This window comes from Dromaius novaehollandiae, chromosome 3 (assembly GCF_036370855.1).
Source record: "Dromaius novaehollandiae isolate bDroNov1 chromosome 3, bDroNov1.hap1, whole genome shotgun sequence".
Lineage (NCBI taxonomy): Eukaryota > Metazoa > Chordata > Aves > Casuariiformes > Dromaiidae > Dromaius > Dromaius novaehollandiae.
Window position 1 is genome coordinate 57,424,697 of NC_088100.1, and position 138,569 is coordinate 57,563,265.

General features: G+C 39.4%; 4 protein-coding genes and 1 long non-coding RNA gene across 9 annotated transcripts in view; 3 read left to right on the plus strand and 2 right to left on the minus strand.

Moving 5' to 3' along the window:
* Positions 1 to 23,142: 23,142 nt before the first annotated feature.
* PKIB (cAMP-dependent protein kinase inhibitor beta) lies at positions 23,143 to 83,817 on the plus strand. 4 transcript variants are annotated; one of them, XM_026105150.2, is made up of 5 exons: positions 23,154 to 23,278; positions 70,788 to 70,906; positions 76,509 to 76,599; positions 78,187 to 78,361; positions 82,958 to 83,817. In XM_026105150.2, exons 4-5 carry the CDS (start codon positions 78,214 to 78,216, stop codon positions 83,041 to 83,043), a joined length of 234 nt encoding a protein of 77 aa, XP_025960935.1. In that variant the 5' UTR covers positions 23,154 to 23,278; positions 70,788 to 70,906; positions 76,509 to 76,599; positions 78,187 to 78,213; the 3' UTR covers positions 83,044 to 83,817. The 4 variants fall into 4 exon arrangements, with proteins under 4 accessions (XP_025960934.1, XP_025960935.1, XP_064365004.1 ...); XM_026105149.2 differs by lacking the exon at positions 70,788 to 70,906 and having other exon boundaries at positions 23,143 to 23,278; XM_064508934.1 differs by lacking the exons at positions 23,154 to 23,278; positions 70,788 to 70,906 and adding an exon at positions 24,421 to 24,566.
* Positions 83,818 to 98,530: 14,713 nt separating this feature from the next.
* On the plus strand, positions 98,531 to 102,036 carry FABP7 (fatty acid binding protein 7). The gene is made up of 4 exons (XM_026105109.2): positions 98,531 to 98,681; positions 99,412 to 99,584; positions 100,252 to 100,353; positions 101,768 to 102,036. Exons 1-4 carry the CDS (start codon positions 98,609 to 98,611, stop codon positions 101,816 to 101,818), a joined length of 399 nt encoding a protein of 132 aa, XP_025960894.1. The 5' UTR covers positions 98,531 to 98,608; the 3' UTR covers positions 101,819 to 102,036.
* Positions 102,037 to 102,168: 132 nt separating this feature from the next.
* LOC135327870 (uncharacterized) lies at positions 102,169 to 105,932 on the minus strand. The gene is made up of 2 exons (XR_010388353.1): positions 105,601 to 105,932; positions 102,169 to 103,279 (listed from the first exon to the last, which is right to left on the minus strand). It is a non-coding gene; the product is annotated as an uncharacterized LOC135327870 (long non-coding RNA).
* On the plus strand, positions 104,426 to 117,970 carry SMPDL3A (sphingomyelin phosphodiesterase acid like 3A). 2 transcript variants are annotated; one of them, XM_026105107.2, is made up of 8 exons: positions 104,426 to 104,991; positions 106,728 to 106,941; positions 108,276 to 108,420; positions 111,281 to 111,377; positions 112,635 to 112,813; positions 114,054 to 114,234; positions 116,129 to 116,253; positions 117,452 to 117,970. In XM_026105107.2, the coding sequence occupies exons 1-8, from the start codon at positions 104,475 to 104,477 to the stop codon at positions 117,761 to 117,763; spliced, it is 1,770 nt and encodes a 589-aa protein (XP_025960892.2). In that variant the 5' UTR covers positions 104,426 to 104,474; the 3' UTR covers positions 117,764 to 117,970. The 2 variants fall into 2 exon arrangements, with proteins under 2 accessions (XP_025960892.2, XP_025960893.2); XM_026105108.2 differs by lacking the exon at positions 104,426 to 104,991 and adding an exon at positions 105,126 to 105,344.
* Positions 117,971 to 138,031: 20,061 nt separating this feature from the next.
* The window catches only part of CCDC185 (coiled-coil domain containing 185), a 1,572-nt gene continuing 1,034 nt past the window's right edge, over positions 138,032 to 138,569 (minus strand). The window contains exon 1 of the mRNA XM_026105027.2: positions 138,032 to 138,569. This exon is cut by the window's right edge and continues 1,034 nt beyond it. Within this exon, the coding sequence (XP_025960812.2) occupies positions 138,032 to 138,569 (538 nt within the window).

Below are 138,569 nucleotides of genomic sequence, written 5' to 3' on the forward strand. Positions count from 1 at the left end.
CACCAGCGTAGACGCAGATGAGCCCTGAAGTGAATGTGTGGGCTTAGCCGTCTTCCCTGCAATCCTGCAGGGAATGTAACGGAATGTTCCCCCCATCAGGTTGTGCAATGGAAGTGAACTTACAGCATTCAACAAGGAATAAAAAAGATATAGGTCATTAAGGCAGCAAGTGCTCTCTTCTCTCCTGCTCCTTATCACTGGAGTAGAAGATTGTGCAGCTGAAGGTGAACCAGGACTTTGGATCTAAAGTACATGTGTTCGCAGACTGGCAATTGGAAGGCAGGCAGATGGGGAAAAATGTTAAAAGTCCCTTTAGTTTTGCCAGTAAATCTTAATGACCACTTCTGTTTGTACATTAATTAGAGCCAATAAAGTGTGCTTTGTTTGTTTTCTAAATAGTACCACCAGGACACCCCAGAAGTCTACAGGCTCAATGGCAGAGGCTGACACTGTGGCTGGCTTTGTGCAATGAACTGGTTTCCTCTTTACTCTCACAAAACAGGAGTCCCTTCCCTCTCCTTTGGGAAACCTTTCCAAAGTCTTCACCTGAGTTTTCATACTGCTTTATTTTGCTTCAGTATTACTGTGTTCTTCATAGTTCACTCTGCTTTTCCATTACAAAAAACTCTGATAGCCAAGACAGCCTGTATTTTCTTCCAGGCCCCCTGACCTCTGTTCTTTCAAATATTAAGTCATGTCAATCTTCTCTGCTTCTGTCACTATTTCTGCTGTCTTATTTGTAGTATCAACTGTGGAAAGATACTGAAACATTATGTACACTTTATTGAATCAAGTCCTCCCCCATCACACATCTGCTCTAAGAAATGGTAAGAAAGAAAATCTTCTACAGGAAATCCTCTTCTGGACTTTAAGTTCTTTTTCAAGTCATATAGCTTGACTGACACCTTTAAATCATAGTTGAAATCTTAGTTGTGTAGAAACTAGCATTTTCTCAGACTTGTTCTTTAGGAGTTTGGAATTTGTTTTGGCTGTTCCTATGCTGCTATGGAAATAGTTAGGACACCGTTTACCTTCCACTATGGTGGTAAAGACTTTCCTTTGTACTGCCGTTTCTTTTAACTAGTTTCCGTTGGTCCACCTACCACTGGAAAACCCTCTTTGAACACTTCTAGTATTGAATTGTTTCTGTGTTTTCTTTGCAGTGCTTCAATTTTACTCATTTTGAAGGAGGGAGGATCCTTCATACTTAGAAATCTGTCTCAGATTGCTCTCCCCATGTGATCTCCTGTTTCCCTGTGAACCTCTTGAGTTTGTATGGATATGAGGATCACAGACATCCATTATTTGAGTAGCTCTCTGAATTCTGGGGGGTGGCGGGTGGGGGGGGGAATAACAGGACCCAAATAGCTTAAATCACTTTTGGGGTTTTTCCAAATAGCTTAAATCACTTTTGGGTTTTTTCTCATCTGTGTTAGCGAGCTTCTTACTAGGAAACTGTGCTCTTCACAAAATGAGGACTTCCTAGACTAGAGACCACCTGTCTATTCCATGGTCTGCACAACTAATTTCCATCAGCTCAGGTCTGTAGGGAGTCCAAAGGTGCATTGTGCATCGCCAGACACTTTTCTTACCTTCTGCAGAAAAGCCAGTTACCATTTTCTCTTCTGACTTCATGTCTTCAGACCACTAAGAGGAAGAGAGAGCTATACAGAACTAGCTATATACTAAACAGACTTATTTTTTACGCAAGGCTTTTCAAATCCATACTTTTCTGTTACTGCTTCAACAAGGTGATAGAGAATCCTGAAAATTGTTCCCTGTCTCTCTGGACAGGAGGTGTACAAGTTGTCTACTTACTTCAAATTCAGAGAGTTTACGCTTCTTGGCATGAATTCTGCCCTCAGCAATTGAGTTACCGCTCATTACATTTGTTGTCTGAAGGAACAAGCAAATAGGAGGCTGGGAACACAGTGCACAGATTATATATCTTGTGGTATATGTCTAGGGTGCGTGGAATAAATCTTACGCTTCCAGTAAGCATCAGTTATGGCACACTATGAATGTGCGTGCAGTATGTGCCCCGTAAGTCCAACACTTATGCAGATAGTTAAGCAGTATAAACATATGTACTATCAATATGTGCTGTGTGAGCAGTTTAACATTTTGTCAAAAGTGTTGAACCTGACGGGTTTTCTGTCCATTTCAGCGTGCATAAGCTGTGAGCATCTGGTACTCCTGGACCCAGGGCATTCCTTCATGAAGTCTGCAGCACAGTACTGTACAGCAGCCTCATGCCTTTCACCATGAACAGACTACCATACATTTCTGAAAAATATAAAAATACCTCCACGACTCCCCAGACAAGATTTCAAAGAAAAAAAAAAAAAAAGGAGAACATGCCTAGGAGAAAAAGAAACAAAAAAACAAAAAACGGAAGGCAGCTCTAGCATCTTCGTACTGTGATGCCAAAATCATATTAAGCAGCAGCATAAAATATTGAGGAGGAAAAGTCTTCAGTCCTCAAAGCTGAAGGAGAAAAACGAGCAAAGCTTTTATTCTGTCGACATAGGCACTGAAACACATGTGACGATACTAACCCCTAGAAGGCAGTGTAACCTAAAGAATAGAAATACTAAGCACGCAAGCACTCGGACAACAGCATTTAAATGGAAATCGGCAGTTCGAAGATATGCTTCTTCGTCTCAACAGTATTAATAGAAAAACAGGCTACAAGGCTGTATTTCCTGGAATAAATCTGTGTACACAGTAAGACTCTAGATTTCACTTAATTTTAAGCCATATTTAAGTGAAATTTTCTACAAAAAAAAAAAAAGAATTTCCCCCCCGCCTTTTATCCTCTAATGAGGAGTTAACCTGGAACAGGTAACACTGAAATAATTTCTGTGATAACAGATTATAATATCCAAGGTTATGTCTGTTTTCAGAGAGGAATGGAGTACAAAAGAATAAAATTCCTGGTTCTGATAGACAGTATGAAGACTCAGAATAGAGATACCTGAAATTAAACAGAGTTCAGAGGATATGTTTTCTAAGGACTGGCATAGATGTTAAGCTGGTACTGATTCAAAGAAATAGACAGGACTATAGAATAAATATTTTTCTTGATCCTTCTCTTACAAGCTTTTTGTTCTAACTACCCATTTGTGCAGATAGAAATCAAATGATGCAATAAATTTAAATGGTGAGGCATTATTATATATTTTTTAACATAATGTTTTGTCATGTCCAAAAATAAATTATTGAATAAAAATTTATGAATGCAGTATACATATTTTTTGTAAATATGTTTAAATTTAAAACTTCTTTAGAAAAGATTAAATAATCTGAAATGGTTTTACATAACTACTATCATGAAACTGAAGAAAAAATCTTCAGATTGTGCAAATTGCTGTCACTCCATCCACAGCAATAGAAGATTAAATGAAGATTCAGTCAAGATTGTTATCAAAGTTCCTATTAAGCCACATCACAGACATTTCAAGTGAGAAAGGATGACTAATTTCTACCCCATTACTGTTATTGTTTGCTTGGAAAAATACTCTGCAGGGATAAATTAACAATACAGTTCCACATCACTACATAATGCTGCATCTTCTTAACAGAAAAAGACAGAAACATTTGTAATAGCATAAAATGCCTTAGATTTGAATGGCATAGTATGGCTCAGTGATTTTAAATATCTGGCATTTTTCAGACTGCTACTGGCATTGTACCTTACAACATCCATTGTGACGGATGCCTTTAGAACCCAATACTGACAACTTTCAATCTATTCCCATCTTGCTTTCCTAGTGGTCTAATGATGCAAACGTTGGTGTTTGTATTATTCATCTTAAGGATAAATCTACAGCAAGCTGTGGAATTCATCAAGGAATGAGTTTTTCCCCTTATTTTTTTTAGCTGGGGAACTTTAGAAGACATAGTTTCCATTTGTCTTCTCAAAAACCATCCTATCTCACTTTATCAGGGAGTCCACATGTACATCTGAGAGGACCTAAGAGACTCAGGACACATAATTGGCATTACATTAGGCGTCTGCTACTCACAAACCTCTGACTGGAGACTTGGTCACACTGGATTCGATGAAGGCATTTTTCAACACACATTTGGAGGGGACCTTGAACTCATGGCTCCCTGAATCCATACTGACAGGCTGTAATTTTTCTTGTATCCTGTTCCCTTGTGTATAAATAAATACTAATCAGTATTACAACAAGAGCAGAGATAGAGAATGCTTTAAAAGCTGCCATATACAACTTTCATATATCACAAGAGATGCTGTTTTAGGCAAACGTACACTGTCAGCAGAATGCTTTATTTGAAATATATCTCACACTTTAACAATAATATGAACTACTTCTCCTCTGGTGAAATGTCAGACTGTTCTGGCCTGTCATATCATTGTGCAGCTGTTTTATAACACTGGAACTGTTACATGCTTTCATCTTCCTGCTGGGAGGCATTCAGTCAGTGAGAGATACCTTGCCCAAATCTTGTTCCTACACCCAGGCTTAATAAAGAAAATATGACTGCTTATACAGAAGCCAAAATAACTTTCCAGTTCTTATATACATGTAACTCTGAAAGCCTGAAAGTACATGATTTATTGGTGACAGCAAGCAATTACAAAGGGTACCAAGATCACCAAAGAGTAGGTACGTTTGCTCTCGCGTAACCATGCATTGAATTCCAGAATTGGCAGTTCTCTTAAAATATCTCATAGTCAACTGGAGGAAAAGCAGATGTCTCCAGAATTTTTTTGCCTAATTTGGGAGTAATGAGGATGTATGTTCAGTGTTCACTTGCTTCTCCTCATTGGAATTTTTTGTTTGCTTTTGCAGGCAGGCATGGCTTCCCTTTGCTCTTACCCTGAGCAGATTTAACAAAAACTAGTTCAGAACTGAAAGCCATATTGTCACCATCTATTTATGTATGTGTAAGTTATCTTAATAGACACACACACTGTTTTTTTTTCTTGTTTCTTTTTTGTGTGTATAGATGTATGTATATACATGCCTCTATGTTACACACTTATGGACATGTACATGTACACAAACATGTGTACATATGTATCTCTACACATTAATATGTTTCTTGAAATGATCTGCCATGGATGTTCATGCCATACCAGCAGTTCAAATGAATTTGTTGGCACTTTATCCTTCATTTTAACACTGTAGACATACAGATTTGTTTTTTACTAATTTCTTCCCATTAGTAATGCCTAACTTAGAACCAAATTCTTTTATAAAATTTTTATAAATCCCCCTCAGCTTCTGAGTGAAATTTACCTGTAGGCCAGAACGTTATGGCACAGGGTCACCTGTCTCCATTGAATTTAAGAGAGCTATATGTGCCAACTAGCATCAGCTAAGCATATGATGATTTGTATATAGGAAGCAGTGCATATAATTACATGAATTTTAAGATTTTTGTTAACTGCATCTCTTTTGACAAATACATGTAAGTGTGGTCTCATCTGAAATAGGCAAGGGAATGTAGGATTAATAAGGATTAATAGACCAGTTTTAAATGAGACAATTTAACTCTGAATGGTCTCAGAGTTTTGTACCTCATAGTTAAGGCCTAGATTAGAGGAAGACAGTGGTCTAGACAGCATCTGCTTAATCTTTTTTTCCAGACAGCAGTATCTGGAGCCAGTTAATAATTGAAATAAGTTTTTTAAAATAACCCTCAAAATACATACATAGGTAAATCAAAACTGTTACAGAAAGCCTATAAATTTTTAGAGAAGACAAAATAATTTAATTTTGGTTTTGATTTTTTTGTATCTGCAGGGAAGCTATTGGAGCTGTCCTGATATACAGCGGAGACTGGTCTGTATTATTAATGACCTTCCTTACATTTTCAAAGGCAATGAGGACATATTTGACATATTTCCCTTAATTGTGTCTTTCTGCTAAGCATAAAATTTGCTAGTCAGGTGTGTTAGTACAGAGAGTCTAATCTTGAAATATGACTAGGAGGAGGTAAAACTGTAGTATTATAGTATTTACTCCATAAAAACACTTACCAATTACAGTAACAAGAAAGCAACAGCTAGGGACGATTTTGCTGTTAGGACTCAGTTTTCAGGCTCTGTGGCTAATTTAGAAGAAATTTGTAACATTGCTGGGTTCAGATGCTATTCACCAGGTATTCTAAAGTGGTAAAAATATGAAATTGCTGAACCACTAACTTACTTAACCATTTCTGGTGGTTGCACCAGAAGACAGAGAGCAACAAATGTGATACCAACTTTTCCAAAGGCTCCAGGGGCACCTGCACACCTTAGCCTACTGGAAAGACATGCTTCACAAATTTAATAGTGTTCTTTAAAAAAGTAATTAAGCGTATGAATAAGGGTGATTTGGCTTATATAGTGTACCTGGGTTTCTAAAAAGCCGTACACAAGGTCCTCACTAAGAGCTTTCAAATAAACTAATCAGTCATGAAATGGCAAAAGAGGGTCTCTTTTGGATTAATAACTACTATCAAGGTCCATTGAGGGCTATTAAACATAATTGTTCGGTTGCGACCTCTGTCCAGGAAATCCTTAAAATGGTAATTGCTCTACCTGAGATGGCAAAGCTATCACTGCCTGCTTGTCCCTTGCTTATACTTTTTCCTGAAGCATTTGCTATTGGCCTCTGTCAGGAACATGAATCTGGGCTAGAAGGCTTTTACCCTGATCTAGTGCAGCCCTTCTGATATTCTTACCTAATTTTACACTTATACACCAAGAAATAAAACATATCTTTATTTTCCTCCTTTTAACGGTAAACTGGCTCTTCCTTAGGTAATATAATAATTTCTTCCTTAGGTAATGTAATAATTTTACTTACAAATAGTACAATTTCCACATCAAGAGCTTCTTTTATGGAGGGTATCAAACTTACAAAAAAGAATACTTATTGTCCTTTTGTTTTTAATTACTGCAGAACAACATAGAGGGCAACGCAGAAATATATTTGTCCTATTGTTTTTAGAAGACTCTGGAGAAGGGAACTTGGTTTCTGCAATTTGATGGGTTCTGGTGAGTGGTCTCTGCAGAGGCCTTCCTCTGTCTCCGGAAGACTAGCAGGGACACGAGTTGGCAATAATCCTTGAATCCAAGAGCTGCATTTGTGTGGCTAAAGCAAGAGTGGAACTTCATACATCCACACGTGACATGTCTAGGCTTTAATAAATTGTACAGCTACAAACACTGAGGTACTGAACATGAGGAAAGTTTGTACTGTGACATGAACTCTGCATGTGTAACAGCTCCTGTATGAGAAGGCAAAACTGTTCAAGTCAGCTTTTGTAAAGGCTCCCCAACACTGTAACTCTTTCCCCACATGACCATATATGTTAGTGGCAGATTCAGGTATAGAAGCAAGCAGTCCTATTCCTTAAGCACACTTGTTAGGAGAAAAGATTTATGTCTGTGTACAAAATGGACAAATTGATCTTTCAGTCTATTAAGCTGTCATTATGATCTCTAGGCAAGCCATAATGGTTTACTATTTTTTGGGGTGGAACAAATTGCCTGTGTCCAAGTATGACCTAATAGTAAAATACATCAGGGAGATACTGATCAGTGCATTCAAGGAAGTAAATTTTCAGAATCCTTTGACTCCATATGGAACCATTTTTTAAAGAGAGATGGATGCCTAAACCAATATGCAAATAAGTCCAGTTCCATTAACTTCAGCAAAGCTTGCTGATTCTTTGGACCTCCAGCTATCAGACCATTGAGGCCACCCAGAAATCATGCCTAATTTTAGGCCCCTACTTTCACAAAGTTTCAAGAAAGAGCTAAGAGCCATAATTAAATTTTAATAGTTGGTTATTTGTGATGACGGGCAATTTATTTTATGGAACCCAAAGCTAAACTGAGTTAATACTCTGAAAGAAACAAACCACCCTGAACAACATAAACCTCCTTCTGCCTTTATACTTCTCTGGCTTGACAAGCTGGCTTGAAGAACAGTATTTTTTCACTACTAAATCTGAGTTTCATCATTTATGGTATTCTGCACCAGAGTGATGGTATTGGAACAGTCACTTTATGATAATGATGGAAAAGCCACAGGCTAGAAGAAGTGTTCAGAAACATTAGTATTTCTAAGCCTGCTTTGGAATATTTTCAGCATTTATTTCCTGTTTATGCATATGGAATTTACCAAGCACAACAAGGCTTTGTTTTATACATCTGATTCACTACACTGTATGTGGAAGTTTATCATCGTGAAAAAAATAGGAATTTCAGCAATTTTCCTTCTTTATTTAACAGAGACTTTCTGTAAACAGGGTCACAACTTATTTCACTGTGTTTAAATACTGCTAAGGGGCCAGAGCAAAACCGTTTTTGGTTTGCAGATAACAAAAGCCCGATTGATTTGTGGTGGAACAGATAGACAACCTGACAGTTACAGGCAGGATCTCTATCACATGCTCCACCTCCACTGATCTGGTTAGCAAGCTCACAAGGGTACACAGGACTGATGGAGTTTCAGGTACTAAATTGTGACCTACAACCACCTTTGACAATCAAGCATTGACCCAGAAGACATTATCACAAAAGATGTAAATACCAGCAGATATTAAAGTTAAATGTATTTGAGGTATTTATGTCAGTCAGCACAAATAACCTGTAGTTCTTGACTCCCAAGTTGCTGAGTTCTCCTGGATAGTATTCTGGCCAATCTACATCACTTTGAAGATACAACCTACCATTTTATCAGCGAGGATGCTTTTGTTTGTGGGCACAAACACTTCTCTTCCCCATTTTTAAAACTGTTTTAAGTTTTGTCTTCAGACTGTTGTTGTACCTTTATTTGTTTCTGTAACTGTGGCAAATGATTCTTTTTCTCCTTGAAGCATTTACAGTAAAGAGGAACATTGTTCAAATATCATATGATGCTAATGGTATCAGGAAATGTTTATGTAGTGTGCTGTGAATTCAAAATGTCCCCTGTAGTATCCATTTTCTGTATTTAAAAATTCTGATGTCTGAAAACAAGGGAGGGGATTTTAACCATGCAGGAGTTTAGGTGAGGTCTGTCTAGTCTACTATCACAAATACGGCAATAATTTTTATTCCTTGCTCCTAGAAGAAGCTAATATTTCTTCCTGATCCTAGTTGCAGATAGGTTTATTGTAACCTAAGGCAGAAGAGAGAATTATTGTAATTCTTATTTCTGTACCAGCATCAATTTTTATTTCTGTACCAGCATCAGTTGCTCTCCTTGTTTCAGACTAGTGAAACTGGAGTTTTGCGGTTTCATCTATCTTGCATAAGTGAATTACAGACATTGATTTTATAAGCCATTAGTGACCTATTACATAAATATTGTCTGGTCTAGATTTGCTTTCTTAGGTTTTCTAAGCTTTCTCAGCATGACATTATTATGGCAAATTTGCTTGATCTGTTCCTTATATTTTATGTAAATACATGTATTTTATATGGATATCCCTTCAGTTCCAAACTGAAAATTATTTTTCTTATCTTGTCTCTTGACTTTCATGGCTGCTTACCTTTTAGTCTACAAAACATTTGTCTTCAATGACAACATGTGCCATTGGCAATGTGTGGCAACTATACAGAAAAAGTATTCATCTAAAGGAAATGCTACCTGACCTCCCTCCTTTGGGATTTTAAAGCTCTAGCTTGAGGCAACTTTGAGCTCCTCTTGCTCTCCAGAAATTGCATTAGTGACCGTCGGGGTCAGGATGGTCCACTACCTGCTCCTCATTGTGCTCTCATCTTAGTGTCTTATCACAGTTTGTCCCTAACGGCCAGACTATTCCACGCCTATCTTGATATGAACTTTTCAATGCTGAACTAGATTAACTTTTATTTTGACTCCAGGATGTAGCTAAAACTGAAGCAGTTAGACCTGTGTTATGCTGTTTCCTGGTGGGGATTGGCACCATGCTTTTCAGCAGCCTCCAAACATTTCTGGAGTGTCCCCAACCAGCTTTGTAGGCAAAGTAATTTTGCACTGGTCAACCAGGTTGCACATAGTAGTTGCCTATCTCCATGTAGCAAACCTGTGTTCAAGGACATTCAAGGTCTCATAAAAAAGGCAGTGAGATTTCCTGCCAGCCCTGCGTGATGAGTCAGAGTTTGGAGACAAAGGTGTTGTTCTTGCCTACCTGCCTGCTATCCAGATAAGAAGAGCCAGCTCCAAGCTGCTCAGCAACAGAGGCACATTTCAATTTTTATCATCCAGGAAAAAGAATAAAATGTAATTTGTTTTCTTTCTGGGGTGGTATGCGTCAAGTAGTGGAAGCTGAGGGGGCAGATCTGACGGAGGTCAGTGGAGGTTTCAGGTGGATGAGGATGGTGACTGAGAAAGGTCTAAGTGGTCCTGGGGTGGGTGGGGAGAATGGCTGGGAAGAGCCAGACTACTTCAAAGGTCACTGCGTCTTTCTTTATCATGCTCCCCCCCACTCCTATAGAAGAGTCACTGGGTGACTACAGTGGAGAGGATTTATGATATTATAAACATTATAACTGGGGAGCTGCAACAAAGGGTATTTTATTTATATCACGCTTACCAAGGTAGAAAGAACAAGTGGGAACTGAAAGGTGTCTAAGGTTGGTCTTCAGTTTTTCTTAACTGTATCTTTTTGCAGTGTGGGAAGCCATTTGGACTTTTGTCAGATTTTTCCTGTGCCCCAACCCAAAGAGAACAGTCTTCACACTTTTAGTAGAGGCTTAGCACAGTTCCCTTAACCTTGGATCCCAGTGTGCCTCTACAGACCACTGTGAAACCAGGCCCCAAGAGCAAAAGCCTTCCCTTCCCATCAGTGTTTCTAGACAGAAAGAGTCTACAGCTGCAAGCTTTTACAGCATCATTAAGAGAAAGGGGGAGAACACAGAATCAGGAAGAGAGGCTTAGTACAAAATAAGAGAAGAGGCAGCAGGACACTTCCCCAGTAAGCAGCTGTGGAGTACTCTTTTTGTGCTGTTGTCCTCCTAATCTGTTGCCTGTATTATATGAAGGCATCAGCCCAGTGACCTCAGTCAGGGCAGAGTGGAAGCAGCTGCAGATGCCTCAGACTAAGGTGCCTGTGCTGCCGATTGATCATATTCAAGTTGGATCCATAATACATATTATATAGACTTTCTCTGTATATGTAAGTGCTGTACTCAGAGCCTCTAATAAGCTTAAGCAGTTCTGTCTGTAATCCCTGTCTTTTCACCATAAATCTCTGTTCACTCATTATTTTTCTTGGAGACTCTCATTAATTTTTATTGTCCTGAATTAAAGGTCACTGTCCAGGGTCCATCATCCTGCATACATTAGGGGCCCAGAAATGAGTTATCTATCTTGCAACATGCCAAAACAAAGGCCATTCTAAAGCTTCCTTAATCCTTTCTTCCATGATGTGCCTAAGATTGACATCTGGTTTGCTGAGCTCCCCTTGTAGTCAGTAAGAGGGTGGCAGTAATTCCACTGCATAATCCCAGGTGCCTATTTTTTTCATTGATTTAAACATGGAGTCTGGGGTGAATGGGGTCTAAACTCTGTCACCTCAGTGACAGGACTCAAAGCCTCAGGGTAGCTTCCACTGTGTTGTGTTTCAGGAGATGGGTGAGCTCCTTTCTGAGTATGTACCATAACTGGGATGATGGAAAACGAAAGTGGAGAGCAGGTAGGATGAATCTAGACTTGAACATCGAAGTGGTAACATCCTAATGTGTCTGCACACAGCAGACAGCACACACTGATATGGTTTATTGCATATCAATATATAGCATATGTTTACATATAAAATATAAACATCAGACCAATATAAATATGTTAAATCTATGATGAATATTTTTGTAATGTTTTTATAAATACGATGTTACGTTTTTATCTGCTTAGCTAGGGACAGATATCATTCTAGATCCCAAGTAACTTTTTTGACATTCCATTTAGAAGAAGGTATTTTCATATCCAAGCAGGATAAATGCTGATTCTTGCTGAAAATAGTGCTTATAAATGACACATCTTTTTAAAGAAAAGGCCACAGGTAGTCAAGCTAAGGAGGCTGAGAACCATTTTAAAGTTCATTCTGTCATTTTTGTGTCAGGACTTGATCTGTCATTACTAGAAAAACAGTTTTTAAACATGAATACAGAAAAGGAAAAAGGTCATTCCTCAAAACGTTCATGCCCTAGTGAATCGAAAGAACTATTCCCAGGGAGCAAACTATAGATCCTTTGTACCCCTATGCTGGCACATCAATGACCACCTCATACGGATTTTGTGGCAGGGAGTCTTAGGGCAGCAATGCCTCCTTAATTTGCACTGTTTGATCTAGAAGGGAACAGAAATCTAGATGAAATAAGAACATACAGTGAATAGGGAGGAGAAACACCTACAAGAATATATATCTGAACAGCCCAACATACACTAGCTTCACCTAGTTTTTATTGGGGGTGTTTCATACAGGGAAGGGAAAAAACAGTGGAAATTATATCTTGCCATCAGCATTTTTAAGGGTTTTTTTAATGAATAAAATGTTTCTCATCCCTTTGCTTTGGATATTGGGCTGTACTCTAATATGTGCTAAAACAGTTTGGAAAATATTTTTTCCCTATTACAAGTTTCAACAAAAAATAATTTTGTTTCTTCCTATCAGGCTTTTTTTTTCCCTTTTTTCCTTTGGCCTTTAGGCTTTTATTAAAAACCAGAATATCTCAAGACTTATAACTTGTGCATCATTTTCAGTTTTCCAACAAAACCAGAAAATGTTCAATGAAAGTAAAGATATGGGCTAAGGATGTTATGTTGTTTAGCTCATAAGAGCTGAAAAGGCAACAGTATAAGATATGATAGTTGAAATCTCTGCTTTTGCATGCTTCATTTATGCCTTTAATATTTCCAGTATTTACACTCCATGGGACTCATTAAATCAGAATTCATGGAAAACTAGAAAAGGATTCCTCATGTAACTGGTTGTAATCAATGAATTATGCACTAGCATTATCTTATATTTGAAACCATATTTCAACATTGCAGTACCAGTCTCTTGGAGTATTTGTGGGTTTGCTCCTGTCACTTTCTGGTTCCACATATTATTCTTTCATGATTGAGTAGAATTGACTTGAATAAGCTAAACATACAAAAACATACCAGATGTTCTGATTAGCAAACACATCTTTTTGCTACGTATTTCACATCTTTATCAGAGCAGAGGTAATTCATGTTCTGCTGAGTTGCACCAAACCAAAACAGGAACAATATAAGTCGATATTTACTACTTTCCATCTTCAAAGTTACATGTGAGTATCAAGGACTACATTTTCTACCTCCTAGGTGAAGACCTACTTACAGGAGCAGCCCCATTAAATTTAGAAGCACATTCAAGTGAGTAAATGTTGCATAAACTCTAAAAAACATAACAAACTAACCTTCCAATGAGATAGCCACAAACAATTTGGTTCAGTAATTTAGAAGACCATTCATCTCCATATATTGTGAAACTTTGACATGGTACATCTAGAACTCTCCACAGTAAAAAATATTTCCTACCGGATAATTAGAGGAAATGTATCTTTTAAGAATTATGGGAGTGAAAAAAACCTCAGACTATCTTCTATATGGTGATGACTTATGATTTTTGTACCCTACAGTAAACAAGGTCTGTACTGTTGCCAGGTTGTTGTGGCAGGAACTTCATATTAAATCTTTCTTATGGAAAGACCACAGGTACTATTCCTGTAGTCATTCACCTTTTGTGTGAATACAGCCATCCTTCTCACAATAGTGGAAAGAAGGCACACAGAGATGCTGTTGTGGCATCATAAAAATGTATGAATAAATAGGAGATGAACCCGTTCTTTCTAACCTGGTTCTGTGTAAGGATATGATTTCTAATTGGTATCATCTGACCACATCCAGTTCTTATTTGAATATGATCTTTGCTGGAATTGTTTCCATAGTTTTGGTTGGGCATTCCACATTTTAACCACTCCTGGGGAAAAATATTTCATTTCTACTTCCTAAAAGCTCATCTCTTTTCCTGGCCCTTTCCTTACAGTCTTTCTGTTGGCTAGTTCTCGCTCAAACTGCTTGTCTCAGAATTGTACACATCGCAGTAATGTACATCCTTAATCTCTTCTCTTGTCATCTCATTATCTGGTATAATGTTTTTCAACCTCCAAATCCACTATGATCATTCTCTTAATGATTTTCTGAATTATTAATATTCCCATTTTACAGAAGCCCAAAGAGTCTTGCACAAGGTTACTCAAGAGTGGCAACCTGTATCTTCTGATTCATGGTCTATACCCTAATCATGTTCTCTCCCATGTTTTCTAAGCAAAAAAAAACTTTAGCTTTCCTAGTATTCCCACATAATTATAATTCAGACTGAGACTAATAAACACAAAGTTAAGAACTTTGATCTTCAAAGCTGCTTAAATTTGAGATTAATTTTTTGACTAGGTGAGGATTATTTTGGAGAGGAAAAAGTCTTTTTAAAGCTGAGATCATTTAATGAGGGAGCAAGAATAAGACTACAGGTGATCAGTCACACTGTCTGACAGCTGAATTATAAAGATTAATGCTCCAGTAATGTTGGGAAGGCACTTTTGAGAAACTTCCTGAAAGAAACTAATTCATAGATTCACTTAAAGTTTCTGAATGGTGAGTATGTAGTAACAGTCTGTTTTGTAAAGCTAACTTGATGCACTCCAAAGAGTTCATTAATTTTTGAGAAGTTCTTTCACTCAACGTCTTTTCTGTGCCTTTTTTCAAGACAAAATGTCCTTTCACCTCTCTTCAGAACTGGCTTTTGCTGCTTTTCAGTATCCATGTGCCCTCTCCCTGGAGACTTCTCTATGCCTGCCATGAAACAAATACCTCCCAGAAAGACAGGGAAAGTTTATTACTGCTTACATCATCCCGGATTTACTGGTCTCTCCATTTGAAATGGGAACCCAAATTCAAGTCCATTCTATACTTTGAAATTTTGACTACAGATTACTTGCATTAAGTGTCTTCTTTATTTGGAACTTTTTATTCCAAAATACTCATATTCTATCTAAAAATGACAATTAATGTCAAGTTAATAGATAATGGTGGGCTTGGATGCATGTAATAATTACAATTCTCAAATCACCTTATGACGTGCAGCTAACTCTGCATAATGCTGACTCTCTTGCCTTCTGTCTCTCTACTGATTTCTGCTTCATTCCTTCATTAATGCATCTCAGCAGCTTGTTTGCTCTTCTGACTGTTGCGACCACAAAGAGGTTGGTTTCTACCTGTTTATAAGCTCAAACTCCTTTATGCAGCACTTGCTGAAGAATGCTCCCTAGTTAACAAAAGGCAGAGGAAAAGCCTAGCTTTTGGGAGACAGCAGAAGTAAGCTGGATACCTTAGCACAGCATTCATTTAGCTGGGACTGGCAGTCTGAAACTATCAGTGTTCCAAAGCCCTGGGAATTTATAGTTGCAAGAGAAGGTATTACTTGTTTTGCTTAAAAAAAAGGGGAAAAAAGGAGAGTATAACTTTGTAAAATGATTACAGAAATATCAAAAACATGAAAAATTGCGTTGGAGATGAGACTGGACAGAGACATCACAGTAGCCTGTATACTTGCAACATAAATGAATGACAACGCACTGTGTCCAGTTATTTGATCAGGAAATGAACAAATCTGTTCTCCCAGGATTGTAAGAGGATTGGGCATTGTAACTATTCTAGCCTTCTTGTTGCAACAGACTCACTGCCTGATGTTATACAAGTGGTCCTCACCGCTGATGAAATTAATCTGATGTCATGAGCGCTGGATGAATATGGTTACTGTTAGACTGTGTTTGCTGTGTCTTGTGTTCACATTTGTGCTTTCTGTATAGGCAGGAATCCTGGAGATGCCTCAGTGTTACTTGCATTTCTGGAGTTTGAGCAGCATGTGCTTGTGACAGTCACGTGCTTTGAGCAGGTGGACAGGTCTGCGGGAGAGGTCAAACACCTTTGGAAGAGGGAAGTGTTCAAGGGGCCAAGAGGGATGTTGTGAACATGTTCCTTTTGAAATGAGAAAAATGGAGACTATTCTTGGCATTTCAACTGTTTTATTTATTTATTTATTTATTTATTTATTTTCTCAGTTCTCTGCCCTCTTAACACATTTCCTCAGTAAGTACAACCTATTCTGGCCATCTGACAGGATTGCTCCTGGTAGGACAATGTCCCAGCACCATATTTCCAGTTGGGACCAGCTGGTATCTTCATCCCATATGATCATTTTCTCTTACTGCTATGGTGCACAGCAGACAGCTAGCTCAGGACAAGTGAAAAATCTTTAGACCAGGAATTCATGCAGTATGTGACACTGCTGCAACAGCCAGTGTTAGCAGTTCTGGAAGGTGAATTGACTTTAGTCACAAACACCTTGCAGATAGCCATACAAGTAAATGGCTTCCACCTTACTTGTACCTTTCCAACAGCATAAGGAAAAATGAATAACAAGAAACAAGTTAAAGGAACTGGAGCATTGCAGGAGTATTTGGAGCAAAATCTGATACCCTGGAAATCAGGAATTGTGTAAATCTCTCAACAGAGTTGACTTGCTAAATAATTTCTATCAAGAGAGGGCCTGGGGTCACTGAAAAAAAAATGAAGTCATGTACACTGAAGAATATTAAGAAATTACTTCACAACACAGTTTGTCTTGTTTTTTCTCACTATTTTAAAACAAGCAGTTTGCAATTTTCTGGGGCCTGCACTGTACCTTGCCTGTACCTCATGCTGCAAAACTCATCCATTAAGAGACAGGTAATGACCTTGCAATTTTTCTGCACTGTTTCAGTTACACTAGGAACTTGCAGTTGTATAATGCAAGGAATCAGTGCTTTCACTTTAAATCCTAATGCAGAAACTGGACATTTCTTCCTGGTAAAGGACTATGTCTGAACACACTTCTTCCTGTAATGTATAACTGCATAGTCAACCCCAGTTCTAGATGACTCCTCCTGACACTTAAGTTTAGCACATGCAGACAGTTGCAGTACAGCACAGCTTGACTGAAGACTATAGTTTCATGATACCACTGTGGCAATATTAATTAGTTTCTGTGGCCCACTCTTCCCCCCATTTGCTGCTGCAGTTTACAGCATCACTCCACAAGCACTGGACAACTGAGGAGATTGTGCACCATTTCATGGAGCTAAAAATGACCATCTATGAGTTGTGCGTGGGGGAAATGACTGAAGAAACCCTTAAGTCAATGTTGCTGCCAAAGCCTTCATATCATGAAATCATGGCCTCAACTGCCCATATTTCAGTTGTAACACTGCAGTAATACTGTATTAGGATATGAAATGCCAGAAAGGCTCGTGAACAAGTTAGGTTTTTCTGAGCCAGTATGCAATGCTGTTTCTCTTCAGAAGTCCAGCAAGTTATTTCTGAGACTGCACTCTGCCTTCATTGCCTGCTTGAGAATGGACTTGGAGCTCTGTTGCTGTGGTTTATTGCTTCCGAACAAAAAGTTTGTCTATTTACTGATCTGAAAAGGATATATTTCATCCCTGCCTGAGTGAAATATGGAAGGAAGCAGAGCTGGGAGAATAATCGTAAATACATTCCAAATCTCTGTATTTCTGAACCTCATCTTTTTTCCATTCTTTCATATTTTTACCCCAGGCAGCCTAAGTTCTAGGGTTAGGTTATTTATTTTGGTGGTATTCCTTTACTTAGTGTGTTGCTTTATGAAACAGTCAGCATTAATCACCACTTACGTTGCCATTTTGGCTGCAGTTGACATGTATTAATCTGTACCTCAGGACATATACATCTGGTGATGAGAGTCATTTGTTAATTGACTGTGACTTTTAATGAGCTACAAATCCAGCAGGCTATGCAAGGGATTTATGAATAACTGTATTTGTTACAAGTGTTTCTGTAATTTTTGGTAGCAAGGATCAAACAAAAATGTGCTGACTGTGATAGCTGCTGCAGCTTGCATATTTTGCCAGTTAATCCCTGTGGGTTCCAAATTCACCAAAGTTATGTCTTGAATTGATAAATGCAAACTCCCAATGCCAGGTGTTTTATAATCGCTCTTAAATGTATCATCTGAATGTGGCTATTCATCATGCTCCTGACTGGCAATATAACCAGCTTGATTTGTCCTCCATCTTCTCAGCGATTTTTAGAGAAGAATACTGTTGATGGCATCATCTCTGTGCTGTTGGTAAGGCTAGGTGGGTGTCCATGTTCTCCATGGAGGCAACACAGAGGAATTGCTCATGTTCACTTAGAAAGCAGGAAGAGACTTCAAAGGGTAGCGCCTGGCTGTGCTATGAAAGAAATGAAGAGGACCAAAATGATAGGACACGAGTCAACTGTATGTATATTGATACTCAGAAAAGCAGCTTTACAGTGTGGACAGACCTTTCCTGATTCTTTTGGTTCTGTCTCTAATAAGTCTTTGTCTGTAACTGCTTGACGAAGAGATGCCTCTTTCTTTATTTTGATTTCTGATTGCCATTGTTTACATTCCTTTGGAAGAGCTGAAGATCAAACACAGAACAGGATCAGGGAAGCTGTGGAAATTAGCTATGTACAGAGAGACTTGGCAAGAACATTAATAGATGCAAAGGAAAATTGCAAGAAGAAAGCAAATAATCTAAATGAAGGCAACTTGCAATATGAATATCAAAAGAGAATTGGTTTGGAAATGGAAATATAGCACACTTGGAATTAATGTAGACTCATTCTAGGCCTGGCATGATTCATACAGTGCCAACAGGCTGTACAATTTGCATCAGTGTCTGTGTTTCAATACAGTTTTGTAATCAGGCTATTAAAATGCTCTGATCCTTTCATGAATGTGCGTGGCAGCATGGAGATGAGGAAGGGTAGGAGGCAAGAGCTGGAGAGCTGCAGGGCACATCTCACACGCGACCTGTCAGGGCCAACTTCAGACTTAAAAAAACAACATCTCTGTTCAAGCTCCGGCTTTGTCATTCTGATACAAACACCCATTTCAGCTGCAGATCCTCTGGGCAGGCATTTCTGAATCTAGGCAATGTGATTGCCTCTCTTCTCCTAAGAAAGCTTTAATTCAAAGCACATATATAGCTGTCAGTTGTGCTCTAGGTCACAGAGAGATGTGATGCTTGATTTTAGATCACACAAGACAGAACTCTTGCATTTGGAAGTATGCATATATCTGGATGCATACACATAATCTCAAAAGCTTGATGTTTTGCTTCACGCCTGCTTTAAACTTCAGTGGAAGTGGCACTCCATTCATACTAATTAGAGGCCAAAAGAAGAATTGCTGAAGGATGATATGGTTGGAGGCACTTTCTTGTTTTTGATCAACTTGGGGGTGTAATAATAACAAGAAAAAGATGTTACCACTTAAAATAATTGCGCTATACAAACTAGAAAAGGCTCATGCTGTCAGTAATTTAATGAAAATACTACTAAATGTAAAAAAAAAAAAAAATCCAGTATTCATACTGAAAACTCTTTTCCCAGCAACATTCTCCATTCTCCATTTCATTCAGTGCCCCTTTTCCTGTGTTGTGAGACAGAAATTGCATCTGGACCATTTTGTTTAATATCCCTTGATGGGCCTTTTAAGGAGTTAGTAATCTTTCTCATTCCAAGATAGTTAAGTTTCTTTGTCAGTCTTTCCTAAAAGAAAGACCTTGCCAGAAGCATTAAGGGTATTTAAAAAAACACCACACTGACCGGATCATTTAAACATGAAGGAGCTTGATGAATCTTTCAGAGAACTCCAGCAGACTGAGGCATGGTTTCCTTCCACAAACGCTAGATTGATGCTTCTCTATTAGTTCAGATTTATCCATGTGCCAACTAATAATATTCTTTACGATATTTTTACATAGATTTCCTCCAATACAAATACCCCCTGGAGCCCTTTTCTGAATTTGCTACCTTCCATTTCTCTGCATTCAAAACCTATTTATTTGAAAAGTTTACACTTCAGTGTAAACTTAATAGATCAGTTATTTAATATCTCACTTCCTTAGGAACTTCTGGGTGCATATGATTTATGAGATGAATTATGATTTATGCCTGTTTATTTTATTATTCATTTTATTTATTCAAGCTAATTTTTTTCTTCCAGCCATTCAATGTGAGATGATGCTTCAGACCTTCATAAAGAAAAGAGTGAGTATAAAAGTCTCTGAGCCCCTTGGTGGTGAGCAGTGCAACAAAGACTTTAGTGAGCTTCTCTTTCGTGACCTGTTTTGTGATCCTTTTACACCTTGATCATCTACCAGCTCTACAAAGCTTCCTGGTTCTTATTGTCCAATAAAAGATTTTATTAGTAATTTTAATACTTGCCTATAGCAAGCTATTCCTCAAAATCTTTGTTTATAGTTTTAAATTCGCTTTGTCTGGGTTTATGTTGTATTTGAGCTCCCTTGTTTGGACACAGCTTCCACTTTTTGAAAAACACCTTTTTAAACTTCAAGTAACTTCTTTTATTCTGCTATTTAACTGTGTCAGCTTTTTTGTAGTCCTCCAAGAATCTTTTTTTGATAAGATATATTCATTTATTCTGACCCTTTAAGATGACGCTTTTAGCAAGGGCAAAATGTCAGCTTTTTAAAGCCAAATCTTGAGAAGCACAGAAAGAGTTCAGAAGCCTTTGCTGAGGCAAAACTCTACCTTCAATTTAAAAGACAGGCTGAGTTTCTGATATATTGTGGTGTGCAGTACTGTGGCTGTTCGGGTCCGAGGAAAACCCAGCTTAGTGTATAAAATGTACAGACGGGCCATTTTGGGGGAGGTTTGCAGTCAGATCTAACAGCTCACGAGCACGCAGGTGGTTTTGCCTCCCTGTCCTGTCCAGATGTCTAAATTACAGCATCAGAAGTTCCCCAGCAAGCAATAAAATCTGTTTTTCAAGTGACATTGATTTTGTGGCAAGGAGGGAAATAAACTGAAATCAAAGAACTAACCGTGTATAAGAAAGAAAGGGAAAAGAATCGCTGTTGCGGCTCTAAGTGGAATGCTCCATGTTTCGGTCGAGGCATGCCTACTGCAGAAAATAAGTTGATCCCAGCTGTTTTGAAAATAGCCTTCCACTACTGAGTATCACGGATGTGCTCCTCTATGGAAAAGATTTTTCTCTTAAGACAGCGGTGAGAACATACACATCCATTAAGAATAATTTCTTGCTCTAGAGTAAGCATCTCACTTACCGGCGTCTATGATTCTCCCAGGCATTTGTGTTGGATCTGATTCAGAATTGCTGACCAAAGTGCCTTATACTAAAAAATACACTTTAAATCCAGTCTGCACCTAGCAGGCACTGGCTGCAGGAGGCAGGAGGTGAAGTGTGTCCTGTACTACCTTGGAAAACATAGTGCCACTACATCAGTCTGAAGCAATATGTAGGTTGGCTTTTCCTCAGCAAATACCCAGATGGGCTACAAAGATGCCAAGGCCTTCTAATATTATCAGCACACGGAGTTCAGGACTACATTTTGGCACTATATCTGTAGTGGTTGAGCGTATTCTTTTCTTTCCTGATGTGTCCTCACAGAAACCATGCACTGTAAGTAAACAGCATGTTGAATTCCAGTTTCAGGAGGGAAAATGAGCTGAAGAACCTAAATCTATACTATAAATGTTACCTTCATGTGAGAATGATTGCAGGTTCACTCTTCTGAATAAACCTTTTTTGATAATCCAGGTAATGGAAGACATTTGCCATTTGTTTCTATCATTAGACTGAAAACAGAAGTCATAAGGATTTTTGAGAAATCAAACCATATGCCCAAATTATAAAATAAGTGACAAAGAGAGTAAATATTAAACAAGGAGATACAATAAACCATACTCCAATTAGAAATATTTTAGAGACTTCTGGCATGACTCCAGACAAGAGCTCTTCTACTTTAAGAGGTCATCTGGAAAAATCTAATAAAAATGTAAGATGATCAACCAATCTAAACCATCATCTGAGTTATTAGGTGTTTAAAGTTTCCATGGCAAACCGTAATACTGTAATAATATGGCTCAAACAGGCTTGACAATAGATCCTAAGAATTCTAGGTGATTCCAGAAAAATGTAAAAAGTGAAAGCAAGGGATTTTAGGCTTAGGAACCCAAACTATAGTTTCAAAATAGAATAAAATTCTAATCCTCCCTCTCCTTTTAGTTATTATCATAAATAAAGACTTTAACCTATTTTGTAAACACTGGAATGTCCAAGTATGATAGCCAGCTTTAGCTGAATCTACCCAGTTCTCAGAATATCTGGTATAAATAGAAAACAGCTGTGAGTCTTCCCTTATCATTTGGATATAACTGGATCTAGGTAAATGGCAGGATGTCTCAGATAAATCTGTATCAGTTGTAGAGAGATTTTCAAAACGGTCTAAAGGGATTTCAAAGCAAATAGTCTAGAGTCCTGTTGATGCAACGTAAAAAAATAAAGTTAAAAATCAGTGCCTAATGTTTCTATATCTCATAGAAAGTTTTAAAAGCCTAAGTATAATATGGTCACACACACGTGGTTGTACAGAATGTGACTGTGCCTTGGTATATTCCGAGATGCCAGACCGTAACTTTTGTGTTTTCACTGAAATACAGTAATTCACTGAAATACCTTAATTAGACACAGAACTTCCTACGTTCCTCACAGGGCATCATTTTAGGAGAAAAATATAATGCCTGCTGATTTCAAGCCCAGACTGGATTTTTCAAGTTCCTGTGTAAAGTGCGTCCCGGAAGCCTTAAGTTTTTATGGCAGACTTGTGCAGCTGCACCGCGCAGTATAACAAAGCTCGCAGCCAACAGGGGTCACGTCTGGTTGCATCCAGGTGCCAACTTTTTGCATTGTTTTCACGCCAGGATTTGCCGGACCCTCTTTGGATCGGGCGGGAGGATGTCCTGCGTTATTTTGCTGATGCGGCTGTCGCGTGGGGGGGAGGAAACGAATGCAGACCGGAAAAAAAAAAGGTGAAATCTGCAGAGCGGAGATTAAAATGAGTGAGGATGCAGGCAGCAGCGGTGCTTTTCCCACCGCGGGGGCGCAGCGAGCGCGCGGCGGGGCGCGGGGCGGCGCGGGGCGTGGGCGGCGGCGCGCCCCGCTTCCCCCGCGCGGCCTCCGCGGGCGGCGGCGGCGGCGGGCGGGCAGCGCCGCGAGAGGCGGCGGCGGCGGCGGCGGCCCTGGGCAGGCGGGCGGGGGCGGCGGCTCGGTGCGTGTGAGTCGCGATTTGCTGAGCCCGGAAAGAAAAGTAAATTTGCGGAGCGGCAGGTCCGAGAGGCTGTGCCGTGCTTCGGGCGTCCCTGCGGTTAGCGGCTCCTGTCAGGTACGTTCACGGGATGAGACATTCCTGGGGCAGGAAGACGCTGCAGGAGAGGAGAGGAGAGGAGAGTTGAGGTGAGGTGAGGTAGCTACTGGGGTGCTCCTGGGGACTTCGGCTCTAGCGCCCTGCTGGGTCCCAGATGTCCTGCCCTGCCATGGATAAGGCAGGTAATCTCTGCGCCTCGCTTTCCTTGATAGTACAGTGCAATTGATTGATCGGGTTAATACGTTAAAGTTTAAGAAGTGCTCAGGGAAAATGAGAATAGGTGTCATAAATGGATTATGCCTCATCAGGGGGAAAACTAGCTGGAGTCTTTACGCAGAAAAGCAATCAGAAGTGCTTCAGCTGCAATTTTTATCTATGTCTCCTTTCTCACATTATGTTTCTGTTGTCAATCAGTTACAAGAACATAGGAAACTAGAGAGTAAAAATGTTTGCTGTATTTACATAGTAGTACTGCTTAGTAACATTAAAATAAATTTCTGAAAAACAAGTTACGTGCATGAAGTCCAGAATTAAAGTTGCATGCACAGTATAATGAATGAACTAACATGTAGTTTGATGCAAAAGATGGTCTTGGAAAAATCAGTTGAAATACATTATTGAGTTTCATCTTGCCATGATTGCAAGGAGTGTCCTTATATTTCAACCACTCACAAGATAGAAATTTTTCTTTCTGATGGCAACAAAATGTTGGTAGTAAGATAGTCTTTTCCTAATTTGGTTATGATGGATACTCCTCTGCATTTGTTAAAGTTTCTTGTGGACTTGGAAAAGCAGGCAAGTACTTTTTATAGAAGGAAGAGGTAAAACAGTATTTGAAATACTCCTGAAATGATACACAAAGTGGTCTACAGCATGCTGTTTGCCTCGTTAGTAGGGATACATCTAATTCTTAAATGGATTTTGAATGATAATGAGACCTTAGTCATTCCAAGAAAATCCTAGCCTCCTTTGGTGGTAGGTTTAATACAGGAATTATGAATGTGAAAATACTCAGGGCATGTCGAATTACACAATATAACTTCATCACCTTTTGTAGCTAGTAAAAAGCACTTTGGATGAAACATTTAAACAGAGCGGAGACCCTGAAAACAGCTAAAGTAAAGATCATGATTTCTGTTGTTTATCTTTCTTCTGTATAGATGTCTTACAGATGAAGATGATCTGGTTTTTTTTGTGTCAGTTGATAATATTCCCTGTGAAAAAGTGAACCAATTCACTTGAATGGCTGTACTATGATGTTCCTGAAGTGTTGCACCTTGGTTTATTAAAAACTGCTTATATGAAGGTAAAATAAAGTGAAGCTTCCCCAGAAATATCCAAAGAACTTCTAAAAGCAATGACTTTATGGTACCATAAGAAGGAAGGTTTAGTTCTATGGATTGGTTTGGAAATACACCCTGGTCCAACAGGGTGCATACCCGGTGGAGCAGTCCACTTTATTTCAGCTTGGACATGTCACAACACTAACAAATTCAAACAAAGAAGCATAACATGCACCAGTATGCTATAAAAATATACATGAGCTCTAAAAAACTTGTGACAAATTTTAAAATACTGATGCAAATTTTAGAACGGATAGAAAAACTCAGTCAGGTCATGTTGTCAATCTGCCAGGAAGTGCAAAATTGTTCCCTTGTGTCCATTTATTCATCTGTCCAAATTGTACTTTCTGTTAGTATAGTGAGTGTAATTAACAAATCATTTAGAACCCTCCTGTTTTCTTTGGGGGTTTTTGTTTTGTTGTTTTTTTTAATCCTGAGGAGAAAATCAGCGAGGAATTCCACGTGTACTTTTCTTCTATCCATCAACTCACAGATCACTCTTATGGGAGACTGTCGGGGCTTTCTGCTGGACTTTATTGGTTTGTCCTTCTGTTGAAGATGCTCCAGGACCTAACTTAGCTCTCTGGACATGGCTCCCTCTTGACTGGCTTTGGGGGAAAAGTAGGGGAAATTTCTGTGCTCTCTCAGTGTCTTGGTGGCCAGAGAGTCTTCACTCACTACAAAGTCTTCCTAAGGCAGTCCTTATTGTCTTAAGCAATTTTGTGAGCAGTGAAACAACTGAGGATTTAGAATTGAGCAATACAGTTAGCTTACAGTGAAATGAGTTATCAGTATATAATTTTGGATTTGTCAAATGCCAGCAATTATCACAGTATCATGTTGACTCAACTCATATTTAAATTATCTCAGGCCGTGACTTATCTTCTGAAGATAAGTAATGAAACGGTGGCATTCTGGGGAACAAGGCAGCACAAAAGAATATCAGACATGCCCCAAAGACTGTAAAAATCAGCCTGGTTGCTGATGACTCAATTTATTCCAGTGTTTGGCATCTGGTCTGGCCATTCCGACCCATGGGATTGTTTTGTTCCCTGCTTGGCTACCTGCACTGGAAAGGGAGAAATACAAAAATAAAACCAGTCCATCTTTTCTGGTACAAGTATTTGGACAGATGAACATCTGTGCTGAAATAAATGAAGATTCTGGCATTTAAATTTTTACAAGGATATGGAGATCATCCAGGTTTTCATTACTACCTAAGAATATGGCTTAGTAAAAATCCTAGAAAGTCAGGAATGATCTGTTTGTGAAAAGCTGCAAAATCTGGCTTTCCACACATGAAACAGTCTTTTGTACTTGACTTAACAATAATTCTGCTTTTAGAAATCCTTCTATTTGAGATTTCTGTATATCATTTCTTTCCCTCTTTTCTCACTATCTTCTTTCTTGACCTGGTTTCCCACGGAGATGAAGCTTAAATAATCATACTGTCTGTCTGATAGTTCCCCTACTTTTTTAACTTTTTAACCCTAGGCATCAATTTCAACCAATTTAAATAGAAGAGTAGAGATTGCAAAGCTCTAAAATTCGTACAAACCTCATGACTGCTGGAGGCCAAGGAGATGAGAGAGATGCTGTTGATGTCCCCACTGAGGGAAGAGCTGTAGCAAGCATTCAGCTTATTAGACATCAGAAAACTCATGTGGGTGCTCCATAGGATGCCAAGCTTCATAGCTTCAGCTACTCACAAGCTTGGTGATTACATTTTTCAATTTTTGTGCTCCTTGGGAGTGCAGTCTTGGAGCTTTTGCTTATGCCTCTTCTCCCCCAGAGTCAGCTCAAAATAAACTCTAATTTGTCAGAGGTGTTTCTGATAATGAGATATTATATAAGTGCTGTTGTTCCTCAGCTTCACAAGCTGACCTGTTGCTTTCCTAGCCCATAATTCAGTGCTTTGAGATACTGGGTTGATAGCTGACACCTGCAGTAGCTTTTTTCTTTTTTTCCTCAAAGCTTTATTCAGCACAGACACTTGATTAGTGGGGTCACTGTAAAATTTACATTCTTCTACAATGAATTTCTCCATATTATTTACAAGTTTGCGACTTGCCTCTGATTTGTTTTCAGCTGTCAGTACTGTTTCTTCTGGTTACAGCTGCCTTCCAAACTTCCTCTTCTGCTTTCTCTTCACAAAATAATGCCATAACGCTGTGGTGTCTTTCCCCTATCCCAACACACAGAGGGGAAATTGGAAAAGGCATTTTGAGTTTATCTAGCCTTTATAAAAACATGTTGGTTTTACTGTCTTTTAAACAGTGATTATTGTTCTTGGTATTTGTTCTGTTACGTAACTAAGGTTAAGAGCGATATTTATGGGTAATTGTCTTGTCTTACTCCTTTCTTATCTTTTGAACATCAATACCAACACAGTACTTCCCTTTCTCTTCTCTTTCAGTACTTCCCTAAATAATGGCTTTGGGGTTTTTTGGATTTTTAAAGTATTTTTAGGCCACTTTAATAGTATAGTAAACTGACTTCTGGCTGGGCATGAACATACATGTAGCTATTAAACTGATTTACCAAAGTGGTTAGTGGTTAATGTTAATTTCTTTTTATTCATCTGCATTAAAGTTGTGTTAAGCTCTCCTTTACATGTTTTATAAATGGTTTAAATATTAAAATCAGCATTCTGCACTAAATACAGGCTACCAGCTGTGCTTGTATAGTGATTAAATTTGACTTTATCCTCCTGGTTTATACTAGCAAGAGGAGGAATGAGGCCCGTAAGTATGTCTTTTTCTCTGGGAACAAGAACATATGCTCATGTAGTATCTTGCCTTGCTTCATCTTCTTGTATTTAGATGGAGATGTACCACCTTCTTTCTGCTTTACAAGGAGCTGGGGCTTCTAGTAGTTGTCCTCTTGAGCTGTACAGTGCTCTCCATTCACCTTTTAAGCTGTGACCAGGCATGCTGTTCTGGTTGCCTCTCAGCTAGTCTAAGCAGTTACTGCCCACAGCTGTTTTTCACCCTCCTCCCATCACCCAAATTACTGTGCTCTCCAAAATGCATGCAGAGCAGCATATGTAGGTGCTACCCAGTCTGCTTCAGTCAAAATGGATCCAAAGGATCTTAAAAATCCTTGCCAGTAAAAGCACTTAACTCGAATCATTTTGACAGATCTGGTAGGGTGTGAAAACATACAGTTGTGTTGGCAAGTCTGAGAAGGGCAGTAATATCTGGCAGAGAAAGGACAACAGGCTGAGGGCGGTAGCACCATGTCTGGAGGCCAGGAGAGAGGGTTTGGATGTGAAAGCAAGCAGCTGGGCTGAGAGCGGTAGCCTTTAACTTGGCTCAGCTGCAGCCAAAGCAACACATCTGCCTACAAAAATAGTATCAGCGAAGGGAGACAATGATTCTACCTAATCAGTGAGATTTCTGCCGTGTATGGGAGAATGTGTACCCCTAGGGCAGTCTTTGCATATGGAGCTGTGTCAGAGGTACCCTGGCTAAAGCATTTAGACAGGAGATATCTGGGTAGGATAGTGCTAGCTAGCTTGCCATAGCGCTGTAAGTGCTGAATGTGTACAGCAGAAGCTTTTATACCACGTGCTTTCTTTAATATGTAGTGCAAGTTTTTCCTTGCTGACCTCAGAGATACTGATAATTCTGTGCTAGGTCATGCTGCAAGGACACAATTCTTAATTAATAAAAATCTATAATTTTGCTGTGCTGTGCTTAGGAGAATACCAGGGAAGCAATTACATATGAGGGAGCGCTTCCTTCTTTGTTTCTTTTTTAATCCAGATTAGCAGGATTTGCAGCATATCTAACGTTTGCAACATGTTGTTTTTTCTATTGGCTAAGGGATAACCTTTCCCCTTCCTGCCATGTATTCCATGGAATGAGGAAGGTGAAGTGGGTTTGCAGTACACAGTACTGTTTATGTTTGCAAATCTAAACACCTGCTGATGTAAAACAGGTGAGTAATTTATGCTGCTTTCTAGCCTTCGTAGATAAATAGGCTGAACCACCCTTTGTTAGCCTTTTTTAAATTACCTTTGAAAACCATTTGACAGAATTCTATGAGGAAACCACAGATTTGTCAACAGGCTTCTGAGTAACCTGAAAATATGTTTAGCAATGCAACTGTGGAGTTGTAGAAATACCTTTGGAAGAAATGCTTCATTCAACTCCTTTTGAGTGGAGGCAGTCCCCTTGAGTCAAAATCCCTGGCTTCGAATCAGGCTTCAACTGACTTAACATAATGCAACCATGTTTGTTTAAAGAGAAGTTAGCAGGTCACTGGAAACAAGGATTAAGATGGACATCACTACAGTATGCGAGCGAAGCATCTTTACAAGGCAAAACCAAATGCCTTCAGGTCTCTGGATGGAGCACACTGAATTGTTAAAGGGTAGACCATTAAGATGCTCTTCACAGTATTTTTTGTTAATTATGAATTCAAAACTTTTAGCAGTTCCTGTGGGACAGGTCTTAAAAGAAAAGGAACTAAGAAAAATGAAAATGAGGAAGATTGGGAAGGAAGTTTCAGTTTGTGCGTCCAGAAATACTTAAATAGTATTACTTCTCTCTATTGTTCCTTCAGGACAATATTGCATTAAAGCATGTAAATTTTTGCCATGACATAACATATGCTGAGTAGGAAACCACTTGGAGTCGTCATAGGGAGTATCTACTTGAAATCTGTGTGGATGTGAGTATATACCTATATACTACAGAAAAAAACTGAAGTGTGGTGTCTCATGAGTCTGTGTGTAGTGACTGAAGCTGAGATTGAGATACCAGACAGATGTTAATGAAATCCATGTGACAACACACTCCGGCTGGAGGAATTGTTCCCTTTTGTTCAGGCTTGACACCTCCTTTAAATTCGCTTTTGCCTAGTTTTGAGTCATGTGTTTTTTAGCTGAGAGTCTAGCTGAGAACCTCACCCTTGGTATAAGATTTCTTCATTACGGAGTATCTTCTCAGGCAGAATCTGAAGTTCTTGCCACTGTCACGTATTTCATACTAACTAATGAAAGTGCTCTGTGACATACAACTGTGTGATGCCATAAACATTATCACTGAGGTGAGTATATGCCCTCCCTCTGCCCCGTCAACAACAGCTTTAATTCTTGGGCAATATGTGGTACACTTTGTTCATAAGCAGTTTGTAAGTACACTGCTGAATCTTGCAGTACTTAAGAGTGTTTCTGGTAAACAGTGTTGCTAAGATTTGGCCTATAACTATATGGAGAGCTTAGAAGGTCTCTTTGTTGTGGGTAGGTTTTGGTTTGACATAAGGAATAAAGGAAGCAGAAGGAAGGAAGATATCTAAAAATTCTGTCTGAGTGGACAGGCAGTTCTGAAAACAGTATTTTGAAATGTAGCTAGAATTTCCCCTGTGGTTCCAAGTGTGCCTAAAACCTGAAGCGTACCTCTGTATTTCTCAGTGCTTAGCCAGCTGTGAATCACTGTGTTAGATTTGGCAGATGATATGGCAAGACATTAAGCAATCATATGGTTCTTCAGTTTAATTTAAAGCCAGGATTCAGTGGGAGTGATGGAGTTTTCCAGCTTCTGTAAGAATAAAAATCTGGAGGATTGGCTTTATAAACTGCTCCATTTTTAGGGAAACCTCTCTGAAATTGAGGAACAGAACGTAGCCCTGTGTTTCTTTGCCACATCTTGCAGAGATTAAATGGAATGCTATTACAGAGGATGAAAGATTTATCTGATGAAAGAAACAGAACAAGATTTGAGTGTCCATGATACAAGTGTTGTTTGCTGTTCATTAACTTCTGTGTTCAAACATCTGAATGGTTTATTTTTTGTTAGTTTTATTCACAGAGTTTTATTTCTTCCTCTATCTATTAGTTTGAAAAGCTGTTTTGATGCATTAAATTAATTAACGGAACAAATTAATTATGTGAATTAACTACTTTTTTCCCTCATCCCCAATTAAGTTTGAGTTAAGTGCAGGTGAAAAATCAAAGTTGTAATATTGCAAGCTGGAGTGAAACATGTCCAAAAAAAAAAAAACCAAAAAGACCCTCGGAGATCTTGATACTAGGAGACATGTTGTCCCCTGAGCTGAACAAGGGAGTAGGTTCCTAGACCTCCTTTGGTTCTTCATTTGGCCTTGCTCAATACCTTATCGTCCTTTATCCAAATTAATCCCACTTAAAGAAATCAGAGGTGATTGCTAACTAAATTGCACCTATTGTATTGAAAAGTTCAAACACTTAAAATCCTTTCAGGTGAATAAAGCCCTATTTTAGCACATTTTTTTTTTCCCCCCGGATAGAAAAGAAAGAAAGAAAGAAAAAAATCTTGAAGTTGTGTTTCTTTAAGCCACACAGCGTCTGGAGGTCAATCCAGTCAATCCACTTTATAATCTGTAAAGTTTTGTCCAGTTGGAAGATGAGATGACATGCTAATTTAGCTATACTCCTGCCTGTAGAAGAGCCTTGCTGAGACACAGGAGTGGAGCCCCATCTCTGAAGCAAAGAGCCCAGACAATGCTGTGGAGTTCACAAGGGGTGTTTGATGCACCTTTTTCTGTTTCCCTGTAAAATGAAATGCACTTTCCTCCAGAGAAGAAACAGTTTTCTAGAGTATCAAGATTAAAGGCTGGAGCCTAGCCTGGTGTGGGGAGGCCGAGGGACTGGGACTTGGGCAGCCGGGGGGAGAGACGGCCATAGGGAGCCTTCCTGTACCTACAGGGAGGTGGTCCAGGAAATGGAGCTGCACTCTTCTCAGCGGTGCAAGGCAGAGAGTGAGAAACAGTGCTAAAACTAACCTAAAATGAGAGGAGTTCAGATGGGATGTATGGACAAGCCATTTCCCCACGAGGACAGGCCAGCAGTGGAGCTGGCTGCCCTGAGAGGTTGTGACAGCTTCATCCTTGGAGGTTTTCCAGACCCAACCGGACACAGCCCTGAGCAGCTGGGTCAGACTGTGCAGCTGAGTTGGCTTGAGCAGGGGCTGCACCAGAGACCTCCTGAGTTCCCTGCCAGCCTGAACTATCCTGTGGTCCTATGACCCTAAGTTCAAAGCTGAGCCTCTGAAAAGTTTTTCTTAGCTTCTTGTTGCCAGCTGTGCATGAAATATAACAGGGAAGAGGGACCCTTATTTCCCAGGCTAAAACAAGGCCAATGACAGTACTTTTAAATAATAAATAGATGCTTGCAACACCATAGTGGTTGGCCATGCCTGTCTTAAAAAAAAAAATATGCTAATATAATCTGTTTCAAATGTGGTTACAAATTCATAAAAAATCATTTGTGAAAAATCATTTATAATCGTCCCACATGTGCTCTCTTCCAGTCTGATTCAGTTAGCTGCAGCTTTTGTTGACCTAAGAAAAGCTTTCTCCAAGGCACAATATAGTATTATAAATATGCAGGGGGTTCAGCTGTTTCGCTTCAGTGTTAGCATGTTATGTTTGTTGAGTGTTCAAAAATGAAAAGCTAATCCTATTGCTTTCTTGTAAGTAGGCATCATTTATAATGATACGATGTTGAGGTTTTAAAGAAAAGTCCCTCAGCAGGGATGGGGGTTCTTTAATATGTGTCTTTTGTTTTTCTTCTTGGAAACCTCACATATTAGAAATTCTACACCACTGTTCCTATGTTCTCTTTAAATGTCTGCTCAGAAGAACTGGAGTGCAGTGAAACCTCATGATAATGAAATCTCCAGAGAAAGCAGTCATTCACCAATTTGTTTATTAAGACTGTGGGTTGCTCCTGTTTTTTCTTTTCTTTGAAGTAAAATAAAAGCAATTGCTTCTAAAACAGATAGGCTCTCACTTAAGCAAACACCAAGCAAAAGGCTCCTCTCACTATTGTCAAAGTTGCTTCATAAGCAGTGATTGCACACTTGTTCTCTGAGCAATGTAAGAGAGAGTTTGCATTAACAAGCCAGTGGTGCTTTCAGCCACCCCCTCACTCTTTCCCATCATTCCTCAGAAACTGTCACTAAAAGTGCTTGCTGTTTACTTCAGGAGAGCTTAAAACAGCCTAAGAAGATGAGCATGCAAGGGTTGGAGGAATCTTTCCCCCCCCCCTTCCCCCTTGAACTTTCATTTGTTTGCTGGAAAGCTGGAGTTGTGAAAGGAATTGAACTGAATAATAGATCAAATCTCTCTCCTGCTTATGATTTGGAAACATGCTTTTATTGATGTGGCTGTAAGCTGTTCACCTGTACACAGAAGACTCATAGCGTGGAGTCAGCGCATGATGCCTTTATGAAGAGGACTTACTGGGACAAAGAAGCTAGCTTTTGCTGCTAGGAATCTGGTAGTTTTATTTCCTCTCTTTGAAGAGAGTGTACACATTCCCCAAGCAGTTCCTTTTATTGATAGATTAACTCACTTTTGTGTGCCCTCTTGACTTCCAGATGCTAACTATTGTATGTAGCTGAAAGTAGTGTTTAAAAGTAAAACAGAAAAAATGGGATGATGTGTTTCAGAAACAGATTTTCCAATAGAGTCCGTTTATTGTTTTGGAAGTTTCCTTTTCTAGCAAATTTTGAAAGTAAAAGAAACAAATATTAATTCACTAAACTTTACTGATTATTAAAATCTAAATGTTAAACTACTTGCTGTATTCACATTTAAGTAGAGACGCTCCCTTATTTCCAGTGTACTATAATAATTCATGCGTCTTACCATGGAAATTGAATCTTATTACAGAAACCTAGCTATGTTGAATGGAAATCATAAAACATTCAACTGTTTATCCACTGCATTAATTAAGTGACTAGTTAACAAGCCAGCCTTTGTAAAGAGTTAAATATGTCATATAAAGGAGTAAACAAATAAATTTAGAGCCCCCTTTAGAGAGAAGTAGTAATTGGTAAAGCATCTAAAGAGTATAGAAGAAAGCTGAGTGAATTTACCCAGCTGACCTATTTTGCAGGCTCACACTGACTGATGTCTGTCATGTCTGTCTCTTGATTCTGACTTCCAAAAAATATCAATTAAAAACTCACGCCCTAATGATCTTAAAGGTTGCTTGTTCTTTAAACTTATAGAAAACCTAGAACTTGAAGTTCAATGGCTTAAAATTAAATAAGAATGTATACCCTGGGAGAACTGAAGGATAAGATTCAAGGATGTACTTTTTAAAAAAGAAGAACATTTTAAATATATTTAATTACTTGATCATTTTTTACTGTAAATGTTCTAATATTCTAACTGTAAGTTTCCTAAACATACATTCTGAAATAAAATGGTCATGTGTTTACTTATTTTTGTGACTCATTTCAGTACTTTTTCTAGAATTTTGTTGCCTAAAACTTAGAGGAAAAAATGCGAGATTGGAGGTGCATCAAAGCAAATTTTAAAAAAGGTTAATTTACATTTTGTATTGCACAGCCTCTCTGTCCCCCAGTGTAGTTATATGTCTTGGCTCTGTTTGATTTAAACCACTAAAATGCAGGGATTTCCAAGCCAGACCTTTATGTAGACCTGTCTTGGTCAGGATAGGAATGAATGCATTTGTTCCTGTACTGTACCTAGTGGGAGAACTGGAGAACAGAGATAACAGCTGGTATTATTTTCTCTGCATTGAAGGACTTTTCCTGAAATCCCAGTTTTCTTGTTAAGTCTTTCCAATGTCAATATTTTGTAAATCAAGAAAAGTGGGACTGACAATTTCAGCTTCCATCTGATGTGAGACATTTGATGTATAAATGGCAGCTGATTATTTAATTCTACGTATAACAAATGAGGCAGTCCAGCAATTTAGGCTTAGAAAACCAGGAGCCCATCAAAGGTGAGACATAATTAGCATTTGATATTCAACTCTCCCAAAATTGAGATATTTGTTCAGATGTCTTACCAGGAACTGGTTCCAATCTATCGGGTCTAAAGAACTCTTACTGAAGAGCAAATAAGTACTGATACACTCAGTTCCATTGATGACATGCTGGTAAGCTGATTGGAAAGGCTGTAACTTTGTATTTTTACCAGAATTCACTCTGTATGAAAAAAGGTGTTGAAATTTCCGGCAGGTAAAAATTACGAATAACGCAGGAGCTGAGCTGATAGATGAATCTAGTTTCGTTCCTTTCCATGCCATCCCAAACTGCTCCATCAGAAAATTAGCCAGTCTAGACAACTAAACAAAATCTGTGCAGAATAAGACCTAGTTCTGATTTTCTGGTAGCCATGTTGACCTTCCATATATTTTTAGGCAAAGCCTTGATAGGAGACACAGAGACGTGCTGTTTTGACAGAGACCTTTTAAAGGCTGGATCTCATGAGGGATAGCATAGGGGTTCAAAAGCATAAGTATAGATGCCTCATTGCTAAATGGGATGTGATGAGGGGGAAGATGCAAAACCACAGGCAGTATGGGGTCTAAAAACAGCCTCATGTTTTTGGGAAGGTACTTGTGCAGTTTCAGCAGGAGGACGACAGCTAGCACAGTGAGTACTCTTATCTTTTAAGTGTTTGGAGTTGTTCTGGGATTGTTCAGAGGAGCAAATCTTTGCTGGGGGGAAGTCATTAAACTGAGGAAGGAATATTACAGTGTGAATGTCTGCTATCAATGTGTTAGTTTCAAAAATTATTAACAAAATAAGCATATGGAAGGAGTATCTAAAAGCTACATAGGCTTTTTTGAGTGAGGAACATAGCAGACACTCTGTTCTCCATTTTACATCTCTTCAGAAAGTGTCTTTGCACGTTTTCTTTTACATTTGTGTCTCTGAATTTAGGAAGGAGGGGTGAGGAGGAGGGGAAGCTGAGAAGACAGCAACATTGGGATTTGAGAGAGATTAGCACCATTTTGTTTGCAAATGGAAGCTGTGGATGAACTACAGTAATGTGTTATATTGTTAATTATGTGGAAGGCTGCCACTCCAGAGAAAAAGTCATTTCCAGTAACAGCTTTGGAATTGTAGTTCAAAGAGAAATGCCACCCTGCATTAACACGCTTCTTACTATTTGCTGGTGAACTGTGACATCTGAAATGGTACTTCTCTAGATAAAAACAGAGCTTAACTGTGATAAACATTCAACAACCAGTTATTGAGACTCCAAATTGTATGTTTAAACTGTGAACAAAGTAGCAGGAAAAAAGTATCACTAATTCTATGGCATCTACTTTCTGGAGGAAATTGTGCCCTCGTTTTCTAAATTAGAGGAACAAAAATAACAGCTAATTTTTTCTTAGATCATGCTGCATTCGGTAACAAATCGCTAGGAAAGTAGTGCATGAACTGCCTGCACTTTTCATTTTGGGAGCTGAGCTCGTGGGATGTTCATTTAACTTTTTCTTGCAGGTTATGGTATGCTAGAAAAGCAATGGCAAATGGGCAGAATCTGTGAGAATGGGAAACATTGCTGTTGTGACAGGCCAACAAGTTGCTTAGAAAACAGGGTCTGCAGACCACAGAAAGGGCTGGAGAAACACCTGTTCTGTGCTGTTTAGTCTTGGGGCTTTGTATGATGCCTTTGACAACAGGAGTTCATCATGTAAAGCAGAGAAGTGAAATAAAAGATCAGTTAGCAAAGACTGAGTTTTGAAAAGAAGTATTTGTTGGCACATGGAGGCCTAATGTGATGGGAGTGCTTCGCGATAGCAGAAAGCCCCCAAAACTCAAGTCAGTCATCTGAGGCCTGAGAACAAATCTGCTTGCCAAAGGGAAACGCTGGCGAAGGTTTTATGTGCAGTTGCGTTTCTGCCATGCTTTTGCTCCTGGTACAGAGAGGCAGTGTGGCTCCCTCAGGAGGTCCTCGCGCTGCTCCTGAGCGAGGTGTCTCGGGGAGCTCTGGGGGCATGAGGCACCTTGTTTGGGTGGAAGGGAGGAGGGGGGACACCAAGGGTTTCAGCTGCCTGGCGTGCAATGACCGATTGCCCCTTTGGAAAAGAGTTATGCTTATTGTCTGCTTTGCTCTTGCAGCTGGTTTATTTTTCTTCTGTTTATTCTGTCAATATTGCTTTGAAGAGGATTAACAGCGAACAGGAGTACTGGGACATGGACAACAATCAAGGCTTGTTTTATAACCAAAATGAGTAGGATGAATCTAATCAGACCTTGCAAACGCTTTCCATGTCTAATCAGGAGAACTTTGACTGACTACATTAATGTGCCTTGGTGGCAACAGTTGTACCTAATTGTAATCATGTGTTTTGGGAGCCATGGCAAGTGTCCCAATGCAGGCTATTTCCTTCTTCAAGGTAGATGACGCTTTGAGTAAGTCTTTGAGATCTTGGACTTTCCTCTCCTCTGTTAAAAAATGTATGGATGCTATAAAAATACCAAGCTTAGAACATTTCCTCTGTCCATAAATTTCCCACAGAAAGATTGCTCCATCTTCAACAGTTTAGTGCTGGGATTGGTGCAGTTGCTTGGATTTAATAAGGTTTATTGAAGTATCTTCACTATTTCAGAAGAAGGCTGAATAAAATTGTACAGGTTTTTTGCACTATTTTGTACTGTAGATGTAGTACCGAATTGTACTTTATCAGGTTTCTTCCCTTCTGTTTTGGTAGTGAGCACTCTTAATCTCTTCTCCACAGTTCAGGAACAACTTTGATGTTACAGATTACCATTTCTGGACAGGATATTTAATACACTGCTGTACATACAAAGTCTATCCATATGACCAGAAGAGAAACCAGTAATCTAACATGGAAATCTGGAGGACAGGTAATTTCAGTTATCAGATGTGCCTGCCCTTTCCCCATCCACTAACTTGTTATTGTTAAAGATCTAGGGTGTCACAGATTCGTCATTAATGCTTGTTTCAAATCAGCAATGCCTATTGAGATATGTAGGAACTGGTATAGAACTTAATATTGGTGACTGGTTCAGATTAAAAAATAAAATAGATCAAAAGAGCTTTTTTTACTGCTCTAAACTGATCACTTTTAATTCAGAAATTAATTTAAACCCTTCTTTCTCTCTGTCACCACTTGATTTTGGAAAGGCATTTTTCACATATTCTCTAGATTTTTTTGATCTGTGCCCTGTATTTATATCTCTAAGTTAGATTAGTGAGAGCAGCAATTAATCCAGAATGGGCTTCAACAAATCCTGGATGTAGACTCTGTTCTTTCTGACCAATATAAGCAGAACTTTTCTCTTCAGAGTACCAGGCCTTGAATGGGATGGGTGACCTGACTCTCCAGGCCTAGTCTCTTCTAATTAGAAGGGACCAGCTTAGCTAATTTTCTAACTCTTATTCCCTTCATCCTTCCATCAGGTTACTTTCTTACGGTAACCCAACTAGTATTGGCTCTTCATGTGAAGATTTCTTTCTTATATTGTAAGTTTAGATTTAATTTTCCTCTTAGTCCTGAGTCTGTTTTTTCTCTAGGGCAGTGCTTGTGCTCTGATTTATTCAGTGTTTTTGCTAGGGCTTCATTTTGTTAACTTTACTTGCATTGTGAAACACCTGCCTTTGAGTATAACCCTAACAGTTAAATTGAATTACTGGTAAAATGAAGTATTAAAGCGAGTAAAAATGGTGCCAAAATGCCACCAAGAGGGATAAAATATCTGCTGAACAACAGCCTTGAAGAAAGATATGAGTTTAACTGCCTTATCAAAGCAGTCTCAGAGCACAGTGTGTTTCACAGACCCACCTTTGACTTGTTACCTCTTGCCTGGCCTCCAGATGGGCAACGGAGAATAATTTTACTATGGCACTTGGTTTAGGGCAGCTGACACTCAGTGTAGTTGTGCTGTCTCCATGTGTCCTCTCCCCACTGTTCTAGGAGGGCAGTCGCTGGCAGGTCTGCAACTATTTATCTCCTGTTCGTCATATGTCACCTGTTGAGCATCCACACAGGGGACTTCAGCCTCATGCTCCCCCATCAGCTTGGTGGTATCTCAGGCACTTAAGGCACACAGCTCTCTCCAGCTCTCCCTCGCTGCACCAGTCTTTTACCAGACTGCTCCAGTGTGCTGATGAGCCACGTCTGGCACGTGGTTGAGGAAGTTCTCTCTGCCATAGTTTAGGTTGTACCACCTTGCAGACCCTTCCAAGCTGTGACTGAGTGGTGGGGGCCCTCCTTGGTTTGTGGCCTCATGCGTAGGAAATGGCCCCAAGGGATTAGTGTGTGCTCCTGCATGTTGGAAAGCAAGATCCTTTGATTAGAAGTCTTCATTTGCTGGGGGATCTGTGAAGCAGAGGCAGGTGTTCAGTGGATCTCCAGCTTGTTCTGGTTATACTCTTGGCTTTTCTCACTGGCTCTGCAGCATATGGAGGATAGGGCACCCAGACCTGTGAGACTTTCACCTGTTTGCCTTGAGCTTTTTTGCTTTTTTTAATGCTGGAGAAGGAAAACAGAGGCCAGCAATACTGTTTCCAATCTCAAGAAAGAACATGTTCACAAATGCTTTTGCAGACTTGAGATCCTGTAAAGCAGAATACTAATGCATGTGTGTACTCACTAAGAAATTCCAGATTGCCATCTACATCCTGTAACATTTCTGAGAATAAAATGGGAAAATGTTACCTTCTAAGTTGTGAAACAAAGCCTTCAAATGCAGAACACACAACAGCGTCACCAAGGAAGATTCTTGAAAGACTGAGGAATTTATTTTCTTTAATGAGGCAAATGAGTGACATACCCTGGATGCAGTTGTGCCAAGTGGGTGATAATGGAAAATCATTGTTTTGTGAAGAAGTTTATGATCCCAAAAACATTTTGTGGCACAGAAGTAAAACATTCTGCACAACGCAAGTGTTCTGCCATCGCACTGACAGTGCTGCATTATTCACTTGATTTATTTTTCACTACAGTCATTTCCATTGAACTATTTCAGGTCACTTTTAATAAGCAGCCTGAAACCACAGTCTAATAAATACAGCTCTTCTAGATATATAGGTTCAGCATCTTGTCTTGCTGCATGAAATCTCAAGAAGGCTATTGGTATATTCTGTATTGTATTTTTTTATATAGTCATTTACAATTTCAAATATAATTTCTGCTTGCACTGGTAAAAGACTTGGTGTGAATTTACAGTTCATTGACCTTTTACTAAGTTTTCTTTTTGTCCATATCAGTTTTTGATACCTAGTACTAATTTTTTCAGCCTCCAGTTCTGTAGTTGAAAGACTACACGTACAAGAGAGTAGTCTATTTGTAGACGTTGCTTCTTTTTTCTTTATACAGATGCAATTTTCATATGTATATTTACATGGTCAGCTCCCAGATGTATTCAAAATGCTCATCTCTGCAGAAGCAAATATTAGCTTATGAAATTTGGTGAGCACAAAAACTGAGTGGACAGTATAAGACAGGCTGACCAATGCATTCTAAGAAGAATCCATGATAGAGCCTCAGCGTTAAGCACAGAAGTCTGACCCGTGGTATTTGTGGAAGAGTAGCTTTTATACTTTTAGCAGATGTGATACTACTGCTAAATAGCTGCTGTCTTCTTTTCTTCACACTGTCCTTAGAATTCTCTGGAGAACTAAATATTTTATTAGGACGAACAGTGAAAGAAAGCTCAGTATCTCATGTGAGAAGTTGGCTGTAGAGCTTTTACACACTTTAGTAGGAATGGGCCTGCTTGAATTGCTATATATGAATAATTTTCTTATGTTGAATAAAATCCTGAAAAGAACATGTCTCAATACAGAAAACTTTGAGGACTATGCCATGCGCTCCTTCATTTATGTGAGATCTGTCCTACTCTGTGCAGCAGTATTTCTATTGCATTTTTTATGCATTCTTTTATAAGCAGTGCATCTTTTGAAGAACTTCTTGGCAGCTGTTTCAGGAACAGTTTTATGCCTCAAGAGATGCTTTTAGCCAGCTTAGGCACACAGCTCATCAAGGGCTAAGGAATGGATCAGCCAGGACTTGAAGGTTCATTTTGTTGTCTGTCTGCCCTTTTGAGCTTGAGGGTAGATGAGAGGCAGTTTGGCTTCTACCATAGTTCGGAGTATCTGTTCTAAATGGTGCCCAGCTACATTAGCCTCCTAAATATAGCATGGTGGTACACTGACTCTGCTGCTTCTTTGGTAATATCACCCTCTATACCAAGGGCAATTAGATGAAATATGTAGGTCTGCCTACCTGTTTCTGTAAAGCTGCATGAGTCTCCCTCTTCAGTCTGTCTCCTATGTATGCCTTCTACCACTTGTGTTGCTGCTGAATTCTGTGCAAAGGCATCGTTAGGAATTGCGCTAGCTTGCACTAAGGGCTGTGCATTTCCCTTAAAGAGTCAAATCTGTATGACATGTAGCACATGTAGTTACAAAAATGAATGTCCCAGCTTGTTTAGATCTCTCAAGGTCTTGTCACATATGGTACCATTCCTAGATCACCTTTGAAGAAAGTAGAAGCTACTTGGTTATCCTTACGACCTTTACAAGAGTGTGCTTCAGCTGGAGTTCTTCCTCTTGTTCATTTGGATAGTTCTTCCACTGAGGAGATGCTCAGTGGGCAAAGTTTCTAGAAGCCAAACCCCTTTAGGAACATCATAATCCCCTAGGTCTGTCACAACTTTGAAATCATATATATTATATATATTATATATGCTTATTACATACAATATATACAGTGTGTGTGTATATGCACATATACATAAATATATATAGAGAGAGTTTATTCAAAGGCTTTTAGTCACTGCAGAGTTTGTATTCAGTACAGTTTTTTCCCTTGAGTAGTGGTAAGCATAAATTATTACTGTCTTTGCAAAACTTAGGTTTTTGCCTCCTTCTACTCCTGTTGTCAGGTAACATTTCTTCAGGATACTGAGTGCCTGCTAGGGAGCTGAAAGACAAGTCTTTCCAGTTCTTTTTCTAGATCTCCTTATTGTTGGCTGCCGCCCACCCATCATTCCAGCAGGATGCTGTAACTCTTCTCGCTGCACTCCTGATGGCTGTCCTAAAATTCTTCCTCAGTTAGCTATACCCTTACCAGCTGCATCAGCTGTAGTGAATAGATCCTGGATGTTTCTGACTCCCTTTTGTCATCTGCCACTTGTTACTAGCACTATCCTCCTCCTCCTCTGTAAGTGGAGGACTGTGTTCTGCTCTATCAGCAGCCCTTTGGGTCTGTAGTGTTTGTTTCCAGCTGTGGACTGGAAACAAGTGAAGAGGATTTTCGAAGTGCTCGTTGTTGGCCTGTCTCTCCTCCCACCTCAGTCAGTAGTAAATATCCTGCATGGCCTGTAGAATGGGTACAGCAAAACCAAAACAAGTGCTTTTGAGAACTGTAGCTGAATTGATGGATGTGCATCTGAGGAGTAGTCAGTGACAGATAGCTGGAAAACAATTCCATTTTATGAACTCTTTTGTTTTCAGTGAAACAGCATGTTTTCAATGGAGAAGTCTTGTGGAAAAGTTTCAAAGATCATTAGTGAATAGGACTACCAGAGCTCCTCATCTACCTCTTACTTGCAGCTTGAGGAGGCTGATGACTATAACCTGCAAGGTGCTGAATTATGTCTTTGTCTCCAAATGGACTCTATCAGTTAGCGTTAGGTCTGAATCTAAACTGGGTACACTAAGTTTAAATTCCACTCTTTCTACCATCTATGCATTGCTTTTACAGATGGATTGCTTGTTTGAATTTGTGCTTGATAAATATCCGGAACAAATCCTTGTGCGGAGTGTGGCAGTTGCTAAAGGATTGACATGAAAATTGTGGTCAGAATAAGCCAGTGAATTCATCCTTTTCCTGAAATATGAATGAAGGGTCTGATGGGAAGATTTCAGATTTCCCTTGTTATGACTTGTGCCCATTGCCTCTTGTCCTTCTGCTGTGCACCTTGGAGAAGAGTCGGATTCTGTCTTTTCTGAAACCTTGCTTTAGGTAGTGAGGACTGCAACGAAATTCCACCCTTGGTCTGGCTTTCTCCAGGCTGAACAATCCCAGTTCCCTTGTCCTCTCCCTGTATGTGGGATGTTCCAGGTCCCCAACGAATGTGGTGGCCCTCCATGGACCACCCTGCTTTCTGGTTTGTTGATAGTGGGGCTGCAGCTGGATGCAGTAATTCTGGTTTGGCCTCACCAGTGCTGAACAGAGTGAAGGAATTGCAAGATGTCTTTCTGGTTCATATATGCTATAAATACCCTATTAAGTATAAAGTGGACTGTATATAAACACATTCTTTCTTAAAGCTCCCATTACTGTTGCTAATGCTCTGCACATTTGAGAGAGAGATGGACCACGAATAATAAGTGCTGAATTAACAACAGAATTATGTTCACTTACAGACAGCTTAAAAGCTTTGTGAGTAGTCTCCCATTGTATGAATTGTATACATAACAGATAGAAAAGAGGGAATACCATTAGAATGCCTGAGCTTTGGTTTCATAGCCCAATAAATCCAAAGATGATCTTTAGTTATCACAAATGTGATATCCTCCGATACGCAGTGTGCCAAGGCTTCCTTCCATTGTTTTATCTGAGGTTTGATCCTTGTGATACCTGTTGTGGAATGACATGTTGTGAGTCACAGTTTGTTAGGTTGAAAGAAAAGTTAGCAGCTGGGTTGTGATTGGAGAGCCTGCATAACACAGGTCCTTGTGCTAACAATGCAATAGGTTTTTGTGCTGAACAGTTTAGGTGAGGTGAAAGGAGGAGAAAATGCAGTGATAAAGTGACATACAATTGGAAAGGGAAAAATCTTTATTTTTGAAGCAAGGTAATACGTGGTGGATTCAGCAGTGAATCTGAACATAGGACAGTAGTTTTCAAACACACTTGCTTCTCTTCAGACTTATCAAGGTCATGGTTCTTCTGCCACTAACATCAGTTGCACTTTCTGGTTTCTTTTGGCTGCATGAAAATGTAAATACTGTGTTTTCATGAAGGAAGAGCTGTGCAGTTGCATTCCCCAGCTGGTTGCACCAAAAAGTCTTGGGGGGTGGGGGGGGGATGTTTCAAAGCACATGTAAAAAGCCTGTTTTGTGCATGAAGCCTTATGGAGTATGCAGAGATTAGGCCAGGCTTAATGATTCCTGCTTTCCCTCACCTGGCCTTTGTAGTGATGCTCTTGTTCCAGGGAGAGCCAAGAGTCCTCACCCTCAGGGAAGCACTTGGGCTGCAGCTAGGTCTGGCCTGCATATTGCAAGAGCAAAGACTGAAGAAAACTCCTTGACTCCCCTACACATCCTTAAGGGGTCAGACGTGCTTCATGGTCTGTCCCTGGGACCTCCTTGTCCCTCGCCTGCCAAATGCCATTCAACCATTGGCAAGCCCTAGGGTGTCAGCCAGTTGGTTCAGCTGAATATTGCTAAGCGACCACAAGCTGCTGCTAATGCGAGTTTGGGCTTCTGACATCCTTTTCCTTCTAATTGTAGTTTTTTAAAAAGGTATTTAGCTTTGGAACTGCTGACTTCAGCTCTCACATCTATGCTGATAGCTTTATTTATGGCAGGTACAGCACATAAATTGTCATGTCCTGACTGCCCAATGTCAGTGATGTCTCTATAGTCAGGAAAGCAGGTGGTGTTTCTTTGGGGTGTTTGACTTTTAAATTTCCTCAGCATCACCTTGCTTTGAAGAGCTGCTTTGGGAATTGATTGCTCCTGTTGTTGCCCTTTTGGAAGGGCAACCTGCAACACTGCAAGGCTGCCTCTGCAGCCACCAGCAGCAAGTCGCAGCATTTCAGGGATGATCAGTATGAAAAAAGATTCATCTCTTCATACTCTGAAATTTTCCATTTTACTGTTAAAGCAGAGTTCAGCACAAGTGGAGAGGTCACACAATTTCAACAGGAACATGAAATTGATAATCTTACGCTCTTTTTCTGATTGAGCTTTTTCAATCTTTAGAGCTCTTTTTCATTCTCTAATGCTTCTTTGCAATCAAAAGCCCAACTGAATGAACAGTTAATAGGGTCCTTTCCCATTTTCACTTGAAAGCTGCAGTGTTTTATTAGCCCAAAATACCCTTGTACTTTTCCACTTCCAGATTCTGATTTCTGCCTCTCCAAAATCACCAGATCCATTTGTCTTCTCTTTTCCACGGGAGGAACTTGTTCTTCTCATCTGAAGGGGTTTGCTGGGGGGGTGACTGGGGTGATCTTGTACACCTAGCTTCTGGAGATGGAAATCAAAACTGAAAATGTTTTTTGACATATTCTCTTCTTTAGAAACTTGATATTCTGCCTCGCCACAGCACTGGGAAGCAAACAGCAAACTGGGCACCTCTGTGTGCTGTGGTGTGCCACTACTCAGCTGTCCAAAAAGGAATGGATTTACCTAAGTCAATGCTAACTAAATGATTTAGACTCCTCTTTGGTATGGAAGGGGAGGGAAGTTTTCTGTTTGCTTTGAACTTGACATAGTGGGGATTTCATTTGTGGGGGTTCTGTGTTTTTTATTTTTTAGTTTTTCTTCCAGAGCATAAGAAGAGTTGTACTGGATCAGATTCAGTGGCTGTCTAGTTCATAGTGTCGTGCCTCTGAGAGAAGTCAATAAAAGTGCTTGGGAAAAAGACTGAACAAACACATGGCAATACTTCCCCCTGTATATTATCCCACTGTTCAGTCCTCAGCATCTCAAGGATTTCCTGAGCCAGATGCAGTATCTTTGTGCTTAATAGCTCTTGATAGATTTTGCTCTCCTTAATTTTTTCATGACCTTCTCCACATTATTACTTCCCTCCTGGACCCTCCAATCACTTTTGTAGATTGAACCCAGTTTTTAGGTGCAGAGTGGATTTGCCACAGACATACAGGAATTGTTAGAAGATTGCTCCTTAAAGCCCCTGCATGACATAAGCAAGTTCTGTCTTGGAAACAATCATGATTTTTTGCTTACTGGTTCTGGGGACATCAGAAGGGTTAAAATAATGTGTAATGGAAGGCAAACTATAAATTTGTGCAGGTGTAGGAATTTGCAGGTATTGGTTTGTGACAGAGATCCTGGCCAAGGGAAATATAATGACATCTAGAATTACAGCCCCAAGCTTTTTGAAGCCAAACCTCATTGCTGCCATATTCTTCTTTATCTGGCATTGCAGTGCTCCCTCCTCACCACCCTCTGCCAGCTTCGAAACTGCTCTGTTTGCCTCCTTGTCCCTACCCCAGCTGTAGCCATTGCTTTCTCCTTAGCTTCAGGCAAGTAGGGATGTTGCCAGTACTTTGCAGGGTAAGCAGTTCTGAAGGCAGAAGCATTGCTCAGGAGCTTGTCATCACACAACGAAGTATTTAGGTGAGGTAGGGTGTTACGTGCAGTGGACACCTTTCAAGTCATACAGCTACTCTTTTGCTTTCAGAAGGTATATATACAGATATCACAGAGAAAGTAAACAAAACAAGATTCAGCACTGGAAGAAACAAATAATCCTGTTGATTTTTAAGTCTTGTCAAGAGAAATGCAGAACTCCTTAATGTGGTATTTGAAGATCAGAAGAAAACAGATGTTCACGAAAACTTTGACCTTGTGTAATTAAAATTAAGGCCTAATTAGAGAAGGTGATTTCTACACTGTGTCATTCACCCTAAGTTCTCAGAGCCAGCTCGTATTTCAGAACTGGATAGTCACCAGACCTGAAAATCAGTAAGTAATTCTGCAGACACTTATAGCCACAGTTTTTAAGGGAAGGACGCTTACTTAAGACTCCTTAATGCAGTCTGACTTGTTTTTGAAAATCAGCTTCCTGTTGCTGAAAGTAAGCTGCTTTGGAGTGCTTACTGCTGAATGCTTGGAGCATATTTTAAATACCCCAAGATTTTGAAATATTTATCAATATGTAATAATAACCCTGGGTATTAGAAAGGAAGGGTTTTCTCTCTGCAACTGTGAAATTTTTCCTGAAAGTAGTAGAACTTTCTTGTTTACACAAGTTACTGGTAGAAGAGAGTGCTACATCCCTAAGTAGATATCTTAAGCATAAGGTTAACTTGCCAATCAGCTATAGACATCTTTTTAAACTTGATAAAAGTAGAACTCATGAAATGTCATTTTTTATTTATTTTGCTGCAGATAATGCTTGACACAAGTTGTGCAGCTTAATAGTTTGCAACGTGGGATCAGAAATATAATTAACCTTCTCTATCTGCTCTAAGGTAGAGCCCACATATCTCTGTGTCTGGGATTGGTAAAAATGTGCAAATCAATAAGCTCCATCCATTTTTGAAAGCCTAATCTTGAATGTGGGTTTGCAGTGTGGAGATCAGGTCTGCCAATATTCTTCATGTCATGGCTATATAGTCATGGGCTATATAAGGAAGATTAAGTGGTTGTACATCCTCTCAAGGTTCAGAGATGCCTCACTGAAGGCAGAATTATTCCCTAGTTGTCCAACTCTATAAAAAATAGACTCCGAGTCCTAACCTGCATCTAAGATCATGGCAAGTCTCCCACTGACTTCAGCATAAGTTGGTTCAATGCTCAGCCGATGTTCAATTCGCATATTTATTTCTTTAATAGGAACACCTATTTTTGCTCCAATTGTGAGAACCTCTACATATATGAAGCATATCGTTAGCACCTTCTATAGGCTACCTATTTCTGTATGTGATGGGACAGAGCTGTCTCCTCTGGGTTACTTTTCTGCAGTCCATGCTACAGACAAGGAACAGATGATAACAGGTGATAAACACTTGGAGATGGTTTCCCCCTTTATTCCAAAATACGTGTGGGAGTTAGTGGGAATGGTTATGCCTTCATGGCCTAGTTTGGATTCTGATGTGCTCTGAAACAGGAGCGTGAACAAAACTCAAAAGAATAGCCATAATATGACATTTCTTTCTTTTTGTTGATATGTCAGCAACCTTTTACAGTTATCTTAAGAATGACTAGGAAAGGCATGTGAGAAAACAGTGGCAGATGAGTGTCTGGAGAGTATACTGATGTTTGTCATGACTTTTCTATGATGCATAAATCAAACATCTGGGTCCTTAAAGCTGTGCTCAAAAGTATTTGTCATTTGACAGCTCTCAGTAGAAGTCACATTCAAATCCCCTGAACGTTTTATTTTACTTCGAATAGGTCAAATCATTTGGGAAAAGATAGCAGTCAGGATGGGGGGTGGAGGAGGACTCCTGAACTGTGTACACCAAAGATCTAAAGAAAGAAACTGGCTGTATACAAAGGGGTGTCCCCACCACCTTAGAGTGGGCAAAGCAAAATGGGCCAAACGTACTGGTTGCTTTCACTTGCCAGCTGGCCAGAGGCTTCTGTAAAATGTTCCTGTTGACTTGTTCCTGTAAAACATGGATTGGGAAGGAGCACAGGTGAGGGAAGCTCATGCACCCTCCCAGCTGCGAGTCTCAGCTGCTGATAGGCAGCTTAGAGGTGCTGGGCAGGGTGTGAGTCTGATGGCCACTTGCCTCCCCCTGTTTTTGGGAGAAGGCAGCTGCTGCCAGGGACAAACTGCTGAAATACTTCACTGGCACAAGAGCAGAAGAGGAGTATTGGGCTGTAGCAGCTGCTTTTACATTTAGCAGCTAATAACTAGTGGCTGTTCAGTTTAAACTGCAGGTAAATGAATAACATAAATTCTCTCTTAGGAGACATGCCTGTGCCTTCAGTTATTTTTGAGTTTGTGTTTGAGCAGCTTCAGGCTGTGCTACAGCAGTGGGTTAAGTCTGTGCCTTCTTGCTCACTGCTTTGGAGGGAGGATGTTGTTTCTGACATTTTCAAGTTTAATTAGAAAAAAACAAAAAACAAAAGACAAATCTCAGTACAGCATCAGCCTCATCTATCACAGCATGAAGACAAATTCTGTTAGAGAATCCAGGCTTTATCTTTGCTTCTTGCTTTTTTCTGAGTTGCAGAAAGAGGAAGGAAAAAAGCTACCAAATGCTCCTAGGTGTTAGTACTGAGACACTGGAATTGATCTGGGCTAGGGGAAGGAAATCTAACAGCTGTCAGGGATGCAGTTTTGAATCTGAAAGAGTGTAACTCAGAAGACAGACTTTCTGACTTGTTTTGCTTGTTTGTTCTGCTGTTCTGATCGTGTTTGATTTTTATGAGCGAAATTTTTGTCATACCATTTTTATTTCTTTTGTAGGTTTAACAGTCACGACAATTTCACACAAGTACAAAAGGAACATTTGTTTTAAAGTAGTTTTGTGTTCATAGCTGTATAAATAAATCTTTAGCCAGTTATTTATTATAGTTATTTATACCCTACAGGGTCAGGGGCTAGAAGATGACTCACAGTGTGAAAGTGCTTACATAAAGAGTGTATCCCTGAAGGAGCACGCTTCCTAGAAGGCACACGTGAGGCCTACAGCCTGGTATTTGGTATCTGAGGTTTTTACGTGTAAGGACAGTAAAGGCAGGCAGCCTTAACAGAAAGTATCAGTTTAGCATGCATTTCAAAACTGCAGTGCCAACAGCTCCTACAGTTATGCCAATTCAGCTGCCTAAGAGTGAAGGATCTGTGATCTCAATGTCAGCGAAAGCATATGGAACTTTGCTAGGGAAGATGAATGAGAATATTCATAAGGTTTTTGACCTTCACTTGTTATGATGACCCTTGCTTTATAAATGAATATGGAAAACAAATGAATCATCATTTTGATGTGGCAAGTGTATTGCAGTGCTCTATTCCTTGACCGGGGTTTTCCTGTGTAAGGATGCCCTCCAGAATGAACTGTACAGTTAAGTAGTGATTTACGGCAAAACTCATCCAGGGCAAGGGTAGACTATCTTTGAATGTTCCACCACATAGGGTACATTGTTGTCTTTAAAGTAATCATTTGGGAAGTGTGAGTTTTGTTTTAGTTCTTTCTTATAGGTTGGTAAAAGCACAGGAGGCCACATGCATCTTGCTCGCTGTTAACAGCTCACTTGCAGTTTCCTCGTCTTCACTTGCTCCTTACCTTTGCAAAACACACCTGAAAAAATCAAAGTATGGTTTCTAATCCTCACCAAAATCAAAGGATCCTATACAATTTGAAAACCAGAATTGGGCCGTGAGGTAGTTTAAATCCCAATAAACTTTTAGTAACTTCTTAATTTTGATTTTGAATCATTACGTTTCTATCTGTTGGGGTCCACTGCCCTCTCAAACAGTAATGCCATTTAGCAGGAAGTATTTGTCATAAGTGCAGCTGAATAAATCTAACTTCTGTGCTCTTGGAAAGCAGGTTTAAAGTCCAGCTTCCTTATGCATTAATGAACTCCATGACCACTAGTTCTGGCTTCTAAAATGTTATAAATAGCACAAACACCTGTTACAATTGTTGGGAGGTATCTGTATTGCATGACAACATCTTGGGGGAACCACTGCAAAACTTCATTTGTACAAATAGACTGCAATGATGGTAGCTTTGCACCAAATAGGCATTTTACCTTTAAAGATGTGTATTATACTTTCTGCCACAAATGTTTACATGTAATCTAATGCCTTTATTTTTCTAAATTCAAAACAGCATGCATCTTAGTTCTTTCCACGTTCCACCTTTTGTTCCTGGAACATAGCTGTAGGATAGAGGATATTACACTAATTTCATACTACACTGCCTCCTATCTACTTCTGTTGTTTTTACACTTCTCTCCATGATGCTGAAAAAATTTCTAAACACATTTTTGTTAGCATGATGGTAGTTGTATGTCCAAGTATTGTCAATCTCTATAATCAAAATGACATTTGCAAATTGAGTAGCTCTCCTGTTCTGAAATCCCCTTTAATAAATGAGAGACATTGTCAGAATAAATGGTCTGTAGCTATGACTTATTTGAAAAATAAAACAAAACAAATGTAGATGTAACAGAAGATGACAAAGATGGAAACCACTTGAACAGAAACAGTAATTTTCAAAGGAAAATTAAGAAGTGGCAGAAATTGAAATAATGAAAGGAGTGATAATTTGGGATATGATCAAATAGGAAATACTGAGACTATCTTGGAAATACTTCTGAGACTGGCTGAAGTCTGTACATGGCTTGTTTACTGGAATTGTTTTCATCGACCTTTAGCCATGTCCTTGCGAGGATAATAAAAGGCAGCAGGCCGTTGAAACAGGTACAGCAGCAGGCACAACACAGAGAGCCCAAAGGCTGCTAGAATAGGGCTGAAGAAATGAACTGAGCTGCAAAAAACTCCAGAGACATCAGTGACTTCATCAGCTGTTCGGCTGCTTGACGTGTCCGGAGGGCACGTGGCCGAATGCACTTCAGAAGGCTGGGGTACATAGGGAAGGCAGTCTTCTCTCGAAAGTAAATGCAAAAATCATTTCCTTAACCATACTCTTCTCCAGGAATTTTTCCGCACATAGAGAAATGCAACTCTAATCAATCAAATTTGCCTGAAGATCAGGAAAGAATAAAGGGAGAAAGAGGTTGCCAAAATTTCTAGTTTTTTAAAGTTTGAGAGGAAATCTGGTATCCTGGGAGGGTGCAAAGGCATGAATGTGGGAAGATTTATTTTTTATTTCAGCAGCCAGACCATGACTATATTCTCAGAAGTTATGGTTAATGCTATGGGGAAAAATGCAGGACATCATTTACATGCCAGCTGTTGTCTGTCACTCTTTTCTGCAAAGAACTCTCTTTATTTTTTTTCCCTTTTTAAACTGGGAAGTAGAGAATGAGATTGTATGGACAGAATTTAAAGTGAGAAGATTGTAATGTGCAATTTCTATTTTTGCTATAAGGAAGAATTTTCTTAGTACCAAAAAGAAGCCTCCTATATGGGAGCCATCTGCAGTTTTCCAGCACGTTGTTTCTTTAAAAAGATGTTTTCAAGATTGATTGGTATCAGGTGTGCAGTGCCATGTGATTTAGGTGTTGCTATGGCGACCACTCTTTTTAGATAGGATGACAGAGACTATAATTACACTTAAAAAATGCTGTGCACAGTATGATAACCTGCACGGAAATAAGCTGTAGCCTCACTCAGACTTAGGTCTATCTGTGTGACTTTACAGGATGGTGACTGCAAGCCACAGAAGATTACATACAGGTGCTGGGAGGAGATTTTTCTCCCTCGTCCCTTTCAATGTGACATACAGGCTAGGTCAGCTCTGCCAATGTAGGAGGAGAGACTAGACCCTTTCTCCTGTCCTCCCTCGCCCAGCTCCTTTCCCTTATATCCACCTTGTGCATGCAAACAGCAATGTTTGTTTTGCTTCCATACCAGCATCTTTGTGATTATCCTGTGGGCAATGGCAAACCCAAACCTCCTTCCATGCCTCCACAAATCTCGGAGCAGTATTTAAAATGAAATTACTTAAAATTGAACTTAGTGTTCAAAATCGAGCTGCTTGCTCAATTTTTGTATTTCATAGGTCCTAACACTGCAACCACACATTTACCTTTTTACAGTGTGGACAGTAGGAATGTTATATTTTTTCATATGCTTTTGCAGGAGTAGGGCCACAGATTAATTGACCTTCTACCTGATGATGCTTATGTTGTTTGACCTTTTGTCTACGACAGCCTGTAGATTCCTGGGTTTTTGCTTCAAGCCAAGTAATTTGTAGTTGACATGAAGAGTAATAAGCTCTGCAAAGAGTATTAGCTTGAATTCTTCATTGGTAAGGAAAGAGAAGGGTTGTTGGGAAACTATGACGTGGGTTCAAGGTCAAAAGGGATGGGGTCAAAGAAGCAGCAGAGTTAGGGGTAACATACCTTCCTGCCTCAATTTCTCTGTCACAGTTACTGCTTCTCAGCAGGAGCAAGGAGCTGCAGGCTCAGCCCTCCTATGGTTGTCCTTAGGTAGGATGGTATGAGCAGCAAAGTGAATCCTGTTTATCATGGCTTGCTTTGTCTTTGCTCTTGCAGACCCCTCAGAGGTTCTGGGCTCTAGGCCACGTTTGCAGAATAGACCTACAAGAACGGATGTTAGTGTATCAGGTGGTTACAGGGGATCAGATAGCAGAGAAAGGTCAAGTGTTAGAAAAGAAAATATTAATGGAGTTTAATAATGGAAGTAAACCCTTCTAATGACCTTAGATCTTGCAAATTTCTGCTATTTTAACAGGGCTTGATCTTTTAAATTGCTAAATGACTTCTGCTCTCCCCAATATCTGTAGAAGTCAAAAGGACTCAGCACCTTTCAGTGTTAAGACTGGAAAGCTGACGATTTGGACCTGTTGTGTCCTGGTGGTCTCTCTTAAGCCTGCAACTGATATTTGGAAAAATGAAATTAGAAAATAAGATTGAATAAACAGTAATGGCCTCAGTTTTACAGAGTGCTTAAGTATGTGCTTTAAGCATGCAGCTACAAAAATTAAACACTCAACTGAGCATTCTGATAAACTGGAGTTATATGGTATAATGGTGTATGGTGCTGCAATTTTGGAGTTGAAGTGTCATTTGATTGTGTAGTGCAATGCAGTTTACTGATGTGATGTTATCCCCTATCCTATTCAAGATGTCCTTTACTAGGTAACAAGTGGGCTCTACTATAATAAATAAATGTAACGTAGTTAAATAGCTAAAGGTGAGTGCAGTTAGCAGTCTTTTAACTCAGCTTTGTCATGTCCTCTCTCCATTAAATATGTGCCCTTCAGCTGTGTTCAGATCCTTTCAGAAGCCAGGATTACTGCACAGGTCAAATTCTCAAACTGATTTTTCCCATTGACTCTTAATGATATTTGTCAATGAATTTGAGATCAGTGAGCTGTAAAGAACATTTCCAAATATGGAACCAAAACAGTGGCTAATACAGGAATCAAACAGTTTGAAAAATTCCATGTCAAAAGCGAATAAAGAAAACAGATTTTTTGTTACAGTGCAGCATAGAGCACAAATACTGATATGGACAGTGATTGAAATCTGAGGGGATGGTAAACAAGAGCATCTGTCTTTTCAAAGACTGTGTTTGTTAATAAAGAAATAGCAAGTATGTTAATTGGCTGCTTTGCATCTACCTGTGTAAAAGAGACTGGAAAACACCAGCCAAGGCTACTGCGGATAGGAGGTCAAACACTGAATCATTTGGCTTAAAAGTGAGATTTTCCACAGCTGTTTCCTTACTTGAGAAAACTGTGACACAGAGTGATTTAGCTTAACAATTATTGTATTATTCTTTGCATATCTACTCCTGTTATCTTGATTTCTTGTTCTCTGTGGGGAAAGGTTTTTCTTTCTGATTTTGCTGTGTTCCTCTAAGCAATAGAAACACACAACAGAAAACCATCTGGAAACCAAACTCAGTGCCAGCCCCATTCAGAGTAACAAGGCTCATTTTTCTGATGCCTGATTTGGAGTACCACATGCTTTACTGTACCTATCTCATGGCCTAACAGGAATCTACCACCATGCTCAGTTTCAAAAAAATAGACATTCTCAGAATACGGAGTCCCGCTGGTTCAAACACTTGATGGTTCCCCATGTTTTTTTACACCCATTGGTGTGAGCGACAGGGTGTACCTGGAAACTCCTGGTAACTGTGACCACCTTCTCACCCTGCTTTGTGTATTGCCCACATGAAGCTAAACATGACTTAGCAGAGCGTGCTGGCAGCTGGAAAGGCTAATGACATGCTGGGCTGCACTTGTTTGACCATGTCTGGAAGATTGTGTCCAGTTTTGCCCTCCCTGAGCCCCTTCACGCCTCCTGCCCCCCATTTCAAGAAGGATCTTGATAAATTAGAGCAGGAGAGCCTCCAACGGTCACAGCTGGAGCACCCGTGACAAGGAGAGGCAGAGACTGGGGCTTGATCAGCCTGGATAAGTCTTTGGGGGACCTAAAAGCAGGCTTCTGTCACAGTTCGTTGTGATCTCTCAAAGTTACAGGACAGCATACCATGTGAAACAAACTTTATTTTTACAAGCTCATTAGGTAAAAAAACAAACAAACAAGGGGTTCATCGCTTCTCTGTAGACTAGCCTAAATTGTTAATTCTCTAGTCACTTAATTTACTTGTTTGCTAATTCATGCACTTATGAGCAAAACAGTTACCTGAATGGTGGTGAGAGTACCTACCCTTCCTCCTCTGTCACAATGTGGGCATCCCGTGAACTACGCCTGGAAGCATGACAGCCTCAGCAGTCCAGTTTGCTGGTGAATCCTCTTCAAAGGCTGTTTGGGTGAGCTGATGTATTTGCACCTTCCAGCTGGGACATTTGGTCTATGCCATCCCTATTGGTCATTTCAGTCACTGGGCAAGAACTTGCTTAATTTTGGAGAATTTTGGTCTTACCAGGTGTTAACAAGCAGTTACATATAAACTACAAGGCTGGCACATGTTATTCTTTTCGTTCTTGAGTATCTGGCATACATGTTGCTCTTGCTTTGCCTAATGGTGCTGCTCCTAGCATGCACCAGGCCTTAGCGTGAGCCACGTGTTATGCCCAAAGCCTGAGCAGGAGTTGAGTGAACAGCCACACCTTCCCATATCTATGAGAGGTTACTGAGAAGATGAAGCCAGGCTCTTCATGGAGTTATACAGCAGGAGGACAAGAGACAATGGTCATAAACTAGAGCAGGGCAGGTTTTGACTTGACATAAGGAAAAACTTTTTCCCCCTTGAAGACAGTCAAGCCCTGAAAGAGGTGGTCCAGAGAGGTTGTGGAGCCTCCATCCTTGGAGATATTCAAAAGACAGCTGGAAAAAGCGTTGAGCAACCTGCGCTGAATTCAGTGTTGACCCTGCTTTGAGCAGGAGTTTGGAGTAGTGACCTCCTGAGGTCCCTTCGAACCTGAATTATTCTGTGATTTTATATCACCAAGTTTTCAGCCCTGCTTCATCCTCTGCTTCTATCTCTATCCCAGACACCTCTCCTGGCTGCATATCCTGTGCCACCCTCAGAGGCCTATGGGTCTTGCACAATATCACTGCTGTTCTTCACCAAGTGAGCCTTGCCATGATGAAAAGTATGGTGGTTTTGAGATGTAGAAAGACTTCTATTTGGGGAAAAAACAACCTTGTTTTCATTAGGGAGTTCCTTAACCAGGACTTGTAGGCAACTGTCCAAGCAAGAAAATACTTGCTTTCCTTTCATGCTGCTACCAGTTTTCTTTAGCATGATGTTCTGTTCTCTTGAGCATTGCTGCTAGTCTAGAAGCTAGCTTTAACTTCTTGAAATGATGGCTGGCAAGAAGCCATAGCAATAATTAGCAGGAAGGCAGAACCCCATTCCAGCAAACATCTACATTTCCCTCGACTGGTTTAGTATAACAAAAATTAAGTTTTATTTCTGCTATGACAAATGAAGAAATAATATTGTCTAGTGTTCTAGCCTCAAATAAGTTCAAATAACTTGCATTCAGGGACCAAAATAAATTGGAGCCATTTGTGAGGCAGAAACAGGAAATCAGCCAAAGACAATGGATACATGTTTGTTTATACAAAAAAGCCAGACAGAAAGAAGCTTTTAAGCCCCCCAGACCAAAACTGTAGTCACTGGAAAGACCAATCTGCCTAACTTCCTGCATCAATGAAGCAGCCATTGATAGGGAAAAAAGTATTTCTTGCCCAGTCATTACCTCTACAGATTGTCCACCAGTGTTCACACCTACACCACTCTATCACTGTGGCCTTGTAAATCTGTTATTTACAATTTACAGTCTGTGTGAGGAAGATGATTTTGACCAATATTGGAAGTGTAAACTACTGGTTTCCACATGGCTGCCTCATTCATTTACTCCTGTCTGAACAAAACTTCATTTTGTTGACCCGTTTTCCCTGTGAGAGAGATGCTTGCTCCATTCCTAAGAGGCTGACATTAAGATGTTCCTAAATTTATAGGTGTTTAACATTTGGAGGCAAGTATCAGCAGACCATGGCCTGCTGAGGAGAATATTTACCAGAGTCTGCTTCCCTGCGGATCTTTCTTGGTGTCTCATTCACCTCATCTGTTTGTTAAGCATTTGGCAAAGTCAAGTAGGATTCCTTGCTTTGATTTAATTAGGCTTTTGATTTGTCCCAGAAGCAGTGACCCTAATTCATTTTCATATGCAGAACTCTTTTTGGAACACTAGACAGGATAATTTTGAACTAGGTTTTCCTAATTATATTACTTCTTCCCTTCCCCTCCTCAGCTGACTTTGAGGAAAAAATCAGAAAACTCATACCTAACTTACTTTGGCAGCAGAGTCAGAAACCTGTAGAATGGGAAGACACAATGATACAGTCTAAAAAGTACCCATGAGGAGTCTGAAGTAATGATTTGATTAGTAAAATGATGTGAAATAAAGTTAGGAGAACTGAAGAATTTCTTTCTTTCCCTAAAATTAAAGGGACAGAAGGGTCAGACTTATAATATGGACTACTGTCATATAAAGCTTCTAAAATTGTGATGAAGTTGATAAAGTATGTAACAAAGACAGTTTTTCTTCAGGCCACTCTGAAATCTTTGATAACACTTCTTTTCCTATAAAATGTTAGTTTTGGAGCTGAAATTTGCTAGGTTGGCTGAGAATAAGGAGAACAAGGAGCTCCTCCCTGGAAATACAAAGCCTCAAGTTGAGAATGGGGTAGGATCATCAGTCTTTCCTATCAAAAGCCCCTTCTTATCATCCAGTTATACCTGCCTTGAGAACTGTTAATCAGATCATCACTGCTTTCTTAGAAATTGCTAAGAGTTAAAATTCAGTGATTAACTTGGAATTGAGAATTTCTCTCCAAAAAAGCACATGAACAAGCATTTGTAGAGCTTGGGTAAATAGGGTTTCTGTTGGATAAGAGGAACAAAGAAATGGGCCTTCTTTGATGTTCAGACTTCACAGTGTGCTGATCCAACTCTTGAAGTCAGCGTGACTTGTCTGTTTGGGGACTGAGATATGAGATACACAGGTGAGATAGAAATGCTAACCACAGAAAACGATGCTCAGGATTTACAAAGATAAATGCCTAGTTATCTTCTATTTATTTTAGACATGTAAGTGATCAGTTTTTCTGCAGTACGGTGTGTCTAACAGCTTATGCTGACCTCTTACTTTCTCCGGGACTCTGACTCCAGTATTCCTGACAAATGTGTGTAAAGCATTTGAAATTCACTGAAGGCTGGCATAACGTTTTCCTGGGTTTAGTTGCATAAGAACTGTCTAAAAGTTCTTCCAGAGTAACTAATCACTGTTTGATAGATGCAATAACACGTATAACTGAAAACTGACTCTTCAGCTTTCTTTTAATCCCATTCCTTTCTTTGTGGTAACTCTTCACAAACATGGGCATATTCTAATAAACAATGCCCTAGGGAGATGAGAAAAGTCAAACTATTAGTTGTGGTGAGGCAATAGGGCATGTAGCAAGAGAGGCAATCATACCTGTCCTTAATAGGTCTGTGTTGTGATTCATCTCATCTACTTTCACTTAGGAGGAGTATGTAGATATAGTAAGTTTTTTTGCAACTGTTGTGCCTAAGAGAATCCAGACATCTCATTGGGGTCCTCTTCAGTGCTTTCTTTATCAGCATTTTACTAATGTAATATTGGCAAAGCAAGGAAAATTTTCATTCGGAGAAATATTCAGCAGTTTCCTGAAGCATGGTCAATGTTTCCAGTGTGAAGTCTGACTTAAACATCTAGTGCTTCAGTTAATTTAATTTTGGTTTTAATCATGTTTGCCTTAACCCTTTTCTAACAGCTCAGTGCTGTGAATGCTTTTTAACCAGCTAGTTGGAAGCTTATTAGAGAAGAGGACAGGTAAGAATTCAAGGTTTGTGGGGACAAAATTGGCACTATCATTAAGGTAGTGAGCTGGAAATGCGGAAGCTGTGAATGTTGGACTGTCTCCAAAGGCTGTTTCTTCATTTACATGAAATGGTCATTTTGGTTTCAAGCATAATATTTTTCTTCTGGGTTTCAAGTGATGGCCTGACCGATGCCAGTTCTGTCCCCAACTCTTGTGAGTTTTTTCTTTTTTCCTCAAAGAGCACATTGCATTAGAGGTTGAAGTATGGCAAAACTTATGTCGACCTCAGTAAGGGCAGAATTTCAGTTACAATACTTCCATTATCTTCTGCACAATGGAAGGTGCTATTGCTCTGCTTAATCTTTTTCCTAGTGGTCAGGGCGCTCTCCCAGGAGACAGCAGCTCAAGGCAGCTTTTCTTCTGATAACTAGGTGTTCCCCTCTGGACACGTTTTTAAAAGGAGGGCTGAGCCCTGCTTGGTGGTTTGAAAGAATCATGGCAGAGGGGATGATTTCTTCATCTGCTGAAGTGAGTGGTGAGTAGATGGAGGCACTTCCTGGCAATCCAGAGCAAGGCAAAGTTTTTGCTGATGGGTAGGATCCCTAGGCATGCCCTTCTTCTATCTGTTATCTGTCAAGTAGTTCTAGATGGCTCTCCATTCGTATATGAGATCTGGTGGTTGAAACAGTTTTCTGAGGCATTGAACTTTGTAGAGGAAGCTTTGGTATCTAGTACTGCAGTTTGGATTTTTTCTGTTTTACGGGACTTGTACCTAAAGCAAGGGTGTCGTGGCACCCATCTTATAGGTACATATGCCCTTGGCTGAGGAGGGAAGAATAATCCCGTCTCAGATGCTATGAAGAGGTGTGAGTGTGTGGAACAAGAAAAGAGGCAAGATGAGGTCCAGAGACAGTAGTGGGCCTTCATCATGACAAAAATCAATGCTTAACTTTGCACATAGCTGCTTGCAGTAGCCTCCATCTTTATTCACTTTAGAGAGAAGGATTTTCGCATTGGCCTCAGTGTGAGCCTGAACAGTTCTGTATCCAGTAGAAACCTCAGAAGTTTTCAACCCTTGTCCTATAACCTTAATAGCTCTGGTAACAGCATTTAGAGAAAAAAGAATCTGGATGACTTATGTCCTCAGACATCAGTGAAGGATCTTGATGTCCATGGAGGTATCCACACCTAATAATGCAAAATAAATGCAAATTACAAAGACCCTGAAATGGCCTTTACATGCATAGGTAAGCATTTCATTTATAAAAGTAAGAGTGTTCTGGACATTAATCCAATACTGTATTTCATGGTATAATTGTCATTTATTTAAAAGCTTTGTACAAGATAACTTGGTTGATCTCTAAAAAGAATGGCTCAGACTGGAAGTTGCAGTTCAAAACTCTCCATGTAGCTGAGGTTATCAATTGCAATGAACTCAAGCTGAGAAAACTTTCTTCATCTATTAAAAAATAAATACAACTTCTTACTATGAAAAGTCAGCAAGGAAAGGTCTCAGCATTAATGTTATTTGAGAAATAAATTTTGTGAAATGAGAAATGCAGAATTGTTCCTGAAGAAATGATGTCATGTCAGAATAGGCTTTCTACAACCCAAACATTATATTGTTGGGAGTTGTAAATGCACTCAGTGCTGCAAGATCAATAAAGTTTTTCTGAATTTACAGCAAATGATCTGGCCTTATATATATAATGGGCAAACTTTCTTCAAAGCATCATGCTTCATATTAGGAAGCTGTTAGAACAGTAGCCTATCTGGCACCAAGCCACTTGTCACACTTCTAAGTGCGAAAGTGTGGTTGCTGAGTCACAGTTTTAGAAGCTGCAGTTACAGCTCAGAAAATCTATCCTTTAGCTGGTGCAAATGCAAACCTTGGAGAGCTGCAAGAATGTATTATATATATGCTTTTGAACTTTAAATTAAAAAAGAGAGAACTGATCAACAGACCTTTTGTATGTGCATGTTGTTTTATTTCTCTCCTCAGCACTTAGGTAACTATAAAGCAGCTAAAATAAACACATAAAATGTCAGGTTTGGAAGGGCATGTGTGAGAAAGCATTTCAGGCTGAGGATGTGGTTCAGAGCACTGACTGTGCCAGCAGTTTGTCCAGTAATATATCAGCTGAGGTAAAACAATGTGATTCTTTGGACTTTAGAGGTGAGCAGCAGATTTTGAATGAGAGAACATTTCACCCTGACAGCATTTACAATTTTGTGCTTCCCTAATGATATCAGGCATGATTTACTAAAGGGGGAGGAAAAAGAAGGAAAGGAAAGAGGCTGGAAAGGCAAATGGGGCTGTAGCCATTATGTTACCCCATCCGGGTTGTGTGTGTGCATCCACATGATTGCAACCATGTACTTCCCTTTCCCGCATCTGCAGCACAGCTGTGTGTGACCCTGATAACGTTTGCTGTCTCCCTGCATTCATGCTAGTCTCTTCAGATGCTGATTCTTAATTAGACTTCTTTTCTGCTTTTACTTTCCCAACTCTAGTTGTAAAATAAATGAAGTGTATCTTGTAACCAGTAGCTAGGGACAGTTATGTTCTTGAAGTTTTCTGGGTTATGTTCATTAAACAAAATTAATTAAATAGGCATAATTGACAAGCACAAGAAGAAAACTAATTTTACAAAGTCCTAAAAGCTTTGGGGAAGATTGCAGTTTCTTTCTTGTAAAATTATGCTCTTTTTATTGTATCAGTTACTGTTGCAAAAATGTTGAGGGTGGAGGTTGAGAAATGGTACTATTTAATTGGCAATATTTTGAAATCCAGTGGTCTCTCCATAATGAGCTGATATTTACTTCAAAATGCTGATCTTTGTTTTATTATCCTACTAACTTTCTGGAGAGTAATATTCTGTAATTAGTACCTGTTGAACAGTTGTGTGTTTTCTGAGCCCTTTGCAAAATTCATGCTGTGTTTCATGAAGTATTATCACTTACTGTAAAAGTGCAGAGGAGAGATTGTTCATCCAAGAGAGAATATGGGGAAGAGATTATATTGGACAGGCATTGAATTGTTGGATAGATCAGTATAGAATTTAGTATTATTTCATACTAAAATAAGTACATAGATGATTCGAAGACTAAATTAATAAAATAACTTAAACAAGTTTTTCTTATTTTTTTCTCTTCTTTTTATGTCTATAGTAAACATTTGAAATAGAGGTGACATAGTGAAAAAAAAAGGAAGATACATCTAGGCAAATTAATTTTTGTTTCAGCTGCCTTTTTGATTCCACTGACTTCCATTAAAATGTCTCATTTTACACAAGCTCCTTTCACTTCAGTAACAAAATAACTGGGTGGTGTGAGCAGCATGTGGGAAGGCTCTGATCTCAATTGTCCTGTCGTATGTGCAAAGGAACCTAACTCCTATGACATTGCTCTGGATTTACAGCAGTAAAATTTTACTCAACTTGAGTCCTCTGTGTTTGAAGAAACCTATCCAGTGGCAAATAAAACCACTTCTTTCTCCCAGTCCCCCACCTGTGGGTGACTGGCCCTTGAGAAATGTCAGGAGAGACTTCCTTGCCTTTATACAAAACATTTCAGTTACTTCCTTGATTGAGAAGATCATTTTTCTTCAGTGATCCTTTTCTTTTTTCTTTTTCCCTGCTGACATAGTTTGCACAGAAGGGCCTTTTTTATTTGTATTAAGTTGCTTCAGCCTTGTTGCTTTTTAAAAGCAGAAGGGCTTTTCCAGTGGAAGTTTGCTTCTCTAGTAGTACTGTGACTGCAGGTTATTTTTGAGGAAATTTTGGAAGCCAGAGCTGCCGTTACCTTCCTGGATGTTCCTCTCTGTTTGCTAACAGCTCTATAGGTAGCTTTTTAATTTAGTTTACATCCAGCCCCTCTTAAAGAAGGACCATGTTGCGGGACCAAAAACCTACCTGAACCATGAACTTTTAGGTACTTCTTATTAGAGGGGGCAAAACTGGGCCAGATTGGCCAACTGATTGTAGCAGGTGACACTTCCCTGCAAGCCAGTCAGTTCTCCATGCAAACCCGCTGAAAGTTAATACAAAATGAAGCAGTATGGTTATTTCCAGGTTACCTTCTTGGCTGCTGTAAAACTCAGTGTGTGTAGATGCTGAAATATTAAATCTGTTGTAAAGATTTGCTGCAAGTTGGGTGGGAAATTATTTATCTCATACCAGTGTGAAAGCAATTTTTGTGCCATAGTGTCATCATGATTGGTTATTGACAGGTTCCATGTTACAGCTTCTGATAGCAGAGTGCCTTTGAATAGACATAGCTTGCTTTCTTACCCAGAGTCCAGACAGTACCTGCCACCTCTGCGGTGACTGTAGCAGCACAGCCTGTGCAGAGAGTCTCCCTCTGCTTTGCTGGAGGAAGGAGAGTTCACTGTAAGGCACGGTTGTTGAGGACTGAGGGTACAAAGCTTGTTTAGGGCAGAAATGCCCTAAATGGAAATGCTGAAGTCCAGAAGTCTGCCTGTGAGCCATGCGCTCCTGTATGTGAATGCATAGTTTGTTTATTTATTGGAAATGCGCTCAAGTTTTTGTTTCTGTTGTGTGACAATTCAGCTTTCCCTTGGCACTTTGTCAGCTGAAAGCCAGACATTGAGATATTAGTCTAGTTGTTTCTGCATATCTCTAGTACTCATCAACCTCATTTTAGTATCTGGTAAGTAGTTTTTTTCTTATGCTCTCATCTGCTGTATTCTACCATTTGTGCTGTTCATTTTAGTCTGTTGTTCAAACTATCTTACAAGATTTCATAATCACATTTCATTTCCAATGAACTTTAAAGTTATGCTTGTCTGCATACTGCTCTTGACAAACAAAGCAAATAGAAAAGTGTTCTTTTATTAAAATGTTCTTCGCCTCGCTGACGTTATCCCGCTTGCTGGGCTTTTGTGTGCTTCAGAAGTTGTCTTTGTCTTTCTAGACCCTCTGAAACACTAGAGTAAGAACCTTGTTTGGTTTAATAAATTAGGTTAGTTTTTTTTTTTTTTTAATTGCCTGGAGAGTTCATATGTTCAAACTTTGTTCTTTGGCTGTAACAGTTTGTTCTTTATGGACTTCTCTGCACCAGAAGACTTGCATCTCCCCTGTCTGTGCAGAAATGGGTGCAGTTTTTCTGCGGGCTGATCTCTTCCTTCATCGGAGAGGAAGCGTGATTCATCAGGCAAAACAGGGGAGAGCCATTGTTTATGTGGACCTTCAAATGCAGATTGTCACATCTGCCTTGTAAAGCTCCCTGTACCACAGAGCGGTTTCTGGAGCTCTGTGTGACCAGAAAGAGTCTGTGACAGAGCACTGGTCACCAGTAGCTCTGAACTGAACGTAAATAGCTGCTTGTGTCTTCACCAGTCCTCACAAATTTGAGGGAGTCTTTTCAGTTTAGGGATGAGTGCTACAGTTCCTAAGGCAGGCATGAACCTTGCTCTTTAGTTTTTATCAGTATAAATGAGCTGGGCTCTTGTGAAGGGATATTTGCAGAGATTTCTTTTCTGTCAGCTTTTTCCCGAATTTGTGTTTTGTTGAACAAATCTATATTGGCTTCTTTGATATTATAGGGAAAAGAATGTGACCCATAGTTTCAAAATGAATGTAGCATACAGGTCTCTCTGGTGAAAGGTTGTGTCTTTTTGTCTGTAACTAAGAAAATTCAGAATTATTTCTGCATTTTTGAGAAAAATGTAAGATAGGAATAAAGCAAACCTTTCAATTGCTTATTTTTAAACTGAGCCATAAAAATGTAGCAAAAAAGATCAGAGAAAAATGTTTCCCATGGCTACTATAATCAGGAGTTCTTTGAGAAAAAATGGTCATCTGCACAAAAAAATCCCAATACCTTGAAATCACAGCATCTACTACTCTCCCACCTAGATCAATGGGAGACTCCAAAGATGAAGTGCAGGGGGATCTGCTCAGCCCCAATACTGAGTGGAGGTTAGAAGAGAAAAACAAGAGGAATATATCTCTCTAAAGGCAGACTTTCAGTAGGAAAGCATGGCAAGCATCATTCTTATTTTTGACCTTTCAAAGATACAGGTCTTAGTGCAGAAGTAAATGCCAGTATATAAAATGAGTGAAATTTCTGAGTACTGTAACACTATTAACAGAATCCCCATAGATCTATAAGTTTAAATTAGGGTAATTTCCAGGGTTTTGTTTTGAAAAGCTCAGCTCAATACTTCTGCAACAAAAATTCCCATGGAATTTCCATTAAATAATGCAATTTGGTCTGTGTGTTTCTGGGAAAGATACATCTTTGTAGAATATGTTCTCCAAAACTGCCTTTATGTTGGTTTCAGTCTGTCTAAAAGCAGAAATATTAGTTTACAGAAAGATTCACTCACTGATAATGCCTATCTATTTTCCTCCTCTTCTCCCTGTCTGTCTTTTATATGACAAAATGGGGAAAAAATCCACTTCTGAGGGATTTGCATGAAAAAAAAGGAGAGAGATTAATTTACATTGCTGGGTGTCAGCCTGTAATATGATTATGCGACAAAGCTAAAAACGGAAATGTTCAGAGCTCATAGAAATTTTAGAGGAAGTCATTAGCTTTGCAGATGGAAAAAAATTGTTTCTGAGCATTCAGCAGTTCCTGAACTCACACATTTTAACACGGGTATACATGCTGGCCAAAGACTGTGGAGGTTGCAGATCTTAAGAATAGCTTGCAATGGTAGTATTTCTAATTTAACATAAAATCTTATGGGTAACTATTGAAGTTACAAAAGGCTTTGAAAAATAATCTTTAACCAACCCTAAATTGGCTCTTGCAGGAGCTTCATTCCTCAGCACTGGAGTGCCTTCAGCTAATAAGTTAAATGCCACATCCAATGCTTGTTATTAGCTCCCTTTCTCTGGGTTGCAGTGTTTGTTCTCTCATCTTTCCAAGGGGGGGATTCATGTGTGGTGCTCCCCAGGGGAACTGCCTCCACAGGGATAGGGTAGGCGGTTGCTGTGGTCCAGCAGGTTGGGGTGGAAGAGGCAAAGAGGAGAGAAGGCATTTGGCACAGGGCAGTAGGAAGAGGGGACACAGGGCTGACACTGCATCCCTCAGGGTAAGTGAGGGAGGAACTGATTTGGGAGGATTCCCACTCTCCTGCACAGCCTCTGTGGCTGCCAGTGTTTGACCATCTTGGCCTAAGTGCAAAATGAGAATGCAGAGGAACCTGTCTGTGATAAAGCCGAGCAAGAGCTGGGGTTTCCCAGCCTTTTAACGCTTTAGGAAATAGCTTGCTTGTTCCTTCTGCTGCTCCTTGTAAAAGAATTGCTGAGTCTGGTACGCCAAAGTTAAACCCATCTCTAACTCAGAATATAGCAGACAAAACTGTTAAAAATAATAAAGATGATGAAATAGAAAGCGTATTGTTAAACTTTTAAACCAGGTACATAAGTGCCTACCAACTTATGTTGTTTGTAGGATAGGATATTAGTCTTATTATCAGTGACATAACATGAGACTTGATTGCTTTCTTATGTTTCTTATATTCTGTTTTCTATCCCTCCACCTTTTCTTAGGCTTCAATGGCCTATGTAGATTAAGAGAGTTAAACAGAAGTACTATGCTTGGTTGCATTCCAGCTTAAAAATAGCTTAAAAGATTTTGTTGTACTTGAATCAAAACATTTGTAAAAAGCAAACTTTTTTTTCTTTCCTCCCTTTCATCTTTTAAATGGTCCTATCTGCACTGGTCATTTTCACAGTCTTATCATCATTTGGGATATATAAATATATATTGTCTTGGTTCTTATTTAGAACACTTACTCAGATGTTTTGATAGCAGGGCATGTTTCTTGAAGGATCACTTACCCAAGTGGAAAAGGCTTTTTGAAAGTAATCTACATGAATTAGAACTAATTTTTAGTTGAATTAATTACAAATACATTAATTCAACCACGTGGACATTATCTGACTGCCAGCCCAGTACATGGCTTGGAAATGACTGGTTTGTATGTGGCTGTGCTTGGACAACAGGACATAATATTGGGAGGTAGGGATGTGCTTTTTACAGTTTGCTTTTTTGAGACAGTTATTTTCCTCACTTGCCTAATAAGCACAGGGGGACCATAAAATCATTTCTTAAGTATATTTTACTAGAATTTTGACTGAAATACATCTATTTTACCAAAATATTCTATAACTGAAGCTCTAAGATCAGAAGGCTGTTTAATATTCTAGAGTAAGAACACTGGAAGGTAATAGAGATGATTCATACTTTCATAGAATGGAAGTATACTGAAAGGTTAAAGAAATTAAACTAAATAAATCCCAGGTGTAATTCCACTGCGTTGTTTAGGCTTAGAACTGATATTTTTGCCTATTAGGTCTATTCTCTTGGGGAAAAAAAAAGAACCACTCTGAGATGGTATGAAAGTCAGGGAGGTTTATAAATCACTCTGATCAATTATATCGATCCAGGAAAGACACAGAGGAAACAAATGGAGTCATCTAAAAATAGGAAGGCAGGAGCAAGTAGAATACTCCAGTTAAACTCTTTACCTAAAGGGTGAAATTCGTCCAAAACAGGTTACAAGGAAGAATTTCTTAGTGTGTAGCATTGCTAATCATATAGCATAATTGTTTCTATCACTAGTCCTCAAGAGATTGTGGGTTCAAGGGTATTTTCTTCATTTATTTGAAATTCTGTTTCATCAGTGGTATTCAGTAGAGCAGGGTATATCAGGCTCATTCCCAGAAAATTGGTGCTCTAAATGGGGTGCTCTAAATATTTGTGCTCCCATATTCTCTATTGTGTGAAAAATTTAGGTAAGTTTTTCCCCCAGCCTTTAAATTTTCTGGCAGATAAGTAAATCTGAGACTTGCCTCATTCTGATCTTTTGTGTCTGCACATAAGCATAAATACTCTGAGATCTCGCCATTAAAATTCAGTCATTTACTTACTGGTGCAGGCAAATAACCAAGGAACTGTACTGGCAGGCGTCTGATCCACTGGAGGCAATTCTCATCTCCAGATCTGAGTGGGACAGATCTGACTCAGTGATCACTAAAGAGTGAACACTAAGTGAACACTAAAGACCACATTTCTAGTTCTGTCTCCTTTCTTTATTATCAAATCTGAACAGAAGGAGCAAGCCTTTCAGTTTTACCTTGGTTCAAATGGGATTTGCATGTAATCTTTAAACGTGTGCATAGCATTCACTCATGAGAGTGAAGCCCATTCAGTTTGCTCATCTAGATAAGTTAAGTACGTGCATAACTGCAGGATCAAAATCTAAACTTATCCGATCAGGATATGTTTTCGTGAATTGCAATTGATTGAATTAATTTTCTTATTTGTAATTTAAAGTATTCTGCAGATATAATTGAGAAGCCTTGTGAATCAAGGTCATTATTCAACTTAAATTATAAGGCTTAAGGAAGGCACATTTCTAAAATCTCAGTCTATTTTCTTGGGTGAGTCACCATAGGATGAGGCAGATTTTTCTATCTGTAATTTCATTAAAATCAGTGAACAGGACTACTACCAAGATTGAACAGGTACGCTGCAGGGAATATGAGCTGAGTGGAATTGTATTAGAATAAACATGATGAATGTAGGAAAACAAAATGAAAAGTGATTAATTTGATATTGAAGAAATTTTGTATATGAAACAAATATGTGCTAAAACATAAATAATATACATATGCAACATACAAAGCAGAGGAAGGGGATGGGGCTGAGGGATCCAGAAGTAAAATATAATTTTAGAACACAATGCAGAAAAGTAGTAGAACATAAATTCCCAAAATGTAGCCTTATGTCCTCCTTATTTTTTGTTTTTGTGAATGTTGAAGTCACTGAGATGTCAAGCACATTGGCAGGAAACTTAAGTAACTCATAAAGGGATGTTTCAGTGCACCACAGTGATTTGCAGTCCAGAGTTAGTTCCGTTTAGATTATATTAGAATTCACGTGCCAAATGGCTGTTTTGTGTTGGGCCTCACTTAGAAGTCAGATTGCTGTGAAAATCACTACGAAAATCCCAGCTCATCTTCCCCTGAGAGCAAACTGAGCCGAAATGATTTTGTAGAACTTTCCAGCACCTGTGAGCCTAAAGACATGGTCAAGATAAAGGTTTTAGAGAGAGAAAATATCTTCTATTAGTTAGAAAAATGTAATTGGAAAAAAAAAAGAGAAACTTGAATAAACCAACTCTGCTCCAGGTTGATATAGCTTTATAGAATTATCCCACAATAGCTCACTTATATTTGCAAAGTCAAAGACCTTTTACTACCCTTGAGCTAATAAAATAATACTTTATTAACTAACTAAACATTTATTGAGTTGAGCAAACACAGTTTGCTTTACAACATCTCATCCACTGAATAATGCCCAACAAAGTATTTTGTTTTGGATTTCCAGAAACATTTGTGGATGAGGTAGAAGAATAGTTCAGGAAACTCAGATCATTTTTGGGATAGTAGAAGCAACTGAAGCAAGACATGGAATAAATAATTATGGGGGATAATAATTATGGAGAGCTTCATGACAAAAGCAAAGATCTTGAGTTGGCTGAAACCATGGGAAATATATAAATAGAGGAGAGTTTGAGTGAAGTGTTGGGGGAATGGCAGCAGGATCTCCTAGCACCTACCAGGCTGGTATTTGCCCTGTATGAATAGGGTGGAATAGGCACTAGCAACAACAGTAAGCATTATTCAATTACTCAAAGTTGTCAACAGCTTTGCCTTTCAAGCTGGTTGTTATGGAAGCTAGTCAAATAATACAGACCTGAAGAGTGTTAGATTTAGAAACTCTCTTATGACAATGACAAGCAGGCTTTGCTGCAGCTTGCTGTCCTAAAGAAAATAAAATTAGCCATGTACTTTGATTGCTCAGTGAGAGCTGAGGATTTATTTGACTTGGCTTTAAGTGCTGTATTCAGACCTGTATGAGTAATTAGTAATGAATTACTAAATTTCACTTCAATTGTGGGGTTTGTTTTTTTTTTTTTCCCCCTTAGAACAGGTTGATGTGAGTAATTCCGGGTCTACAGATAGTGACTTCTCTTTTTGTGTGTTTGGCACTATGAAGCCAGAATGCAGAAATGAAAAATGTAAATACAAAGTTTTGCTCCAACTTGGAAGAATTGGTGTATGGATCTGGTTACACTTCAGCTCTTCTGAAGGGTTCAGCAGACATGAAACAGCATAACAAGAGAGTATTCTCCCCTGTCTTAAGGCGAAGAAGCACTAAATGGATGTGATTGCAAAACTGGCTAAACACCAGTATTCCATATCACTAAGGTGCAATTGAACCTGTACAGGCAAAAAGTCTGCATACAGGAAGCACTGCTCTCCAGGAGTGATTCAGGACAATCTGAGGTTGATTCTAGCACACTGTACATTCACCACTGTGTGTTAAACTTCATTTAAGCCAATATGAATCTGCTAAAAGGAATTCCCCTGAGTTTCACCACAAAACAAAGAGCTAAATTTCACTTTATGTAATTTTTTAAGTGCTCATAAACCAATTAAATCAGTTCTTTGTATTTTTGTTGTTGTTTTTCAAAAAGCTAAAAATACAGCTAAAAATACAGGAGGAAGAATCATACAAATAAGACATAATTAATATCTTAAAAATATAATTATGGAATATTATCTGGCCATGACAAAGATAATAAAATCAAAAGTCAGCTTTCATTTGCTTAACTAGAACAATAAAGTGTTTCTGAGAGCTTTTCCTTGTTTCTTAATTAAATGCTCAAATGTTTTGAAGGCTTAGGGACTTAGCAAGGGGCCTGGTGCCATTCACACATGACTCCTGCTCACTGCCAGACTTTTATCACCTAATGACTAGTTGGAGAGTAGCACTGCATGAGTTGCTGCTGAGCCTGTGAGTTTTTTAATGGTGAGACAGCCCTTTCGTCAAACCTCCCTCCGCCTCTGGGAGGCCTGCTGGAAGCCTGGTTATGAAGTAGACCAGGACTTTGCTCCCTGGAAGGGAGCTGCTGGCAGGGCAAATGCGAGGCATATCTGCGCAGGAGCTTGTATTGCACCTGCTTGTTCCTCTGAGGAGTCTGTAAGAGTCAGTCTGCTCTGTGGCACAAAGGCTGTGTTCAATTTAACAAGACTTGTCATGCTCACAAAATAATTTATCTCCCTCCAAAAAAAGAAAAAAAATCCTTGTATTGTATTGTGAGGGAGCTAGACCTTCAGTTAATCTTTCCTTTTTTCTCTGCCTGCCAGCAGGGTTACGGGCCCCCCATGCCTCTTCCTCCTCCATGACACTTATGCTCCCTTGCAGTTCTTCATGTCCACATGTTCCTGCCAGGTGCTCTTGGTGACTCCTGCTCTTCTCTAGGAATTCCCAGGCAGATCTTGGCTCCTAGGGACTTCCCTGTCTCTACTGATGTGCTCTGATTCACTCTAGGTTTGGTGGAAGTGTTCCTCAGTCATCTCAATAAGGGTAGGGCCTTCTCCATTAAGAGAATTCGGGTGCATATGTGTGTTCATTATGTGCATAGGATTGTCCTATTCTTAGCTATATGTGCTGAATTATAAATGGATCTTCTCTCAGTTGCCTTTCATATTGCACTGCACTAAGTGCCTTACTAGAGTGCATTATGTGAGTGGACTAAAACAAGTGACAAGCTGTTTGCTATCTCAGCCTCTCCCTGTTTTGAGTACTTTTTTTCCACAGAAAGAGCAAGCAGAGATCCAAACTACTCTCAGAGTCTAAGAATACAGTACTGACATAAGCATACACCAGACTGCATAGCTATTTATTTATCTGTGTTTCAGGAAATGTTCCTGGGATTCTGGGGCAACATGTATCAAAGAAGAGAGAAAGTCTTTTGATTCTTGCTCAAAGAATTCACAACACAGAGAGGAACAAAGAAATGGGAGAGAACGAAGTAAAGGTGTGGTGCATATATTACTATAGTAACAAAACTAAGTAGTGCAATAAGAATAATTGCTTCCTTGTGTCCCTTTGGCAGTACAAAATCCATCAACGCAACTTAACTGCAATATTATAGTAACCAGAGCCTCTGGTAAATCAGCCAGTTAAAAAGGATGTCTAAATAATTCCTAAATTACTCCTCAAGCATGTTCCTGCAGATGGGCAAGTTTTTGTCGGTTATCAGGCTGGACATAAATTTTCATACATGACTTGGAAGAGTGGGGCTCTGTGGCTGAACTTAAAGCGTACTGCATATATGTGGGAACAGCAGATACTTACACACTTTACAACAGGAAATGAAAACTGTGTGAGGATGAGTGGCCAACATATAGGAAGAGGAATTTGGTTTGTTCTTTTTTTCCATTGAGCTTCAAGTCTTATTCCATAGTATGGGATGTGTTTGATTTCTTTCCAGCACAATTGATGCATCAGACTTTTCATGGTGCTGCAATGTGTTTCCTGCGGAGTTGACTAAAGCTTATGGCTGTCACTGCTCTTGGTCAGCCTGAGATGCTGCAATGCAACTTGCTTTCTTGCCCGGTATTGACTGCCTTCAGCTCGTGTCACTTCATTTATTACTTGCTGCAGATAACTTCTGATTCAGTTGTCCATATCATGACCTTTTCCTTTCTCTTCCTTCTTCTCTTTCACAATGGGAAATCTCTACCATTACTTGGTGCTATTATTAGTTTTATAATATTTTCTTATGTGAATCAGACCACTTATGTACTCACTGTCAAACACAGCTCACAGTAAACTTGTTTTATTCTATATAGGTTGAACCTATATGAATAAACCTCTGCATAGTATCTCTGTGTCTACAGAAGTATAAAAGCAGCATGACTAATAAGTTATGCAGTTTTTTTTCTCTTCTCTTTCCCGTGAGTGTAGCAGTGTTTTTATGGAAGTAATCGGAAAATCCAGCCAGAAAATTTGGAAGTACTAGTGTAAGGAAGGAAAAAGAATCGAATGGTATGTCACTGTTCCATCCTGTTTCATCTATACAGAAAGTGGTTTTACACCATACATACCTTGTAATATTAGTGTGGCATTCTGGTTTACACCAGTCCTTCGGCCTGTGATACACATAGAAGTGCACACGTGTTTTCTAGACATTGTGTAAAGAAGAAAGTTTAAAAAAATATATATCTTGCATTTGAAGCAAAAGATGGTGGTGTTTGTGATGGTCATTAATATTTAACAAAATTTATTTTCAATCTTGGACCACTCTTAAAGAATGCACAGACAAGATTTATCTAGAAATTCTATTGCACAAAATTGTCCCTTCCTAGTTTTATCCTACAGCTTTGCCAGACTTTCAGATTGTGTACTCCAAACTATTGAGCACCTGGACAACATGATCAAGATCTTGGACTAGAGTCAATGCTTCTGAGATCTCCAAGGCAGGGAATAGAGGAATGATGTAGTCATGGTATCCCAAGTTGACCAATTTGGGACTAAGTGATAAGAAGTACTGAAAATTGTATATCAAAGTTGGTTTTGCACCTAAGGATATTGCCTGTGATGCGAAAGGTAAAGTGGGTCATGTATCCAGAGCAGAAGAACCAAGTAAGAATATAGATGTCTGACTAGTTGCATACACTGGGAAGAAACATAAATGAAAACCTGTCATACAACATACCAAACCTTCAAACATCATCCCAAGAGCATCACATGTTGTATATGCTGTAACATCCCAGACTGAGACAGAAGGTGTAGAAGGACTCAGACATGGTTCTGCATTGTAGATTCACTGAGAAAGGATATAATTAGTTTCGCTGTATGGGAAAACAACTCATGAATTGCTGAGAGAACTTACAGTGGAGAGGCCATCTCCAGAGGTGTTGGAAAGCCAAATGATCTTTCTGACATGAAAAAGTAGAAGGATCTCTTGTTCAACTTTAGTAATGAATTAGAAAATTAAAGCTAAAGAATTCAGTCTTTTTCCTGAGTGCTTCTCTTTTAACTTTTGTTAGCTATATTGCTTATGCTTGGCAATTATTATGAAATGTGTGGTCCCTTGTACTAAGTGCTGAACAGTGTCAAGACTCCTGTATTTGATTATAGATGTGGTAAAGACCACTTGCTTATATTTCTGTGTGATTCCCAGCACTAGGCTTATGAGTATGTTATAAATTTTATTCATGTGTAAAACCACGTAACAGTGATTTTCTCACAAAAATTGCTGTGCAAGTGCCCAGCTTACTGTTAGTCATTATAGTAATCTCTGGAATACATTCCTTAAAAAGCATGAATGTGTGTGGCTTTTTCCCTTTTAAGTGGACCAGTACTGCTTCAGAAGAAAACATAAGGATTAGCCCATATAATGAGAATGTTATAATTCTAAGTGGCATCTTTAGGAAAAGGAAGCAAAACTGTCAGGAGGTAGCTACAGCGTAAGAGGATGTGAAGACAGGGGAACTGCAAGGAGATGTGGTTTTTATCGCAGTTGCACTGTGGGAAGCATCTCATTCAGTAAGTTGATGTCTTTACTTGGAAACTCTTTTGAACCTGAAGGTTTTTGGGGAAAAAGGTCTTGAAGAGCACTGTTACTGCTTACAAATGAAAAAAAAAAGTTCTTTTTGAATAAAGTAAGATGCTTAAATGAAGTTGACAATACAGTAACAGACCATCAAGACACAAAATCAATCAGTCTGGCTCTGGGCAATCTTATTTTACTATTCTGTTTTTCAGATGTTTGTGAGAGGTGTTCATGATTTCCAGTTTGTTCTTACTAATGGGCCTTCAAAAGGAACTGTGTTTGAAAAGTGTAACTTTGTCTTTTATAGTGCAGACAGAGACTATTTATAAGACCTAAGTGAAACTATTTTGAAAGGACAGAAGTGTCTTGAGTGGCAAGGAGTAATGTGTTTGGTTTTTCAGTCTTCTGCATGGACTGGCAGCAATACCAGTGTTGGGAACCTCTTGACATTTCCTGAGGAAAAGTTTGTCCTTTCAAGCAGAACAGCAGAAGTATTTTGTCTCTGTATAAGACAGTAAAAAGATCAGAAGAAAAAAATAGCTTTCACAAATATGTATGGTGGTGATTTATCTATTTCCTAACAGATTGGGTAAGGGAGAGACAGCACTGACATTTAGTGTGGATTGTGGCACCAGTTACAGCTGAGAACTGTGAAGCACTTTTTTCTTGCTCCTCAACAGAACCATCATGTTAGTTTCCAGAGACTTATTTGTTCTTTCCTTTGTCATTTACTTTAAATAAATTCTTATCAGCTCTATGACTCATTTTCCCCCAAGAGGCTGGCAAGGTGGCTATGCTGTTGACAAAAGAAGATACAAAGAGTAACAAATTTGCTTAAAAAATGGTAGTTTACATGCAGTTGTTTTGTCTGAGGACACTTCTTTAAATGTCACATAGATACACTAATAAATTTTTATTTTTGATTATAGTCAGTTTGCACAAACTGACTGTTTTCTTCCCCCTCATACAGCAAAATGGTCTATTGTGCAATCCTTGGTCCAACAGCATTTTCAGGTGGTTGTATGAAAAGATTAGTTAGTACTTAGTACTCCCCAATACCACTTAGCACCATGTCAAGGCCCAGTAATGGGGTACAGAAGTAGTCTGGTCCCATGGAGTATCCATGGAGTACTATTTGGGATACCATTTACAATTTATCACACCAGTCAAAGTCTTTAGTCTCTTGTTTTAGTAGGAGAACTTTTCTGGGAAGTCCATCTGTCTTCCTACTGCTTGACCCTCTGCAAACAGCCTGCTTCCCTGCTCAGCCCCATTTCTTACCCAGTCCTCTCCTTGCTTGTCTTTGGGCTGCATGTTTTTTAGCTACAGAAAAAGGAGACAGGGAAGCAGGGAATCGTCTGTTCAGGAAATCTGTCACTGTTCTTTTAGAACTATGTACCATCACCAGTCTGGTGAGCAGTGCTGAGGAAGGAAAATGACAACAATAATTTGGGAAGTCAAGAGAGGCAACTACATGCTGGCATTGGCAAGATGTAACCATCTTTAACTAGGATAAGACTTAGGCAAAATCAGTTCAGTGAAGCTGAGGGACATGTTGCCAGCAGGAGGAGGAGTGGAATTGGGAAAACAGATGCTATGCACACTGTGATTATTACTTAGGCTGTAAGAAAGCATGAAAAATGCTAGACATAAAACATGTAAGAAGATGCCAGCCTCAAACAGATAGCTATTTCCTGATTGAAATATTAAAAAAAAAATAATAATAAAGCTAGAAAACAGGTGAAGAGTGGAGGAGCTCTACATCCTTACCTGGATGGAGGCCTTAGAAAATACTATTGAAAGAGAGCACTGGAATGACATTGAACAAATTCCTTACAACATTAAAGAAATAAATGTGCTTTATATATAGTACAGTAATGAGTTATTCTGAATATGGACTGTTATATGTTGGGGGGGGGCTAGTGTCAAAATGGACTTAAGTTTTGATTTATAATGCCAATTCTAAGCCTGCTGGGATAGGCTCTCTTCTTTCAAATATTCATAGAGAACATCCTATATCCTCTCCCTTAAAAATTAGAAGTGTGCTAGCTCAGCGTGTAGCACTTAACTTTTGAACTCAGTCCTCTCCTCAGCCTCAAATACCATAAATGTAGTACTGAAAAGACAAAGGTGAAAATGTAATGATAACTACTACTTATATAAAGGATGGTGTACTTTTATTATTTTTATAGTACATTTGACTTGTGGCTACCGGATTGATGGATAATGATAGGCTGATTTCCTGTCTGACAAATGTTCCAAGATTTGTCTCTGCACAATTTTTTAATCAAATGTATAAATCAAAATTCAAGTACATGAAAGCACATCAGACTGTATCCTTCATCGTCTTCCAAAGTTGCCTAATATTATGCAATGAAGGGAGATTACATCGGGGAGAAAGACATGGGCTAAAGACAAAAGGGTGGGATTTGAAATAAGTGCACAAGGTCAGTGAGATAAAACTGTACTACAAAAGAAGGTAGTTTAATGTGGCATGAGTTGTAGGACAGATTTTCTACATTGAAAAGTAACCCTTTGAGGACCAAGACATCCATGCTAAAGAGCAAAGAGGGGAAAAAAAACCCAAGTCCACAAGACAGGTTTGAGAAAGTCTTTTGTGGGTTGTGATACTAAGGTCAGTTTGCTGTAGACTTTTACATGACTAAGAGTCAACTCAAAACAGTACTGTCCCACTGAATTGCTGAACCCAAAAGTGCAGGAACTGCAACAGCACTGGTATTTTGTCACTGGGAACAAATGTTAACAGCTTTACTAAGCAAAGGGAGACCCTGGGTATTTTCTATTCTGTTCAATATAATTTACAGTCTTTTTACTTGCTCTTGTGTGCATGTGGGGAACTATACTTCGAACACCTACAATAAACACAAACACCCACAAAAAGCCATGAGACAGGGTCTGTAAATTTTGATTAATTCTCCTTATTTTTGCTATTTCCTGTCAACTGTTGACCTCACCCATTTTAATGAATACATAATAGAATGTTATGTCAAAACCAGAATTTCAATACTAATAGCTTGTATATTTTCTCAGAAGTGTTTTCTGGAATGTCCATTTACAGTTTTTACAGTTCTACTACTTACGGAAAAGGTTCGTTTTGACTTGACCTGACTGTTTTCATGTAGGATCGGAACTGTCTGCTGAATCTCCAGGTGAGAACTTTCAGTTACTGACTTCAGTTAAAGAAAGTGTTTTATTTATATGTTCAAGTCGTCCTTCAGACTTGCAGATTTATTCATGCTTTCGTTTCTTGGCAAGAGGGATTCATTTATTTTATTACAGTGCATTTAGAGATACAAAGAAGATTTAAGAATATTTATTTTTGTAGCTGGAATGAGACAGTGGGAAGTAACTTTGAGGGAGAAAAGAAGAATGTTCTTTTTGGTGGAAACCTGAGGTCAGCATCAGTAGTCAAAGCTCTGCCTCACCCTTCCTGCACATCGCAACAGCTGCCTCAGTTTTTCTGTCCATGAAATGAGAGCACTAATATTTCTGTGCCTTCGAAGAATTTTATAAAGATGATTGTATGACACTTTGTTTCATAAATGAAGAAAACTAAAATGATTGAGACTTTCCCTAACATATCTAAGTATGGCCACTTGTCAATCAAAAGCTGATAGTCTATCAGATAAGTCTCCAACCCTGTCTGTGTCACTTCCTGCATAAAGTACTGACCACTTTTACACAAAGAGGGAGAACTTCGGTTCCCACCTTGCACAGAGAACCACACTTATGCATGGGAAGTAAATAATTTGTGTCTAATTATTAGAAATGACTCTGTTAACTACCAGAAATTATTATGTATAATTCTTCTATGACAGTCTTTTGTGATTCTTAATAATACAGTCACTAATTGCAGTTTTTACAGAGTATCCATGTAGCTTCATGTAGCTAAGTACTACCTCCTCCTGCTCCAGGTGTTCTCACTTCAGCTGGTGCCCTGGGGTGTGATACTGCAAACACATCTATGCCTGATTGAAAGCCCATTTTAATCTGCAGGAGTTTTACCATTCAATTCAATGGGCTTTGAAACAGGCATTGAGTGAATAGAGCACTGTTGGTTCTGTTATTTCCAGGATTAAATTATTTATTAGAAAAAAGTCATATGCACAAGATGAGGTTAAACTAAGCCAACAAGTTATTTCTGTAAGAGCAGAGGAAAGAAAATGATCTGTAATTTTCAGGATAAAGAAATGTTATAGAGATTTTTATTTTTAGTTATCTGAGAAGTCCTTTTTGCATAATTTACTCTACTGTGGAAGGATTTTGTTTCAGCCTAAACAAGATTCATAATAAAGAAAATGTGTTGCTTCTCAGAGACAATATGGTAAGATAGAGTTTCAGTTCCCATCCAAGTGATTATCTAGCACAAGCACTTAAAATGAGAGTGGAAGGATCAGGTCAAAAAAAGACATGCAAGTGGCTGGTAGAAAGGTCTGTGGCTGACTCTATTTACAGGTTTCTTGTAGGTAGAGAGCAGTTCATTGTGCTAGTCAGTGTTTGTGCTGGTGTGCAGATGGAAACATAACGAAATGCAGAGAGATTCTTTTTTCCTTTTTCCAGAGCCGAGACGAAGCTTTAGCACCCAGTATTGCAGTATGTGACATTTACTAATAAAAGACCCACTAAAGACCCATGGCTGCTGTATTGTGGAGCAGGTGATTAGCATCTCTCTTGAAGCACGTCATGTTTTATGCCAGGCTACAGCTGTTTTCTTTCTATGTTTGTTCTATATGCAGATGTTGCTATGAGGAAAGAAGTCAGCAATGACTGATGTGGAGCCTGTGGTCACAGATTTTGCAGCATCAGGAAGGGCAGGCCGCCGGAATGCCTTACCAGATATTCTGGGCTCTCCTGCTGGTGCTGGGACTTCAGACCTGCCACACAAACTGGCCGAGCTCTCTGTTTCAGAAGGTAATGCCTGCACATTCACGAACCAAATGTTTTTATGCAGTCATCCTTTGTTTTCTCCTTAAGACTTATACAACTGAGGAGTTTTGTTGACAGTATTTCTTTTTTTCATTTAGATTGAATTCAACATTCCAAAGCAGCTATCACTTATACATCCTAATGAGACAGGTTAGTTTTATCCCAGACTAAGTCTGCCATATCCACCCTCAGATTCACTGTCGAGTAGGCTGGAGAAATGGTATTGGGAACTGAATTCCAGTTCCACTGAACAGGAGACAGCAGTGTTACACTGCTGGGCAGCTTGTTAAACCATCATTCTAACTATGAATTAGAGTCTTCTTCTGCACTAAGATTACTTAGCACAAGACAGCAAGCTATGTTGTTCATCTGATTACAGCTGTCATCCTAATCCAGACATGTAAATTAAGAGTAGCCTAGGGGCTGCACTGATTTACACCTGCTATTAGGCTTCCAACATTGGCAGCTGAGAGCAGTGTCCTATTTCACCATACCCTGGTCTTTCCGTTAGTTTGATAAAGTGTTGTGGTGATTAACCTAGGTCCAATCTACACTAGCTTTACATTGAGTTTTTACTTTCAGGGGCATTTTTAGATATGACTCTGTCCACTGCTCAAACAAACTGGATCAAAAGAAAATCTGGTCTTTAATGCCTATGAAATGAGAATTACAGGCTGACCCTTCATATGTGTTACCCCCACTTTAGGTTCTGATTTGGAAATAACTTTTTCTTCTTGTGCTGTCACTGTTGTTGCTCTGATAAATAGCACTGCCACTGGTCTTCCCACTTCTGACAGCAGTGATGATGTGAGGGCAACACAGGGGGAGGCAGAATGGATGATCCGGGAATCCGAACTGGAAGTAGTTTATAGGAGGGATTCCCAGGCTGCAAAGGTGCATATCCTGTTCATATGTGGGTCTGCTACAGATCGGTTACTTGAAGCAATTACAGGACGTTGAGTACAGCTTCCTAAAGCACCATAAATGTTGGGAAGGATTACATGTTACTCAGATTACAAGTTGTTCTTTCTTGCTTTCATCATTTCATTTATATTCATGTCTCTGGGATTCTGTAACCCGAAGCCATCACAGGCGTATCAAAGGGCTGCTGGCTACTGGAAGAGGGCAGGCAGAAATAGCACTTCCAGGAGGAGTGAGAAGGGACTGACTCACCACCTGCTGGCTTGAACCTAAGAAAGAGAGGAAAATAAGAATCAGAATGGGTGCTGGAGGGAGGCAATATTGTTGCAAGGGAAAGGGCAAAGATTTAGGAAGGAGAGAGGGAGATGGAGATACAAAGAAAGACCACATGGATGGCCAGATATGCTCAGGTATGGGGCTGCAGAGCAGTAGTAAGGGTGACTGTGGGAATCTGGGAGAACAGGTGGGAAGGACAGCAGGTGTTGTATCAGAGTCCATGCAAGATAGTGCTCAGCCCTGTGAGTCCAGAGGCAGTGAAGCCTAGTTCAAACATCTTGGCTTTGAGGAGAGATTCTCCCTAGGAACTTGAAAAGTATATTCCTACAGATTTGCTCATTCTTTTGCATGTGACTGGAGCACTGAAAATCCATTCCAAATTATAGAGAATCGCTTACATTTAATGTTTTCATTTTCAAATATTATGTTTCCAAATAGCTGTTTCACCTGGCACAGTTTGTACACAGTGACCAAAGGTCAGATTCCAGCAGGAGAGAACTGTTTCCCTTCCCAAAAGGGGAGGTAGACTGGAGTTGAGATTTTTATTAGTGTCAAGGACTGTGGAAGTAAAGCTCTTAAATTAACCACTCTAACCCACTGAAATATTCATTGCTGTATTACATATAACTAACCTTTGTATTGTTTAAAGCAGTGAACCTTGAGGGAGACACACATAACTATGTTAAACAAAGCACAATAGATAAAACAGCTATTGATAAGTTCTTCATGTTTGTTTCATTTTTGCCTCTGGAAAGTTTAGTTGAAAAGAATATAGTTTTTAATGCATGGAAAATTTCTGTCTTCAATCTTTTTTCCCCCTAGATAAAAATAAACATGAAAGAGTGAAAGTCTTGTTAAAAGAAATGTTACAGCACAACATAAAATATGTACTTAGCCTTTCAGACAGAATAACCCTCCTCTCCTGGTGCCCATTCAATGCATTATGAAGAAGAAATAAAACACAGCTACAACAGTTTTAGCAAAATGTACTGATGTTTTTTTTTACAAATACAAGGAGCAGCATTGGATTTGAAGAACAACTAAGAGCATGGAATTATCCTTTGCTTTTGTCGCTGGCATATAGCTGTACCAGAGCATGTCTGGAAGGAGCACTTTCTGTTATCAGCAATTCGCAGTAGTGATAATAGGAAGTGAATACAGGATACAGGTCAGTCCACTGAGACTATTGGGCACTGCTCAGGTGCTTTTTCGGTTGGGAATGGGGTATTCCACAAGTATCAAATGGGTATCATAGTCCCACTTTGCTGTAAGTTAAACTTTCAGTGAGACAGCAACCAAGATTCCACAAAATGGAAAGAAAGTTTGGAGATTCAAATACTGTGACTGGGAAACAGTTTGTGAAATATTTGTGGTTTTAACAGGCAATTGTTTTGCCTGTTCATGGATGTAACGGTAAGTTTTTAAAAAAAAAAAAAAAAAAAAAAAAGAAAAGAAAAGAAAGTTGTTTCCGGCTCAGACCAAAGAGGTCGGAGGTTGGATAAATGAGAAAAGTGGAGGCAGAATGAAACGTAAATAAACGTATAAAGCATGCCTTATTTTTTTTCTACTCTCAAAGATTTAGTTAAGGTTGTTGGGAAATAATGTGGAGTACTCTCTCCATCTTGGTTCAGACTTATCTAATGCTCATCGGATCATACATTTCCTTTCTTGCTGAGATGTCACTGTACTATTGAAAGGCTAGGGACAGGATGTGCTAATATCTTTTGTCTGGCATAAAAGAGACTTTGCATATATTCTTTATGAATATACACAGATCTTAGCTGTGTGATATAAATTGCTGTGTACTATAAAAGTCACACCAAATTAATGTTCTCATTGTGAGGTACAGGAGAGATTCTGGCACCAGCTATTTATCTCAGAGCCTAAATCCAAAATTAAGATCGTCTGTGTCCTGTCTGCCTCTGCTGATGCCTAAGTTTTGAAGGCCTGAGACTTTCCAAATGTGATCCTGTGGGATGCAATAGTGGAGCCACACTGAACCATTTTTTGGTATCACTGGTGATCTGAAGATTACAGAGGCGTTTGGCAGCAAAGAGGTTATACTGGTGTCCCACATTTGGTAATCCACTATAGGGGGCTGTTCTGCCAGTAAATCCTTTCGTTGCCTGATTTTTTCTAAACGACTATAACTTTCTAAACCTTGATACACTCAGCAGCTTGGCACCTGTTGCACCCGTATGTACTATCAAGTGTGGGATTACATTTCCTCTAACAAACTATGTTTTCCTCTATCCTGTCTGCAAGGCTCCACTTATATTGGACATGCAACCCCACACAGAACCAGTTAATAGAGAAGATTGCTTTATCTCCCTTTCCCCAAAAGAGCAGTTCTGCCTAACTTTGAAGGCTGTCAAATAACTCAGCTCTTAATTTCCACCAGTTTCAAAGGATGCTGAAGGCTCCAAACCTCTGTGGAGGCTTGCAACATAAAGCTATTATTGCTGAGTTTTATCTGATGAATTGTGTGCAGTGGTATATATTTGCTGTAGTATGTAGAGACATACATAACTCTTTTGTCTGTCCATGGTATTTTATGGCAAGTCTCCAGGGAAAATTGTTGACAATGTACTCCTTAGAGTATGAATATTAAGGTGGGTAAGACCTAGAAGACAGCACAACTGGGTACACTGAGCAAACCCCTCCTTGCCACCAAAAGCCACAGACTGTCATACTTGGGTATACAGACTGTTTTGATAGCATTGGTAATGCCATGTGGGACTTGAAGATAGTGTGAAAGCGATTATGCTTTGTAAGGAAAACCAGGCAAAATTAGTTCTCAGTGGGAGAACTTCAGTATCAAAAGTGACAGAGTGGAACTCTGTTCAGCTGAGGACCACTCATGCCGGGGTGCTTTCACTTACTACTCTGGTAAACATTCCAGTCCAACCTATGGAAGAGTGAACTTCCAAATCAGAAGAACAAAATGCCCCCTCAACTTGTGAAGGCAAGGTGAATTCTCCTAGACATTTCATGACAAAGAAGGCCAGTCAGATAATAACTGGCATCTTCACATGCTGTAATGTTATCTACCTGAAACGAAGCAATGCTCAGAGAAATGTGACTTTGGAAATGACCCAGAAAAAATAATAATAATAAAAAGTTATCTCCAATCTGATTCTTATAATCAAATGCACATTGATTAGTATGTGCAAGGAGCAGGCAAATCAGCACCAATATTAAATTGCTTTTGGAAGATGCCCGTGCAAGTTCTTTATCTTTTGGTTTAATCCTTCTAAAGCTCCTATCAGAAAGGTAATAAAGAGCCAATTCAAACAGCAGTGATCAGTAAACCCAAATATTTGGCTGCAATTAAAATCCTGTGAGAATGTGTGTGCTATATATATTTTATTCTCTCTTTTTTAGATGAAGGAGCAGAGGGTGGAGAAGTATCATCAGCCAAAGCCTCGCTGGAAAGTCAAGACTCAGGAGGAAAAAGCAGTAATTCCTAACACCTAAGGACTGCTGGATTAATGAAACTCATCAACAGACTTTCTAGAGTTTCCCTGTGTCATCAGTTCTGAAGTGTGGTAGCAACCGTAGACATTTTGCAGCACACTTGTACCTAGATAACATTAACACAGAACGAATGTTTTTTTTCTACAGTAGTCCATCAAAAACAATGTTCTACAAATCTAAATGAGATGAGAACTAAAGAACATATCTGTTGTTTTGGGTTTTTTAATAGTTGTAGTATTCATCCTAACCAATCTTCTTTGGCAGTTTCAAAGAGTATAGTTAGCAGATGTACCAAGTAATGACTGCTTCAAAATAAAATTTATATTTCTTAATTTTCCAAAATAACTTCTTTCTCTCTAACACATATGTATATTCACTCTTAACCTTAAGATGATATTAAGTATGTATTAGGTTAAAGACATCTATCTGTAATTTATTTCCTGAGATTTTTTTTCTCTTTAGGGGCATATAGATAGGGGACAGAAATAGAAAAAAAAAGTTTTTTTTTCTCTCTTCCTTCTAATTCCAAAAGGTTTTGTATTACTACTTAATCCACCAGTGTATGTTTTTAAACTTTCTTGCATTTATTCAATTATGGCAGACTATCTCCGTTCTCCCAGCAGTCTTGCTGCTTCTGTCATTTCTGTTCTCAAGCTTAATATTGTAGCTGTTCATGTATATCTAAAATAAAATAGCCATATTTGTAAGTGATTAAAACTGTTTAATCTCACTGTGGAAAATAAATAGCTATCTTCTTTTCTGCCTTCTGTTGAATCTTTGGTGTCTCTCCTTTATGACAAGAAAAGACTCAAAACCCCATAGTTCATATTTCACCTGGTTTTTGGTTTATTGTTTGCTGATGATGAAGATGTTTCAATCATTGTGATTTTTACAAAAATGTTTTTACACAAAGAGTTTTTACCTCTACTAAAGGCCTTGATTTGTTATGGAGGTCATGCTGCTGAAAATACTCAACATTCATCCCTTTGTTGCAGGAGACCTAAGATTCATGTACAGACCTGCACCTTTACTGCAGTCTGAGGCAGCAGCTTCCTGAAACCTAACCAACATTGACAGTGGGGTCCTTTCATTTGACCATCCAGTCTCTCCACTGGATCGTAGCCAGATGGAGGAAGCATCTCTGATAGGTACATTCCATAACCTACCTATAGTCCATCTATAAAGAACTTGTGTATTTACAGCTGGCAGAGAGCTTGTAAGAGGCCTCTCTGCACAGCTACCATTAATACTATGCATTTACTCATGGGCTGTCTTTTGTGGACTGTTCAGTAAAGGATAGATTTCATCCAACTGAACAGACCATCAATTCCCACCTCTTATCTTCATTATTCAACAAGTGCAACATCCCAGAGTCACTTTCAAGTTTAAAAAGGTCAAATAGCCTACCTCACTGGAACAAAACAGGTGGCTTAGGAGGACTGAGAGACTGAACTGACTGACACAGCAGGACCAGAGTTGAAAACCACAGTGGAGAGGGATTCAGTGTATCTGTGCTACACACTCTTGTTGTGGGTTCCAGTCCCATTGTCAGTCCTTTATTGCACCTTGGTACGTAAACTTGTTCAAATTTAAGCAGTTAATACAATCCCATGGAAACATAGTGGTTGAATATTACTGAAACGGAATTCCTTATATGCTGTAAGTGGCACATATGCTAAAGTGCTCTTCTGGGTCATGGCCTATATTGAAATCTCCTCTTTCTCACAGTTGCAGCACTGGATATATTTAGAATCTTCTCTTACAATCTATTGACACTGAAATTTGGGTCACAGGAATTGGTGTTTAAACAAGTATTTTGACTAGCCTAAAATGCTTTGAAGTTGTTTTTTATTAAAATCCTAATCATGTGAACCAGTTGGATTTAGCAAATTATTCATGTACTTAACTGTGTATAAAAATAATTCCACAGCTGTACATATATGGAGTCAACTGTTCACAGACTTAGAGCTTAGAACCTTAATCAGAGTGCTCAACACTCTTCAAAATTCGTACTTACTTTGTACTTGAGCAGTATGAATGTGTCTTTGAGAAAAAAATTGCACAGAAAGAATTTTAAGAGAAAATTGGGAAAGCCGCATAGGAAGTAAAAACAAACAGGAAGGTTTTAAATGCAACTCAATTCAAAGCAGGATGAACATATTTGATCTATATGTTGGGATTGCAAATGATTGCTTCAGTCAGTTCTCATTTGCCCATGTATTATTTGGTTGCAGAATAACCAAATTACAGATGCAGAAATACTCCTTTTTTTGCCATATGCATGGACAGTTTGTATCTAGCAGAGATTATTAGCTGAGGCTGCATGACAGTGTTCTTTTGTGGTTCAGATACAGAAGATAAATAGCTGCTTATGGCTAGGATTTCAGCCTAACCATAAGGCTAGGAATTGAGCCTTCCCAGTTATGAGTCAGCTGTGTATTTCTGGCCAGTATACCCAGAACTACAAACACTGGCTGGTGTGAAAGACATTACACAGCATAAACTTTGGTCCAGAAGAATTTATTAGTTCTGGCTTGTTCTTGGCTCAGCCAGACAGGAGTTAGCTAGCTCCTTTAGAACTGTTTGGGGGTCTCTATGCCATGCTCTCCAGTAGTCTGGGGTTTGGCAGGGTTACTGGTTTAAGCACAGTGAAAGTTTGGGACAGCTCTGGTTTATTTTCTTGTTATATGATGAAGATAGATAACAAGTCCTGCAGAACTTTGGCTGAGCCTGTAAACAGCCAGTTCCGTTCTTCTGTACATGTCTCCCACTGAGCAAGTTTATCCAGTTTTTACCATTATCCAGGATATACCAGACTCCCATTAGATCATGTAACAGAGAATTAATGATAGTGTATTCTCTTAATTCACATAGTAACAAAAGTTATGGCCCTGAATCAGCAGAATATTTAAAAACATGCTTAACTTGAAATGCAGACTAGTCTCGCTGAAGTCGATAGGTCTTCTCAGGGTCTAAAACTGGGTACATACTTAATTACCTTGATAAATTACAGCAGCAAACACCCATTATGGCTAATCTGGTATTATAATGCATTAATCCCAATTTCCATTCCAGCAAGTGTGGCATCTTTTTCATCAGCATATGACACTATTCTGGCCATCTGTAGAGCAAAAAAAAAATTATTTTAGTACCAATAAAACAGGTAACTTTGCTGTCTTCAAATTTTAGAACTTAGTGAAGCAATTTATTCTTTCTCAGCCACTCTGCATATCAAAAAGAAGAGCAGGAAGAAAAGCTCTGTAACTTCCTTGTGCATACAAAATAATTTGAACATACAGAAAACTGTCCTCAAACTTCTTCTGATGTCATTAAGAAGATAATTTTCTTTGGGTCAGCCCTTCATCAGAAGATCCATATAATAGATAGGTAAACATGCTAAGGCAAGTCTTTTGTTGTTAAAAATCAAGAAAGTTCAGTTTATTTTCTGAAAGGCAATACAGGAGCAATTAGATTTTGGGGTGAGGGACTGATTATTAGCATGTCCAAATTCAGAAAGATTAAGATGAGTAATTAAATTAATTTTTAAAATGAAGCTTATTTATCATGATTCCTCAAATAACTATCTCCATCTGTGCTGTATGCTATCATATTGGTATAAAATTGCATAAGCTGAGCTTAAAAAAGAGGTGTTGGATGAAATGGGTGGCAAAGCATTTGCAGTTTGCATGGTGGTGTATTTTAAAAGAGATACCCAAATCATTGATATTACTGCTATCTATGGGCCAGATGCAAATGCCATTGAAGACAAAGTTTATTTCACACTAAGTATAGTGTGAGTTGTATCTAAATTTATTTTTAATTTGGGTGTTACTAAATATACAGAAAACTGGTCCAGCTCAGGAGGCCCCTGGGCACAAATGTTGGAAGGCAAGGAGATTACTCTGGAAACATCACATATGTTTGTATTGTGTAAGACATGATATTTGCAGATATGGACCTATGGTCTGACCCATACTGGCCACTCTTTTGGAGCTTTCACCTGTAAGTCCTAACAGAGCAATAATGTCATTAATCACACCTTTTACATACGTAATATGTTTCCAAATTGGGCCTAGCAGAAAAAAAGGTTATGTGGACAGAAAGTTCTTCATGTTTACCATACAGTCCAGTAAATCTTGAAACATACTTTAAAAGAAATTGGTACCGTTATACTAACTTCACAGATGCTAGTAATAAATGTATGCTAATAAATGACAGGTCATGTACCATATACAGATGTACCATCCATTTCAGCATCTGGGGTCCATAGTTTGTATAGAGATCATTTATTTAAATAATATTTGGTCACTGCTATGTAAGAATTATATATGAAACTACTATCTGATGGTTTCATTATTTTCAGTTTTTGCCCCAGAATATTCACGGCTGTGTCATGATAACCTACTGTCTGACATCAGAGACAGGGAATGATATATCCTTCTTCACCACTCCTATATATTGAGAAGTCATACAGTTATGACACATCTAATAGATATGATGATAATCGAAGTAATAACCACAGTGCATTAGTTAGAAACAACACAACTGTGGCTAGAAGATGTTTAAATCATACTTTACAATTGTGTATTCCAAATATCCTTCATGTATCACACCCAGAAAGAAGAGTATTGCAAGATTTAGCAAATTAGCTAGGATTGCTGTGTTGTATCAGCTGCTGCTCTATGTGTGATAAAACCCATGAAAAGGAATAAAAAGAAGTGTCAGAAAATTCTGCACAGATTTCTCCATCAGTTTGGCACAGGCCATGTTTGCTGTGCTTGGGGAGCATGAACCCCAGACCCACTGTGGAGCAGGTGGGTTCCTCTGAGTCCACACAGTGCTCTGGAGCTCGCACAGGCCAGCAGGGCTGGGGTTACTTGCCCAAAAATAGCCTGGGTAGAAATAGCAAGGGCTTAACTGTCCTGCCATCTAGTGGGATCCTCAGCCTGTTGGCAAGCTCATTCAAAAGCATAGAGGGAGCCAGCTGTTTAACATAACTGAAATGCCTGAGAGCAAAAAGCAAAAAGGGTGACAGCTGACCTAGCTAGAGAAAGACTGTCTCCAGCTCATCTGAGACCCTCGCTTTAAGGCTTTTGCTAAGAGTCCAAACATGGCATCAGCCAGGTGGTGGAGTCAGCACCTCAGTGGCTCTGTATGTTCAGAAAGTTAGGTGATCGCAAATGGCACAAAGCTCCAGTGGTTTATGTACACTTGAGAAAACAATCCCAGCTAAAACTTCCCAGCTACACAGTATTCTTATTAGCTACACAGCACTCTTTCCCACGCTTTCTCCTTCTGTACATTGACTAAATTATTTTCTTGCATAGTCAGCAAGAGTGTATGACAGTTCCAATTCAAAAGCCCAGATCTCTGTGAAAAAACTCACTTGAACTGTATGTGCAAAGGAAAGATACTGAGCTTAGGCACTAAAGGATGAGCAGCCCAAAAGCAGTCTTAACTTGTAAACTCTCTTCTAGACCAGATGTCTTAAGTCTGGCTTGCAGCCTGCCCAGGTTTAAATCCCTGCTCTGTGATTTGGATTAGGATGTCAATACTATGATATATGAGTGTTTTTGCATTTTTCAAGGAAAACAGTTTCACCTTCCCCAGTTGAAGATGTTCTACTTTGCAAAACAATTAGCACTACTTGTGAGATTTTACTTTTGTTTGCTTTCCCTCTTCTGTCCGGTGGGGACCAGCGCGTATCCCAAAACGATCAGGGAGCGACTGAAGACACCTAGGCAATGCTCTCAATCTCTTCTGCGCTCATCCTGCAGCACCGCAAAACTGCAGATCTATGGCTTTCAATGCAAGTCTTATGTTTTCTGGGTGGTGATACAAGGTATGTGTACTATGTTTTTTTTTCTCTGGATTAAACACATACTCAGCAATTACCTGCAATTTCAGGGGACAGAATTTAATGATTTAGGCGATCTGTACCAGTTGCACCTGAGAAGCCACGCTGCAGCAGCTGACCCTTTAAGGCCAGTGTTTTATCATACAATATACAGAAAAGCAAATCTAAGTCTGTTAGAGAATGGTTTTAAATATTCCTATATTTTAGTTTTTTGGGGGTTGTTTTTGTTTTTTCTGGGTATCTTCAGCACTCCAGGCACATTTGTAACTGGATATCTCTGCGGGGGGGGGGAGGAAGAAGAGCACATAATCTGCTTTTAACTCCCAGAAGTACTCCTGAAATAGTTTTCTTGCAAAACATACAGTATTCCCAGACGACGAGAACATCTGTCGCCTGAGAGGCTTCGCAGCAGCGCCCAACCGTGCACGCCGGGCCGCCGGGCCCGAGGCAGCTCCCTCCCACCCGTGAGGGAGCGGCCGGCTGGCACAAGATGGCGCCCGAGCCCGCGCGAGGCCAGCGGCCGGGCCCTCCCCGCTTCCTCTCGCCGCCCCCTCCTCTCCCCCACCGCGGCCTGGCAGCTCCTCAGGAATGATAACTTTGGGCTCCCTTTGGTATGAACTGAAACGCGGCGCTGCCGCGAGGAAACCAGGGCAAAAACGCCCCGGTAGCCCGGCTCTCGCCGAGACGAAGGAGCCGCGTTTGCTGGTGTCGGCAGAGGGCGCCGCGCGCCCGCCGTGGCGGTCACGCTCGTGGCGCACCTCGCCCCAAGGGATGAGATTTAGTCCTCCACGTGCCCACCCTTTCTGTTAAAAGGAGACACCATCATCTGAACGCTTTTTGAATCAGAAATATTTTCCTGCTTTTTTGAAATAGAGCCGTGACGGGCAGATGAAGGTTTGCAGTGGGCTGCCCCCCTGCCCACCTTCACCGGCCCCGTGGCTGCGCTAGGCCAGCACCCCGCGCCTGCAGGCCTCCTGCCTGGCTGTGATAGACAGTGAGGGGCAGGTGGGCCTCTAAATACCTAAGACATATCTGTGACACAGACTGTAACTTGTCAGCTAAATAAGACTTTTATCCATAGTCATCAGTCTATTCAATTCCTTTCTTCAGTGCTGTCCCCTTCCTTTGCTCACCTATGCCTACTATGCCCAGCATAGGTTAGTGCTTTCAATGTCTAATGTAAGAAACTAATCTCTTTAATTGCCTCCATATTCAATGAAATCAGGCAGCAGAAGGGCAAGTCGGCATTACACAGAAAGGGGCACAGAAACAAATGAACAGGATGGCGTGCAACTGCGTACAACAACCATAAGATCTTAACAGTGAGATCACCACTACTTTTCGCAGTAAGCACCAGGTAGAGATCTTACATATCACCCAGACTCACTAAGGAGCCCCGAGCCAGTCCTTGAATACACTGTGTCTTAAGCACTGAGAGAGCAAAAACTTCTCCAGAAAAAATAGCATGTGACCAGGCAATTAAAGCTGGTGTTGCAATGTAAGATGCTGAAATAAGTTTCTTCCAGGCCTGTTCTTTCAGATAGCCTTTGAACTCTTGACTTTGCAACTTCTTTTTCTTTCTAATGTGGACTGTTTTGAGTGCAAATTCCTAGGTATATTTATAAAGGATAAAATAAAATGCTGATATTTAAGGAGGAGTGTGAGGGTGGGGAAGATGAAGGACAGTGAGAAGGGGTTAAAGGAGTGAAAGTTGTGTCACGTGCTTCCTCTGCATATCCCTGCTTTTACCATAAGAGCTGAGCCAGTCTTAATGTAAGGAAGTCAGCCTCCTACATGCTCAGCTACTGCTGACCTCTGCTGCAGCAAAGATCTCCTGTTCAACAATGTTTCAAAGGCTCTGGGGGAAGACGCTATTAGAGGCCCTGTTTAACTACTATGAAATTAGTTAAGGAGCTTGTGATACATAGAGGCTCCGGGTTATGCTAACCACAACCACACTGAGGGGAAAATCTTTTGAAACATAGATGGATGGAATTAAAGGAATAGTGGATGCATCTATACTTCCCCACTGGCATTTGCTACAGTGCAGTCCAGGATATGAATCCAGTGGTTGTCCAGACAGGGACTACATACCTATTTTATTTTCCATACATATCTGCATCTTTTGCCAGAGTGGAGTCTGGATTTATCAACAAAAATATGAATCTACATTCAGGAAGTTGGATGTATTTTCAGTTTTCCTAGTTTAGACTTGCCCATTGTGACCATCTCATGTGATTTCTTGCATAATACAGGATATAGAACTTCTCTGAATTACTTCCTGCATCATGTCTAATAGCTGTGGCTGTTAGTGTATTTTACAATTTGCAGGGACAAGGAATCTATTAAGGCACTTTGAAAGTTGTTCTAGTGGTTAAGTCTCCTCACAGCTAATACACACATCATTTTTAATATAAATTTCTCTCAGCTTAACTTCCAGTGATTAGAGTTTTCATATCTTTGTGTCTGGACTGAAGAGTCCGCTCTTATTTCTCTTTCTCAGTGATTGTCTCCAAACAGCAGGGGTGACTGAAGTTGTCCCCAGGCTTGTCTTGTTACTCTTTTCTATTTAAAGCTGGTAATGAACTATATTAACCCAACAGTGTTGTAAGTTGCTCTACAATTATGTGTTCCAGAGCATTTATGTATTTAGACTCATGAAGACTCAGAAGTGACTCAACACTTTTTCACAAACCACTGTGCAAAGCAGGGTTGTGATTATGGTTGCACTCTGTGAATGAACTGACAAGCTAGGTGCGTAATACTAGATCACCCAGCATGAGGTAACATTTCAGAAGCACCTCTTCCTAATCTGTGTGAGAAGTCTTTCCATTAACAGTAGGCCCAGAAATCGATAACCTAATTAAATCACTAATCAAGGCTGTGGAATGCGGAAATGTGTCAGAGGCGCATGAGCACTCCCTGGGACCCCCTGTGAGTTTAGGAGTTTGTGGGAATGGGCTTACACCAGGTGAGAGATTCCCATTCAGAGGAGACAATCCCAGATGAACACGGTTCGAGCGTCATCTGAGGAAGCAGTTTGGGCTTTAGTAAGCTGTGACTGTCATGTCAGTCCTTAGCTGGATGGAGTGGAGGGGAACTCTGGGAATTTATCCAAATGCAGGTTGTTAATGAGGCCTATTATTGTGTTGTATCTGTTTTCCAAATCTTATTTAGTTATTTACTTAAATTTGTAATTCAGTCAAATAAAAGTTGTTTTACTTTTTATCTAAATCTCAGCTGATGCTGGGTGTGATTGCAGAGTATCACAGCAAATGAGAAGCTTCACTGTGGACAAACAGAACATAAGTACATTGAGTTATTCCAAAAGTTTCTTAAATCCAGCCCCACAGACTACAGAATTGTCTTTTGTTATACTGTGAGAATTTAGCTTGAGAGTGCTTATACTGAATGTCAAATAGTGTCACTTAGAAAGTGTTAGACTGCCTCCATAGCATATTCTAAGGCTATAGAAGGAGAATAGGACACTTATAAATCACCTGTGTCTTTAATACTGTGCAAGTTTGGATTGATGATGATAAAAATCATTCTCTATCTTTGTTGTAACATAGAATCCTTGGGCCTTACTACAGAGTAGTAGTCCATAGTACTGTAGTACAGTCTACTAATACTCTAATTGGGCTGCTCTGAACACCAAATCTACAGAAGTCTTCCAGAATCACTTGCAACAAGTCAAATGCAAGACATCTTAAACCTATGTGCTATTTATTCTTCTGTCTATGCACATAAGGATTGTTTTAACTTAATGTGTTCAGCTTATTTATATGCTTTCCAAGTTTCCCTCAGTTATTAGTGACCAGAAAATAGCTGGTTGATTATTTAGAAGACTGTTTTTTTCTTCCTCAGTGTGACTTTATATTTGGCCATGCTGAAATTGTAAGAGTCTGGAAAGCTGTTGTCTTTTATTGATTTTACAATAACTGGACAGGTACTGTAAGTGATACTTAATATTAGACACTTTTGTTACATTTTGGATTTTTGTAATAGTTTTTCTCTTAAGCACAAAAGAAAATAAAGGCAAACATTAAAATAACTAAAAGACTAATGGTACAAGGTTAAAACAACTGCATCTTCAATAAGTAGAGCTCCGAGCCAGGAAAGTAGCTGGCTTCAGTGCAGCCTAATTCTTTAAGAAGAGCCTCAGACTTTGGAGTCCTTTAAAGGGTAGCTATAGTAATAATAGATGATAAATAACAACTGCCAAAATACTTTAAGAAGCGGAGAAGACCCTGGAGATATTTAGTAGTATTTGCTTCCTTCTTTAAACCATTGTAGTCCAGCTGTCCTACCGGCTTAACCAATCACAATAAATGTCTGATAGTTCATAATGAGGTATCTGTGGGTAGTCAGGACTCTCCTAATCTCACATCACACCAATTTGTAACCTAAGGGAGAGTCTGCAAGAATGAAGTGCACACTCACAGACCGCTTTGTTTTCACCAGTTATCAAGAGACACCAGAATTAAATCTTAGCTAATGCTCTGATGTTAGCCAGTCCTGGCATTATTTTAGCTGAACTTCTACAGCAGGCAGGAAGTCTGCTGAACAGGCTCCTAAGCTTTGCCTAAGGTATGCCTTGCTCTTAAAAGGCATCTGGTGTAAATGTGCCTCCTCTGCTCCTGCCTGCATTACCTTGCCAGCCATAGGGTCCTCAGTTCCAGCAAAGCCCTTCCCATGGCATTTATGCATCACAAAACTTCATTTGCACCGCTGCTTTGTACGTAGGGCAATTCTATACCACTTGTGCAGCCACACAAGTGCCTTCTCCCTGAGACATTTATCACCTTTGCTTAAGCTGGGATTTCTAAAGAGCAGCACATCAATAGACTCAACCTAGTTATTTTCTATGACTCACCAAGAACACTGAAATAGTTTATCTTTATTAGTGGGATTGGCAAATGTCTTAGATAACTGGAGGACACTTGAAGTAATTTTAGTTGAGGACATTCTACTGCCCTTTTTTGACATTAGATTTTTCTGCAGCACCATGAAATCACATCACACTCAGCCCTAAAGTAACATCATCCCATCTGACACAATAGCAACTAAAATCTGGCCATTTCTGTGTTACACTGAGATCAGAGATGCACTGAGATTTACAGCAGGAATTCAAAACAGGTTAAAATGTGCAGAGAATACCCTAGTTTGTTGTCCATGAATGGAAGAAATCTCTTCTGTTTTCAGCTACACATTACTTTCAGGTTGCTTAATTCGAAAGTAATATATGTTATATGTTTCAATATTCAGTGAGAATATTAAGAGATCAGATTTTCGAAAATTGCATGGGTAAAATTCCCAGTGTGCCTAAGTGATTCAGGAGCCTGAATCACTTTCAAGCTTTCAGTGGGATTTAATACCTAAAATGCTTTTGAGTGATATCAGGCAGTTCGGCTTTGGTGTCTCTTCTGTTTGTTGCATACATGGGTACAGGATGCTCTGCAGTTCCAGATATTTGTACAATTTAGGGTTTTTATTGATCCATCTTTGGTTTTGCATCAGTGATGGTTGCTGAAGTAACAGTGAAACTGTGCTCCTAATCCCCATTAGCATCCTATGTTGATATCTCACTACAGCTATCAATTACCCTTACCTTATCAATTACACTTAAAGAAGCATACTCTGTATTTTTTGAAAAGTCCAATTATGATTGAGGTTTGTCTGAAATCCTGCATAGCAGAAAGAAGTCTGAAATGGTATCTTGACAAAGACAGAAGGAGAGACAAACAAAATGTGTGCCATTCTCTTGAATGCACTATATTTTAATCTGGCTTGAAACATATTTCTTTGTCCCAGGATTCCTCATTTAGTCCTATAATGATGGGCATTGTTAATCAGTAACAGATGTTAAACAAGAAAAATTGAGTTAGTTTTATTTAAACAACAGAAGCATTTGAATAATGGAGTTATCACTAAATTATATGAAAGTCTTATAACATAGTATCCACTTAGCTAGTGATCAAACTCTATAGAATGATATTTTATTTCTTGCTATTATATTACCGGCATGGTGAAAGAATGGGTTTAATTGAATTGCTGTAGCAAGAGTGCTACTCCTGTATTGGATCTACAGAGGTACACAGCAGAAAGATAAATCTGACTTCAAACATTAGCTGCACCAATTTCACTGCATTTCCATAACCAATCTATTAAGCCCTTAGTGACTGGCCATACTGATTAGATTCTCAACAGTTCCCAACACCGATTTCGAGGAATACACATGAGAGTTTCTTGGTCAATCTTTTCTATGACATGAGCCTAGCAGCCATTTTGTGCTGCCCAGTTCTTTCTCAACAAGTGCATTATTTTTTCAAAGACGGACATGTAAAAGGAGGAAACGAAGCTAGCCTGAGGCAGAGAGCCTCATTCTCTGAATGCAGGAAGGCATGTGAAGCAGGAATATAATGGGTGGGAAAAGGTAACTAAAAGCAACTTTGTGTTTTGTATTTGAAGGCAGAAGGTTAGAGCAGTCCCCCATTCACCCTGGATGGCCTTTGGAAGCAAGAATTATCTATTACACTGTGCTGTCTTGCCACAGCGCTGACCTGCTCATTTACATCTTTCAAGCAGGTCCTTACAGAGACCTCAAATGTGATGAGTTATGCTGCTGAAGTGGTGTAAAGAGTTTCGTGTAATGAGAATGAGTCCCAGGTTGCCCAGAGAGGAATCTCCAATGACATCTTTCATCACACAGACTTTTCTGCTTGTTGGTACACAGTCTGTTAAAACCTTCAAACTCTGCTGACAGTGTAAAAGAAACGTCAAGCTCATCTTTGAGCCACAAACTAAAATTCTCATCAGGTCAGTGTATTTCACACTGCTATCCCTGTTCCAGCCAGCAGAGCATTTACATAGCTCAAAAAGATGACCTGTACTAGCTGTTGACATTAACACAGCTCTTACATAAGGACACAAAAGCAAATATGGGCCATGAGATGCAATGGAAGCCATTTTTGGTTGTGGCTTGTCACCCCAAAAAGGTGTCAGTAATGGAACATTTCCTAGTGCTGATTTATCCTGCTTCCAATTCATCACTAACACAGAAAGCTGGGATCTCACCATCATAAAACCTGGTGTGATGACTTGGACAATCTATCTAAGCAACAGAAGGAACATGGACATTTCAGCACACTCTGTTTTACATCCAAAGCATGGTGTGAAGCGTTATGGAATATGTTTTGCTTAAGACTGTGTGCTTCTGTTAGCTAAGTAGGTTCAGAAATCCGGGTAGAACTGAGCCATAAGTGTAAGTGTGAATGCTTAAATGATGAAAAATCCTGAAGTGGCTACCTCCCAAAGCCGGGTTGCAGTACTATATAGAAGGTGTAAGACAGATGTGTCCTTAAGGAGTCCAGCTACCAGCAGTGAAGTTAATTCAGGAGTTTTATACCACACAAAGTCCATGAGGCTGGTACTGAGCAACATGACCCAACGAGTAGAGAGGAAAAAGCTCTACCAGGACTATGCGCACACATGAAGATCTGCACCAGGAGGATCAACAGAGGCTCCAGGGTATCTGCAGATAATATCTACATAAACAGTAGATTAACTCCATCCTGTCAGTACTGGGCCATGAGACACTGTCAGTTCAGGAAGATATTGGTAAAACCATTTAGGAAGGATTTGATTATGGTGCATATCGGATGAAGTAGATGAGTGACTAGGTCAGTTTGCATGTACCCACACATCAACTGCCTGAGCGACAGTGATGAAGCTCTGTGAGGCCATGACTGCAGTGGTTTGCCTACTGGTGGTGAACATTGCTAACTTCCTGAGAATGTAGCTGTGTTGAGATAATGCAGTTCCCGGACTGAACTGGAGTCATTGATGGTGTCTGTGCACAACGTCAGCTCCATGTGCACATACCATGACAATGCCAATGACGAAGTACACGCCTCATTTCTTATTGAGGCTCTGGCTGACTACAGAGATTTGTGGACATCAGTATGAGATGTACCAGTAAGGCTGGTATTCTATGCATATTTTGGAGACACAGCATTTATTTACTGGGACAAAAAGGGACTTGTTTCCTTCCAGCCTTATGGAAAACTATTGGGGGTCTGTTATTTCAAGTGACCTTCTTACTGTCCCTGGGTTTCTGAGCACTAGTCAAAGAGTGTCTCAGAAATACAGATCAGAAAAGCAGGCCAGACATAAACTGAGCAGCTGCAGGAGGGCATCGATGACCATCGACACTTTTCGTGTCTGTCTGCATTTCAAAGTAGGTGGATGGGAGCTGAGGTTAAAGAGAAATAGATGCACTAGTCCATATCCCTAGTTAGGTTACCAAGACCAACCAAAACTGTGTGATGTGTTAAAAAGAATTAGAATTATATCCCTGGCAAGAGAGAGGGGTTAGGTCTTTCTGAGGAAAAATCAAAGGGTATTTTTAAAATAAAAATCAACCAGAAGCATTCATTGCCCTACACTCAGAGAGTATGTCGTACTAAAAGGGCCTGAAGGAAATGCAAATGACAGTCAAAACCCAATTAAAAATATTAAGAATTTTTTAATGCAATTATGCACAATATGCGCAACTATTTATGCTTCCTTTATAGCTAGACCAGGTAGAAAATTGCTGAGGTTTGTTCCTGTGTTACAGAAAATCCCTTTTACTTAGTTCCTGCGTTTTGTTGTGAGAGCTACAGAGCTAGATTCATGCTTCTGGAATCTATCCAAGCCTTAGGTCTGGAAAAACTGACATCAAGGCTTGTCCCACAGCGCCAGGCTACTTTCTGAAAAACACTCAAGAGACAAGGTCACTACCTAGCGCCTTGAATAAATTTCAAAGAACAACTTGAAGAACAAAAACGTTCCCCCTCTGGCAGAAAAAAAAATCTTATAGCTGAAATAGCTTTATGCTCTATTCTTTCTTTATCTTTTCTAAAAGTTTCCAAATGTTGTCACTTTTGAAGGCAAGAGGTAATTTGCAGTCAGCAGTAGCAAACAGCAAATTCAGACAGCGTTGGGATAAATGCCATATGATGGTGGGGGGATGTGATTGCTTCTTATCCAGTACCAAACTGGATTTCAAAAATCTTAATGGGAAAGCCTCTAAAGAAGGAGAAGGTGTTTTGCTGTAGTGGCGTTATCCTGTATTGTTATTCAGTAGAGTATTTCGTGTTTGTTGTCTGTGTCTCGTTTTTGTTAGTGGTCACCTTATTAGGGATAACGTGGGTCCGAGGGGTGTCCCAGCTAAGGCGATCTGGCGCAAGTAATACCGCGCCGTACGTGAATGCAGCACTCTCCCTTTTCCGCTTTTCCTCCGGGCGGGAAGGAGGGAGCCCTTTGGCCGCAGAGCTGTGAGCGTCATGCTCCTCTTTCACGCTCGGCTGTTTCTAAGCAGTCCCTCGCCGCGGGGCAGGGACGTGGGCTTCGCCTCGCCAGACCCCTTTCTTTGGGGCTGTCAGCCGCTCGGAAGCGGGGCTCAATGTCCTTTTGTGCATCCTTTCTCCGGGCCCGCCGGCGCTTGCCAAGGCCCCCCACAGGCCCCGGGGTCCCTGCGGGTGGGGTGGGGGGCTGGCGGAGCGCCCTCCCCCGGCGGGGCGGGTAGGCGCCGGCCCCACCGCCCCCGGCCCGGCCCCGGGGCGGGCCGCGGCTGCCCCCCGCCCCCGCCTATATCTGGGGCTGAGCGGCAGCGCGGCTGCAGTGGTGCTCGTCCGGTATCTGCGTCCGCGGCCGCGATGGTCGAGGCTTTCTGTGCGACGTGGAAGCTGGTGGACAGCCAAAATTTCGATGAGTACATGAAGGCGCTGGGTAGGTAACGCCGCCGGCTGCCACGGTGGCGGTGTGCGGCGGCGAGATTTTTAGGAGACCGCGCATTTGGACTTCTGCAGCGCACTGAAAAAAAATACACACCAACGCACATACACACACACGTATATGAGCAATTTGCGGAGCAGAGCCGAGGGAGAGGCTGCATGCGCCGCCCGGCGCGGGCTGCAGCTGGGAAGGGGAAGGTGTGGGTGGCTTTGCCCGCAACTGCTGGGCTCTGTCATTGCTTTCCTCCGGAGCAGAGTGAACCTGGTGTCGGTCCCTCGCACGGGGCGGGGGCTGCAGCGCGGTCGTGTGCGTTACCCTGCGTGGGGGAGCCCCGAAAGGTGCCGCAGACTGAGAGAGAGCGTGTGAAATAAGGGCAAGTGCTGCCTGCAGGTGAACTAAACCAAAACCCATTACGCTGGAATGATGAGGAGTTTCATCTGCAGAAGCAGAAAGGGCTGTCAGCGATTCAGGGGCAGTGTTTTGGCATGCGCTGCTCTTGAGTAAACAGCACATGGAGGTAATGGAAGATGCAGAGCTACATCTGTGTGGAGGGAGTACATGATGGATAGTTTAGGTATAAGGAGAAAAGTGAAGCAGAAAGTAGCTTTTTGGTGTGATAGCTTAAAGGTGTGGAGCAGGGGACTAAGCTTCTGTACCTCAATGCATGGCAAAAATGTAAAGAAAGCAATGTCTGACAGATTTCTGTTTTCCCTTGATGGTTTAGGAGTGGGGTTCGCTACTCGGCAGGTGGGGAATGTGACCAAACCCACTGTGATTATCAGCAGCGAGGGGGACAAAGTAGTGATCAGGACTCAGAGTACTTTCAAAAATACAGAAATCAGCTTTAAACTTGGAGAGGAATTTGATGAAACTACCCCAGATGACAGAAACTGCAAAGTGAGTGAACTTTCAGGCTGCCGTTGTTTCTTTTCCTTTTCTTTTCCTTTCACCCCCCCCCCCCCCCCCCCGAAGGTCTTCTCTCTCAGCATGGCAGGGTCAAAGGAAGAGAATGTAACTTGTGCTACAGCTGGCTGTAGCACTGTGAAGGACAGGAAAAAAAAGACAAGACTGTGTCTTACTTGTCTCTGTGCACGATATCTTGTCTGAAGCAATACATTATGTCTCCAGCTCACTTTGTACCTGCCAGTGTGGAGGAATTCTGTTAGCTCTTCATTTATCTTTGTACCAAAGTAACTTAAGTCTAAAGCTCATTTGGTGTAACTTTTTCTGACTGAAATTAAGGAATGCCTTCTCCCTGCATCTTTGGGGGCTTAAAACAAGTGTTATCCCTAGGCGCATCTGAAATGATGGTTCATGTGGGACTGGAATTCACGGGGAATAGCTCATTTCATCCTTTGATAGAAACAAGAATTGTGTGGAGCTCCTGTTTAAAACAAGGACAATTCATGGGTTTGGTTTTAAAACGGCTAGGACTACTTTATGATTCTAGATCCACATGCATCTATTGAAGAGAATTCAGTAGAGTACTGCGTGCTTCATATGTGAGCGGAATCTCACATACTCCAAATAAATGAGTGTCTTTGTGTTTTCTGATATCTCTCAGTCAGTTGTGACCCTGGATGGAGACAAGCTAGTGCATGTACAGAAATGGGATGGCAAAGAGACAAACTTTGTTAGAGAAATAAAGGATGGCAAAATGGTTATGGTAAGTATAAAAATCCCTGAGCATTTACATACACTGCTAAAACTCCTCATTTACATTTATCTCAAGCTTTTTGAACAGATAGTGTTACCTATACAAAACTTGAAACTGATTGTTGAGGAAAGCTGGCAGAGAGTTTTCAGGTGTTTTTCTTTGTTTTGACAAATGAAAAAATGCTAATGGCTTTAGCTAGGCCAGGTTATTGATTTCCAGGGTGTATCAGCGCTTTCTAGTGTTTATGTCAATGCTCAAGCAAAACAAAATACAGCTCTGGTGAGCTACAATACATGACATTCTTCATTATATAGGCAATAATCCATTTTGGACCAGAGCTAATTTATATTTAAGACTTGTTTTATATATGCATGTGTAAATAATATTTAATTACTTAGAGTAAGTATTTCCCTAGAATAATATAACTTAAATATTGTATGAGGTAATAGCATTTTCACATTTAATAGTAAAGGGATTATTCTTCCCAGCTTATTTAAAAACTATGATTAAAATAGCACTTTTGTGTGAAGAATAATCTTTCTTGTTTTTAAATTCACATCTTCCTCCTGACTTTTCAGGAACAGGAGTATGGCATGGAAACAATGGCACTGAAGTTGCTAAATCCAATGTCCAGATTGACATTTCTCATGCTTATTTTTGGCATACAGATGTAACTTTCAAAAATAAAATCTCTTCAGCCATATTAATTTATGTAATTTGGCTATTGGAGAAAAATAGCTCAGTTTTCCAAATTTTTCAAAGAGGGTCTGTGTAGATTTTTAAAATCCTGTTTGGTTTTAATTATTTGAGCTTCCAAATAATTAAAACTTTAAAGCATATAGTCAGTGCAACACAATGTGACAGGTCATTCAAGGAAAAATGTCTGTTTTTGAAAACAGCTATACAAACAACTGCAGTAACTAAAATATTTGGTAGTTTTAGCTACATACATGCATGGAATGCATTTATTTTAATATGAGATTCTCCTTAAGTATATGCCTAAATATAATTTTGTAGAATATGGATACAGAGGCTTTGAATCTTAGATTGCATATTTTGCAATGTGATCAGCTTTGAGAAAATGAACATTAAATCTGTATTACACTAACACTATATTTAAGAAATTACATGCACAAAATTAGAAGAATTAAATGATCACTTCTAATCTCACTTTAGTTGACTTGTAGAATGTATATTATGTGTTTCTTGGGTATGAAAGTAACAAGGAGAAAGTTATTGTTAGTATAGGAACCATAACATTGAGGTTTTGCCTCTTGTTCATTTAAAATACTGATAATCTAGACCAACTTGTTTTTGTATAAATTACGTAATGTCTTGTCCTACTATGGACTTCTTAATATGTGTTATGTAATTATGGAAAATGGTCCAGCATCTAACATACCTGTTTTCCTTGGACTTGCAGACTCTCACCTTTGGTGATGTGGTTGCTGTTCGCCACTATGAGAAAGCGTAGAGTTTACCTCACCTCTGTCTGTATGTTACTAATGCTGGATGGATTAATGTACTGTCCATAACTGAACATAGCTAAAATGCACATTTCTGGCATGAAAGGTTAATAAAAGGGTTGGGGAGTGGGGTTTTTTTTAGAAAAGAACTTTTATGCCATCAAATTGGCAAGCATGTTTTGTAAAGTGCAACCAGTTAAACTTTGCATTAAATCTCTGAAACAATTGCCTTGTTCTTTTTTAATAAATGGAAAATATTTGATTTGCTTTGAAATGGAGATCAAACAAATTAAAATTTTTTTAAACCTGTGCTCCTTTTGCATTTAATGGACTAGTACTCCAGTGCTTTGAGGGGAGATGTCTTAAGTTTCTTTTTCTGAGTAGAAGGGTAGAAAAGCACATGGTTTTTAAAACAAAAAATAAACAAAAAACAAAAAAAACCCCAACAACTCTGGCAGTCTCCACATTTGATATAGAGTACACAGGGAATGAAAAATTGCCCTCATTCTATTTTTGTAGCCCCTTTTTGCTGGAGAAATCTACAGCCCCTTTCTTGTGTATGTGTAGGCAGATGGGTAAGAGGACACATGAGCACTGCTTTCCCAACTCAAGCCAGCTTCAGTGCTTCTTTTCACTTGAAATTTTATCCAGTGTCTATTAAGGTCAATAGAGAGACTTCCTTCAGTTTCAGTGGAGTTCTTGCATTTTTATTTTTAATAGAGTTATGAGACCTTTGGGGGGGGGGGTTCTTTGCTTTTTCTTTTTTTCTTTCTTTCTTTTGGCTAATATTGAAAAGATTGAAGTAAATTGGAGTGCAAAGAGGGAAGTGTTCACAGGATGGGAGGAAAGTACAAATATGATAGGGCAGGACCAGGGCAACCTGAATTACAGGGCTTATCTTCCATCAATCACCACAGGTGTGGGAGGAAAACACAGGGAAAAGTACAAGATAAACCCTCTGAGTTTCCTCTCCCTTAGCTATATGTTTCACAGCTAATCTGTACTGGAGGTCATAATTTGCACTGTGAGCAATGTAAAATAAAATGCTGCTTAAGAGATTAAAAAGAAGAAAAATTAAAACCTTATTCATGAAAAACCTTAAAACAGTAGTGGGGGGAAAAACTGCCCTACATTTCAGCTTAGTTCTTAAAGCAGGACAAAGAAAATTGAAACAGGTCACTGGCATTGTAGAAGAAAATGTTTTGAAGGTCCCATGTACTCTGCTGAGACTGACTCAGTGGACCATACCAACATTTGGTTAGCTAAGACCTTTTAAACAAATGATGCAGAGTTTAGCTGTGGTGTTTAGCTGGTTGGTAGTCTGGCAGTGTGACTCCAAAGGGAGTTCAAGGAAGGAAATTCTGCTGATTTTCCCAGGTGTAATACGTTGCTGTCCCATCCTTCAGATCTCCTGCTTGGTATAATGGGAGGTCACTCTGGCTTCTTGCTTCCTTGGATAGTTTTCTTCCCTAAGGGTTAGGATAGCATGGATTGCTTATCTCACTCATCTGATAAAAGTTGAGACACAGCTTTGGCCCAGAAGCAACAAGAATACAAGGTAATTTTCTATTAGGTTCACTTTTTCACACAGAAGTTGCCTGAAAGGATCATCCCAATCCATTTTCCCTTTTGGAGAATGCTATAGATCTTTGCAAAAACAGCTTCCTTAATTATGAACAATCATAAGTATGTTCTATTTGGTGGATATTAATCATTTTAAAAAAACTAGGAATTACTTTTTTTCCATCAGAGAAATGAAAAGTAGAACTTGTTTCAGTGGTATGTGGAACTGGATTCTGCATGTTTTAGGCTGCTTCAGCCTCTGTCATACAAGTATGTTTAAACAATCTCTTCTCTCCTTAGCTTTTATTAGCTCATTTCAGTGCCTAATGCAGGTTGCATCTGTCTCCCCTCCATTATAGCATATTCCCTCATATTTATCGTATAACTGTATTTTGCTACCACCTCTTCCCACAAAACTGGGAACAGACACTTGTACTTAATCACCAGGGAAGGCAGACTTGAGTCTCCACTAATGGCATTCATTTTCATGAGAAGTGACTGACAGGGCCATGAAGGAAGAAAAGAAGTTTTTAATTAAACAGGAAGAAAGCAGAGATAGTTTGGCAAGATCTGCTTTACACATCACATAATGAAGGGTAAATATTTTACACTATGGTCACCTTTAAATAGTTACTTTTCCTACACACATATGCTCTACTGGAAACATATAAAGCCATCAGAAAAGCTTACTGGTGGAGACTTTTGCCATCCCAAAGATAAACAGTATTAATGTCAAACTAAATAAGGGATAAGAAAAGTGTTATTTGTGAAATGCCTGTGGCCCTATTCAGAGGGTGGGAGTGGAAAAGTAGTTTTCATCATCACGGGTGTTTCACATCACTGGGCCCAGTGGAGCAGAGCGGTGCCATTGACCCGGCGTGCGTGCACCCAAGTCTGCTAGTCTGTAGTAGTGCTACAGAGATACTGCAGGGCCAAACAGGTCCCTGGAGGGCAATCTTCAGCCACTGATCCCAAACACTTAGGGAAAAAAAGAGCGTTAAGCCCGTTGCCACCAGTGCAGAGGAAGACACAGAGGCAACTGCGCCCTCTCATGCACGGCGCCGGCTGTTTCCAAGCGCCTTCCTCCGCGGGCCGCCTAAAATGGGGCAGAAGAGCGAGCTCGGCCCTGCTCGCGGTCAGGCTGGCTCCGCTTTAGGCCCCTCTCCTCGGGGGTGGCGGCCCTTGAAGGTCACCACGGGCCCCCGCACCCCATGCGCGGCACTAAGCGCCACGGCCCTAACGGCTGCACGGCTCCGCTCGCCTCCCCCCGCAGCCCTGGGGCGCCGAAACCGGCGCCCGGGCGGCCCCTGGCCCGGGCCGCCGCGGGGGCTTTGCCCCGCCGCTGGGGGCGGCTTCTCCTTCCCAGCCGCGCAGGCTGGGCAGCCGCGGCAGGAGCTTCCGGGCAGCAGTGGGGGCAAGGTCTCGCCCCTTTCCTCCGCGGCGGGGCGGTCCCGTGAGCGGCCGTCCGCGGCCAGGTCCGCTCCTGCTGCCGCCGCCACCACCATGGAGGCGCGGGGGGGACGCGCCGCCTGCCTGGCCCTCGGCCTGATGCTGCTCTGCTCCTCGCTGGACGCGGCCACGGCAGCGCCGGCGGGCCCGCAGCCCCCCTCCGCAGTGGGTGAGTCCGCCTGGAGGGCGGCGGCTGCGCCGGCCGGGGTCCGCGGGGGCGCCCGGGGGAGGGCTCGGTCCGCTCGCGTGGGGGGAGCCGTGGCCGCGCCGGCGGGGCAGGCGCAGCCCGCCCTTCCTTGCCGCCACCCCTCGGGGCCCGGGGAGCCGGCTGCCCTGGCTCTCGGCGCTGCTGCCCTCCCAGCTTGGTCACCCTGTCGCCGGCTGTCCCAGCCGGGGTATATCCCCTCTCCTGTCCCCTCCTTTCCCCTCTTTCTTTCCCAGATATGCCGCATTTTTATTCCGTGTCTCGGCTAGCTTCCACTTCAGGTGACTTCTAGATGTGTAAATACATTGCTGTCTCAGGTATGTGAGGGCTAAATAGGGCTTGTATTTAGTTACCAGAGTGCACTAGCACTCCGGACCGTGGCAAGCAGGGTAAGCCCTGCCGTGCCTTTGGTGTAGTGCCTGGAAACGTGCACTGCAGACATTAATTTGGTTTCTGTGCTGTCAGCATAGAAATACACCGTCTGCTCTGTAAGATTGCACTTCTGGTACAATAATGTACACAGGTGAGTGCTGTGAAATTCTTTTCACAGGATTTTCAGTTGTTGTGACTCACCTACATCCCAGACGAAAGGTTAGTGCAGCAGTTTCTGGGAGTTTCCTTGCCTTGCATTGGTAGAAGTTGCAATGTGGTAGCTTTGAGAGGTCGCCGTGGCTCTTAGCTTCCTCAAATAAATTCCACAGAGTCCAGTCATGTGTTGCCTGCTCTGCCACAGAGTGAGCATGTGACATTGGGAAAATCAATTTATGTCTGTCCCAGTTTCACAAACAATACACCAGATACACGTGTTCCTCTTTCAAATGCTTCAAAACCGACATAAAGAAATTACTCTTAGTCTCATACAAACTCGGTTCATTTTGTTCAACATATTCCTATACTTCTCAGTTCTTTTTTTCTGTTCAGTGCTAAATAACAGTGGCTGAGAATGTATCAGCACAGACTAGCCTGGAATGTACTGAATAGATAAGCCACAGATACGGCTTTTTGGTAAGAAGCCCAGTCTCTTTGCTACTGCAGCTGCTGGGTAGAAGAGCTTTGAATTTTTTTCCTACATGTTGTTTCTTGCCTTTCTTTCTAGACTGTCATCTTTTATAGTAGCTTCCAGCCAAGGAAGGTCTGGAAAAATAATTAAAATTGCAAATCCCTCTCTTTTCAGGTAGTGGAATGGAGAAGTTTCTCTCTCATCTCCTCTACTTTCCAGTTTCCAGATTGCCATAAATGAGAAGGAGCTCCATTTTCCAGCCCACATCAACCTTCATGTTGGGGTCTTTTTCTGCTGCATAGCTTAAGCCTATCCTTTTGCTTCTGTTTACAGTTGTTCTGCGTAGATTTTGTGATTGGCTCTTGTCAAGAAAACACCACTTATCAGATAGGCTGATCAGAAACTTGTTAAATATATTCTCCTTATCAAAACTTCAAAGCGAATAGCCCTAGACTTGGGATTAGCCCTGTACAGTTCATATATGCAAGTTGTAACCAAAAAGTCACAAACTTTTTTTTCCTTTTCTTTATTTTTAAGTGGAAGACTTGCCTTCTTCAGAAACTGGTGGCTGAGATTCCTGAGCAGCTTTAGTTTCAGCTGATAAATATATTTTTTTTTTCCAGGCTGTGCAAGGAGTGAGATTCTTAACAGGCTGGCGGAAAATAATGTGTTTTTGTTAATCTTTGTTTTCTGAAAACAGGGCAGTTCTGGCAGGTATCCGACTTGCACTTAGACCCAACTTACCACATCACCTCAGATCGCACCAAAGTTTGTTCTTCTTCCAAAGGAGTCAATGCTTCTGACCCAGGCCCTTTTGGAGACTTTTTGTGTGATTCGCCATATCAACTTATTTTATCAGCATTTACGTTCATGAAGGATTCTGAACAACAAGTTTCATTCATGATTTGGACGGGGTAAGTGTTCAAGTCACTGTGTGGTTAAAGCTTTTAATAGCTAGATAACCATATAATGCAGTAATTCACAAGTTTATGTTTGCACTAACACATCTGAGTTTAATATCTCATAAATGCTACTTTTAAATAATAGTCTTTTTAGTTGTCTGAATGACTAAAAAGTGGAAGATTGGGTGAATATACAAGGCCTCAGTAATTAATATAGATCGCCTCTGTAAACATTGTGGATACCATTGAACTGTTCATTGGGATATTTTTACCACATGACTATATTACTCTAACTTAATTGAAGTGATGTGGGAAGGGTGGGAAGTGGAAAAACAAAAACCAAAGGAAAGGTCAGAGAAATATGTGACTCTGTGGAATTAATTATCATGGGAGCTGTTGGATTTTGTAGGTCTTGAAGTCATTAAATCAGGAGTTGGATACCTTTTTAGAAGATAGCCTTTAACTAAACATTAGGTATTGGGCTCTATAAGAGGTAGATAGGATCAAGCACTATGACAGCTTGTGACTTCTAATCTTAAACTCTGTGAATCAATTGAATCAATTTTTTAAAAAAGACCATAGAAAACTACAGTACAGTTTTAATTCCTGTATGGATTCTAGATTAGAGATTAGTAGAGGGGATAATGATATAACAGATTCTGTCTCTGTCTTCATTACTATCACTCTTAGCTGCATGTGCTTCTGATGAAATTATTGCAGTCCCTCACTGCAATATTCAGGATGTGTCAAGTCCTGTCTTGCGTAAGACGTTTACTTCTTCTGTGCCTGTGTTCCATATTATTAAATGGGCATAACAATACTCTCTTTCTTACACAGGTGTTATCTGTGAGGCTTTTTGGGTACCCTAGCAGTGGAACAGGGGAAAGAAATGTAAAAGAGAAGAATATAAGTAGCTCTGTTATTTTCTTCATTTTTGGGGGGGAAGGGTATTGCGAAATATGAATATGTAAAGACATGGGATTAAATGTAGCTTCCCATAATTCATTTTGAACAGGTGTTGTTGAAAGAGGAAAAAGCAAACTTCCAAGACTGTATAGATGATGAAAGATATATCACCCAAACTTCACAGTAGCTTAAAATATGGAGTTGAGTTTGTTTAATTTACAAGAAGTCTTAGTTGTAATGAATGTGAATCATATAATAAACATTAGGTTATTTGTAAAAAGAAATGACCTTGCAGGGAACCTTTCAGGGAATGCTATGATTTTATTTAAGAGGTCTACAGTAATATTACAGGACAAAATTTAAGTGTATTTGTAGAATTTTGTGCCATTCCTTGTTTTGCTAATAAACCTTTGCTAATAAGGCCTTCTTTTTTTTTCCAGAGATAGTCCTCCTCATGTTCCAGTGAAAGAACTGTCCACAAAGTTGGTCATTAACATCATTGGCAATATGAGTTCTACAATACGTAATTTCTTTCCGGATGTTCAGGTTTTCCCAGCCTTGGGCAATCATGACTACTGGCCACAGGTAAAACAAGTTCCTAGAAATTTGTTTCTGTACCAGACCGAGTGGTTTTCTAAGCTCTCAGATAGCAAGTGTAAAAGTGAAATATGACTGAAATCTTCATAATTATTATTCTGGAAAGAGTATTCTACTGTTCTCAGGTTAGCATCTAAAATCATAAATAGTTCCAATCAAGAATACAAAAAGTACATCTCTCCATGTGTTAAGTTACCCAAGCGAATGCTGATGTTGGATGAAATCTGCACATTGCCTGAGGTGTTGCAAATTTACTCTTAATCTTTTCTCATGGTTTAGAACCACCAGTTCTCATCATAATTTATATACATTTATTTTTTCTTGCCTGTGTAAGTCATACATGTGCATACAATAGCTTAGTCAAACTGAGATGATATTCTTAGTGGTTCTGTCAGTGTATGGTAAGAATCAAGGCCTACTGAAAGGCCCATTGGGAATCTGTCCACTGACATCACTGGATTTTTCTTTTTTTCTTTTTTTTTTTTTTTTTATCAGGCCCATGACAGAATTTTTGTAATGTTCCCATACTTTCACAACTGTTATTAAAAATGTATCCTTTTTTCTTTCCTTATTGGACACACATTCCTAGTGATGATTTACTGGATAAAAAGATGCCATGGCAGCTGGTAGTGGCTTTTTTTACTTTCAGTGTTCTGCAAATATTGTTCTTGGCATAGCTGAAAAATACACAGTTGCTGCATATGGCCTTTAGGTGCATTGGAAGTTGATCCAGCAGTTCACAGGACTGAGAACCAAATTCTATTATTGAATCTGAGGGGATTGGAAGGTATGTTGAGCAGGTCAACTTAAATATTTTGTTTGAAATGTGTAATGAAAATTCAGTGACATCCCCTTCAAACCATCAAAGACTTTTATTCCAGAATAGCTTTCTGTGATATTCATTAGACTTAGTGTGGGATATTTTGGCGTAGCAGATGATGTCATCATTGTCTGTAATACACTGAAGTTAGTGATTCTCAAAACAAGGAGTAGTAGAATTGCTCAGAGAGAGGAAAGGGGAATGTGAGAAGGAAAACAAGAGCTGAGTATGTAGCATATCTTAAAGCTAAAAGTGACCAAACCAAGCTGGGAACTTAGTCTTGTGTTCTTATTCGGGTAGTATAGCTTTTGCTTGTTACGTGCATTGGTGGGGGCCAGGCTGGTTCATTGGAAGCCACTGGTGAAATGTTTTGGTAAATACCACCTTGACAGAAGTCTAACTCAGAGCATTGTTTTTGTTTTCTTTTTAAAAAAGTCTTAACGGAGAGTAGTTGTCCTTCGGTATACAGGAAAAAAGCTGTATTCACTAATCCTGTAGACAGTAATGGAAATCCACATGGCATTATCCCATTGACATTTTGATATAGTGTCTTCTTCCACGAATGTGAGCTTTGTTTGTGAAATTAAATTAAAAAATAAAATGATGGTCAGCTGGGACAGATGGACAACAAAGTGTTTTGAAGCTCATTGAAATAAATATTTGTCTCCACACAAAAATACACATATATTTGTTTGATACTTTGTTTGAAATGGCAGACTTCACTAATGCACAGAAATAACATACTTTTTGTTTATTGATGGAGAAAGACCATGGGATCAGAAATTGCCTGCTATGAGGTCATTTCAGGTTGCTGGATTTTTTTTTTTTTGCTCTTGATGACTCTTCTCTTTTTCTTGTGGACATACTTGGCAGTGCATATCATAGACCGTAAGTGATGTGGAGGAAGCCACGCACCACTGTAGGCTGTCCCAGAGTAACTGTGAAAGCTGTGTACTTACTATGCACCAAAGAACTTTATTGCTCTCTATTTTGTTCTGACCTATCTGTCATGACAATGTAATGATCTTTGGTGATTTTTATTGCAGAGGCTCTGAAAAATGCCATTCAAGTTAATTGAGCATTGGGATACCTTTCAGATTGTATGTTGTGACCTTGGTCTTTCTGACTAGACCTGTTTGGTATCCTTGCCCCTGCTTAAAACAAATTCCCAAACTGCTGTCTAATCCAAACATTCACAGAACACTAACTTGCCTTTTAGAGCCTGTGTCCCAGCTGCCTTCAGTCCATAACGTGGCCTCTTATCTAAGATTAGATTTTGCTATATCTGTTAGTGAATGTTAACTCTGGCTGATCTAGTTTGACGGAAAGCTTTCTTAGTAACTAGTATCTGTACATCGCAAGCAACAAATGCCTGAACTGACTTCTGATTGCACTGCTCCTAGGCAGAGACTTAGTACTTAAGCCTCTAGTAAAGTAGATTTAGTTTAAAATACCTTAGAAAGGTTAAGTTTTGTTTTTAAGAAAATATGCACTGCATTATGTTACTGTTCCTATTTTTTGCTCTCTGTTTTTTTTTTTTTCTTTCTTCCTAGCACTAAAAATCCATGCATATATTTTAGGAAAGGTGAGGAGAGGCTGGAATCTTCCCATCAGGGTTAGATGAGACCATGGCTGTAATCACATTCTGGCACTTGGGCATTGCTTGGCTCAGACTGAAAGTGTTAGAGTCCTAATTAGAGCTGGTGGGAGAAAACATTGGCAAAACTATTTTACATTTTAAATGTTTTGTCATCAGAACTGCAGGATATCATGGAAATGTTTGAGAATTTGATCAAAATGTTTCTTAGGGCAAAAGTGGAATTTTGCGGAGCTGATATCAATCCCAAGTAGCTTGAAAAACTCACTCGCTATATAAAGAAACTGAGGTTCATGTCTCTCCTCCAAGAAACTTTATTTTTAGAATGTAAACAGATTTTGAATATTTGGTTTATATATTTGTTCAGTGATTTTTTTTTTCTGTCTGTGTGTCTCTATGATAAGACTTAGGCAGGTCCTGTTCTTTCACAGGATCAGCTTCCTGTAACAACCAGTGAAGTTTACAATGCTGTAGCAGATTTCTGGAAACCTTGGCTGTCTGATGAAGCAATCAGTACCTTCAGAAAAGGTAAAATATAGCAGTAATATATTGTAAAGCTAGGGCTTAGAGAGCTAATGTTTCTGTAGATTTGTTCCTTTTATTTAGCTGAGTCTCATAGGATGAATCAGCACAATAGATTATCTGAAATGGTTCTCCTGGAAGAAGTTATTTATCTTTGTGAACAGCAATGCTTATCTTCAGGGTATGTTTGTTCTCCTCTGATGCAATAATTATTACTGTTTCTTGTAGCACATACAATTTTGTTGGCTTTGTACAAATATATATGAAGTATCTTATTGCCTTCAAAACCTCATAATAAAAATAATTCTTAGATGAGGGTATATGATGCGCAAGAGTTAAATTTGATTGTAAAAAAATTGAAGTAATGTTTCTGTCTGAGACTATTCAGAGCAAATTGAATAGGCACATACTTGTTCAAATTATGGTAGCAAATAGTTATGGTGATTATATTGTTAATTATGTCATATTTGTGTCCAGTTTACTAAATTAAGAATAATATTCCAATTTTAATTTTTGTTTTTTAGCAAAAGGCTGAAAAGCTCAGCCCAATTTCGAATCCACTCAAATGTTAGGGATTTGGAAATTTAATCTGTGTTTTGCATCCTGAATAAGAAAGGTCTTTGGGGAGGAGGAGGAGGAGAAACTCTAATAGCAAAATAAAAGTCAAAAGGGCAGATCTTAAGCCATGGTCTATTGCTATAGCTCTGTTGTCTTTATTGTCATGGCCCTACTGAAGTCCCTGAACTATGAAATTGCACCCGTGGAAGAAGTAGGTTTCCCATAGAGGATTTTAGGAGCTTGGATTGATAGAAAAGCACGTTCTTTACTTGTAGTCATATCCCAGTCTGAAGTTAAATGGCCTTCAAAGTATAAGGCAGCACAAATAGTTCTCAAACAGTTCTTTCTGAAGGAACCTAGATATTTCCAGTATTTTAAGAAATGTGAACTTTTAATAATTGCCATATCTCTCAATGTGGAAGAAATGATACAGGACACTTCTTGCATGTGAATTGGATAATTGCATGTGAAAACTGTGAAATAAACACTGGAACAGTTAGAGGCAAGAATTTACAATATTCATTGTCAACTTTTCCTACTAAAATGTTGATGAAAATAGTTAAGGTACTACACATTTTGAATAAATAGGTTTAATAACTTATTCAAAGGAGTAAGGCTGGAAATTTTGTCAGTGCTGTGCTTTCATTCTGAAGTTGTGCTTTGAAGGCTTTATTTTTTCAGATGATGTTGATCTTATTTTCACAGGTGGCTTCTACACACAACTGTTTGAAGCGAGTGGTAGCTTTCAGCCACTGAGGATAATCAGTTTGAACACAAATTTATATTACAGCCCCAACAGAGTAACTGTGAATATCACTGACCCAGCCAACCAGTTAGCCTGGCTGGAGGGAATACTAGAAGCGTCTTCACAAAAGAAGGAAAAGGTAGGGGCAGAATGCATAAACAGAATGCATCGGCATTGTTTGTTTAAACTTTGAAAATAAAGAAGTGTCAGCAAGCAGAGAAAACAAAAATATAAATGTGATTCCAGAAGAATGTTAATGCTGCAAAGATACTGCAAAATCAGTTTGATTTGTATTGTTATTTCTTCCCTGCATATACTCATTATGTACATTATGTTACATTTAATGAAATTACTGAATAATGTTTCTCAAATTATAGAGCAAAATACCTTTTTCTTTCCTACAGCGTAAAATGTTCTAGAAGGCAGAATGAGAATACTTAAAGAAATAAGCATCTTACACTTTTGTTTCTTAGAAGGGACTGCATCTTTCTACTTGTAAGCTCTTATTAAAAAATGGGCACACTTAGCCTGAGACAAAAACTAACAAATTTCACTTAATATTTTTATATAATTGAGTGTCAAAAATAGAAAGGAGTTTGTCAACAACAAAACTTAGCTACGCTGCAGCAGTTGCTACAATTCTGGTATAATAATAATAATAATCAATTACCTTATAATACTCAGTGTTTGAAGTGAAGTTATAAAGTATTGCCTCGTGTTTGGTTGGTGGTCGTGGGGGGACTGGATCAGCAGCTGAACAGAAGTTTTTAATTGGAAACATGTTTGGAGTTTCATGTTTTCTTTTTACTAACAAGGAAAATGGTGTAGTAAATATCTAAACATTGTATTATGATGAGGAGAAAGGAGAGACTTCCCTTCTCTGTGAAACCTTGCAGCAAGTAGTCAGCATTTGTGGTTGGAACTTGGTTTCTGTTTCAGTCAGTAGCGGGTTTTTAACCAGTTCTTCTGTTTCTGGTCAATATCTGACCACCCAGGCTCTATGATATTTTAATGTAAGTTTTTCATGCTCTGCTGTTGAGATGTTAAATCCTAATTCTTGCGCTCATAGCATATTTTTTCATTTGAAATGATTCATCAGATTTTCCTTTGGCCTAAAGTTATGCATAGATGTATCAGAACTTTTTTTCCCAAGAGTATGCTGAATTGACTAAAAAAAATCCATTCATCTCTTTCATTACAACTTTAAACATATTACTGTTTGTATTTTGTGAATAAAACTACTGTGATTAATAGCTTTAAGAATGGCATTTCAAAGGTAGCATTGATATGGAATTATGTTAACCATTTCTAAGTTTTAGCTAAAAGTGTTAAGTTTCAAATTAAGGTACTAATTGTGCTTTCTATATTTAATCCCTTAGGTATACATAATAGGACATGTACCAGTAGGATACTTGCCGTATGCAAGGAATACTACAGCTCTCAGGAAGTATTATAATGAAAGGCTGATAAAGATTTTTCGCAAATACAGTGGCGTTATTGCTGGGCAGTTTTTTGGACACACACACAGAGATAGTGTCATGGTCCTCTTGGATGAAGAAGGTAATGATGCTTGTAGAATCCTACATCTTTTTCTTCTTGGTTAAAAGCAAATTAATATTTTCTTGCATGTTGTTACCAATCAGCATCTATAAATAATTTGAAAAGAAAATTGGGAACTTTATCTGTAAGAGTTCAGTCCACACACACACTCCCAGATCTTTTCCAAAAAGAACCTTGCAAGGCAGACTGTCTTTTTTGCTGAGGTCAGAAGAGACTTCCCAAGCTTCCTATTTTTTTAATGAATGCTTATGCCTAGACAAGAATTTCTGGTCTTTCCTCTTTACTTTTTCAGTGACATGGGCAAATTATACTAGCCAGCTGCTATTGTGTAATGTGTCAAAGGGAATGTTCTCAGGCCAATTAGACATGCTCTATGTTCTTGTGTTTCCTGCATCATTACTGTGCCTCTCTGCTGAGTTCCCTGCTGCTTCAAAGTTAATTAAGATAAGGGGAAGCAGGAGGCAGGGGCAAGAAAATCTCTGCCTGTTGCATCTCTTAGATCAGCTAATTTCCCTTCAAGAAAAGCATCCAGGTTTGAAAATTTTGCTTATTGCTTGGAAATCTCTTAATTTTAAGAGTGGCTATGGCTGTATGAAGCACTTTAACATCTCTAACAAAAGATCCCTAGCAGAAATAACCAGAAATGGTTGAATATTTGTGTCTGTACAATAGAACTATGAGTGGTCCACTGCATTAGTTTATGTTGACTATCTAAATATTAATTAGCTCCTTATTTATGTTTGTTTTATATGGACCCTTAAAAGCAATGTCAGAAATGCTGATTGGGGTAACAATGTTCTCAATCATTTACCTCTTCATGTGTCATTCTCATGGAATTAATCTCCCGTAAAAATGAAATCAACCCAAGTGAAAGAACTGCCTTTTAACAAATTTTTTTTAAAGATATTCAAGACAGTATTATATGTTTTTATATCATGTTCCATTTCTCTGAGGACAGCCTGATCTTGATGCCTTGTCATTACAGTTTACAGTGCGCAAGTAACTATGCTCCCAAATTTTGTTTAGTGTCTTTGACATTTAAGCAGTGAACATTTCATGTAGCTAACTACAGTTTTAGGCTGTCTTCTATTCACGTCAGTTTTTTCTTGACAAAATTCCAGGGAATTCAAGATGCATCTAATTCTATAGCCAACATCCGTGTATTGAGATACAGAGCTCCATTTTATTTCCTCCAGAAAAATCTGCTGATTTTCAAGCATTCTAAGCTTCTGCTCATTTGTGGATACTGACCTTGTGATTTCTCTGCTGTGATGCTGGCAGAGAAAGAAATGGGGTGGGGGGTGAGCTTTTGTTCCACAGAGAGCCTCTAAACACACTTACCTGCATTTTCTGTCTATTAAAACCCTTTTATGTGCTCATATTCCAGTTGCCTTAAAGCTCAGCGTCATCATGATAGGTGCTGGGCTAGTCTAGTTGAGTGAACCTCATGATCAATTAATGATATCCTGGAGTTTCTAGTAATACTAAAAATAGATAAAGCAAAGAATACATAAAGCAACATGGAAAATAAAGCATGGAAACAGCGACTCAAAGTTTTGAATATTTCTTCAGCAGAAATATGCAAAATACAGAGACTTTACATATAGGCAAGATTATTTTACATTAAGGTAGTTAAAGTGGTGGGAAGCCTCCAGTATGGATCAACATAACTGATACACAGTGGAATGTGTATTGTTATAATTTACCCAGATTTGGTCTGTCCGGTGGAAGTATGGAAGGAGTTCACAGTGATATAGCTACTCTAGGGGAAAAAAAAATGGTTAACTTACCAAAGCCAGTCACTCTGGTTCTTGCTGTGTTGGTTCTCCAAAAAACATTTGTTTTAGAAAATTAATGAAAGGAAACTGTTTCCCCACCTTCCCTTTTCCTACAGAACGACCAGTAAATTCCTTGTTCGTGGCACCTGCTGTAACCCCAGTGAAGAACGTGTGGCAAATGGAGTCCAATAACCCTGGTGTCAGATTGTATCAATATGATCTTCTTAATTATAGCTTGCTGGTAAGTAAATATTTTAAAGCATTGTTTAAGGGTAAAATATTTAAATATAGTTTCATTAAAAATTACAAGAAGATATCAGCCTTTATAGTATTATGGTTATTGCTGGAACTATGGCCTTAGTTCTTATTTTTCTTTCTGGGCAAAGAAATGGAAATCTAAAAGAGAGCTCAGTCTTTCTGTGGCTACAAGACTATGCAGTATTTCTGATTATCTGAGGAATATTCTTAAGATGTAGAATTAAAGACAGTCTGGAATTATCTGGGCAGCATCTTAAAACTATTTGCGGAGAGCTCTGCAACAGTGAAAAATGTTCATGTAAATCCTGGGTTTGTTTACACACCCATGTCATTTGCTAGTAGTTTTCTGAGCTTTGGGAGGCAGTCTATGAAATGCTGCTGAACAGTGTAGAAGAGCAGATGAAGAAAGCACTTTTAACCATGTGATGCCTCTCATAAATATGCACCTCTCTATATAGGGTTTATGCTTTTTATAGGCATCTGTAAATAAATTTAGAAGGAAAAATGTAGACTACTTCTATTCTGTAAACTTGTAATTTTTTGAGGTAGAGAAAGTAAATCCTGGATAGTTATTTTGGCTCTGAATGACTCGGACATTGTCTCTGTAATTCAGGGTAAAATTTTGGCCTTGCTGAGTTCAATGGCAACATATCTGATGGCTTGACTGGGGCTGGGATTTCTCTCTGGAGATCTTTGTTAATATCTGATGCTCCTTTCTTGCACAGATTTCATTCCTTCATCTTCATCTCTCCCTTTCCCCTGAGTTCTCCCTGGGCTGTTTTTTCTGTGTTCGTTCTTCCTTTCAAACAGTGCCTATAGAAGAGAAAATTCTGCCTTTCACCCTTTTGCCCCATGCCTATACCAGGAGTGAACATAGTGGAGCTTGCTTTACAGTTTGGACAGAAAAAACCTCTAGCAGTGTAACTAGTGCTACTTGTCACTCCTTTTTCTCCTTCTCCCCATCCCCCCCCTCCATTATTGCACGGCAAGTACCAGCTTCGGGTATAAGTCCAACTCTTGGGGTGAGACATGACCTTCTAGTCAGTTGTGAATAATAAGGAGTGACAGCTTCCTGATGAATATATCACTCTAGAGGCTTAATGAAGCAGGGAAGAAAGCAATACAGCCATGCCTGCCTGCCTTTCTTTTTTTTTTTCTTTCTTTCTTTCTTTAAACTGTAGGATCTTTGGCAGTTTTACCTGGACCTCAGAGACGCCAACAAGAAAAATGAATCAAACTGGAAATTGGAATACATCCTGACTAAAGCTTACGGCATTGAAGACTTGAAGCCAGAAAGCTTATATGAAATGGCCAAGCAGTTGTCTGTGCCACACAGCAGACTGTTTGAGCAGTATTACAGTAACTTCATTGTGAGTTATGACAAAACCATTGTTTGTGAAGGGGGATGCAAAAGCTGCCACATATGTGCAATCAAATATTTGGATTATTCTTCATACACAGATTGTATCAAGCGGGAAGCACTGTGGAGATGAAGTCTCCCGTGCAATCTGTGCTGATACTACTTTAGCCTGTGATTTTAAAGAACCTGCTCATCCTCTCACTCAAGCAGTGACATGCTGGCATGGAGCCTGTGGATCTTCACTGAATTTCAGGGGAGCAATAAATCTCCCCATTCTTTTTTTCCTTCTTGTAAACGTATTTTCCTTCCACATCTAAATAAAAGCTGATTGGCTATGTAATAGTGGCCAGATATTTTGCTGGTGTTCAAGGTTCCTCTGCCCTCTGTGTCAGGCATCACAGTATGTGGGAACAGCAGTTACTCAGTTCTTTGGAAATCCAGGTCTCTCTTATTGGAGCATGTCAAGGTAGGCAACGTACCCTATTTCAGGCATGGGATTTGCATGGGGGTGGATTTCAGCCATATTCTATCAAGAGTTACAAACTGAAACCTGCAAAACCCACGCTTACTGAGACTAGTGTGTGTGATGTTAGTGTGATACCAGTATTAGGCGTCTCCTTGTCCCTGTACCAGGTTTCCTTTTCCCTTTTAACCCCCTAAATCCGTGTCTGTATAGGGGTATATTCTGATGACAGCATGAATGTGGCTTAATGAATCACAAATCTCCATCCTCTAAATATTTAATGTACTTTCAGAACGTGCATGATTGCCCAGCACTAAGCGCTGCTTTCTTATGATAAAGCTATGTATGTTGGTACTGCTAACAAATGTTTAAAGGAATGTAATCTCCAATTAAGAGATTTTGCAGCAGACCACAAATCAGGTTTAAATTGATTGACAGTGCTAATTGGATAGCATATACATTCTGATACAATACAGGGAAACATACACTTGTCCTGAGGTTTTTCAGATTTTTTTTTTTCACAGAGCAATCCAGTTAATGCAAATATTATCATACATACCAATCTACAATTGCACAGACTACCTCTTCTTCTTCTTGTGATTCGTTTTTCTGCACAAGATGATATAGTTAAGAAGGCATTTTATTTTAGTGTATGTAACCAAGAGCAGCCAGTGCCCATTTTCTGTCACATCAAGAGCTATGGTTTGAGAACCTTTGGTCAATATAAAACCATGTATACCTTACTCTAGACAATACTGTTCCAGAGTAACTGGAGCTGTAACAGTGGTTATGAGACAAATTCAGTTATTAACTGCTTATTTTCATGAGATTAAAGCCTTTATTATAGCTGTTAAGGAACTTTCTGGCTTTTTTTCCACCCCAGCCTGAAATATTTTGTTGATTATTTCAGGAGAGATTTTCTAACTCTACAGTATTTGTAACTGTAGACTCAGATGACTCAGATTTGTCATACATGCATCATCCAAAGAGGAAATGGATGATTTGCCGAGTTTGTATTCAGAAACAAATCTTCCAGTCATACTAATGTCTAGAAATGCCATTAATAATGCAAAATAGGCAACCCTGTGTATTTTAAGTTTTGTGCCTGGAGAAGGTATGTGGGCATGTAAACTGTTTAGAGCTATCTACTCTGGTTAATCTCAGAGGTGTCAGAATAAACTCAGTTAATCTCAGCTATTAGAATAATTTAAGCTAACGTTTTCTATGCAGACTGTGAGGAAGTACCAGAATGTTTCAGTGGTAAAAGCAGATGATGCCATCAATGTTGGGTGCGTTTCTAATGTTGGGTTTCTCATGGTTTTGTTCATTAAAATATTTTTATGTCGCCATTATCTGCTTCCCAAGGGCAAGCAAAGATGTGGGCAGATAGCATAAAAGCAGTTGAGGTGATAGGATAGCTGAGGTCGCTCCAATTTTTCAAATCAGTTTTGTTCGATTCTTTTTCTTTGAACAACTGTCTCTTTTTCCTATATAGGTTTGCTTCTGTGATCAAGCTTAATGGCCATAAACCATCCCAGAAAATGCTATAAAAATTACCAAGTTGTATTCTCCTACTGTAGAGTTTTTATTGCTGAAATTTAGGGAGAGCTGAAATGTGTAGCAGATTAGTAGCCACAGAACTCCTTAGGAAAACTAGTATACTACTGATGAGTTCTTGGGTTTCTTGGTCCTAGATGTCTTTTTTCCCCTAAGGTTCCTTTTTTCTTTTTTTATAACAGTAGATATTATTTAGTAAGTGTGAGCAAATAAATGCCTACAAATTTCTAAATAGCAAGTTATGATCTAGACTTTTTTTTTAAATAGATAAAATCTGAATTTATCTGGAGTTTAGTTCAAGGTAGAGTTGAATGGCACCAGTCAAGGAGGTTGTTTTTGCTTCAGCCAGAGGGATATATTCACCAGAGAGCTACATTTAGTCATTTATCCACAATGAGCTACATTTAGTCATTCATCCACAAAAATAAATGTTATTGCTTCCTGGATCTAAGAATTTTCTAGAGGTAAGTTATCTTTTCCTGACAGAATCTTTTTTGAAAGTATCATAATAATTAAACACCAAAGAGGGATGGCCATATTAAATTTGTGACCTTGTTACTCTTCTGACTCCAGCAGATCAGATTGCTGTTTCATATTTCTTACAATATTTTGTGTTGCCATCTTGAATGAAGGATATGGAGGAGTACTTGTAGGTCACATTGGAGAGAAGGACAAATTACACTACCTGGTGGAGTAAAAAGCTTTGCATTCAACTAGACCTAAACTTGAGAATGTAAAAATAAGAGTCATTTCTCAATTACCTGAATAGCATGTACTGCAGTGTAGCACAACTTATCTTGGGTATTAAATGATACCTGACTCCTTGAGGCTTGTCACTTAAGGGAGCCTGAACCCTGAGGTAGGTGCAGATCTCAGTCCAGATCTGGGAAGAACTGGAGCCTAAGGAAGGGATTCCTTCCACTTAGTTTCTGTGTTTAATTCTTTCCTGAAGTTAACTGTCTCAGGCTTACATCTGCTTTAGTAGGTATTGCAGCCTATAATAGGAGCTACTTCTTTAACAGAAGAGTGCTGAGGAGCTGATGTCAATGCTGCAGGTTTCATTAGAGGTTGGAGAACATGTGCACTCCTGAAGCGCAGCTGCTAATTGAGTTTCAGCTGAAAGGAATCCAGGAGCACTCCAACAGCACTCCACAAGGTGGATAAAACCATAAGTGGGGATGATCAGTAAATTCAGCTCAGAAGTGTGCTCATGATCCAACCCAAAATGTAGATGCACCCTGAGGCCAAGGTTTATTGCTTTAGATTGAGACACTGAGTTGTGTCTGGATGTCATCTCATCACATGCAATCCCTTGTGACCCATTTCCCAAGTGGACAAATGATGAGCACATAGCATCTTGAAGGATGAAGATCTAGTTTAACAGTTCCCTTTTTTATCTCCACAAGGTGACTTGTCACATCTATCTAAGAATAAAATTTCTTGGAATTCTCTCATACTCAGTCAAGAGGAACTATGACAGTATTAGTGAAGAAAGGGACTGTAACTGTATAAGTAAGATTAGTTGCTTTCCAACCTCACTTTCCAGTAAGATGGAGACTAACTTTTATCTGCTTAATGCTACAGCTTTCAGCAAAAGAATGCTGCTTTAGATAATTCACTAGTCATCTGTCAGCTCCAGCTTTCTTGCTCTGCTGGAGGGATACCCTACTTACGCATTCTATCCAGTTTCATTATTTGCTGGTCTGCAAAGAACCCTGGTGTGAAATGAATATTGTTCTCATGTGAATGTGTATGTGAAATACTGCAGCTGTAGAAATTCAAAGAAAATGCATAATGAAAAATTAATCAAAAATGTGACCCATCGTACATACATTTAATTAGCTCCTGATGGGTGGGAATGGCAGAGGCACTGTATTGAATGAAAGTTGCCAGTGCATTACTGGACACCTTGCATCAATTGCTGTGAAATATATGGTTCTCAGGGCTGCCCCTGCAGATGTCAGGAGAGTGGTCACAAATGGCTTAGGTGTCTGGCTGAAATCACAAGAAGGGAGTCACATAAAACCAAAAACACTGACAGCAAAACAACTAGAAATATGGCAAACCCCAGCTCAAAGCACGTAATGAAGCACTGGAAAGAGCACTGATTTATTAAATGCTTGCTTATAGGTGTGGCCAGTTACGGATATTGCAGTGCAACTAGCGTTGCCTTCAGTGGCAGAGCTATATTTAAAGACTGTTAAGAAAATTCCTTCTAGTGTTTGCATTTCTACTTAGTTGTGCTCTGAATCTAGCTGTCAAATGTGTTACAGTTAAACACTAGAATATTCCTCTGTCATATTTTCCAGCTTGCAGTGGATAAAAATATGGATACTATTTTCTCAAACTGGATAAATTCCTTGCTGGATTTTAAAGCAACCACTTGGACAACAGGAATAATCAGCTGGAGAAATTTCCAGTGTGGATCTGGGTAAAAAAAAGAAGTTTTCACTATTTTGAAAAACCTTCTGAGTTTACAGTATTTCCCACTGGAATAAAAGCAATAAGTTTGTGAGGTTTTAGGCAGGGAGATAGGCAAAGTGGGCATTTATACCTGGGCCTGCCTGCTTCCCCCTGAAACACTTGCTATGCATCTGTCTTTGTGTTGACTATGCTTTCTCCTTTTACCTGGGAACTGAAGAACTTTCTAAATTAAAAGTTTCACTGGGAGTGTTACTTTTCTTTGAAAAATTCTGATACTGATACAGCATTTTCCCCTGAAAACCATTAAGCAATTCCCAAGAACTTGTCCCACATACAACACAGTTTGATTGCTACCAAGCTACCCTGGATATTTGCCTATATAGCATTGCTTTACGTCATGCAAGTACATACTAACTGACTTAAGCATAAAAACCCAAATCAAAAGAGTGGAACTTGTGCTCCTAGGTCTTCTAATTTGATGTTTGCTGACTATAGCTACACACCCCTTATACCAGATTTCGAGAGAGGTGGGACACTTTGCATCTTTCAGGTTTTGGTGTTTATAAGATCATTTATAAATGCCTGAGGCTGCTAAATCATGGTAATTTCTTCAGACTCTTTTATAGGCATCAAACTTTCCCAAATCTCCGGTGTTCAGTGTAGCAGGATCTTCCTTCAGTATATCACCTCTATCATTGGCATGCCCCTCATGTGGGGGTTGTAATAGTTGTGTTGCTCAAAATACATGCAGAGATACTCTTCTTCCAGATGGGTATGGTACTTTAAAGCTTTTGCACACTGCTCTGGCTTTTTTATACCCTATAAGATGGAAAGTGTTCACATTTAGACACTTTTCAAAAATCTTCCCTGGCTGACTTCTCATTCCTATTTTACTGGACTTTTCTGGATGAATTTGTCCCATGTATTAGAATATTTCATACCTATGAAAACTGCCACCTGCCGCAAAGTTTTTTTAAACCAGTTGAAACCTGAGCCTTCAGTGAAAATTTCTGTTCAAAGATTCTGATGTTGTTGCAGCTGATTGCAATGAAGCATGCTTTTTACCTAACCTTAATTGAGACACTGCAAAGAACATTTAACTTACTCTCACAGGAAGGGATATTTGATGTTGTTTTTACATCAACCCAGCTGAAACCTTCCAACATTTCTAACAGACTTTGTTGATAGCTAACAAGACATATTTCAAGTTGTCTGTTCTTAGCAAAGTCTCCTCTTTTTTTTTTTTTTTTTTTTTTTTTTTTTTTTTTTAATAGTCGAAAGTGTTCATTCAGAGCTTGAAATTCTAGACAGGCACAGGATTTTGCTTGGAATAATTGCCAATGTACCACGGAGGACTTTTCTATAGTATTTTTTTGTGTTTCTCCCCCTTCCAATTCCCTGGCCAAAGCAAATTTCTGCTAAGCAGTGTCAAGAAACCATAACAACTATCTTGTGACAGATCTAAGCAGGTATTGTTCTTTAGAGGATCCATTAATCACTTATATTGCCCCCAGCCCACAATCTGCTCTAATGTGATTCTGGGAATTTTATGCTGAAAACTGTTGCTAAATATTTGTATGGGTTAAGCTCTCCCCTCAAAGCAATCCATATGGGAAGTGTTGTGCGTTATTCATAGTGTGTGGCAGTGTAAGGCTTCAGGAATGCACCAATTCTTATTAGTAGGAGAAAGGAGTTTTTGCTTAAATCTCAGCAGGGGGAGGAGGAGCAAGTGCAGAGGAGTTTGCCTCTAGTGCAAAGGCAGCAGAGCTGGCAGAGCAGCAGAGGAGAGCAGAGCATGTTTAGTGTGCTCATTAGGGCACATATCTGGGCCATCAGGCTGTGTGCGCTGGCACTGGAGACCTGTTCCTCGCTCAGTAGGTTCCTGTGCTCATTCCAGCAGCACAAGTTCCCTGATCTGAGTAGCTATCTGAATGGTCATCACTTGTCTCCTTTTGACCTCAGCTGATCTCTGTATTAATTCTGTTAAATGTCAGATATCACTTGTTGCTTTTTGCATAGGATCAGTTCAAATCAAAACAAAATTTCAGTGGAGCTGATTGTTCAGGATATGTCAACAGTTAAGCTTTGACCCATCAGAGCAATCAAAGAGTTCCCACTCATTTCTTTTGTTTACTTCAGTGTCAGACCTTTTGACCACAACAGAAATCCAGTCCATTGGAGTCCATATTCTCGAATATACCAGTTGCCTAGATGACAGAACAGTCACTTCAAATAATATTGGGCATTTAGAGCCCAGAAAAATCAATAAATAGAAAATCTGAATTTAGCTCTTCCTGTATCCTGATTTTCAATATTTACCCTAGATGCACAAACAATAACAACCTTAGAAAAGAAAACATTTCCATACACTATTTGCTACTTTCATATGATTATCAACAAAAGCAATCGCTGTGTGGTCAGGTAGGTAGAGGCGAAAGTAGTTTTTTTCTACATGGAGGACAGGTGGTCTTCAGCTCTCCCAGTGTTCTGGAGTGCTGTTTGGATGGAAAATTGGATCCCATCCTACCTAATGATTGATGTGAAAACATGTCAGTGCTTCTCAGTGCCTCAAAGGAGTGTTTTCCCACACAAATTTGCATACCTGCTTTAGTGTTGTCTTCAAGTCTTTACACTAGGCTGTGTTTTGCAGCCGCTTCTCTTCATGGGACAAAAATAGCATAAACACTCAGTGTCACGGTATGCAATTTCCTTTGCAGATACTTTGATTCTCTTTTGATGGCCTTAACTGCATTCAAAGCCTCTTTGCCTTGCTTTCCCTCCCAAATGGCTTCTAAGACTATTAGAGGGAGGCCTTGTCCTTCCCCCCCCTCCCCGTAAGCTGGGGTGAGTTCTGTCAGTGCCAGTGGAGGTGAAAATCTGTTGCTTCAGCTGGAGTTAGAAGACTCTTATATTACTGCTAAATGAAACCTCATGACAGATTCTTTTGGACTCTGTCTCTGAAACCACTCTTAGATTTGTTTTCAGGTGATAAATTTTTCTAACACCTCGTATGTGCTTAGGCTGGGGTGAGAGAACAATGTCATGTCCTTAAATTACAAAGAGTTTAGCTCAGCATACTCCTGTTACATGTTCAGCTTGAAGAATAATCTCCATTCATTTCCTTTGTTTAGCCATAAAAAGCACCTTTAGTTTATACTAGCATAGATAAGAGTGTTTAGTGTCTTTTCAGAAATGTGACTTCAGGAAATTTGTTTTGTTCACGTGTATGTTAGAATGTACACTGGAAGACAGTTCCTGGAAATCAAGGTAAGATGCAATAAGAAACATGAATTAACTGATGCTAACTGGCTAGACAGGAGATCCTCAGAATTTGGTGCAACCCCAGTGAAGTCAGAATGAGGTCTGAGCCTATGTAATTTTAGCCAGGATGTGGAGAGAGCAAATAATATGTAGACTTCAACCTATGTTTTCCAATTATTTGTTAGGGTGCAAAAAGCCTTCATATATATATGTGCATGTATATATATGTATGTATACATGTATATGTGTGTATAAATATATACATATATGCCAGATATATACAAGAACTAGAAATAGTAATTTTACTTTAGACTTTTTTCATTGTAGAACTAGGCAGGCCCTATATTTGTTAAATTCATGGCTTCATTCTGTGCCTGCCATTGTGGTTTTCAGCATCTGGCCAATTTTTGTTTCAAGAATATCCCCATATTTTTGTCAGTCCAAAATTAGTGAGACTTTGTCACTCACTGGTATGCAAAATTATAAACCATTTGAATTTAGTGGTTAGGAAATATATTCTAAACTTCACATATACTATATGCACTGCACAGCATTATATGAAGAATCATATAAAATCATGAAAAATTCCTCTTCTTTTCCAGGGCGGGTCTCCGGGTGCTCAGAACCAGTGAGAATTTCTGTTTCCCTGTAAAGATGATACTAATTACTTGGTCACACTTTTTTACTCTCACTCTCTCTATTCTCCACTCATTCATCTGCCAGTTATGAATTGCTAGCATTACGAAGAAGACACTCTTCATTTTGTTGCATGTTGTAAAATATCCACTAGAATCATATAAAAATTTGTGCTGCTCCTGGCAGAAAGCAGTTCTATAAACAATGTGTCCTTTGTTTGCCAGAAGCATAGTAACAAATGGATTATGTGTAACAGCCATCTACAGTGCCTTTATTTCTTCTCCATTCATTCCCTACGTGTTTTGCACTGCTTTTAATGAGGCTGCCTGAACTATGGTAACCCCGTGGTACATTTGTAAGCAAGAGATATTAGATGAATCAACCCCTTCTAGGACTGCATTATGAGGTAATCTGCTTTCATTACAGGATTTATTTTATAGGTGGTGGACATCAGTGGGAAGACACTTCAGGCACAGGCAGCACTTATCTGCTCTGTAAGGCCAAGTTCAGAGTCTGCATGAATATGAAGCTGCTTTCCCACAGTCAAATCTGCATTCGCTGAATGGCTTTAAACACAACCTTTTTTGTGCATGACCTCTCCTTTGCTCCCCTTCTGATTCAGTCTCATACTGGAATGATTGATTGTCCTTTATAAAATACTCCATAAAGAACTATTTTACTTCCACATCAGCATGAAAGCTTGGGTCCCTACATACAAAACAAATACAGAAACAAACACCTCACATGAGAATGAATAGTTTCTTCTTCCTTCTGCCTTTCTGAAGTGTGAAGATTTCGTCTCTCGAACTGGAAATGTTTGTTCCCCTGGTAATACAACCCACTGTCGCAAAAAGCAACCAATCACACATTCATATAAGTACAGATAGATGCCTTCTTTTTCCCTCTGGAGACCCTATGAGAATTTTACTTTTTCTTCTTCTTTTTTTCTTTTTTTAAACATTGTTTGCAAATTTTACCTTAAGAAAACAGGATTCACAAGTGTTAGAGTGCCTTATTTAAGTCTTTTGTAGTTTGTGTGAATGTAATCTGTTGTCTTTGTTCTGCTGCTGTTCAGTCACTATCAGAATCAAAAGTGTGTAGTTGTTACATAGGAAATGTTGTTACAATAACAAAGATACTTGTAAGAACAACAATGAAGTAGTTAAAACAAAGGCACCTGGAAGCTCATCTTCTTCCTCTCTTGAAACATTTTCTATATGTTGCATTAAGTGTTTAGCTGTTAAAAACAATCGCTCAAGCTACACTTGACTTTGTAAACAGGGAAGCCAGTGAACAAATTTAAGGCAGTGGAAGAGATACAAGAGATGCTATTGCTTTGGATAACCTCCAGGATAACACTAAAGGTTCAAGCGTTGAAGAAATCACTGTTGTTAAGTTTTCAGATCTCATGGCTGGAACGGTGGCTTTGCCAAGGTATTGTTCGCAGTAGAGTAAACCCAGGTTGAACCATGAATTGCTTAGTCTTAACAAGATACTTAAAAGCAGAGGGCTGCAGGTAACACCTTGAACTAATTGTAGTCTTTGTTAGCTAGCAATAGTGAGTAGCAAAGCCTTGAAGTTAAAAACGCTATGAAGAAAAATGAAGGGGTCTTACAAGATAGCTTGGTTTTATAGGAAAGGAAAAAACAGTCTATTTATGAGAACAAATTAGCTAGCAAAGAACTGCTTGGAGGAAGACTTTTAGTATTTTCTTTTTATTTTTCTTTGAAATCAACCCCAAACATTCCTCTCCCCAATTCTGTTTTAGATAACATACACAGTGGCAGGGTCATGTGAAATGAAGCATTCTCCAGTTATTTTGTTTTTATTTTCACTTTTTAATAGAAAAATCCTCTCTATTTACCAAACACTTTTTATATCTGTTTTTACTGGTGCAGTTAGAGTCTCTCTAATGTTTACGTTTCCTTGATGCCATGCATGTGTGTGTTTGCATGTATGCGCTATACCCAGGTAAAGAGAGACAGGCATTGAAAGTACTAGTGGATGGATGGGTTTGCCCTATGTAATAATATCTCAATTTTGGCTTCATCATTTTTTTTTGCATCAGTCTCCAAATGCCAATACTTGGAAATGAGAGACTGAACTGCCCAGAATGCAAATTCTGAAATCCTGAATGAAAGTGTTCACTATACTTCATGTGCATGGAGTGTCATTGAGCTGTAGAAATAAGCAGCACCTGAATATTCTTGAGAAATGGACTGTAAAAGAAAGAAGAATACAAATGTATTTTGGAAGCACTTACAAAGATTGATGAAAAACTTGGGGGGCGGGATTTTTTTTAATTAATATTTGTGTTGCTGTGTGATAAGCATGGGTTTACTTGGTAGTGCTTTTCTGTTTATTTACTGTTATTATACTTTGACTCTACATTTTAATTAGTATGAAGGCATCCAGATCAAGCATCTGGGTACTTATTTCCATTATAATTAACAATTAATGAATTAATTTCCAGCATTTAATGAGATTGAATGTAAATACAGCACGTTTCAAACTCAAGACTCTGGAAGGCATTTAAAAGGATGAAACTGCATGCTGTCAGATACCTATTATGGAAGTTAAATGATAATATATCTTGGTAAGCTGTAATAAAAAGTAAGTTGAGTGGTACTTTAGAAGCTAATCTTCTGTTCGTAGGGTGAAAGATATTTCAGATAACATAGAGTGCTCAATTCTTTCCATCCACTCTCTTTCCTTTTCCTTTTAGCTCTAGTATTTTTTTAGAAAATTCTGATTTTATGCTTCCAGTGTCTTGCCCCTCTGAAAATGAGTTGCAGAGCTTCCATTGCTTTTCATCCACTCCAGGTCTGTCAAAAGACTATTGTGACCAACAAAATGTTTGGCTATGTCACCACAGGAGTCAATCTTTGATGGGCTGAGTGAAGACAGAATAAAGACTGAAAAAGTAAAGTTAATTAACAAGTTAGTTAACAAACATAAATACTGTACTGACTGTCTTCTACTGTGAAGGAACCTCAAATACTTAATAAGACCTTTCTATGTCAAGAGTCTGGCAAGATCACACAACAACAGCATGAGAACTGTTGAGCGTCTTTCTGTGGTAACTTTTTTCTGTTTATAAGAATTTAACTAACTTTCACAGTTAAAACTGAAAAGTCCATCATAAAAAATCACCAAATTTTTGAATAAAGATTTTTGTGCTTGAGAATGATAAATACTTTTAAGCTAGAATGAAATAAGACATAAGATGGCAAGAAGACTGCAAGCTAGCTTTAAGGCCACTAGCTAAATGTTTTTGTTTAGATTTTAGTAGGCCTTGAGATTACTAATTGTCATGCAAGAAACAATGCAACAGTTGTAGAATTAACTACAGTTAATCAGTTATCAGACAGCATGGACTATGTTTTGTGCTGATATAAATTTGAATAGTGCTCTGGAAGGCAATGAGACTACCTTGATTTACATCGATCGAGGCTGGCTTCATGCTCTACAAGATAGAAATGGTTTAGTGTTCTTTTCCCCTTCTGTGCTAACTCCCCCTGTTATCCACAATTTAACAAAATATTATTCCACCAGCTGAAAGCTCAGCAATCCTAGGCTGGTCTCCCTCCATGAGTCGTGATCATCATGAACTCCAAGCAGGCATTTGAGTGAAAGCTGGAAGCAGTCACTGTGCCGAGTGGGAGATTCCCTTCAGTTTCATGCTTCACTGGCGCTTTGTTACCCTTTGAATGCTTTCCCCTTGGAGCTTTTGTGAAGAGGGCAGGGGCTGAGGTGGGATTTAGTCGCAAGCCGATTGCTGCTCCATGTGTGGACAGAGCATGACCAGTTTGGCTGCAGCCAGTCACCGCGGGGCTTGGACATTACATCACCGTCAGCCCATGGCTAAGCCAGACAGAGCCAAACAGGCTCTCGTTGTTTTTCTTCTTTTAGTGGAAAAGAAGAAAGCCTGGGAAAAGAGCAGAGATCCCAGGCCTTCCTTGAGAACAGCTGAATATTGTCTGCATGGTAATGAAGGGAACAGAACAATGAAACATGCACAACCTTTCTTCCCCCCTAAGACAGCACTCACAAAAGCAGTGTATAATCCAAAGAAATGAAACAGGGCAGCAAAGCATGGTGAGGAAATAACCTGCAGTCCCACAACACTTTGGTACAGTTTATCAGCAGCAGAACCTGCTGCGGTTTCTGGGAATGTCAGACAGCCAAAGTGTTTATTGTTTCTGTTTTTCATAGCAATGTCCTTACAATTGATTTGAGGAGTTTGTATCAATATAGTACTACAGTAGCAGGATCTCTATTAAAAAATGATTGCAACACACACTGTGTATTTGTGATAGCAGTCTCCTGTTCCACTCACAAAGTCAAGATGGGTACATACATGTAGTTCATCCTTGTTTCTGCAAGTTCCTGATATTAACTAAGAGAGAGTGACACCTTGTTTGTTCCATTTTGAAACCCAAAAGGAGTGTAACTTTTCTGTTTCTGATGACATTCTTGGTTGTTGCCTCTTTCAAAAATGGAAAAAGGGACTGGGGAAAAAAATGAAGAGTTTGTATCTATTTTGGACATGATGAGCACTGGTGTGTTTCCTCTCTGCTGAGAGACTGGTTCCATCACATCTGTCCAGCTCCTGTGAAATGTCTGCGCTCACAAACACCTGTCTGTCAGCAGCCAGGCTTACTGTCCCTACGGAGGAACACAGTTGTCATGGGAGACTGTGAGCGTGAAGAAAGAAACGGGTTTCATGAGCCATTGGGGGACTTGTCTGTCTATACTATGAAGGCTTGTCCACCTGCAGTGTGCTTGCTTTTCTCTGGAAACCAGAGCTGAGCACAGCTGTGGGGCAATGAGCTCATGGTAGGCTTGTGCTGCTTGACTCTCTTCTACCGCACCTCCACTTGGCTGGAGTCTGCTTGGACTAGCAGGTTTGTTCCCCAAACCCTGACTTTGTTGCCTAATTCCTTTCCTGCTGCATGTGATATTCCTTCTAAGAAGTCATGTGGGAGGATGTCATCTCTGTGGCTAGCAGGTACCCCATCTATGCTAAAACTCCAGTGTTACCATTATGAAATTGTGCTACTGATAATGGAAACATTTATTTGGGAATTCAGATCTTATGCTGCACACCTCTGAGAATTATCAAGAAGCCTTCCTTTAATTTGCAACCATGTTATCTTTATCGCAGTCTTTGACCTTATGTGTCTGTGACAACATTGCCACAGAAGTTAAATAAGCCTTTCCTTTTCTCAGTGTTTAGCCTTCTATTTTATTTATAGAAAGCATTCCACACTTCCTGGATTCTCTTGGATCATTCAAAAAGCCAACCTGTTTCTAAACCACCATTTAATGTGGTTCTTGTCTAGTCTAGGCATTTGGATTTCCTTTTAGGGAGAAGAGTTTGGATGTATATCCAGATCATGCTTAAGCATGGAGTATACGTGTGTTCACGGCATATGTCAGATCCAGCAGCTCAAGTGTTTTAGAGCTTGTTAGTAGTCTTCCTCTGATCTGCTCCACTTTTATCTCATCTTTCTGATCAGGGCTGGCCATAACTGTGGATAATGTCATATCACTGCCTTGCACAATGGCATTCAGGCTTCTCTGTCTATTACATGTCACCTCATGTGCCCTAAAGCTAACAGGCACTGCATACCATTGCATCATACCTATACTGTGATTGACTAACACACCCAGGTTTTCTCCTTCTTTATTTCATGTTGTGTAGCATGAAAGATATTGCAAAAATGTCACCAGAGAAATACAGAACTTTGACAGCTATACAATATCCATTCATAAAGCCTTCCTGGTCTCTGCAGTGATATAATTTTCCACTTAATGAATGAGATCTGATTGTAGCCTGCATCAATACAAATGTTATCACTGGTTACAAAATTATCCAATACTTAAAAAAAATGTTGCTATAATCAAAACAAAGTCTCCATTCAGATGTGCTTTTTCAAAAAAGGACCTCGGTGCGTGGTCTTAGTTGTGATAGTTCACCTCTGACAGGCAGAAAATGGGAAGAATTGTTTCAGCATCTTAAGGCATTGTGAGCTTGATGTTAATTAATTATGTAAATGGCTGTACATTGTTCATTTTTGTCAAGAAAACACATTCCCTTTGCACATGAAAATGAATTGTTGCCTCCTATAAGGAGCCAAGTCCTGATTCTTTAGAAATTGAGTGTAGTAAATTTGCTAATAACCTTGCGGTAGATTTTTTGGAAGTGCTGTGAAGGTTGCACTCCATTATCCAAATGTGTCTGTTCTTTAGCAGTATTAGCTCAGTTAGACCAAGGACTGCACAAAGGTTTTTTTTTTTTTTTTTTTTTTTTTTTTTTTTTTTACATTAAAACTTAATTTGACTGAACTAGAGACAAGTAAAACTAAGGTTTAAACATACTACATTCTGGTTCATGCTATGTCTCTGGCTTTCTCAGAGATAAGCTTGCTCTTATAAAACGATTAACAAAGATATATTTTCTTTACTTGGCAGAAAGACTATATAAGACAAAAAAGCAAGGCTTGGCTTCGGCAGCTTTTCCCAAAGATTAAGCAAGTGGTTCAATCATCTAAAACAGGCTACATCAAAGCTTCTTTGCCATTTAAGAAAAACACACAATCAGAATATGAGTTTTTGTAAAGGTATACTTGACGAGTCTGAAATCATTTTAAGTGCCAATTTACATGTTGGGGTAAGCATTTCTTCAGCCTTCAGATCTATGTGTAACTCTTTAGTGCCCTCCCCTGTCTCAGTTTGGAAATGCCTGCATCTTGTAGAAAAAAACGTATCCATTTATGGTTAAGACTTTGCGACTTTACTCCTAAAATGAAGTACTACTGTAGGCTATTTTCCCTCTAACTTCAACCTGTTTGGGGATAGAATCAGAAGGGGGAAACGGAGCATCTCATTCAGTTGGAGAAAAAAAAAAATCAAAGAGCACTAACGCAGCGTGCGTGTGCTGTCTTTTCAGTGTGTTCATTTTTGTTCCCAGTGCCCATAATGGTAGCGACTTCTCAGGGAAATTATGAGTGAGGGAGGCAAATGGAACAAAATCAAGACTGTAGTTAAAACTCAGCACTCTAGGTCACTCAAAAGTTCTTCCATCCGGGCTGCTGTAGCATTGAACGTACTGTGCATTTTACACGGAAGAGAAAGGGAAGAGGGGTCTGATCTAGAGTGTCAGTCCACACCCTGAAGGTGTGCTATCTAAATAGACACACTAAACAATAGACAAGAAAGAATGAATGTAGCTATTTATTAAGAGTGATGGTGGCAGCATACAGAAAAATGAGCGTAAATATCTACTGTGTTTGAGGGTTCAGGAGACTTATCGATACTTTAAGATGGCTGCACTGACACCGTGGACAGCCAGGGCAGCATCTCCACAGCCTGCCCTGTGAGTAAATGTTGGAGCAGCAGTACATGCCACTGACATGCCAGTCCTACACAAGGTCAAGAAGGTCTGAAGTACAAGAGATTCAGGTTTTCTCAGATTTTTGGGAGAGGTTGTCTGAACTTGCTCTCGTCTTTGGTTGAAAAAGGATTATTGCTTTGCATCCCTGACATAGGGCCTCAGTAAGATTTATTTAAATGATGTTCATCTCATTTCTGGAGAAACATGTACCTTAAATAGAGGAGAGAGACTTCCTGGTAAAAAACAGTTTCCCATGTGTTCCAAATTTTCCCATCTCCCTGTCACATCCTCCCTTCACAAGGCAGAATTCATGGGTAAATTAAGCTGTTAAATTCTGGTCTTTCCTTTCTCCTTGATAATATATGAAATTCATACTTTGGTGCACATTTTAACGCCTGGTGATCTGAGAGATATGAGCATAAGCAGCATAAGGATTTTTTTAAAAAATCTCTTTCTTGTTCCCTATTTTGTGGGATAATTCTGTGATTGTAAATCTCTGGGGTAGAGAGAAATTTAAGTCCTGCTTTCCTCTGCTTTCTTTCTGCCGTGCAACATGTGCTAAAATAAGAATCTGTCCATCTGCCTTCCTTTGCTCCACAAGTATTTTTTTTCCTGACTAAAATTGGATCTTATATCCCACAAGACATTTATACGGGTTAGTTTGTCTTAATATGCTGTAAAGACAAGTAAATGGAGGAAAGAAAGAGAGTAACTAGAATATATAGGTCAAAGATTTCTTCATCCTTCAGATAATCCAGTCTTTTTAAAAAGAAGCAGAAAATAATCCTAAAGGCTGAGCTTATCCAAATCTATTATAAACATTGCTCCCAAATCCCATGTGCATTTTACTTTATATTTTAAAATGTTTTTTGTTAATGTTATATATCATAGTAAAAAAACAACAGCAACAACAACAACAAAAAAACCCCCAGATAGCTTGTTTGTTGACTACTGGAAGTAAATGCTTCCAAACGGTGATTTGAAAATGTTCTGTTTCCAAGTATTCAGATTGACTGTGCCAAAACTGAGTAAAGATTTGCAGCATTTGTCAGAAAATCCAAAACAATCGGTAGCTAATTTGGATTTTGGCCTTGACTCTACAGGGATCATCCTTATAGGAGAATCTGCGTAGAGTTCATTTTAAGATCAAGGCTTCAAGATATCCACTAGCAGTGCAGGCATACTCACAGATGTCTACACTGATGCCTGTTCATAGCAATTCAAAACTGTAAAATGTATTATGTTCTCTCCCAGATGAGGCTAATTAGGAAAATAAAAGCTTTTTATTGCAGAACAAAGAAAACACTATTTCAGCAATGCACCTTGAAAGACATGTAATACCATATTTCAAGGTTTTGCTAGTCATGAATCCATACTATTATTTGTTGTGTATTTTGTTACATTCAATCACTGAAAGAATTTTCCAGGAAGGTGATTTGCTGTACTTGCCTGTGCTTTCCTTCAGCACCCACATCATCCAGCAGTGCTCTGTGCTAGTGACCATCGTGAGGCAATTCTTTTTTTATCATCAGACCACTGTGAAGTTGAAGAACTAAAAAAAATGAGCGCTATTATGTTTCTGTTTCTTATCTCCAAAGATGGGGATAATTTACCTTTATCTGCCTTTTGCTGAAGATAAATGTTGGGACAGGAAGCCGAATATGGCTGCTGGTCACATCAATGTTGCTAAGACTTCAAAACCCAGATGTTGTTGTGGTTGGCCAAACAGTAAAAGCTTCTGCGTTTAACAATATCTCTTTGTGAGGGATAAAGGTTAGAAATGATTAAGTTTCTGTAAGGAATCAGAGAGCTGAAATGAAAACAACTTCCACCTAAAATAAAGACATCAAATGGTTTTGTTATATGATGTTTTTCAGATTTGTGGGTTGCAGAACAACTGAAATAGCTGAGAAAAGTACCTACAAGGAGCAGAGACAGGCATGGGTGAAAATGGAGAGAGAAATTTTGCTCTAAGTGTTGTTCAGAAAGTGATGTTGACCTATGTGCCTTGCTGTTTAATTTCTCTTGCCTACAGGGGAAGGTGACTTTCTACATCTGTCGAAATAAATTAATTTGTATCTAAATATTTGGCAGCTGATACATAAAAAGATTAGCAGCTGATAGAGCCTGGCCCTCTCATAGCCAGTTCAGCCACTGCTGAAACATATCATTAAATCCTTTTTATTTTATTTATTTTTTTTTAAGAAAGGGTGTGAAATTTCAAATAACTCTATTTGAAATAACTGACAAACCCCAGACTCTTAGCTACCTGCTCAGGTCAAAAAGAGATAACAACATCTTTTCTTTGAAAGGTAAGAGCAAATTCAGTTATAATGCTGTGTTTGTTTATCGTGAAATACTATGAATCACATAGCATTAGAATGCTCCTAATTGAGCCTGGAGTGAGTTTCTGTACCAGACACTCTGAGCGGGTAACAAGCAGCTAATGAGTCTGTTATGTGTGCCTCACCAGACGCTCGGCACACCAAAGTCAGAAGCATCTGTATTACCTATTTGATTCCAGCTGAAAGTAGGAAAGTTTAACCATAAATTTTCCTGCAGATGACTTATATTGTATTCTAAAACAGTGTAGAAAATACTATTGGTTTCAAAGTGTTTAAATATCTTGCTATTATGACTTACAAATCAGATTCCTTAATTCCACCAGGAGCAGGCATGTTTCCAATTGCAAGGTGACAAAGTACTAGGCAGGATATCTCACTTCTACAACCTATTTAAATGGTCAGCAGGAACAAGTTTTCAAATCATAGTTTATTTATTTTGGCAAAATAAATTATTACTTTATTTTCTGGCAAAAAATGCTTTTGATTCGTTGGACTGTAGCCTGAAGCTAGGAAACTTCACACTCTCAAAACTTATTTAATGATCTTTTTCACCAGCAGCCGTGAAAGGGCCAGGCTCTATCAGCTGCTAAATTTCTCTTTCTTGCTCATATAAAATATTTCTTTCCTTCCGAGCAAAACAACATTGTTTTTGAACCACCTGCTTGGGAAAATCCAGCCTCGGTTCCACAGGGTTGAAGCCCCCCAAAGTCTGATAACATTCAAGTCGAGGCTTGTCCTCAAATTTGGTCTATTCCCTCTTCATCATCAGACTCTTTCAAAATATTATTCTTGCATTAATCTATTAATTGAATAACACAAGAAGAAGACAATCAGAAACAGACATTTCCAACTTTTTTTAGTAATTTAGACGTTATTTACAGCATCTTATCATGTTTTTCTCCATTTATATTCAGCTGTTTAAACACAAACTTGGGAGCAAAAGTCTGACAAGTGATCATTTTATTAAGGTAAGCATTTACGGGGATTGACAACTTCAAATCTTTCAAAACTAGGCTCTTTGCTGACTTAAGTAAAGGTGTACCCAAATTGGTGCACTGCTTGAAAAGTCCAAGGAGGAGGAAACAGTGTGTGTCAGGGAGAGCTAAAAAGAACAGGTTGGAGACCATTCAGATAATTTTAGAAAAGTTAGGTTGTCTTCAGCCTGTAGTGAAATTGGCTGGAGTAACTGCAGAGCCATTAGTGGCAGAACACACTGAGGATAAATGATATTTCAAAAGACTGGAAAAGAGACTATGTAGCACCTATTTTGAGAGACAGGAAAAGGGAGAGATATGAATTACAATCTGCTTAACTTAATTAACAGGAAAAATACTGTAAGTGTCAGAAACTAATTGTAGGCACCCAGAAACTCATAACTCAAAGAAACCATTGTTTCATCAGAAAGAAATGGCATTAAATTAAAATAATTTCTTTCTACAGTTTCACATATGAAAGAATAGCTCTTGAAGTAGAGGATGCCATACAGTTTGTCGTTAGTAAAGTCCTGGACATTGTACAATACAGCAGTTTCACAGTAAACCTCGAAAGTACGTTTTTTGAGAAAAAATCAGTGAAAAGTGTCTACAAAGATGATCTAAAAATTCTAGATAACACAGGTAAGAGAATGATCAAAACCTGAAAAGCAGCCAATCATGTCCAGCTGCATCACTGTCAATCCTTGCTATCTCAGTATTCAGTTTATTTTCTTGAAAAAATGTTTTGTTCTAGCTAAGAACCTTATACTGAGCCAAACCAGTGCATATGAATTTAAACAGGTAAAAGCACAATCTATTTTAATTCATTTGAATAAACATCTGATGCTACAATTTCACCACATATTTTCAGTACCAATTTGTAAGACTCCAAGGAGTGGACAAATGAGTCATGTTAGACTGTCACAGATATGTGTAAATTCAACTAAAAGATCCCAAGTAAACTTCAAGTATGTTTCAGTTGGAGAAAATAACCAAAACAATTCTGACATTTGCAGCTTGAGGTGTAACCAGCCTAGGAAACAGGGCTGAGCTGAGAGGGAACCCCTGGGCCCATGGGCAGGGGAGGTGGATGGGAGCCCCAGGTGTGCCAAGCCAGGGCCATTAAGACCTACTGGTGCACTCAGGGTGCTGACAAAAGTGATCAGTACATTTATGAGATGCTGCAAGGTTAAGGTGAAACCATTTCAGTGCAATACGGTTCAGAGCTCTTGCCAAATCACAGAATGAATAAACTACAAATCATCTTTTTGGCACAAAAACAGTTGCAAACTTTCTTTAATGTCTTAAGAATACCTGCACTATAACAAGCATCTAAAGCCATCTAGTCATACGCATGACTATTCATCAGTTCTCTCACTTTTTGTCCCGGGCCATAAGATGTTCGGGATATTTTTCTAGCTTTTCCTGCAGTGGATTCCTTATCTCTTAGTATTTGATCACTCTTCTGATTTTGTCTTCTGATAGCCTCTTCTATTTCCTGTAGTCGACATTTTTCGTTGTCTTCAATTTTTTGCCTTTGAAAGCGGTGGTTTCTTTCTTTTAAGCAGTTAATTTCCTTGCTGCGTTGTACTTTCTGTTGCATAGTTTTGGCCACCATTTCTTGGGCTTGCTGAATTTTCATCTCAGCTATTTGCAGCAACATACTTTTACGTCTTCTCTTCTCTTCCTCTGTCTCTTTTGCTCTAAATTTTGCCATAAAACTTCGTTTTTCTTCCTTTAGAGCTTTTTGTTTTGATTCCCTATTCCTTTCCTCCATCAGCTGATCAAGGATTTCTTTAGATCTCTGAAGCTTTTGTTCTATAGCATGTCTCTTGCAAAGCTCACCAGCTTTGACCTGGTGATCAACTTGACCTTTCAGG

Coding starts and splice junctions, on each gene's coding strand:
- PKIB (XM_026105149.2), top strand. CDS start 78,214: ATGACTGATGTGGAGCCTGTGGTCACAGATTTTGCAGCATCAGGAAGG. Junction 78,362..82,957: donor CGAGCTCTCTGTTTCAGAAG/GTAATGCCTGCA, acceptor TCTCTTTTTTAG/ATGAAGGAGCAGAGGGTGGA.
- FABP7 (XM_026105109.2), top strand. CDS start 98,609: ATGGTCGAGGCTTTCTGTGCGACGTGGAAGCTGGTGGACAGCCAAAAT. Junction 98,682..99,411: donor TGAGTACATGAAGGCGCTGG/GTAGGTAACGCC, acceptor TTGATGGTTTAG/GAGTGGGGTTCGCTACTCGG. Junction 99,585..100,251: donor CAGATGACAGAAACTGCAAA/GTGAGTGAACTT, acceptor GATATCTCTCAG/TCAGTTGTGACCCTGGATGG.
- SMPDL3A (XM_026105107.2), top strand. CDS start 104,475: ATGGGGCAGAAGAGCGAGCTCGGCCCTGCTCGCGGTCAGGCTGGCTCC. Junction 106,942..108,275: donor TCATTCATGATTTGGACGGG/GTAAGTGTTCAA, acceptor TTTTTTTTCCAG/AGATAGTCCTCCTCATGTTC. Junction 111,378..112,634: donor AATCAGTACCTTCAGAAAAG/GTAAAATATAGC, acceptor TTATTTTCACAG/GTGGCTTCTACACACAACTG.